Here is a 144,179-nt window from a genome sequence, read left to right as displayed (position 1 = left end):
AACGTTTATCCTTATTTTTAATAAGATTTATTTATAAGATTATCAAAAATCTTATACATTTTTGCCAGCATTTCTCAGGAGAATAGCATTAATTTTACATCATGGATAGCGATAACGACAGTGTTCACAGCGAAAGCGAGTTTTACTACCCTGAGGAAGAAGAAATAAAAGAAAACATTTCAGGAGAAAGCTAAAAACCTCTAACTGTTGCTAACGCCGAGCAAAAACATGGCTGAATCCTGAACGACTCCTGTTTGTATAAATAGGGGACTGCATATGCGGCAAAATGTAGGGTTTTTTTTCCTGCCATGGAAGTGCACTTGTATACCGAGGAGGAAGCCATTTGCATTACAGCTGTGAATGAGGATTCAAAATGGCGGCTCGGCTCAGTTTTCCCTTTCGGGCGCTCTCGTTTTCTGTTAGAATTTGGTCAAGAAAAAAAAATATATGGGTTGTTTTACAATCAGGGTACAAAGTTTGTGTCACAGGGGTCCAAAATTCAAATTGATTCAAACTGGTTCTTGTACCAGTTTTTAAGTGGAGGACGAGTTAAAGAACAGATTTCAGGTAATTTTTTGACGTGTGTATGGTAGTTTTGTGTAATCTGCTATAAGATAAAGAAGATTAAGTGTAGCTTTAAGCAGGGCTGGGAGAAACAAATGAAGTGATTCTCGGAGAGGACTTTTTTTTTGACAATTCAGAATCCACTACTTCCATAGTGCTTTTAAATCTAAGGCTGTAAGCTTTGTGTTAGTTGTCTCTAATATTTATGTCCCAATATCTTGACCACATTTTAGGGTGAAAATAATCATTTTAGATATGTTATTTTATATTGAAAAATTAGCTGTCTCGGAGAGGACTTTTTTTTTTTGACACAATTACATACTCATTTGATCAAAATAGTCTGAAAACTTACTGGCATTCAACATTAAAACTTAACTATGTTTCCAGTGATATGGAACCAGATATTTGTTTTATGGTATAAAGAATGATTTAAGTGCATCCCTTTTGGAGCTACCTGTGGTCAAAAAAGCACTTTTTCTAAATGACACGAGTAATTTTGCTAAATATGACATATTGCCATACATTCACCAAAAATAACGTTATCACCAAATATTTTTTTTGCATGGTAAATAGAGCTATCACAGGGCTACAATAAACAACCAAGTTTATTTAGTCAAGCCTTTTGATATTGAAGATAAGTGTTAAATGTGATTTTTAGCTTGCGTACCCGGATTGTAAAACAACCCATAAATTATTTACCAGCTTAAGGTCAGTCCGTATCGTGAAATACCGTGACCTCGGCCTTGAATACTGACCTCAGCCCAGAGGGCCTCGCTCAGTACTTTCAAGACCTCGGTCACGGTATTTCACCATACGGACCTCCCAGCTGGTAAATTTTTTTATATATATATATATATATATATATATATATATATATATATATATATTAGGGCTGTAACAATATGCAAATCGAAATCGCGATACGCAGAGCCACGATCCGTGTCGAGATACAAGAAGGCAGAATCGCGGTACACCCTTTCAAACTTCTCCTCAGCCCAAAAACAGAGGTGTTAGTGCTTCCAAACTTCAATTTATGAATACTTTACTTTTCATTTAAATTACATTTTAAACTTACTTAAATTACTTTTATTTTTTATATCTATTAGTAAGTTGTTTTTTCACCGACCTGCGACAGTCTTCTGCGAGTCACGCGACGAGCTTTCAGTCATGTGACAAAAAGACTACATCACTGGCCAGTGGCAAATCGCAAACCCAGTCCTTCAAACACGGCCGGTGTACGAGAGCCATATAAGTGGCCATCTGACAGAAATCCTGACGCACATGTCAGAATGGAAGATCAGCTCAGACCTCCCGGTGCCAGTGACCACTGACAACGCGAGGAATATCGCAAATGCTGTTGAGGCGGCCGGATTTTCTCCGCATACCAGATGCTTTTCCCACACAGTAAATCTAGCTGCACAGAAAGGAATGGCCGTGAACCAGGTCTCCAGACTCCTTTGCAGAGTCAGGAAAATTGTCACGTTTTTTTTTTTTTTTTTCCACAAAAGCACTTCAGCCGCTGCTGTGTTAAGTGACAGACAAAAAAAATGCTGCAGTTGCCATCGCACAAGCTGGTGCAGGATGTTATCTGATCTGTTATACAGAACAGATGTTATTTTGATATCTTAACTATTGGTTTAGCACTAGTGCAAGTATGCTACCTCAGAATAGAAAGGAGATATTTCATTTACTTTAACTCAATGGGGTCACATTTGTGACAGAAAAGAGAAATGTTATGTATTTGGTTAGTATTTGTTTACTTTTGCAGCACTAGTGCAATTCTGCTTCCCCAGAATGAAAGGGAGAGATTTCATTTATTCAATGGAGTAGCATTTTGTTATACAGAATGAAAGTTTGTTGAATGTCTTTCAACAGTATTATTTTGAGAAATAAAACAATCTTTGGATATACATTTGTTAATTTTTGCATACATATTACTCATTCTCTGCAGTGGTCTGAATTATTTGTTATTAAATAGTTAATGTAAGTAAGTAAATGTTAATAAGTCAAATTTACTACTTTAAAAAAGCATATTTAAAAAAAAAAATCGTGGGTCAAAAATCGTGATTCGAATCGTGAGTTGGGTGTATCGTTACAGCCCATATATATATATATATATATATATATATATATATATATATATATATATATATATATATTAGTGCTGTCAAAAATGTTGCGTTATTATCACGTTAACTTGACTCAATTTTAACGGCGATAATTTTTTTTATCGCGAGATTAACGCTCTGTGACATGATGTAGGTTTTTCATAAGCTTTTGAAACTGCCAGGAACTTGGAACAGAGACTTTGCTTAGAAAAACGATAGCAGCTAGACTGTAATGCCACGCCACGCACAGCCAGAGTCCTCTGCCCTCCCCCCAAAGAACCAGCGCGGGCAGGGCGCGCTAGCCCCGCGCCTCGGGACGAAGAGCCACGGTGCTCGGCTTAGATTTCGTTTTCCCATCGGCGGCTCCAGCCCGACTTTGCAGTGGCTGTGACAAGACGTGTTATGCTCTGCAATAAAAAAAAAAAAAAACATTGGTACAAAGCAAGCCCATTCACTTTTTTATGCTGATAAGAGAATTACAATGGTTTTTCATGTGACAAAAATATGCGATTAAGTTGCGATTAATCGCGAGTTAACTATGACAGTCGCGACATTAATCGTGATTAAATATTTTAATCGCTTGACAGCACATATATATATCTCATCTCAAACAGAGAATAGTGTAGGTTAGCTTACTGTACGTCAAGATCACTGAAGTCTCTGCACTGGGCGGGTTATCGTGTTTCGGTTCATGAATATTTGATTTCTTGACTTTGTACAATTTTGGATCATTTATGATTCCTCACCTAGGTTTTTTTTTTTTAAATAATACTCTCTGTAAAGTCCTTTTCATACTGTGTATGTTTGTAGTCATGTCCCTTTAATAATAGTGTTTATGATTAAATCGTGCGTGTGTGTATGCTCAGGTGTCGGTTCAGTCAAATGCTGCACCCTATCTTCGAAGAAGCTTCTAATGTGGTGAGAGAAGAATATCCAGATCGTTCGCAGGTGGTGTTCGCCCGTGTGGATTGTGACCAACATAGTGAGTGCACACACACACACACACACACACACACACACACACACCAGTTTAGCCTTTCAGATAAAAATAAATTAAACAGAATTATTGATGACTCATAAAGTGTTTGATGGTTTAATGACAAAACTGCATCTTCTGTGAAGTAAAGGCGGCTCAAAGATTCCCCGCTGCGTGAGCGTGTGTGTCGCTGCACGTTTGTCTGTGTGTGGCAGACAGAGCTAGATTCCACCCGATGAGCTTTGGAGTATTTAACCCTCAGTATGGGGTTTGCTTTCATCTTCACTTTTTTTTTTTGTCTTCCTCCTCCTTCTCATCTTCCACTCGCTTGCTGTTCAACTACACTTTATTTAATTTTATTCAGGGTCCCCGTCCCCCCCCCAAACTAGGAACCATAATATTATGAGTGTATGGTTCAGGCTATGATGCTACAATAAATCCAAGAAACTCGGCCTGATTTGCTTAAACGGAAACACATTTAGGTGACTTCCTCTGACGGTTTGCTTTCTATATAAAAGACATGTTTGTATTTATTTGCATTGAAAACCTGTAGTTCGTAGTCTAAAGCGCCATGTCACAAACGGTGTCGTGATGGAGATCTGTAAAATTGTATGCTCATGACTTTGCAAACTGGCTCAACAAGAAATACTGAAATGGTCAGACTTTCACCCAGTCATAGTCCAGCTTAGAAAGGGAAAATGAGAGAGGCTGTGGCTTCGCTTCGCTTCGGCAGTTTTGAAGGAAACGTGCTACAGTATATTTGGTTGATGGAGGAGCCCTAATTGAAAAACAAACTTGCATAGGATGCAGCACATGGGCAGTGAAAAGCCTGAGCTTTGTCGGTAAACTATAATTAGTTATCATGTGGCCTGTATAAAAGTTAGATTTCAGATCAGCAAATTAAAAGGAGGTTCAAATACAGGATTGCCAGCTTTGTAGGTCATGCCTGCTGATTTCTTGATTATTTTCAGGGATAGATGGGGGATAGTATGATCATACAATACCTAGTTTAATTGAGTTACACTGGCTGCCCATCGACTATTTATTTATTAATTAACAGCCAGGTTACCTGCCCGAACTGATAATCGCGTCATCAATTTTTCTTTGGTTAATCAGATACAAGGTACGCCACCACACTTGCCGGAGCAGTGGGGGTTAGGTGCCTTGCTCAAGGGCACTTCAGCCAGTCCTGCTGGTCCAGGGAATTGAACCAGTGACCTTTTGATCCCAAAGTTGCTTCTCTAACCAATAGGCCATGGCTTCCTAAAATGAACGTCGTATTAGTATACCGTATAAGGGACTGAATGGACTGGCACAGAGTGATATATGTAACATGTTAAAGGAACAGTCCACCGTACGTCCATAATGAAATATGCTCTTATCTGAATTGAGACGAGCTGCTCCGTACCTCTCCGAGCTTTGCGCGACCTCCCAGTCAGTCAGACGCAGTCAGACGCGCTGTCACTCCTGTTAGCAATGTAGCTAGGCTCAGCATGGCCAATGGTATTTTTTGGGGCTGTAGTTAGATGCGACCAAACTCTTCCGCGTTTTTCCTGTTTACATAGGTTTATATGACCAGTGATATGAAACAAGTTCAGTTACACAAATTGAAACGTGGCGATTTTCTATGCTATGGAAAGTCCGCACTATAATGAGAGGCGTACTAACCGCTTCGGCAGCGCATTGATATCTGAGCTCCGTATCAATGCGCTGTCGAAGTGCGCAGAAGGTGTTAGTACGCCTGTCATTATAGTGCGGACTTTCCATAGCACAGAAAATCGCTACGTTTCAATTTGTGTAACTGAACTTGTTTCATATCACTGGTGATATAAACCTATGTAAACAGGAAAAACATGGAAGAGTTTGGTCGCATCTAACTACAGCCCCAAAAAATACCGTTGGCCATGCTGAGCCTAGCTACATTGCTAACAGGAGTGACAGCGCGTCTGACTGCATCTGACTGACTGGGAGGTCGCGCAAAGCTCGGAGAGGTACGGAGCAGCTCGTCTCAATTCAGATAAGAGCATATTTCATTATGGAAGTACGGTGGACTGTTCCTTTAAGTTTTTGCCCCAGTTCTTACTCTTTGCATTCCTGCCCCAATAGGTGATTACAAGTTTCTAAGTCTAGGTTGAAAACGTATAGGGATCGCAGGTTTTCACCAGTGGGACCTAAATTGTGGAACTTGAAGAAATCCCTGTCACTATTAGACAAGCAAGCTCTATTTCCTTTAAGATTCAGTTGAAAACTCACTTATTTCAAGAAGCCTACTTCTCTTAGTGATAATAGTGTTTTTAGTAATATATTTTCGCATTATTGATATAGGTGCGATATGAAATTATCTACTGTATATTCAGTACCAGTCAAAATGTTTGGATACACCTTCTAATTCATAAGTGGTTTTTTTTTTGGACTGTTTTCTACATTGTAGAACAATAGTAAAGACATCAAAACTATGAAATACACATCTGGAACATATATGGAATTTATGTGGTAACCAAAAGATGTTTCATATTTTAGATTCTTCAAAGTAGCCAGCGTTTACCTCGATGGCGCTTTGCACACTATCGGCATTATCTTAACTATGGAATCAATTTTGTGCCAAAATGTTCATACAATACTTTTGAAATATCAAACAAAAACGACAAATCAAAATACAAAAAAAAGTCAATTTTTTTAGACTGGCAAACAAATTATTCGTGTAATCGTGCAAAATATCAGTCTGTTACTCTTCAGAAACCTTTTATTTTTGTTCCGCGTCTTTCTCAGTTTTGTTTGACGTAATTTATTTTGGTTGCGATTCCAGCTTTCTCGTTTGCGCTCCCTGACTTTTTGCTTGCAGTTTTGGCACAAACTTCACGTGTGGGTGGGCTGTCCAGGAATGCATTCCCATTGGATAACTTGTGTTTGACTGACAGCTATGCTCAGCGATTTCCCCTGGAGGCTGTTGCAGCCATTTCCTACTCGGATTCTGGCGGACTGTTTGACGAGTGACCAATCCATTGCCGGTAAACAAGGATGGAGTGGACTTCAGTGGCGACTACGATATTGAATTTACACTTTGTTGAATTAATTCAGTATCATAGTCGCCACTGAAGTCCTTGTTTACCGTCAATGGATCAGTCACCCGTCAAACAGTCCGCCAGAATCCGAGTAGGGAATGGCTGAGCGTAGCTGTCAGTCAAACACAAGTTAGCCAATGGGAATGCATTCCTGGACAGCCCACCCACATGTGAAGTTTGTGCCAAAACTGCAAGCAAAAAGTCAGGGAGCGCAAACGAGAAAGCTGGAATCGCAACCAAAATAAATTACGTCAAACAAAACTGAGAAAGACGCGGAACAAAAATAAAAGGTTTCTGAAGAGTAATAGACTGATATTTTGCACAATTACACGAATAATTTGTTTGCCAGTCTAAAAAAATTGACTGTTTTTTTGTATTTTGATTTGTTGTTTGTTTGATATTTCAAAAGTATTGTATGAACATTTTGGCACAAAATTGATTCCATACTTAACCAGCTTCATGAGGTAGTCACCTGGAAGGCTTTTCAATTAACAGGTGCCTCGTCAAAAGTTAATTAGTGCAATGTCTTGCCACCTTAATGTGTCTGAGATCAAACAGTAAATTATAAAAACACAGTAAATAGCCCTATTGCACACCCCAACTGCAGTAATCCATATGTTAAGAACTGCGCAACTAAGTAAAGAGAAACGACATCCATCATTACTCTAAGACAGGAAGTGTCTTTTAATCAGTGTTGCAGTCGAGTCACTGAACCTCGAGTCTGAGTCCAGTCTCGAGTCCGCATTGTTCATTTCTGAGTCATTAAAGAAAATTTCGAGCCGAGCCGAATTGAGTCCACTATTGAGCCGAGTCAAGTCCGAGAACAAGACTCTAACCGCATCATTTGACGGTGGCTGTTGCTGCCTTTATGCGAAACTGTTTACGGTGCACGCGCAAGAGTCTGCTTGACGCGTGTGCTGTCCGGAGCGCGCCCGAGAGGCTATCTGATGCACGCGCCAGGGTGCGTACAGTAGGTGTGACACTCTCTTGCACAAAATTAATGCATATATAAATATCTTATGCCAAATTATTATGGCATGTTACAAAAAATGAAGAAAAAATCCGAGTCCTCGTCTCTAATTTGAGTCCGAATGCAGTTAATGTCATCAGTGCTCAAGTCCAAGTCAAGTCACGAGTCTTTAAAATTAGGGCACGAGTCAGACTCGAGTACTACAAGCCTGCTTTTAATTAATAAAAATAAATTTAAAAAATCCACCAACATTCAATTAGGTGTGTCCAAACTTTTGACTGGTCCTGTGTGTACACTCGCCATCAAATGTATTAGGAACATGAGTGAAGCTGCAGTTATCTAATCAGCTTCAGTCAGTGTTAACATCAGACATCATCCAGTGAGGGGAGGGTCTGTGTGCGGAAACGAGCTGTTGATCAGAGAGGCCAAAGGACGATGTTTGAGCAGACAGGAAGGCTGTAGTAACTCTAACCACTCTTCATATCTGTGCTGAGCAGAAAAGCATCTCGGAAAGCACACCATGCCAAACGTTGAGATAGATGGAGCACAAGAAGACGACCACATTGGGTTCCTCTCCTGCGAGCCAAGGACAGGTTGGCTCTGAGGTTACACTGGGCACACAGACTCGACAGTTAAAGATTGGACCCTGGTCTTTTTCCAGTCCAAGAGATTCTTGTTCCAGAAGTCTTCTGTTCCTGGACTTGGCTTGCAGGAGTAGAACCCGATGTGGTCTTCTGCTGTTTGAACCCATTCTCATCGAGGTTTGACATGCCGTACATTCTGAGATGCAAATGAATCATCACCTTCTGACCAATCCGAATCAAGAATTCAACAGCGCTGTTGTAGAATGAATGAAAAATGTATTGTTGCTTACTATTACTAATGAATTAATTAGTAATACTAATTGCTCATTACTAATTAATACATTTAACAATTATTCAGGGGCGGCACGGTGGTGTAGTGGTTAGCGCTGTCGCCTCACAGCAAGAAGGTCCGGGTTCGAGCCCCGGGGCCAGCGAGGGCCTTTCTGTGTGGAGTTTGCATGTTCTCCCCGTGTCCGCGTGGGTTTCCTCCGGGTGCTCCGGTTTCCTCCACAGTCCAAAGACATGCAGGTTAGGTTAACTGGTGACTCTAAATTGAGCGTAGGTGTGAATGTGAGTGTGAATGGTTGTCTGTGTCTATGTGTCAGCCCTGTGATGACCTGGCGACTTGTCCAGGGTGTACCCCGCCTTTCGCCCGTAGTCAGCTGGGATAGGCTCCAGCTTGCCTGCGACCCTGTAGAAGGATAAAGCGGCTAGAGATAATGAGATGAGATGAGATTGATAAAATAAATCCCAATTCGAATAGTTTTAGACCAAACATCGTAGCATCCTTAGTGCTCTTAGGAACAGCATTTTCTTTCAGAATTTCTAGTTCTTCCTCACTTACAGTGACGAAGCGATTAGCAACCATTTTAACAAGTCGCTCGTGGTGACTGGTTGATAAATTCGGACCATTTCTGAATAATCGCCTCCATATTTATACTAATACTAAGCAATACATTACTAATTAATGATTCACAGAGGCAGATATAAACACTGGCCTGCTTTCTCTTTCTAGCTGATATAGCGCAACGCTACAGGATCAGCAAGTACCCGACCCTGAAACTGTTCAGAAATGGGATGATGATGAAAAGGGAATACCGAGGTCAAAGGTCAGTGACGGCCATCGCCGACTTCATCCGGCAACAGAAAGTGGACCCGATTACGGAAATCCACAACCTAGAAGAGGTCAACAGAGTAGATGTGAGTACACACACTGTGTATTCACAATCAATGAGCTGCATTGTCCAATATGGGACATTTTACAGACAAGACCACGTCTTTTTTTTTTTTTTCCTTTTCCTCTCATTCTCTCTTCTCCCTTCGCTGTTTCAGAGGACTAAGCGAAGCATCATCGGCTACTTTGAGCAGAAGAACTCTGAGAATTACCGCACGTATGAAAGGGTAGCCAATATCTTGAGAGACGACTGCGTCTTCCTGGCAGCATTCGAGTAAGAGAACTGATCAGATTCTTTCTTAATTACTTCAGTAAGACGCAAACTGTGAGGGCGTCTCCTAAACTCGAGTAGTGCTTGAGATTTGTGGACAGTCTCTCTCTCTCTCTCTGTCTGTCTCTCTCTCTCTCTCTCTCCCCCCCCCGAATTTGTGACCAGATATTGAAAGAGTATAACGGGTGTGTTTTCAGGCCTGAACATGTGAAACGTTTAGGCTTGGTTCATTTGATTGTGTGCAAGCTAAATGATGTGAAAGCTCCACCCTTTTATAAATAAAGCCTTTTTATCATTTTTGTACATTTTTTTTTTTTTTTAAATTTCCGCCAATGGTGTTGGAGGAGGTTATGTTTTCTTCTCAGTTTGTTTTTGTCTGTTCTCAATAGGGGTGTTCACACGGCACATATTTGCATCGATGCTGCACCGATGTATTTTGTTGCGATATATCTTACACCGGTGTAAATTTTGTGGAGCGTTCACACGTCACAACCCTGCTTACTAGAGAGAAGCGTGTTAGCACCGGTGCAGCCCCACTTGCGTTCACGCGGCAGTTTTTGCGACCGTGCTATACGATAGTAATAATGCGGAAATGGAATATGCGCATGCATGAAAATGTACTTCCTTTTCCCGGTTGTCATGGCATCACCAAGCGCCGGGAAAACAACGTGGATGAAGACACCAGTGTTGCCAGATACTGCTGACGTTTTCCAGCCCAAAATATGTTCAAATCCGCCAAAATGCACTTAAAACCACCCAATCTGGCAACACTGGAAGACACACAGTTCTGTTGTTGATATTCGCCATTTTGGAAGCGCAAAATACCAGGATGCAAATTATGCAATGCCCGTATGTAATCAACTCTCCTCACGCGTAGCGAGTCTACCCCGTAGCGTTCAGACGTCCCATTTTATATCGGTGCTGCCCCGCAAACTAGCATTTACTCCGGAGTAAATTTCTTAAACCACCTCCCGAGCAGGGTTAGATTTGCATCGGTTTAAGCAGCTTTCAGGGGCTACACCGGTATAACTTTGTACCGTGTGAACACTCTACCGGGGCAGCCCCGGTGCTACACCGGAGTAAAAGTTGCCGTGTGAACACCCCTAACGTAACTCAAAAAGTATTGATTAGATTTTGATGCAAATCCGGATATGTATGTGGATCTAGGATTTTTTTTTTTTTTTCCCTGTCCCCAGTGTAGCTCAAAAAGTAGTGAACGGATTTTGATGAAATTTGGTGTACAGCTTTAGTATTATCCTAGAATCAAGTGATTTTGATTTTTGATGTTATGTGGCTTGGTGCAGGTATAAACTCTACCGCGTGCCCTTCTAGTTTTGAATAATAATTTTTTTTTTTTTTTTTTATTTGAAATTTTCTAGGTAAGAATTCTTAAGTATCATTACACTTATTCCCTGTGTGTTTGTATTTTTCTTTCTTGTTCAGTGAGGTGTCTAAGCCCGAGAGGTTCAGTGGTGATAACGTTATCTATAAGCCAATAGGAGAGACCGTTCCTGACATGGTGTATCTCGGCTCACTCTCAAACTTTGACCTGACGTACGCATGGGTGCAGGACAAGTGTGTGCCACTGGTCCGGGAGATCACGTTTGAGAATGGCGAGGTAAAATCTTTTTTTTTTTTTTTTAAATAAATATACACTTCCCAACCAGTTTATTAGAAACACCTGGACCACTGCTCATTCATGCAGCTGTCCAGTCAGCCAATGTGGCAGCAGCTCAATACATAAAATCATCCAGGTACAACTCAAGTGCTCAGTGGCGTGCACAGATAGACACGAGGTGGTGCTCAAGCACCTGCCCCTCTGCCCTCTGTCCAAAAAAGTGCCCTTTTGAATTTTTTTTTTTTTTACAGTTTACTGAGGCTAATGTCGACATGATCTTTTAGAAAAGCCGCGGCATTAAAAGCGTGTGTGAAAATAATGTCCCGATGTGTGCCCCCTCCGCGCACACACACCGGACCTCTATCTCTCTTACTCTGTCATGTGAACAAGCGTGCAGTGCATTCAATGTGAGGTTGCAGCAGCATAGCGTCCTGGAAGCCACGGCCTTGTCGTAGCGCAGACAACACATCGGGCAGTCAGTCAGCTCTTCCCCTGCCCCACCAGCCAGGTAACACATGAATCGAGTGAAAATGTATTGTTTGCCCTCTAAGCCCAAGCTGTAATTATTTTGTCGTGAAGTAGCCCGTCGCATACAGAAACAACTGCACATAAGCATTATATTTTTTGCTAGACCATTTTCAGATTTAGGAAAACAAAAATTTCTTTTTCTATTTTGTTCAACTAGAGATTCCTGGCAAAGTCAAAAAGCCTTGATGTAATAAATTAACATTAAGTGGTTGTTTTACACCTTTAAAAACTAAAACGGGTCAGTGGCGACCCGAACACAAGGAGAGGGTTAAATCTCAGACTTTTATAATAAGGTGTTCCACATGCGCAAAAAAGTGCCCTTTTCCCCCCCAGAGCACTTGTTCCCCAAAATGCCTGTGCACGCCACTGCAAGCGCTTCAGGCTCATCATCGTGGTCTTTTTCCGATCCTCACCTGTCCAGTTTTGGTGCGTCTGTATTCGCTATAACCTCAGGTTCCTGTTTTGGGCTGACAGGAGTGGAGCCTAATGCGATGTTCTCCTGTTGTGTGCAACGAGGCCACAGCCAGTCACCGAGATCGCGTTCTTTCTTGTGTTTTTGATGTCTGATGTGACCGTTAGCTTAAGCCCTTGACTTGTATCTGTACAGTTGTATGCATTACGCTGCTGCCACATGATCGGCTGACTGGAATGAAGATGTGAACAGATGTAAGTGTACAGTGATTCGCTTATTAGGCGATGAAAAGATCGTTGCTACGTAACTAAATATGTAGTTCCTTCTGTCTGTGCATAGGAGCTGACGGAAGAAGGCATTCCATTCCTGATCCTGTTCCATCAGAAGGAGGATACAGAAAGTCTCGAAAAGTTCCAGCAGGAGGTGGCACGCCAGCTTATCACTGAAAAGGGTGAGTACACAAGACGGGCATTAAAGGAACAGTCCACCGTACTTCCATAATGAAATATGCTCTTATCTGAATTGAGACGAGCTGCTCCGTACCTCTCCGAGCTTTGCGCGACCTCCCAGTCAGTCAGACGCAGTCAGACGCGCTGTCACTCCTGTTAGCAATGTAGCTAGGCTCAGTATGGCCAATGGTATTTTTTGGGGCTGTAGTTAGATGCGACCAAACTCTTCCGCGTTTTTCCTGTTTACATAGGTTTATATGACCAGTGATATGAAACAAGTTCAGTTACACAAATTGAAACGTAGCGATTTTCTATGCTATGGAAAGTCCGCACTATTGCCGCTTTTCCACTACAAACGCGGCTGAGTCGGGCTGAGCCGTGCCGTGCTGAGTTGGGCTGAGTCGAGCTGAGTGGGGCTGTTGGAGTTGCATTTCGACTACAACCGCGCTGAACCGTGCTGGCTGGAAGTGGGTGGACACATTGGGTGGAGTTAGCGAAAGTGGGTGGACGTCAGGTGATGTCGTTAAGCAGCGCAAACAGTGACATCAGTGATCTTTTAAGCGGTAGTCTCACAACCCGGATAGTAAACAATAAACATGGAGGACATGGAGTCGTTAGTGTTGCTGGTCTTGGTGCTGTGGCTTGTTGTCACCGACAACGGCAACAGATACTGGCAAGAGCATATAGATGAGGCGAGGCGCATAAGGCTTCAGAAATTCTCGTAATTCATAATTATTCTCCTTCCGGGTTTGCGGTGTTTACAGATCCCAGCGTGCTCGCGGGGCGTGTGTGGGCATGTGAGGACACTCCTCCTCACCAATCAGTGCACAGGGGAGTGTCTGCTCACGCCCCCAGCCTCACTCGGCACGGCTTGGCTTGCTTCAGCCCCACTCCAAAACCGTGCGAGTTTTAGGGGCTAAGCAGGGCTGAAACGAGCTGAGTCGTGCTGGTTTTTGGTAGTCGAAACGCGAGCCGTGTCGGGCTGAAGTGAGCTGAAGCGAGCTGAAAAAGGGTAGTGGAAAAGGGCCATATAATGACAGGTGTACTAACACCTTCTGCGCGCTTCGGCAGCGCATTGATATCTGAGCTCCGTATCAATGCGCTGCCGAAGCGCGCAGAAGGTGTTAGTACGCCTGTCATTATAGTGCGGATTTTCCATAGCATAGAAAATCGCCACGTTTCAATTTGTGTAACTGAACTTGTTTCATATCACTGGTCATATAAACCTATGTAAACAGGAAAAACGCGGAAGAGTTTGGTTGCATCTAACTACAGCCCCAAAAAATACCATTGGCCATGCTGAGCCTAGCTACATTGCTAACAGGAGTGACAGCGCGTCTGACCTGCGTCTGACTGACTGGGAGGTCGCGCAAAGCTCGGAGAGGTACGGAGCAGCTCGTCTCAATTCAGATAAGAGCATATTTCATTATGGAAGTACGGTGGACTGTTCCTTTAAAAAGAGAAGGGGACCCAAACAGCTGAGGTCACGGGTTCAGAAAGACACACTAGGAGTGTGCATGCATATATATATATATATATATATATATATATATATATATATATATATATATATATATAATATATATTCTTTTTTTTTTTTTTAAATAGAGTATAACAAAGTTTATTCGTTACCGCTGATGGTTAATTTAATATTAAAATTATTTACAGAGAATCCTTTCAAGGGTGCCAATAATTCTGGAGCTAAATATATATATATATTCTAATGTGAATTGGGATCGATAACACACATTGACAATAATGCTCTAAGCAGCTTGCTTATGTCCTAATCTCTCTCTCTCTCTCTCTCTCTCTCTCTCAGGCTCGATAAATTTCTTGCATGCTGATTGCGATAAGTTTCGGCACCCTCTGCTACACATCCAGAAGACTCCTGCAGACTGCCCCGTCATTGCTATAGACAGTTTTCGCCACATGTATGTCTTCCCAGAATTCAGCGACCTCTCGTAAGTACCTGTCTCACTGTCTTCCTCACAGTGTCTTGTTAATTAGGAGTGTGTAAGTACGTGGAATATACTGTAGAGATTAATTGTAGCTCCACCTCCTTGCAGGTTATCGCCAGCTCCAGATACCTTCCAATTAAATACTAATTAAGTCTTCACCCTTAAACCATCTCTCTCTCACGCACGCACGCACGCTCTAGGCCTTTCAGCTAGTTCTTTAATTAATTTAAGCAGTACGTGAGTTAATATTTGTCGTATAGGCAACATATCTGTACGTGTGTATAAAATATACACACGCATATATACAGAGTGAGTGAGAGAGAGAGAGAGAGTTTGTCTTACCAGGTTTGGACTCGAAATTCAGCGCATTTCCAGACAGCATCATAATTCAGCACACACTGTGTTTCATTAACAATCGCTGTGTACCATTATTCAATCTCAGCGTTATCAGCTCACCTCTCTGCAGACTTTGATGTTGCTGATCGGCCAGGAGCTTGAGTTACCATGGCGTCTGTGGCAAGACAATGTCGTTATCTCGTTACAGACGCGTGGTTTTGGAGACGGCCCGGCTTTCCTGAGCTCTTAGCCAATCGCTTATCAAATCAACAAGGGCCTCTCCTCAAGTTTATTTTCATCTGTTCGCTACCGTTCAGACAAAAACCTTTTTTTTTTTTTCCTCCTCCCTCTTGTGTCTGTGTGTTCTCAGGGTTCCAGGAAAACTGAGGCAGTTTGTGTTAGACCTCCACTCAGGAAAGCTGCATCGAGAGTTCCACCATGGGCCTGACCCCACAGATAGCACTCCAGGACAGGTCAGAAAACTCGGCCAGGCTCCGGAAGTCTGAGTCCACTACCTCTATCTATCTGTTTTGTTTTTATTCACCCCAACCAGTGACCAAGCAGCCAGAAGTCATTCATTTTTAACGGTGATTTTCCACAAATGAGAAATGAACTGATTGATTTGGCGACTACCAACAGGACAGAGTGATGTTTCATTTCCACATTCGTTCCTCCTCACAGCTTTTTTATATACATACACACACACAGGTAGTCGTCGACTTACGACTGCGTTTGGTTACGACTGACCAGTCGTAAACCGATCTGGTCGTAAGTCAGCCTATGTTAAATGAACGTAAGTATATTGTGATGTGTAATGACATTGTAATCATCTTAAAGTCTTATTTTATCAACATTTTCTTATTTCATTACCTTGGCTCATTATTTGGTTTGAGTCAAACACTGCATACTACACTGCGTACAGTACAATTCGTTTAATATGTGCAAAACAAAAAATACGAAATACAGGTGTGAAAAATAGAAAACGTTTTAGTTTGAAACATAGCAAAATACAAATGTAAAACATAGCAAAATACAAAACTTGGTGACCGCTGGCATCACTGGTGCTTGGCTGTGGGTCGTCTACGTCATCAGCTGTTGCAGCGCTCGGGCTGGCGGGAGGATTTGCTCGTTTCATAAACCAGGAGCTGGGGTGGAAACTGTTGTACGCGTCGAGAGGCTGGATGCTGGGCGGGGCCAGGAGCTGGGGAGGAAACTGTCGTACGCTCAGCTAGGAAACACTTGCCGGTCGTAAAGTCGATTGGTCATAAGTTGCATAGGTCGTAAGTCGACCTCTGTGTGTGTGTGTGGGTGGCATGGTGGTGTAGTGGTTAGCGCTGTTGCCTCACAGCAAGAAGGTCCGGGTTCGAGCCCTGTAGCCGGCGAGGGCCTTTCTGTGTGGAGTTTGCATGTTCTCCCCGTGTCCGCGTGGGTTTCCTCCAGGTGCTCCGGTTTCCCCCACAGTCCAAAGACATGCAGGTTAGGTTAACTGGTGACTCTAAATTGACCGTAGGTGTGAATGTGAGTGTGAATGGTTGTCTGTGTCTATGTGTCAGCCCTGTGATGACCTGGCGACTTGTCCAGGGTGTACCCCGCCTTTCGCCCGTACTCAGCTGGGATAGGCTCCAGCTTGCCTGCGACCCTGTAGAACAGGATAAAGCGGCTACAGATAATGAGATGAGATATAATGATTATGTGCAGGTTAAATTGAGCCAGTATCAGCTGTTGGGCAACAACATTTAACACTGTTTGTGTTACTATTTGAATGAAGTATTTTCTCCCTTCTTATCTACAAAACTTGTCAGTCTGAGAGTGCAAAAGGCTAACTATGCACTTTTCAGGTCTTTATGCTGCTTATTACTGCTCCTTCCGACCTTGAATGACTGCTGGTTGCCATGGATTGGTGCCATGTATAAAACCAAGCATTTGTCCAAAAATGTCATTTATGCAGTGTGTCTGTCTGTTAGTGTCGGTCTAAATTCTTGAATTTTCATTGGGGTCGTTTCATAAAGATTGACAAGTAAAGGCCTGATCCCACAATACCGATGACTATAAATAAATCGGTCCCCTGCAGTTTATATGGTTGGTGGTCACACCAGACTGATAACGATACCTATAGCCCAGGCCTGGGTTTATCCGTATCAGCGAGATTTGCTTCTGGAGCGATTTTTCCAGGCCTGGACCTGATCCGATAAAACATCTGACCAATCAGGTAATTGTTTTCATGTGACGCTGTCTGAGCGTGTGCTATTTTCCCCGGGCATCTTTGTACATCCTTACTGCATCATGAAGTCACGGAAAATAAAAAATATAATACAAAGCACGGATCTTTTATTCATGGATATGTGATTTTCCATGAAATATCAACAGTAAATTAATAAACATATAAATGCAGGTAAGATATTTTAATTATGAACTTCTGCAGTCTAAACATTTAATTTTTTTTTTAATTCATGATGCATCATCCGTATGAAATCGGTACTCAATCTGTAATATACTGAAACGTCCGTGACCAATCCGTAAATTATTAAAATCCGTAACCACTCCGTATTTTGTATCCTTTTTTTAATGCCACCGTAAGGTGCAGGAGGTATTATGTTTTCGGGTTGTCCGTTTGTACGTCCGTCCCGAAACCTTGTGAACGCGATATCTCCAAGGCTAATGAAAGGAATTTCACCAAACGTTCACCATTTGTGCGCTTTGGGACAAACATGAACTGATTAGATTTTGAGATCAAAAGGTCTAAGGTCAAGGTCGCTGTGAGGTCAGATGTCTGTCCGAAAACCTTGTGAACACAAGGTCTCCAAGGCTGATGCAAGTAATTTCACCAGGTCACGATTACTGTGAGGTCAAATGTCCAACCCCAGATAACAACTTAATAACCTGGCGGAGGCATCCCCATCGACGCCGTTGGCATCTAGTTTAATTATATTTCCGTAGTCCGTGACCGACCTGTATTTTATCAACCACCGGAGTGTGTACATGGGTTGTTCTGAAGTCCAAGCTGTACAGTATGACCTGGAATAATGTGCTACTACTTGGAAAAAACTTCCATGACTATTCCTAAGTCGCGTGCGTTTATTTACCCGAGTGGCAGCACCAAGCGATGTTATAGTCGGGATTATAGTTGTGGTGTGACCGCTCCAGACTGGAACTAAATTTAGGCAGAGGTTTAGTCATAGTTGGAGTTATAGGTATAGTTAGTTATCAGTGTTGTGGGACCGGACCCTAATACTTTTTAAAAAATGGCTATAATGTCAGTGTAAAACCTACTTTAGACAGCGCGGAGTACACTTAAAGGAGAACGCTAGCAGCCCCTCTGCATGCTCACTCTGATTGAAACGGGAGAAAGGAAAGCTAGCATTAGGATTCGATCTAATGATCTCCCAATAAGCCATCCAACTTTTTTTTTTAAATAAGTTTGTGTAGCCAGTATATTCTGAAGCTTTGAAGGACGCATTAAATGATAACAAAATTACATTTGTTTTTGATAGATCAAGTAATGGAATCCGACCTTACTGCATTTCATCATATTTATTAATAGGCATGGCGACCTCTTGGGAAGAAGCGTGTGTGTGCGTGTGTATATGTTTGTTTTGTGAGTGCATTAGATAGCAGCCGTGTTTGAACCGTCATCAAAGGATCAGTCGCTATCTAATACTGCCGGCGCTTTAGATGACATTTTGGCCAGTTATATTTCGATGATCAAAGTCGGCTACGTGACGAGTCCAGACGTCAAACTCCAGCTTAGCTCTGGACAAATTTAAGCGAATCAGTACAGGTTTCATCTAATTAACACTATTAACTCGTGCTGACATCTGCACGGAGAAAAGAGTCTCGGTGTCGTTAACGTGCCAACCCTGAAAGACCTGTATATCTACATCCAGGTTTACAATCATTCCTAAGTGATGCAGGAATGGACAAATCAGCAGCCTGGGCACCCAGGGCATGTGGAGTTCATGCCCTGGGCTGTTATTTATTTGTAATTGGCAGGCAGACAAATGTAATCAACAACCATATAAATAAAAACTCTACTCTGTTATTCCCCTAAAGGTGCAATAGGGGTTTTTCACCTGACGTCACAGGGTCACGTGACGCCCCGGTGTCCGCCATTTTGAAGGTCAAGCTAGCTAATGTCAACAACATAGTAGCTGGTATGTTACTGTAGCAATGTTTACGTTCGGTCATTTGGATGACTGTTAAAACCTTTCAGTCTCAAGTTTTTCCTTTACTGTATTTACTAGTTCACTGAGCTAGCGCGCTCGCTCCCAGCCTGCCCGAGCTAGTTGTGCTAGCTCCGTAAACTAGTAAATACAGTAAAGGAAAAACTTGAGACTGAAAGGTTTTAACAGTCATCCAAATGACTGAACGTAAACATTGCTACAGTAACATACTAGCTACTATGTTGTTGACATTAGCTAGTGCTAACAGCTAGCTGCTAGTACACTGCTACAACACAGACTCCGACCCTAATAATACAGTTCTTGGTCATTGCCTGGTAACAGCAAATTTATAACGGGCCATGTCTCAACAGACTAAGAAGTTATTTCAATGACATTTAATAACATTTTGTTTATCCTGAGGACCGAAAGTAAATGAAAATGTGAACAAACCTTAGCTGTAATAAGATGGCGACCACCGGCTCCAGGGACGACCCGCTGATGTAGGCATGTTACCCAGCCTGACACAAAATATTTGTAGGCATCCAAACTCTTATACGCTTTCAGATCAATACCTGTGTATGGCGATGGGTTTTTAACGACATAGGTATACAGATCATGTGGGCCGAAGTCAGGTAAAGACGAGGGCTTCGTGTGCTTCCGTACATCAGTGAACAATCCTGGTGGAAGCAGGTAAACGTCGTTCTCTAAGCCTGCTAACCTCAATTTTTGCAAATACCTCTCCCTCTGCTCGCCCTGTAAATGCCTACGTCGCTGGATAGTGAAGGTGTTTTCTGCATCTCGCTCCTTTTTCTTTTATGTTTTTCGTTTGTCGCCTTCCTCGCATTCAAACCGATTCGAGCCGTGACGTCCAAAATGGCAGCATCACATGACTTGGTCACGTGGGTGAAAAACCTCTATAGTCAGTATTTTTCATTGCTTACTAGAACAACTAAATTGTATAGAAATGAGAAAAAAAAATAATTTAAGCCATTTTCTCAGAACACGTGTGTTATGTACAGTGGTATGCAAAGGTTTGGGCACCCCTGGTCAAAATTCCTGTTACTGTGAACAGTTAAGCAAGTTGAAGATGAAATGATCTCCAAAAGGCATAAAGTTAAAGACGATTCATTCCCTTTGTATTTTAAGCAAAAACAATTTATTTTCATCTTTTTATATTTTCAAAATGACAAAAAAAGGAAAAGGGCCTGAAGCAAAAGTTTGGGCACCCTGCATGGTTAGTACCCAGTAACACCCCCTTCGGCAAGTATCACAGCTTGTAAACACTTTTTGTAGCCAGCTAATAATCTTTCAGTTCTTACCTGGGGGATTTTTCACATATTCGTCCTTGCAAAAGGCTTCCAGTTCTACAAGTTTCTTGGGCTGTCTTGCATGCACTGCTCTTCTGAGATTTATCCACATATTTTCAATGATGTTTAGGTCAGGGGACTGTGAGGGCCAGGGCAAAACCTTCAGCTTGTGCCTCTCGAGGTATTCCATTGTAGATTTTGAGGTGTGTTTTGGATTATCGTCTTATTGTAGGATCCGTCCTCTTTTGAACTTCAACTTTTTTACAGATGGTGTGATGTTTGCTTCCAGAGTTTGCTGGTATTTATTCGAATCCGTGCTTCCCTCGACCAATGAAATGTGCCACTGGCTGCAACACAACCCCAAAGCATGATCAATCCACACCCATGCTTCAGAGTTGGAGAGGTGTTCTTTTCCTGGAGTTTGGCACCCTTTTTTCTCCAAACATCCCTTTGCACATTGTGGCCAAAAAGTTCTATTTTGATTTCATCAGTCCACAGGGCTTGTTTCCAAAATGCATCAGGTTTATTTAGATGTTCATTTGCAAACTTCAGACGCTGAATTTTGTGGCTAGGATGCAGGAAAGGTTTTCTTCTGATGACTCTCCCATGAAGGTCATATTTGTTCAGGTGTCGCTGTATAGTCGAACAGTGCACCACCACTCCAGGGTCTGCTAAATCTTTCTGAAGGTCTTTTGCAGTCAAACAGGGGTTTTTATTTGCCTTTCTAGCAATCCAACGAGCAGTTCTTTCAGAAAGTTTTCTTCATCTTCCAGACCTCACCTTGATCTCCACTGTTTCTGTTAACTGCTATTTCTTGATAACATTACAATCTGAGGAAACAGCTACCTGAAAACACTTTGCTACGTTCTTGTAGCCTTCTTCTGCTTTGTGAGCATCAATTATTTTATTATTCAGAATGCGAGGGAGTTGCTTAGAGGAGCCCATGGCTGTTGATTTTAGGGACAAGTTTGAGGAGACAGAGAATTTATACAGCTTTGAAATCTGCATCATCTGACCTTTCCTAACAAAGAATTTGATAAAGCCACAGCTCAATAAGCTAATTAAGGTCTGGAACCTTGGTAAAAGTTCCCTGAGAACTCAAATGTATTGGGGTGCCCAAACTTTCGCATGGTGTTCCTTTTCTTTTTTTTTTCCCCCTCTCCAATTGTACAAAACAAAAATAATACACAAATCTTGCAGAAAACGCTGAAAAGAAATGTGTCGTCTTTACCTTTATGCCTTTTGGTGATCAGTTCATCTTCTGCTCACTTAACTATTCACAGTAACAGACATTTTCAGTAAGGGTGCCCAAAGTTTTGCATGCCGCTGTACTTGGAGGTAGAGGTCTGCGCAGGACAGAATTTTCAGTCCCGCTCCCGCATTGTGCAGTCCCGCTCCCGCAAAGAATTATGATTTTCAGTCCCGCTCCTGCCCGTGCCTGCCATGTTTTGTCCCGCTCCCGCCCGCAAATCCCGCATGATGCAGACGTTCGCGTTATTTCTCATGAAAGTTCTTGTCACTGGCTTGGGGAATTAAACATGCTGAGCTTAGCTGAGCTCTCCACTGACCAATCCTTCACCTAGCGCACGTAGCGAGGGTGCGTGTTGCCAGCCGGCATGCGCAGCTGAGGCTTTACAGAGATACCCATTCGGAAATGTACGCGAGATTAGACCACATCCGCAAATTTAGGCATCTTAAAATGTTTTTATTAATGCCAAATAAAATGTCCAGCACAAATTATATATGATAGACATAAATTAATAATTTATAAATTTTATTTTAAACACGTTTTTAGTTAGTGGGACTGCAGCTTATCACCTCCCGCCCACAATGAGCTTTCAAAATTTGTCCCACGCCGCACTGCTTTGCGTCGGGTCCCGCGGGACTCCCGCGGGAGTGCAGGGCTCTACTTGGAGGGGTTTGGAAAGCTTCCTTTCTGGTGCAGAATATTTGTTGGTACTTGGATTGGCCTCTTGTCATTTTATAGACACGCCCCTAATGCCCCTTCACATCCTTTTAAATCATTATGAGGACTATTGCCGCTTTTCCACTACCAACGCGGCTGAGTTGAGCTGAGCCGTGCCGTGCTGAGTTGGGCTGAGTCGAGCTGAGTGGGGCTGTTGGAGTTGCATTTCGACTACAACCGCGCTGAACCGTGCTGGCTGGAAGTGGGTGGACACATTGGGTGGAGTTAGCGAAAGTGGGTGGACGTCACGTGATGTCGTTAGGCGGCGCAAACAGTGACATCAGTGACCTTTTAAGCGGTAGTCTCACAACCCGGATAGTAAACAATAAACATGGAGGACATGGAGTCGTTAGTGTTGCTGGTCTTGGTGCTGTGGCTTGTTGTCACCGACAACGCCAACAGATACTGGCAAGAGCGTATAGATGAGGCGAGGCGCATAAGGCTTCAGAAATTCTTGTAATTCATAATTCTTCTTCTTCCGGGTTTACGGTGTTTACAGATCCCAGCGTGCTTGCGGGGTGTGTGTGGGCATGTGAGGACACTCCTCCTCACCAATCAGTGCACAGGGGAGTGTCTGCTCACGCCCCTAGCCCAACTCGGCTCGGTTTGGCTCGCTTCAGCCCCACTCCAAAACCGTGCGAGTTTTGGGTGCTGAGTAGGGCTGAAGCGAGCCGAGTCGTGCTGCTCTGAGGTAGTCGAAACACGAGCCGTGTCGGGCTGAAGTGAGCTGAAAAAGGGTAGTGGAAAAGGGCCATAAGTTGCATGTTTATAGCTTTCAAGCAGTTGATTGTCGGAAAGTGATGTCATGACAGTCCTTGCTAATAGTAGTTCAAGTTAGCATGCTATCTCAGACTGTGGCTGCTGCTAAGAAACTCTTCTAAAAGCTACCACTAGGAGGTTGCAAAACTCACGAGACGGCTCCAAATACAGTCGTGGCAATGGAGAAACGTAAACGAGACACGCCAATGGACAGGAAAAGTATTCAAGCTCATGTTAAACGTTTGTGCACGAGTTATTTTCCAGATCACACAGATTGATGTAAGCAGACCATCTTTAATCACTGGGTCAAGAATTAGAGGATCTTGGTTGTGTAATCTGACGTGGAGAAGACATCATCACAGTCTGTTAGAGCATTCAATGAAGACTTTAGTGGGATACAGTGTGATAAGTCATAATCTTGGAAGGCTGCTGAAATTGTGACGTGTAAAACAAGATTTTAAAAGATTAGAAAGCTTGAAGTGCTGAGAAACGCTACACTCTGGTCATAAAAGCAAACCGTGAACCAAAGAAGGCCTTTTTTTTGGTGGGTTCTGAATGTTGTCTTTAAGTAACTGAAGTGTGCGTTTGCATTTCTCCACAGGAGGAGAACAAAGAGTTGGCCAGCAATCCTCCAGAGAGCTCATTCCAGAAGCTAGCACCCAGCGAGTCCCGTTACACCCTCCTCCGGGAACGGGATGAACTGTGACCTCGTCTCACATCATCACCTAGCACAGAACACCTGGCAGGCAGCCACCTGCATCACCTCTATTTTCATAACCTTTTTTTTTTTTTTGGCAAAAAAAAAAAGAAAGAAACAAACCCACAACAAAGAATATCTGAAGTTTTTTGGAGGAGTGGGGAGAAGAGAGAAAGATTGATTTACTTTTATTTTATTATTTTTTTGGAGCTTGTAAATATGTATGTCCTCTGTAGGTGAGTTGTCTAAATTAAATAAGTGTTTTTGTTTTTTTGTTTTTTTCTCAAGCCCTAGTTTGTTTGTTTTTTTAAAGAAAAGCAGATAAGCATTGATGGTCCTCCCAGCAGCATCTACACACTCAAGGACTGGGGAATCATGGGAAGTGAGTCTGTGGTGTCCCCCATTTCGGTCTATAGTGGTGTGTGAATTTGTGTGTAAGCGCAAGAGACAGTGTGTGTGATGGAGGGAGAGAGAGAGCGCGCGAGAGAGTACATTGGTACATTTATTACTGTGTATTCTGGAAGTGGGAGTTCCAGACTCGTCAAAAGTCCGTATCAGACCATTCCATGAGGAGGAGTGGTAAGGGGTGGGGTGTAAGGTTTGGGGCTTGAAGGGGGTGTGTAAATCATCTCGGAGTGGGAAATGGAAATAAAGAAACAAAAAAAAAAAAACCACAAAGTAAATTAAAGGGAAAACATTTTACAGGATTCTAGTGTCTTTGTGTGCTTTATATCAGATGCAAGCAGGTTTTGTGCATCCTTTTTTTTTTTTTTTTTTTTAAATAAATATTGACAAATTCATGTCGACTTCAGATAACAGCACAGGATGGCATGTTTGCAAGATTTCCTTTTGCACCCTAATTAATCTTGAAGATCAAGGAGTATATTTAACTGTGACAGGAAGTTGACATGGAAACAGTGACTCACACTTCAGCAGCACTTGTGTGTACATTGAGGAACGTTCTGAAGACTTATTTTGGTAAAAGTCACACTTCACATTCGAAGCCCACTTTGAGGAAAGTGGAAGTGGCGAGAGGTGGGCGCTGACGTTGTGTGACATCATCCCGCCCACGGCAGAAACCCGTGCCGTCACAGCAATCGATACGATGATATCATTAGACGCACGCACACGCACCAGACGCCCGGATGGTCTTCTTTTCCATTCCGTGTGATCGTGGAAAGTGTGGGGTGCCTGGGACGCAGACACGAGTCGGGTCAGTGTTTTCACTGGGACTTTCCCCCTCTCTTGGCAGTCAAACACACTCGCACATCCATCTACACACAGCATCTGACACAGTTGCCCATCTATCCACACACGCTCACACTCAGGGGAAGTCCTGTGTGTGTTGCGCGGAAGGCGTGGGGGGAAACATGTAGCTCAAATCAGGTTTGTCTCTCTGTGGGGCTTTCCCAAATATCCCAAAACACATAACCCCAAGTTGGGGTTATTCAATGTCTAATATGTCAAAAACTATTAAAATAAAAAGGATCTCATGCTGACATGGAGGCTTGTGTCCGTGCGTACTTCTTGCCAGACCTCAACTATAAACTATTATTTAATAATGTTTTATTATTGCAACTAACTCCAGCCAGCACTGAGCTGTAAACAATTCCGTTTTATTCTCGGCTAAGTACGAGGGTCGATAAAAAGCCAAAAAGGTCATTGTTCAGCTTTTCCCTGGTTCCTACAGGACTTTGATCCAATAACATTGAAATTTTGTTTGTGCTTGAGGAGACCCCACTGTGAATTGATTTCTGTATTAGATTGAGCTTCTTGGTGGCCTTCGTCATCAAAGCCCTAAAACAGCTCCCTGTCAAACTTCTAGTTTTGTCAGGAACATAATGTGAAAGTTTGACTAAATTGCACTTTTGAAAAAGTTCACAAACAGAACTGGGACTGATTGGAGGAGGATCAGAGTCAAGGTCTCATTAACATCCAAAATCAATCGGCAAAGATGCATTCAGTACAGAATAAAACAACCAGGCTTACTGTTAATTAAAAAAAAAAAAAATGCCAAAGACGTTGTGCATTCTGATACTAAGTGGAGTTAGAGTTTCTAATACCAGCATATCTTCAAGTGTTTGTTTTTTTTATATACCACACCATACCAACAATTTCCAAATTTTGAATTTATTAATGAATGAAAAGTTGTACTTTTATCCATGAGACGAATCAATCAATCACTTACATTATCGCAAATGGAAAATGTCATTCCTTCACCACACACTCAGAAAATAAAGTATATTATTGTAGCTTTGGGGAGGGGGGTACGCTCAAGGTGCTTATTTTTGTACCCTTTATATACTGCTTGGAAAGGTGTCAGTCTATCAGATTTTCTGTAAATCTGACATGAAATGCATGCGCAGCCCAAAATGGTCCATTTTCCAGGCAGAAAGTCTTCAAAACATCCATGATGTACATGTTTCAGCGAGGTCTAAAGTGTATTTTTGGACCAGAATGACAGTACTTTTACTAAGGGTTTGCAAAACAGCTATAGCTAATTTAATTTGATGTCTCACTGATGGGTTGGCACGGTGCCAACAATTATGTCAGAATATTAATCGCCGATGAAATGTTTCCAACAAAGCTAGACCTGCTGTTGATCCAAGAGAATGTGTTTTTATTCTTTCTGACCTCTGAACATGCAGGGTTGAAAGAAGACCTGGAGACCAGGACTCAGTCAGGACATGTACAGTGAATGGACGCTGTCGAGCGTTGACTCATTCCCGGTTCTGGACATTTGCACGGTAGTCATTTAAAACGAGTCCCTCTCTCAAGTCCTGTAGAACCAGCCTCAGTCCAACACAGTCGTGGATGCTGTTAAAAGTGGTAAACGTATCCTGTCGGGGCGCTATTGAGGTGATTTATTCGTTGATGGTTACTGGATCAGCCAGCGAAAAAGGTGCAAAAAAATCACACGCTTTTCAACGCCGTTTCTACACATTCCGTAAACAGAGCATCTGGTACAAAAATCCCGTTGCATGACATGTACGTACATTTTTGGTCCTAAAAAGGTACACATTAAGGTGGTCCCAAAATTTTTTTTTTTAGGATTTTGTTACAACCACCTTACCTTTTTTTTTTTTTTTTTACATTGCCTAAAAGAAGTTATTGTGTGAAATTTGGTTAAGCTTGAACAATGTTTAGAGGTGCCACAAAGCCAATAAAGTTTTCACTCAAGACACAATATAAAATAATGTGGGTTATTAACTGTTTCATATTAATACAAACAATACAGTAATATAACTTCCTGTGTTCAAAGTAACAATAGCTATTACTTGTCTGTGATTTTCTAAACCCTTCGGTATTACGGTATCTTGTGGAGATAAAAGAACACACTATGCCCATGTTTACATTAGACCGCATCAGCGGATCATCAGATTAACGTTTTTAAAACAATTAGTGTGCACACAGCAACACCAATACACAGATACGCTCGGCTCCGTAGGCATCCTGCGCTCCAAATCACTCCGCCCTGAACAGCGAGTGCCCTCTGGAGGGTGCGCACTCCGGCCCTGCGCAGCTCACAGAGCGAAGTGCACGAGCCACGATTCGGGACTGAGCCGCTGTGTGTGTGATCCCAGCGCATATCACTTGCAAGTGGAAGGATGGCAAGCCTAAAGACAATCATAACTACACAATGGGCAGTATTTGCATCAGTATTTGCAGTATTTTCATACTTTTATACTCTTTAATGAAAGGCGATACAAGGTGGAAGTCCGCGACGTTTTTCAGCAGTCGCGTCACATGACCAACGCCAGCGAATCAGGAAGGTGGATGTCACAGTGACGTTGTCCAATGACGACGCCAGCTAGAGCTCAGCACAGCGTATCCGCGTATTCTCAATGTTTACACAGCACCGGCGCTGACACGATCTGGATTGAATACGTGGACGCTGGCGGATTCCCGTTTCCCGGCGTTTCCAGGCGGTTTAATGTAAACGGACAGTGCATCCGCGAAGAAAACGAGACAGATACGGTCTAATGTAAACTTGGCCTAAGGACTTCCCTAGCAGAAGGAAGCTTTCTCCCAGACAGTTCCTTGGAAGTGGGACCAATTAACCAAACATAATTGTCCTGACTAGCTGACTACGGGCGAAAGGCGGGGTACACCCTGGACAAGTCGCCAGGTCATCACAGGGCTGACACATAGACACAGACAACCATTCACACTCACATTCACACCTACGCTCAATTTAGAGTCACCAGTTAACCTAACCTGCATGTCTTTGGACTGTGGGGGAAACCGGAGCACCCGGAGGAAACCCACGCAGACACGGGGAGAACATGCAAACTCCACACAGAAAGGCCCTCGCCGGCCACGGGGCTCGAACCCGGACCTTCTTGCTGTGAGGCGATAGCGCTAACCACTACACCACCGTGCCGCCCATCAGCTGGGATGGGCTCCGGCTTGCCTGCGACCCTGTAGAAGGATAAAGCGGCTAGAGATAATGAATTGTCCTTTCTGGTTTTGTGCTTTGCACCACTGGTACTACTTGTATTACTGTTGCCAGCCATCTGAAAAACATAGAAAGAAAAACATTCACAACTTCATCAGCATATTACGATCAGTGCTCATTGTTTAAGAACCCCTTAAGACTTAGTGCATGAAAGTTAACCTTCTATCAGTCTATAAACTCTTCCTGCCTCTTCTTTTTCATAGAAGTGGCATATTCCCTCTAGAACTGTGACTTTTTGGGGGTTTGAGATCTTCTCTGCAACAGCCTACGCACCAACTAATGTTGATGGCTTAACCCGATTTGCAACCTTGTGTGGCACCTCTAAATATTAACCAATTTTTCTGAAATTTTGCTTGTTGCCTTCTTTTAGCCCATGTAAAAAAAATGGTAGGGTGGTCGGAATGTTTTGGTAAAAAAAAAAAATTTCCATACATTTCGGGACCACCCTAGTACACATAGTTACCTTGAGGTCCATTAATGAGCCTTAGGGGGTACGTTAATGTAGACTGTACCTTGGGGGACAGAAACGGACTCCTACTGTACCCTTATTTCTGACCGTGCAGTCTCTCTCAACACCACAGCTTGTCATGTCACAGAGAAATCCTGAAAACTTCCCTGTGGTGGAAAACCTCCTGTTACAAAGCGCCGACACTGAAGCCTCATCCCGTAAACCTTTTATATACCGTTAATACCACTAACATATGACAGGAATTTCCGTCAGAAGTAATACAACGCTGAAATCGGAATTTCAAAAGATGTTTTGAAGCCGTAAATCGACATAAAACACCAATTAGTCCTTAATACATGGGATTTACTGTACATACGCATCTACTTCTGAATAAACACAGCAAGAATTCAAAAATCCGAATCTTAGCATGAACATTACTGAACATTCATTTTCCAGAACTTTCTACACAGGTTGTTAAAGGTTTAAGCTTAAACAGGTTAGATGTTTTCAGCAGGAATGACTGGCTTTATTATTCATCTCATCTCATTATCTCTAGCCGCTTTATCCTTCTACAGGGTCACAGGCAAGCTGGAGCCTATCCCAGCTGACTACGGGCGAAAGGCGGGGTACACCCTGGACAAGTCGCCAGGTCATCACAGGGCTGACACATAGACACAGACAACCATTCACACTCACATTCACACCTACGGTCAATTTAGAGTCACCAGTTAACCTAACCTGCATGTCTTTGGACTGTGGGGGAAACCGGAGCACCCAGAGGAAACCCACGCGGACACGGGGAGAACATGCAAACTCCATACAGAAAGGCCCTCGCCGGCCCCGGGGCTCGAACCCGGACCTTCTTGCTGTGAGGCGACAGCGCTAACCACTACACCACCGTGCCGCCCGGCTTTATTATTATTATTATTTTTAATTTAAATAAATTGTCATGTCACAGAGAAATCCTGAAGACTGTCCTGTGGTGGAAAACCTCCTGTTATAAAGTGCTGACACTGACATTGAGTTACATGTCAATCGTGAGATTGAGATCCTGACCTCTTCTGCTCCTCGGACCTGCCTGATCCGTCCTGGTGCCCTGTGTCTGGTTGGAGTCTCATCGCATCGCTCCTGTAGAGGACGGCCCCATATGGACAGTTGAAAGTCACACTTGGAGGACGCTCTGGACTCTTACAGTAATGCTTTTATGGCTGAGGACTACAGTTGACTTGCTAACTTTAGGACTGCAGTTGTCATGAACAGTTTTGCACTCGAGTTTCCATCAGTGAAGAGTTTATAACATCAACGAAACTGACTTCATGTTAAAACCGTTAATGTTATAGTCATGCTGTCTGTTGTTGCCCAAATGAGGATGGGTTCCCTTTTGAGTCTGGTTCCTCTCGAGGTTTCTTCCTCATATCGTCTAAGGGAGTTTTTCCTTGACACTGTCACCACAGGCTTACTCATTGGGGATAGATTAGGGATAAAATTAGCTCATGTTTTAAGTCGTTCACATTCTGTAAAGCTGCTTCGCGACAATGTTTATTGTTAAAAGCGCTATAGGGGGAAAAAAAAAATTGTCTAACGTTAAATCCGGATTCTGTACACTTGTGTAACCAGAAATGCTAGCTAGTTTCCAACCTACATGATTTGATGACTCTAAAGATGTTATCCTGCTGTTGCTTGTTATTTAGCACACTGTGTAAATGTCTGGATGTTGATGTCTTTCTTGCAAAACCTGCGTAAATGCTTTTCACACCTTAAAACCGCAAGTTCAGACAGGTTTTGTCGTCCAGTGAAATAGTTAACGCTGTCTAAATGATTATTAGGCCAGTCACTGACACAAAACTGATGATTAACAATGAAACTGTTGTTTCTGCTGAATTTCTGCTGCATTTATCCATAACTGAAGTGTAATAACTGTAGTGCACATTCATAGCTCACTTTATTTAGAAATTCATATGTAACTTCGAGTGGCATTCATTGCTTTTTGGACTGTGAAAAGAAAGTAAGAAAGTCAGTCGTATCCAAAACCGTATTACAGTCAAAACTATATGAACTACACTACCGTTCAAAAGTTTGGGGTCACCCAGACAATTTTGTGTTTTCCATGAAAAGTCACCCTTTTATTTACCACCATAAGTTGTAAAATGAATAGAAAATCTAGTCAAGACATTTTTCTGGCCATTTTGAGCATTTAATCGACCCCACAAATGTGATGCTCCAGAAACTCAATCTGCTCAAAGGAAGGTCAGTTTTATAGCTTCTCTAAAGCGCTAAACTGTTTTCAGCTGTGCTAACATGATTGTACAAGGGTTTTCTAATCATCCATTAGCCTTCTGAGGCAATGAGCAAACACATTGTACCATTAGAACACTGGAATGATAGTTGCTGGAAATGGGCCTCTATACACCTATGGAGATATTGCACCAAAAACCAGACATTTGCAGCTAGAATAGTCATTTACCACATTAGCAATGTATAGAGTGCATTTCTGATTAGTTTAAAGTGATCTTCATTGAAAAGAACAGTGCTTTTCTTTCAAAAATAAGGACATTTCAAAGTGACCCCAAACATTTGAACGGTAGTGTAATCTGTGGTTGGTAGAAGAGAGCAACTGGACTTGCTTGAAAAGTCTTGAAGACGTTTCGCCTCTCGTCCGAAAGGCTTCCTCAGTTCTGTCTGTCTAATAGGGAGTATCAAGTATTTATCCTCTCATGGATCATCATAGAATCCGAATCAGAATGCTGATGGCTGCATTGTAGGTGGCTGATAGATGTCATAGACACCCACCTCTGTTCAGTGATGGTCGTTCCAGGTTGACAAAAATGAACGATCCTCTCTGGCTAAGATGTCTGCCAGTTTTCTGGAAGTCCTCTCATACTCCCGCACTAGTCGAAGGGAACTCATCCCAAAGTGCGTAGAAACATATCTGTGAAGATACTCAGTCGTCCAGGTACGTAGTAATCTGTGGTTGGTAGAAGAGAGCAACTGGACTTGCTTGAAAAGTCTTGAAGACGTTTCGGCGAAACGTCTTCAAGACTTTTCAAGCAAGTCCAGTTGCTCTCTTCTACCAACCACAGATTACTATGTACCTGGACGACTGAGTATCTTCACAGAACGGTAGTGTAGTTGTTCAAGTTTTTAGTAAAAATAACGCAAATAGTTCAGAGTTAAAATATGATGTTATAGGGATTTAATCTGATCAATAACCTAAGATTAAATAACGTGCAGGATTTTGGAATCTAATGATTCAATTACAATACTCAAATTATTTCAAAACTGTTACGCAATAATTGTGATTATTAACTATTAGTATCTCATAAATTTGTGATTGTACTGAATGAGTCCTTGCTCAGAGCCACACACTTCAGTGTACAATTGGTGTTGCTCTCAAGCTCATCATTCATAACCCCAACACTGATGACACCCTAGTGATCTCTGATGTCTGCAAAGTGGCACAGCTCGATCGATAAAAGACCCCGATTGTTTCGTTGTTGTTTTTTTAAAACATGGCTTAAAGCATCCCCATATGGCACACGCACTGTAAACCAACAACCGCCTGACCAACAGTCACATCAATACTACAAATTTTTATATTATACATGATATACTGCTACACACTTTGTTGCACTGGTGCAAAAACAGTCTGTTTAAGGCTTTAGAGTTTAGAGCGGAGCAGCAATACCAGCGTCGTGTAGATTAAAACGTGTGTCGGTACAGGACTCCGGTCTCCCTACCAGGAGCAGGTGTGTTATTGCACGTGCTCGTGTTCATGCTTAGCTTCGAGCCGTTGAAGCTGCAGCTCCACTCTCTCTCTCTTCTTGCGTTGGATGAGGTTTCCTCCAGCGAAGCCGAGCAAGCCTCCTCCCAGCGCGGCTGCCACGCCGGCCACTTTAAATCCCGCCAGCAATCCAAGTGGACCGGCCAAGACGGTGCCAACCACTGCACCTGCTACGGGCAACACTGCCAGGCTTGAACGCGCTGCCTAGACACAAAGATGGGGTGCCATTAGTTTGACATGTATAGTCGTGTATACAATAGTCAGCATCAACTACCAACTATTGTTAACGCAAAATCTTTAATGTTTAATAATTCATTACGTTTCATTGAAGAAATCCTTGTGTATTGTTGCATTTAAACTCTATACGAAATACAAACGCTTGACTATTCCTAAGAGGGCGGGAAATGTAGTCTCGTGACTGAAACTGACTCAATCTTATGTCTCGTGTTAAAAAAGAATGACAAAATCTTTTTATTCTTCATTTATCCTGAGCTATAGCTTGGAGGTAGGAATACACTCTGGATGGGATACCAGTCCTTCGTACGCTTATTCATACCGAGGTGCATCAAACCACGGACTTGTTTGTGGGAGGAAACCCATAGACACACAGACAGAACGCGTGAAACTGCACCGACAGTAACCTGACTTGTGAAATCTTATTTTGTAAAATATATTCGAAGAAATATCGTATTCGTAGTCACAGTAACAGCTAGAGGGAGCACTGAGATTTCTGGAGCCCCTACTGTACCAAAAGCAAAGATTTACTTAACTGCTTACAGAATAAATGCTGAATGAAGGCATATAATATACTAATGCATCTCAAAAAATTAGAATATTGTGAAAAAGTTCAATATTTTCCATCAGTTATTTAAGAAAGTGAAAATGTTATATATTATAGACTCATTACACATAAACTAAAATGTTTCAAGCATTTTTCTATTTTAATTTTAATCAGTATGACATACAGTACAAAAAAAAAAAAATCTCAAAATATTAGAATATTTCATTTCGAGTTTGAGTAAAACAGTATGAACACAGTGCATCTCTCGGTCTAGTTCAGTACACACAACCACAATCATGGGGAAGACTGCTGACTTGACTGTTGTCCAGAAGATGATCACTGATGCCCTCCACAAGGAGGGTAAACCACAAAAGGTCATTGCTGAAAAGGGTGGATGGAAAAGGTGCACAAGCAACAGGGATGGCCGCAGTCTTGAGAGGATTGTCAAGAAAAGTTGATTCAAGAACTTAGGAGAGCTTCACAAGGAGTGGACTGAGGCTGGTGTCAGTGTATCAAGACCCATCACAAACAGACATCTTCAAGAAAGGGGATACAACTTTCACATTCCTAATATCAAGCTACTCCTGAGCCAGAGGCAACATCAGAAGTGTCTTATCTGGGCTAAGCAGAGAAAGAAATGGACTGTTGCTCAGTGGTCCAAAGTCCTCTTTTCAGATGAAAGTACATTTTGCATTTAATTTGGAAATCAAGATTCTAGAGTCTGGAGGAAGAGTGGAGAGGCACAGAATCCAAGGTGTTTGAAGCCCAGTGTGAAGTTTCCACAGTCTGTGATGATTTGGGGTGCCATGTCATCTGCTGGTGTTGGTCCACTGTATTTTATCAAGACCAAAGTCAACACAGCCATCTACCAGGAGATTTTAGAGCACTTCATGCTTCCATCTGCTGACGAGCTTTTTGGTGATGCTGATTTCCTTTTCCAGCAGGACTTAGCACCTACCCACAGTGCCAAAACTACTACCAAATGGTTTGCTGACCATGATATTACTGTGTTTGATTGGCCAGCCAACTTGCCTGACCTGAACCCCATAGAGAATCTATGGGGTATTGTCAAGAGGAAGATGAGAAACACCCGACCCAAAAATACAGATACGCTGAAGGCCACTATCAAAGCAACCTGGGCTTCAATAACACCTCAGCAGTGCCACAGACTGATCACCTCCATGCCACACCGCATTGATACAGTAATTCATGGTAAAGGAGCCCCAACCAAGTGTCAAGTGTATAAATGAATATACTTTTCAGAAGTTGGACATTTCTGTATTGTAAATGTTTTTTGATCGATCTTAGGGAATATTCTAATAATTTGAGATACTGGATTTCTGATTTTCATGAGCTATAAGCCATAATCATCAAAATTAAAACAAAAAAGGCTTTAAACATTTCACTTTACATGTAATGAATATAGAATATATGAAAGTTTACCTTTTTGAATTAAATTAAGAAAAAAAAGGAACTTTTTCATGGTATTCTAATTTTTTGAGATGCACTAGTATATAATGTGTGTGCATCAGTGAGAGTGTCAAATCTATATCTGAAGGTTTCATGGTTTTGTGTGTGTGTGGGGGGTGTACTATATAATCCAAGGTTGAAATGGATGACTGCAGATCAAACCTAAGCTGCTATGTTAACTGATATCATGTGAAAGGAGAAACTGATCAGCCAAAACACTAATTAGAAGGACGACATAACATACACACACACACACACACACACACAGGTGCGCGCACACACACTTAGCTAATTTCTCCCAGCAAATGGCACCTTTATTCTCCTCTCATCTTTTTCATCTCACCATCTTCAGAAGTGCTTAATTAGCAACACCACCAGTAGAGAGAGAGAGAGAGAGAGAGAGAGAGAGAGAGAGAGAGGGGGGAAAAAGCAGAACTACGTCTGAATGACATGATAAACCATGATGTAACTCTGACACCCCTTTTCCACTGATGACTACTGTGCTGCTTCACAGAATACGAGGGTTTCCTAACACGTGACGCAAAAACAACCCATGGAGAAGTTTTAACAAGCTGTTTTAAACCTTCTGCTTTAAGAACACACTTTACTCTCCATGGTTAGATCCTTTAGTATCGACACTAAGCACACTAATGTGTTTTGATTGGATCGCTGGCTTTGAGTTAGCAAATATCGCTCTATGAAATGTAGTATTAAAAAATAAATGTACTATTAAATATGCTGCCGGTTCTTGCTGTTGTTCTTCATTACAGCAAGACGGTAAGAGCACGACATAATGTACATACCTGGAAAGACTTCGCTAGCTCAACACCGGAAGGGTGCTTTTATACAGATAACATCGGAGGGCAGAAGAACGAGCACCACGTCTTGCATCAGTGGAAAAGAGCTCTGGAAGTCCTGAGGCAGCACTTTAAGAAGTGAGCTATAGTGTGTGTGTGCGCGTGTGTGTGTGTGTGTGTATGCGCTTCCTCCTGTTCCTTTCAGCTGAGCCAGAAGTGAAGCCACTTTCAACACACAGCTGAAACACGGTACTTAATGGAACCACATCAACTCTGTACACTGAGACATATTTCAGTTCTAACTGGATCAATAACACACACACAATATATATACACCTTAGTTCTAACCCTTCGTCTGCTCAGTGTGTGTGTGTGTGTGTGTGTGTGTGTGTATCGAACCCCCAGCTGGAGTGCAAAAGCAGTCTTTAGACACTCTTTTCCACCCTTTAGACCTCTGTTCACTCGCACAGTCACACACTCATCGACTCTCTGCGAGAGGCCGACACAACACACATCGATTCCCTCGGCTGCACGCCTTTTACCGACCCCGCGAACCCTCTCTGCCTCTCTCTCTCCCCCGTTCTCCGCTCCTCCCGCCCTCTTCCGCCCTCCTTATGCTCTTAATTGCCACTTCCTTGCACGCCGGTGTGGATCGATGGAGTTGCTAGGCCTCGGCTGAAGCAGGGGGCTGGAGTGAGATCGATCCCCCAGCGGGAGCTGCCTCTCTCTCCTCACCTTCCCCAGGCTGCGTGTCCCCTCCTCCACGTTCGCCGCCGCCACACTAACGTTGGCCTCGATGCTGTCGATCTTCTCCTGCTGAGCCTGAGACGAGACGGTAGAGGAGAAAGTTAAGGACTTTGGATAGACACGCAGGTACACGCAAGCAAATCTCATGCATGGTTCTCATACACACACAAGCACTTATCTAACACAAACATTGAACCAGATCATCAGCTGAAGTTTATAGATGAGCGATACGCAAAAAAAAAAAAATTATATATATCTCATAACGTCATGATGTACAATATGCATGACTACTTCTACGATAAATGACATCCCCGAATTCAAAAAATCTCATCTCATCTCATTATCTCTAGCCGCTTTATCCTGTTCTACAGGGTCACAGGCAAGCTGGAGCCTATCCCAGCTGACTATGGGCGAAAGGCGGGGTACACCCTGGACAAGTCGCCAGGTCATCACAGGGCTGACACATAGACACAGACAACCATTCACTCTCACATTCACACCTACGGTCAATTTAGAGTCACCAGTTAACCTAACCTGCATGTCTTTGGACTGTGGGGGAAACCGGAGCACCCGGAGGAAACCCACGCGGACACGGGGAGAACATGCAAACTCCACACAGAAAGTCCCTCGCCGGCCACGGGGCTCGAACCCAGACCTTCTTGCTGTGAGGCGACAGCGCTAACCACTACACCACCGTGCCGCCACAATTCAAAAAATATCTTTTTTAAAAATATTTAACTCCTCTTGGAAAGCTGATTCTCATAAGAATAAAACGTGTAACTTTACTGGATATTATACCACAGCGCTGGATTCTGATTGTTCAGACAGCGTTTCATTTCCTGTAACTTAATTCTGACTGCAAGGCACATCCATCCATCCATCCATCCATCCATCCATCTTTACGACTTATCCGTCAGGGTCACAGTGGAAGCTGGAGCCAATCCCAGCTGACTTCGGGTAAGAGGCAGAGTGCACCCTGGGCGGGCTGCTAATCTATTGCAGGGTTAAAGCACAGATTCACACTCACGTTCACACCTATGGGCAATTTAGGCTACATCCACACGACAACGGCAACGAGATTTTTTTTTTTTTTAAATATCGCGTCCACATGGGCAACGGATCAGTAAAATATCAGGTTCATATGGCAACGCAACGCTTGCTGAAAACGATGCAATACACATGGCACACCTCTACGTGCGCTGTAAGACGGTCCCATCGGAGACACCAGAACAATAGAAGAAGAAGTAGGACGCATGCGCATGTAACGGGTTTATTTTTTTCCACTTGCCATTGTGTGTAGTGGTGGGGAAATTCTGCGCTGGCCCTTGAAGAGCGCAGGTAGTTATGGGAACGAGACGCTGGCCTCTTTCAGTTCGTTTTGGAAATGTAAGCGCTAATGCCACTGGACGTTTGCAGCCCGTCCTCAGCAGTATATTTGTGTCTCATTTCTTCAGAATAAAAAGACTGGTGAACAACACAACACAACGTCTGTTACACGCATAAACCCCTTCTACCCGGCGTGAAGCACTCACAGGAACAAACACACAACAACAAGAAGAAGATGGCTGCGACTACGCGAGGAAATCGTGCCTTCTGTGTGTACAAATTAGTTTTATTAGTGTGCATAGTTTTATATAACTTAATTTTCTTATTGTGTGTGAACATTTTGAAAAGCATTTTTATATAATTTATATAACTTTTTATATTGTGTGTGAACATTTTGAAAAGCAGTCTTATCCAATAAAAAAAAGAAGAAATTCAAGAAATGGTTCAGTTACTTGTTTATTTAAAAGAAAAGCTGTATGGACCCATCCCACGTGACGTCACGACAAATGCGGCTGGCATTTTGGACATGAACTACCAGTAGTCTACCACAGCCAACAACGAGGAATGACGGCGAAGCATCGAAAGGAATATAGCCATCAAAGAAAGTTTTTACTTTCAGCAAGACTTCCATCATGCCATTATATTGTTGTGCACCTGGATGTAGTAACCATCAACACACAAGGCAAGATTTATCATTTTATCGGATCCCGACAGATGCTGACCGACGGAGAAGATGGATGGTCTCTAAAATATTGGCAAAATGATGTTTATTGACATAGCAATCGTGTGTAACGGGAAGCATTTGCATATCCGAAGTGTTGTGTTTACATCAAAGATAAAATAAACCGATATGACAACAACTGCTGCTGCCAGGTTGGGGACACAAACTAGTAGAAAGGAAGTGTGCCAACAGTGCCAACACACTTCCTTTGTGGTCGATTCTGCTTTAAGGTAAGATGCATTTAATTATTCGTCTGCTGTGGGTTTGGAATCGGTAGCCTGACCGATTCGTTCATGTTTGTGGTGCCATTTGTTTGTTGACGCGTGTTGAAATGGAAGATTGGTTGTTGACATGATTTCCAGTGATGCTTTGGTGCTGCTGTGGATCAGATGTGTTGAGTAGCCTGACTGTTTTTTTTTCTTGCGTGTGGTATCATTGTTGACGCGAGGTTGTTTTTTGAACATGCCAATGCGGACACGATTTCCCCTGATGAGTTATGACTTCAGACGCGATGCGTGTGTGGAGGTGTGGAGTCCGCGTGATATGTGCGTAAGATAGGCTTCTCATGTGTTTGGAGATCCGCGCTCTGAGACAAGCGCAAGCACCCCCCCCCAAGGGAAAAAAAGGGACCCTCCGAAAATATCGGCATAGTTCGAACACTGGGTTGGAGAAAGTAATGGCAAATAGCGAGTGCACAAACCATAGAAGGTAAACTGTACACAGCGCCAGGGCAGTGTGATGGTATGTCTACTTTTAGATTGTGTTAGCTTATCAATGAACACACTCGTCACTCGACGAGCTTCACGTCTTTACGACGGATACTTAAATGCGTGTTAGGTATTATTGTTGCAGTCTAAGCAGTCATTGTAGCAGCTAGATGAGCGAGAACCGAAAGGGTCTGTGCCATAAACCGTTATTTCTTCAGGTCCAAAATGGTGGTCGCGCTTACGAAGGTCACGTGAGTGGAAAGGGTCTATACAAAAGTGAATGCAATGCAGTGGTTCATACAAAACAGTCTGTTGAAGGGTCTTCTGACCCTTTTCCCCTCGGCCTCCATTATAGTCAGGTAACTGTTGCTTTGTGTGGAAGGCTGCACTTTCTGTTCATCAAAGCAGGTGTAAATTGTCTGTCTGGCAGGTCAGTCAGGTTAATGTGTAAACAATTTCAATTTCTGTTGTTACGAATGATGCGCGCGAGAGTGCTGCTTGTTCTAGTCATGTGGTTGTGACGTCATCGTAAACAAATCCGTTCTACTCATCCAGACGACTTCGCAACGGCGCCGTTGCCAGATTTTTTCACTCTGGAACCCGTTCTCAAAAGATTTCGTTTTGGGGCACCCAAAACGCCGTGCCGTGTGGACGCCAGGCCGAAACGATAAACAATTTTATCAGATTCACCTGAATCCGTTGCTGTGTGGACAGGGCCTTAGAGTAACCACTTGATTTCACATTGTCTTTGGAATGCCGGAGGAAACCCACACAGGCACTGGGAGAACATGTAAACTCCGCACAGAAAGACCCCGGTTCGAACCCAGAACCTTCTTGCTGTGAGGCGACAGTGCGAATATAAAATCGCACGTTTATATATTAATGCACGGATTCTAATACGTTACTGTTTCTATAGCAACAACTAATTCACAGCGACCTGGCTGGCACATAAATAACGGTAACAGTAACTTCACGAACATCGGGCCACGTTATTAAGCAATTTATTAATTATCCCACGTAGATCGTTGTTTAATAGCTTGGGAATTACACATTCATACACTACCGTTCAAAAGTTTGGGGTCACTTTGAAATGTCCTTATTTTTGAAAGAAAAGCACTGTTCTTTTCAATGAAGATCACTTTAAACTAATCAGAAATCCACTCTATACATTGCTAATGTGGTAAATGACTATTCTAGCTGCAAATGTCTGGTTTTTGGTGCAATATCTCCATAGGTGTATAGAGGCCCATTTCCAGCAACTCTCACTCCAGTGTTCTAATGGTACAATGTGTTTGCTCATTGCCTCAGAAGGCTAATGGATAATTAGAAAACCCTTGTACAATCATGTTAGCACAGCTGAAAACAGTTGAGCTCTTTAGAGAAGCTATAAAACTGACCTTCCTTTGAGCAGATTGAGGTGGGGTTTACATTAGACCGTATCAGCAGATCATCAGATTAACGTTTTTAAAATGATTAGTGTGCACATAGCAACGCCAAAACACGATTTGCGTGCACACAGCAACACCAATACACGGATACGCTCGGCTTCGCAGGCATCCTGCGCTCCAAATCACTCCGCCCTGAACAGCGAGTGCCCTCTGGAGGGTGCGCACTCCGGCCCTGCGCAGCTCACAGAGCACGCGAGTGGAGCGCACGAGCAGTGATTTGGGACTGAGCCGCTGTGTGTGTGATCTCAGTGCATGTCGGGCATGCGCGTCACTTACCACTTGCAAGTGGAAGGATGGCAAGCCTAAAGACAATCATAACTACACAATGGGCAGTATTTGCATCAGTAATATTTGCAGTATTTTCATACTTTTATACTCTTTAATGAAGGGTGATACAAGGCGGAAGTCCGCGCCGTTTTTCAGCAGTCACGTCACATGACCAACGGCAGCGAATCAGGAAGGTGGATGTCACAGTGACGTTATCCAATGATGACGCCAGCTAGAGCTCAGCACAGCGTATCCGCGTATTCTCAATGTTTACACAGCACCGGACCAGACACGATCTGGATTGAATACGTGGACCCTGGCGGATTCCCGTTTCCCGGCGTTTCCAGGCGTTTTAATGTAAACGGACAGTGCATCCGCGAAGAAAACGAGACAGATACGGTCTAATGTAAACTTGGTCTCAGTTTCTGGAGCATCACATTTGTGGGGTCGATTAAATGCTCAAAATGGCCAGAAAAATGTCTTGACTAGATTTTCTATTCATTTTACAACTTATGGTGGTAAAGAAAAGTGTGACTTTTCATGGAAAACACAAAATTGTCTGGGTGACCCCAAACTTTTGAACGGTAGTGTAGGAACAGTATATTTTAGCATACGATCATGTGGCACCAGTATGAGTAACAATCAGTTATCCCAATACCAGCACCATATGGTCTTATCACCCAGCGCTACCCAAGACGAATATAAAATCAGTATTTTATACAAATGAGAATTAACCACAGGGGCTTTTTCCACTGACACGTCTGTTAAACCTCATTCTGCACTAAAGCCAGGTCTGACCCATAACACACTTAACAAAGCCACACTGATATCACTCTCCGATCTCCCCCTCCTGCCCCATCACACACAGCTTGGCCCCGCTCTCACACCCACACCCCGCAGACGCACCACCAGCAGTGTGTGTGTGTGAGTGAGTGAGTGAGTGAGTGAGTGAGTGAGTGAGTGAGTGAGTGTGCTGGGGCACTGGAGGGGTTTGGATGGGCCAGGGGGCTGGGAGTCAGTCAGAAACCTTATGAAATATTCAAAGAGTGGCAGCTGTCTCTCTGTCTCAGTCAGCGTGGGCTCAGAGTAATCGTTGCACGCAGAAACCACACGCGCGCGCACAGTGTGCATTGTTAAATCTGCATTAATTCGCCATCCTGTAATCCTTTATTTTATACCTTTATTTGTGCTTTATGTGCGTTTCAGAAATAACCGATGTGTGCTTGGTTGATGGAGACGGAACTTTTTCCAGGCAATTTCCAGAACAGGTCCGGTTCTATTAGCGCCCACCCGAATGTGTGTGTATATTTGATTATTCTATCCACATTCACTGGATATGAGCAATCGCGTGCTCTGATCGATTGGCTACTCTACTACTAGGATATCAGCTCATATACCGTGAGTAGAGAAAAACAAAATGGCGGCGCGTGTTGCTGAACCAACCGAGGACGAAATAAAAACTCTACTCGAAAACAAAACCACAAAAAAAAAAGCAAGAAAATATGGAATAAAAATATTTGATGGTAAAAACATATCTTTTTTTTATTTTTCAAGAATTATTATTATAGCATTTTTCACAAATTGCTACTGTCATTTCGCCGGTTTGTTTACATTCTGTGCAGAAATGATTTTGTCAGACGTTTTGTGGAAAGTTCGTATTTCTCGAATTTGCAAAAAATAAAAAAATGCTCCGTTTCTCAAAATCCAGTCAATGTGGATAGAATAAAACAGTTATTCCACTCAATCTCGCCGTACGTGACGTAGCCGACTCGGCGCTACGTGCCTTCTCGACTATCAGCTCATGTACGACTCGATTTCGTGGAATAACTTAAATTATATACACTCTAGTATTTCTCCTGATCTTTGCCCCTCATAATCTGCATACAAGTCTTTTAAGGTCATTTCCACACAAGGATCTGTTACTGTGTGTGTGTTGTACTGAGAGTTGCTGTCAGTCAGGACAAAGCCCTTTACCCATGGGGCTGTGGCACTGAGGGAGAGATATTTACCGACGCAAAGCTCATGTTTGCGGTCGGACACACACCCGGAAGCGTAAAGGAAACCTACAAACAAACACATCATCAGAAATCCACACCCACACGTGTACACATACACACCTACCTGTTCGGTCATGAAAACGCAAACGTCGTTCTGTAAGACGCGCCTCGCAGCACAGGATCAATTGCAGGAAAATTCATATCCGGACAGAAAAATCTCTCAATCTGAACGTTTAAGATGCCGCTTTTGTAACTGTTGAAGAAAATGGCTTTAAACTAGCTGCGTCTCATGTATAGACCCTTTTCACTCACGTGACCTTCGTAAGCGCGACCGCCATTTTGGACATGAAGAAATAACGGTTTATGGCACAGACCCTTTCGGTTCTCGCTCATCTAGCTGCTACAATGACTGCTTAGACTGCAACAATAATACCTAACACACGTTTAAGTATCCGTCGTAAAGACGTGAAACTAGTCGAGTGACGAGTGTGTTCATTGATAAGCTAACACAATCTAAAAGTAGACATACCATCACACTGCCCTGGCGCTGTGTACAGTTTACCTTCTTTGGTTTGTGCACTCACTATTTGCCATTACTTTCTCCAACCCAGTGTTCGAACTATGCCGATATTTTCGGGGGTTCCCTTTTTTTCCCTTGGGGGTGCTTGCGCTTGCACTTGTCTCAGAACGCGGATCTCCAAACACATGAGAAGCCTATCTTACACACATATCACGCGGACTCCACACCTCCACCGCGTCTGAAGTCATAACTCATCAGGGGAAATCGTGTCTGCATTGGCATGTTCAAAAAACAACCTCACGTCAACAATGATACCACACGCAAGAAAAAAAAACCCCAGTCAGGCTACTCAACAAATCTGATCCACAGCAGCACCAAAACATCACTGGAAATCATGTCAACAACCAATCTTCCATTTCAACACGCGTCAACAAACAAATGGCACCACAAACATGAACGAATCGGTCAGGCTACCGATTCCAAACCCACAGCAGACGAATAATTAAATGCATCTTACCTTAAAGCAGAATCGACCACAAAGGAAGTGTGTTGGCACTGTTGGCACACTTCCTTTCTACTAGTTTGTGTCCCCAACCTGGCAGCAGCAGTCGTTGTCATATCGGTTTATTTCATCTTTGATGTAAACACAACACTTCGGATATGCAAATGCTTCCCGTTACACACGATTGCTATGTCAATAAACATCATTTTGCCAATATTTTAGAGACCATCCATCTTCTCCGTCGGTCAGCATCTGTCGGGATCCGATAAAATGATAAATCTTGCCTTGTGTGTTGATGGTTACTACATCCAGGTGCACAACAATATAATGGCATGATGGAAGTCTTGCTGAAAGTAAAAACTTTCTTTGATGGCTATATTCCTTTCGATGCTTCGCCGTCGTTCCTCCTTGTTGGCTGTGGTAGACTACTGGTAGTTCATGTCCAAAATGGCGGCCGCGTTTGTTGTGACGTCACGTGAAAAGGGTCCATAGCGCACTTTATTATAGAATTATTATATTACACCCTACGTAGCGAGCATATACAGTGAATTGGAATTGGACAATTCGGAACCAAAACTTTTAATAATAATCAATAAGAATAAAAACGCATGATACGGCCTCCTGGTTAGTTTACCTTCTTTACGAAGGATACATATTTTTCGTGGCTGATGTGATACGGACCTCACAGGGTAGGATCATCTACATGTACAACATGGTCACTCGGTGTCACAAATGCAGTCAAATATTCACCGTTTTAAGGAATTAGGATTAGATTAAACATTGTAAGTGCCTAATGAGGACACACAGACAGTCCTTATTAAACTAATTACACGGATCTCTATGAAATCTTCCTTTCTTCCTCTCCCTGTCTCTTAGGACTGTGCACTAATCAGCACCGTCTGCTCTCAACCAGGAGAGACACTCGGGAGAGCACTGAGCTACACACACACACACACACACACACACCCCTCCAGGGTGCACTTTCAGCTCTGTGTGTCTGAGCTCCTGTGTGTGTGTGTATATGTGTTTTATAGCCTTTATGAACAATAGGCCTCATTCTGTGAAACTCCGTCATTTACACAAGAAATGTTTGATTCTTATCATCATGTCGATCTAACATTTTTTTCACCAGGAGAAACTCATAAAACATATCCAGCCCATTTATGAAAATCCAGTTATTTCGGGAAAAACATTTCTATCTTATGAGAGCTGTTAAGATGCGAGATCATATAATTGGCGATGATTTACTGCGATTTTATCCACGGATTACACCGAAAGGTCAAATCACTTATTTACTTCAGTGACACACATGGACTTAATGAAAGGGGTTTTTTGTTGTTAATTTCATGCTAATGTATAGAAATAACATGACTCAATCGAGTCAGGCAAATAAGACGAGCCGTTCGGTTAGAACAAAAGAAATGGCACCCTCTGAAAGCTTGTTCGCTGTTTCGTAGTCGTTTCCTTTTCAGCTCTCTTTGCGGTTTACCTTTTATGGAGTTCTGTGGGCGTCGCCGAATGCAAATCGGCTCCTCCCTGAATGCTGTTGGTAATTTATGGCTGAGCGGCGTTTTACTACATGATACATCGATGTGTGCACGCAAGCATGACGAAAATCAGAGTGACCAGAAATTTTAGCGCCAATGTTTAGTTCCGTTTGGCCTACTCGCTAACTAAATACATACATACGTTTTATTATAATAATAAAAAATACAAATTTTATTATAATAAAATAATAGTTATTCTGACTTCACACAGAAAACACAGCAGCCTGAAGGCCGGACAATATAGAGCTTCAGCTTGAACAGAGTATGTAAGGTGTGTTTGTGTACACACACACACACACACACACACACACACACTTGTGTGATAATGGTGAGTAGATTGTCCAGATTCTCATTAATCCTTACTGGTTAGCACATGGCTGACGGACTGTCACTGATGTCTGTGTCTCTGCTCAATCTCTCTCACACACACACACACATACACACACACACACACTCACAGACTCCGAGTGCCCACTTTGATGGGATCAATACCTCCTTGTTGGCTCTCAGAAGACAAGAGGCTGTCTATCTGACAGCTCCTGCTAACCCTTAACGTTTCTGTCACTATACTTTATCAAATCCTTCACACACACACACACACACACACACACACACCCTCACTCGATAAAACACACACTTGAAAAATACTACCACGCAGTTTAGAGGCGCTGATACTCACATGCACGAGTGAGCAGAACTCCTTCACTAACCCATTGAGCTCCAACAGATCCTGAAGAAACACACACACTTAGTATACTGAGACATGATGTTATTACTTTTTTCTGCAGTCTGTCTGTCTGTGTGTGTGTGTGTGTGTGTGTGTGTGTGTGTGTGTGTGTGTGTGTGTGTGTATCCTGCACCTCTTCTAACAAGTCCCAGGATTCTGCAGCATTCTGCTCAACTGGAATGGCAGGTAAATAAACTTGGACTCCAGTGACAGGTGACTCGGCCCCGCCCACATCCTCCTCACCTGAAAAATACATCACAATCTATAGTAGCGTCAAAAAACGCTGATGACATCTCTACGCACGTCACACGCTTACTATATGCCGAGTCGGAGCCTGTGAGAGCGTCTGTGCTGTCGGTCTGTTGTGGGTGTGGCCCCGGGTAACTGACAGAGTCCGAATGAAGCCGCAGGAAGTCTTGAGTGGCGGCTGAGGCGCGCTCTCTGATCGGCTGGACGAGTTTCTCTAGCGCAGGTGCTTCGGCGCTGCGGACACGTTGGCACAACTTCTCCATCTCGCGCAGGTTCGAGCGCAACTGCTGCAGAGGGAGAAGAGAAGAGAAGAGAAGAGAACGTTAACATGTTTTGTTTGATAGACAGAATTTTATGTATTAAATATAATTGAAAGAAAAATGGAAAATAATGCTGTAGTGGATTTTGATGCTTAAATTGCCCTGAATAATTTAACACATGCCTGGTAGCGAAGTGTAATCTTTACAAAAGCTGCTTAAAATAAATTTCTGGCAAACAACTATACACACACACACACACACACTGATCAGCCATACCATTATGACCACTGACAGGTGAAGTGAAGAACATTGATTATCTCATTACAGTGGCACCTATCAAGGGGTGGGATATATTAGGCAGTAAGAGAACAGTCAATTCTTAAAAGTTGATGTGTTGGAAGCAGGAAAAATGGGTAAGCGTAAGCATCCGAGTCACTTTGATAAGGGCCAGCATTAACTTTTTCAGCAGTTTGTGCTGCAGTAGCTCTTCTGTGGGACTGGACCATATGGGCTAGCCTTCGATGCCCAGGACCCTGTCACCGGTTCTCCTTCCTTGGACCACTTTTGTTCGGTACGAACCACTACATCCTGGGAACACCCCACAAGATGTGCCATTTTGGAGAGGCTCAGACCCAGTCATCTAGCCATCACAATTTGGCCCTTGTCAAAGTCACTCAGATCCTTACACTTGCCCATTTTTCCTGCTTACAATATGTCAACTTCAAGAACTGACCTTTCTCTTGCTGCCTCATATATCCCACCTCTTAACAGGCAAAAGTGCAATGATTTTATAAAAATCTCATCTCATTATCTCTAGCCACTTTATCCTGTTCTACAGGGTCGCAGGCAAGCTGGAGCCTATCCCGGCTGACTACGGGCGAAAGGCGGGGTACACCCTGGACAAGTCGCCAGGTCATCACAGGGCTGACACATAGACACAGACAACCATTCACACCTACGGTCAATTTAGAGTCACCAGTTAACCCAACCTGCATGTCTTTGGGGGAAACCGGAGCACCTGGAGGAAACCCACGTGGACACGGGGAGAACATGCAAACTCCGGACAGAAAGGCCCTCGCCGGCCACGGGGCTCGAACCCGGACCTTCTTGCTGTGAGGCAACGGCGCTAACCACTACACCACCGTGCCGCCCCATTTTATAAAAATATTTTTTACAATTAAAATGTATTCTAAGACCTGTATCTGGGACAATAAACCAATTTTGGGGTCAAATTACGTCACTCCATTTTCGGTCAAATTAACCTAATGGCCCAGCACGGAGTTACAGAAATGAACCAAATTGGGCTACGTTTAACCCTGCACTTTGTTTTTTGGTTTTTTTTTTTAAAGTGTCGCAAAATTATGATAACAGAGTCCTGTCTCTGTAAGTGTAAATTCATTTGTATTTATACATTTCAAACATGGTTAAATTGGGCAAGACCAAGCCAAGCTTCTGTTTGCTCTTGGTGGGTTTACTTTCAACATACCAGTGTTCATTTACCCTGCGGTATACAAACATAAAACCTGCTGGTGTCTAAAAAGTGTTTTGGTGTGTTTTCCAGCGTGTTATCTCATCTCATCTCATTATCTGTAGCCGCTTTATCCTGTTCTACAGGGTCGCAGGCAAGCTGGAGCCTATCCCAGCTGACTACGGGAGAAAGGCGGGGTACACCCTGGACAAGTCGCCAGGTCATCACAGGGCTGACACATAGACACAGACAACCATTCACACTCACATTCACACCTACGCTCAATTTAGAGTCACCAGTTAACCTAACCTGCATGTCTTTGGACTGTGGGGGAAACCGGAGCACCCGGAGGAAACCCACGCGGACACGGGGAGAACATGCAAACTCCGCACAGAAAGGCCCTAGCCGGCCACGGGGCTCGAACCTGGACCTTCTTGCTGTGAGGCGACAGCGCTAACCACTACACCACCGTGCCGCCTTTCCAGCGCGTTATGCATTTCAATTTCGCTTATATCAGGCAAAGGTACTGTTTGTATTTTATCTATGGATTTTGTATATAAATTTAACCATTAGCTTTCCTTGTAGTATTTTTTAATGTTGAAACATTTTATTTCATTATTTTTAAGCCATTTTTGGTCGACAGCATTTCTTTACATGTGCCTAAGACTTTTGCGCAGTACTGTGTACATCTAGAGTTGGATAGAGATTATACTGAAAAATGCTGGCGTATCACACACACGCACCCCTCAACGACATCATGGAGATCACAAATCAATCCAACAGCCTGAGGCCAAGAAGTCAAGGGTCAACAGCAGTCCAATAAACAGTTCCGCTCTAGTGCTCTCATTAAAGCCACATGTGCACAAACACTCTCACGTACAGCGCTGATCAATTAAAGACATGCTGTACGATACATCTCATCTCATTATCTCTAGCCGCTTTATCCTGTTCTACAGGGTCGCAGGCAAGCTGGAGCCTATCCCAGCTGACTACGGGCGAAAGGCGGGGTACACCCTGGACAAGTCGCCAGGTCATCACAGGGCTGACACATAGACACAGACAACCATTCACACTCACATTCACACCTACGGTCAATTTAGTCACCAGTTAACCTAACCTGCATGTCTTTGGACTGTGGGGGAAACCGGAGCACCCGGAGGAAACCCACGCGGACACGGGGAGAACATGCAAACTCCACACAGAAAGGCCCTCGCCGGCCACGGGGCTCGAACCCGGACCTTCTTGCTGTGAGGCGACAGCGCTAACCACTACACCACCGTGCCACCCTGTATGATACATACACATGAAATTAAAATGGCATCGGGGCAAGAATCTCAGGTAGGGGTCAAAAGGTAAGCGTCTAATACTCCCACACACACACTCACTTGGCTTTTCATTTCTCTTTTCTTTTTCTGTGTGCATGTGATGAGAATTTCATCTCGCTCGCTCTCTCGCCACATAAACAGTATCCTCACTATATCTGTGTCATCAGCCATCTACACCACATCCACCTACAGCTGTAGACACAGGAAAGCTCTCTGGGGTCTCTAGAGGAAACAGCCCAGGTGCTAAGGTCACAACTAATACCAAACACACACCCACACTCGCACTCATACACACGCAAACGCCCCTTACATTCCTGTTCCCTGAGCACCTGGAACAGACTCTAAGAGACTCTAACACCAGGTCACATGCCTGTCTAGACCATTTCTAAGAGAAAGCGCATCAGAGTCACATCTCGCACACCAAGGAACACACCAGGGAGTTGCACGCATTACCTGGCAACACACACTGGCTGAGAAGCGAGAACAGTTTTTCTTTTCTTTTATAGCAGCAACCCGGCAGACTGCACAATATAAATTAGGAATGATCAAGTTTCTATCTGTATGCTCGCGCTTTAAAAAGTTTACGTGGTGTTTTTACAGAGCGTTTAGAATAAATAAACAGGGGAAGGAATAAAACATGATGGGCTGAGCCGTTATAATAAAATAATCAGCAACCCGATGCTGTAATGCAGCCACACACGACAATGATTATTTTCTTTAAGATATTTTTTGGGATTTTTTCACCTTTATTGGATAGGACAGTGTAGAGACAGGAAATGAGTGGGAGAGACGGGGAGGGATCGGGAAATGACCTCGGGTCGGAATCGAACCCGGGTCCCCGGATTTATGGTATGGCGCCTTATCCACCTGAGCCACGACGCCCACGACAATGATTATTTTCTTTTTTTTAAGATATTTTTTGGGATTTTTTCACCTTTATTGGATAGGACAGTGTAGAGACAGGAAATGAGTGGGAGAGAGAGACGGGGAGGGATCGGGAAATGACCTCGGATCGGATTTATGGTATGGCGCCTTATCCACCTGAGCCACGACGCCCCCGACAATGATTATTTTCTATCTACAACCGCACATCCCACAATGTTTTATTCCTCTCATCCACTTTTTTTTTTCCTCTTTCATTTTTAGTCAGGATTATTTTTACGGGACAGCTGTGAAGCAAGTTAGCGTCTGTTAGGTCAGATATAAACAGACGTTTCCTCAGCAGCCAATCTTTTTTTGGTTCATAATACAAAAATTGAAGTTTGTCATGCAGAGACTAGTTTGGAACCATTTTCTAGGAGGGGGTGCTGGAAACTGGTGGGTGTTGCAGGGGGTATGGGGCATAGACTACTTCACCTGTCGCACATTATAGACTTCTTTGAGGGCCTGTTGGTTACAGAAGCAGCCTTGGGCCCAAAGGGTCGCCAGTTCGATTCCTGGGACCGACAGGAAAAATGCGAGGGGATGAAAAGCACTTTCCCCTCCTTCTGTATCATGCTCCCCGGGTGCTGTAGCATAGCTGCTTACTGCTCTGGGTATGTACTGTATGTGCGTGTTCACTTCTTCAGATGGGTTAAATGTAGAGGAGGAATTTCACTGTGCTTGTGTAACATGTGACAAACAAAGGCTTCTTCTTCTTTACTCCTTGCACCTTTATCACTTCTTTCATGGTGCCCTTCCCTGGACAACGCTATCCAAAACAGCAGCGCTGATTAGACCGAGCTATTAAATGAACCTGATCCCAGGTTTTAAGAAGCATACAGCTACGACGAAAACTAGATCATTAGTTAGGCTAATATGAAGTCTCGCGCATAATAGCCGCTCGGTGAAACCTGTCTCCAAACAACGAAGTATTTCCTTCATAACTACGCTGATTGTTGTTAGTTGCTTAGCTAACTTTTCACATACTATGTAGGTTTCCCAAAAATAAAGACATGAAAAAGCAGTGGGAGACAGCTGTGTGACGGGAAGGGTTTTCTGCTACTCCGTCATCCATGCTCTGCAGTGAACACTTCAGAACGGAGGATTTTGACAGAACAGGTCAGAGAGTCAGGATCAGAGAGGGAGCTGTTCCTTCAGTCTTCAGTTTCCCAGCTCATCTCCACCGGGTAGGTGTATAGTTATAAGCAGTGAGAATTAGATAATACAGTGCCACACTATGATGAACGTTTTTGAACGTATGATGAATGTTTTTAACCTTTCTGAATGTGAAGGAATCAGTGATGTATTTTGTTTTGGTATGACGTTAGAACCTGGCCGAACTCAGTTTGGCGGTCATTCAGCTCACTTTATTCAACGAGAGCAGGTCTGTGCGGTGACTCAATAAATAAAACAGTACATTTTTATTTTCATTCACTATTTCCAGTTTTTCCACTATTTCCATCATTTATCATATTCAGTCTTGTAGGTTGGTTATTGTGGCCTCAGGTTTTGGTAGCTTGCTACGGTATGCTGACTGATTAGCTTACCTGAGCTATCTATCGCGTATCTGTCACTAGTTTGCAGTGTACAGGGTATTTCGCACACTATTTATAACCATCACATTAAAAGTTATATGTGTTGTTTTGATGCCTGTTTGTTTCCCAAATATATACGTGTGTGTCTTAATGGGTGAATAAAAGGCATCGAGTTAAATATTATTGTAGAAAGGGGCTTTATGAAGTTCAGTCCATTTACTTGCATTGGTTTACGGGGAAGATTTGCCACATCCAATATGGCCAACACTCTGATGTATCCCAGCAACGGGCCACCAGCAAAATGCGGCGTCTATGTTTATATGTCTATGCCCCTGACCCTATTCTCATTTCCTGACTACCCCCACACCCTAGCCCAAAAGAACATGCCCCCATGAGCCAAACTCCCACCTACAGGATGTGAGAGGCAGCAAATATAGCAGCCAGTAAAACATCCAAACTAAAGTCTAAAGACTAAAATGTTTCTAATCCTACAACTCCCAGCTTCCCTCGATACCCCGCAAACTGCAAACAAAGATGCAGAGCATTTAAAAAGTGTGTGTGTAGTGTGTTTATAAAAAGGTACATCATGTGTATCAAATTTTTAGTGTTAAAAAAAACAACAACAAAAAAAAAACACTGGTTTTAATGCTGACACGTTTGGTTTCTCAACCCCCCCCCCTTTTTTTTAAACTTCTCTAGAGAGTAATGAACTGAATGAACACAAAGCACTCTGCATTTACCTTTAACAGAACTGAGGGAGCCCACACGGGCTGACGCGGGGGAGAAGGTGGTACAAGTCATTCCAGGTTCACATGTCGATTGGTTCATCTCCATTTCCAATTTATTGGAACAAGCACTGGATTCTTGAGCTATAACTCCTACTACTGTTACCTTTTTCCTGATTTCTGCCTCCAGGCTGTAGTCAGGGATCCCCCGTTCTCCAATGCCCCTTTTCCACCAAAGCAGTTCCAGGGCTAGTTCGGGGCCAGTGCTTAGTTTGGAACCGGGTTTTCTGTTTCCACTGACAAAGAACTGGCTCTGGGGCCAGAAAAACCGGTTCCAGGCTAGCGCCAACTCTCTGCTGGGCCAGAGGAAAGAACCGCTTACGTCAGCGGGGGGCGGAGTTGTTAAGACCGACAACAATAACAAGACCGCGAAAGATCGCCATTTTTAAGCGACGAGAAGCAGCAGCTGTACAAACGCGAAGTCATCCATTATTATTGTTGTTGTTGCTGCTGCTACTTCTTCCGTGTTGTTTTTGCTTCGATATTCGTGCCAAGGTTTAGGCAAACATAGCGACTTAACTGACGTATACAGCAACGTAACTGACGTATACAGCGACGTAATGACGTGGCTTCCCTTAGCACCGCGAGCTATGGAAAAGCAAACTGGTTCTCAGCTGGCTCGCAAGTTGAACGAGTTGTGAACCAGCACCAGCACCGGCCCCGAACCAGCCCTGGAACTGATTTGGTGGAAAAGGAGTACGAGAGCTCTAAAGCTGAAATGCCTTAAGCTTCCTTCCACTTTGAGGTAATTTCCATATTTTCAGGTCTTTTCCCCTTCACCATGAGGAGTCAGAAGAGTGCACTTCTTCTTGCATATGAGAAGACAGCTATATTAGATGTAAGAAAGGTGCTGCAGCCAGTTCACCGTGGACTGCTTAGGGATCGTGAGGTCGACATGTGTGGGCGGGCCAAGGGTGGGGCATTCGCTGAGGATGTGCTCTACGGTCTGTTCAGGTGATCTACAGGGGCAGGCTGCAGATGGGTGCAGACCCCATCGGTGCATGTTGGCATTGAAGCGGCCTACCCCAGTTCGTATCCGGTTCAAGGTGACCCACTCGTTCCTTGGGAGGTCGTCACCTGGGGCCTGGGGGTGGTACTGTATTCGGGATGACACGGAGTTGGGCAGGGTGTGCAGTCTGTTGTTAAGTGCCTCTCCATGCTTGTAGGGTGTTGAAAGGTGTGTCAAGGAGGGTGGCTGCATAACGGGAAAATGGGTGGCGTGAGCGTAGGCGCTGTCGACCCATGTGTCGCGATCCTTCTGCTGTATTGTGTAGCAGATGTGTCTTATCCTTTTGGACTTTATTGACCAGCTTGTTTGTGTGTTGTTCCCTACAGAGAGCTGGAGGTGCTATGCCTGAAAGGACTGGCAGAAACTCAATTGGTGTAGGCCAGATGCATCCAGTGATGATTCTCATGGTATCATTTAGGGCTGTGTCCAGCTTTTTCGTGTAAACACTTCTACTCCATGCTGGTGCTGCGTACTCTGCAGCACTGTAGACAGGGCGAGGGCACTAGTTCTTAAAGGTCTCCTTGCATCGTTTTTTCATTAATTGTGCGGTGGTCTCTAGTATGAATGAATGCCCTGTGATCCGGTTTTGGTGAAAAAAATGCTGTGGTTCTCCTGTTTCAGGCTGTTCTAGTTTACTGGAGGAGTGGGTGGCGGGAGAACGACAGGATTTCAGCTCTTACTCATTAATATTCATGACATGTAAACGTGTTACCTCTGATTGGCTAACAGCACTGTGACGCTACCTCCAGTGGGTCAGAACAAGCAGATGTGCGTGTCTTACTACGGCGAGAGAGAAGGAACAAACCGCGAAGGGAAAAATACGAAAAATTCAACAAATGTTTGGGTTTTTACTGAACAAATAAAATGAACGACTGACTTAAAAAAAGAATGTGGGTGTCTTTGTAAAAACTGTTTTGATTGGCTATTATGGCCTTGACGTCAATGTTTTGACCAATAACAATGTAGATAACACGAATTTTACATCACATTCAACGAGATTTAAACGAGACTAAAGATGCCGACTTACAAATAATGTGTAAACACCGTTGGAGTTAATAAAGTTTGAACAGCATGAAGGAACATACCCCAACCCCCCGAAATTAATTAAAAAAATTCTCAACGGACTTGGCATAATATAAAAAGGTCGTTTTTTACTCAGAAAAAGCGGAAAACTCTCATCCCTGCCTAGCTTGTGACCATGTCATGCATGCTAACGTGGAGAATATGAACATGCTATTTTGTAACAAAAACCTTCGAACAAAAAGTTCATGTTTTACTTACAGCTTGTGGTCGATCGTCTTGACGGTACAGATCCAGGGATTAAATGCAACCTCGAAGCAAAACCACTACTGAAGGCACCGAAGTTTGAAAAGTCACTGTGGTTGAAATGATCAGAACACAGTACTAACGCTGCATTATACTTCGCTGGTGGTGTTCCAAAGATAAATTCCAACCATTTCTTCTTCACCTCTTCTATCTTGGGCAAGAAATGCAACGTTGATGTCTTACTGCCACGAATAACACAGGCACGAACTTGTTCAGACATGTTTTCAACTTGCTGTTAGGTCCTCTTCGTTAGCTACTGACGAGATGGGCTCTGCTCAGTGTTGCCAGATACTGCTGACGCTTTCCAGCCCAAAATATGTTCAAATCTGCCAAAATGCACTTAAAACCGCCCAATCTGGCAACACTGCTGCTATCTCTCCTCGCGCTTAAATCCGAACTTCCTTCCCATGGGCGGTCGCAAGCCAAGGTGGGTGAGGCCATGAATAATTTACGAAGGGACGTAAGATTGTATGGCTTTTTCAGATCGGCTCGTTTTTCCAACTATTTTCTTTCATAAGCTAATACAGGGAATGGGTGTAGAATTACATTTTCACATGCAGCATGCATATGCAACTCGGAGTGAACTATGGTATTTCAAAAAGAGCCAGTATTAAACGTTTTTGGTGGAAGGGCACCTTTAAGGTAGAGGTTCTTGCACCCCATGAGGAACCCGACAGGTGACATAGGAGGTTGTTTCTTGAGGGAACCTTTGCGCGCAGCAGCTCCAAGTGTTGTCTGTAAGTGAGCTGCCGGTCGAGTTTCACCCCAGGTAGGTTGGACTACTGAATGGGCGGCAAGAGTGCACTATTGAATGGGCGGCATTTATTCCAATTGGTTTTATTTCCACAAATAAAACCAAAAGAAAACATATGCAGGCACTTAATATTTAGAACTTTACTCTCCAACACTAGTGTACTCCAATGTGTTGTGGTACTCCTTTGTAAAATGCATAACGATTGACAGACTCGGTAATATAATATAATCTGCTATATCTAAATGTTATATCATGTAGGGAGGATAATACCGTTATAGCAAACAAGCCTAATTGCAAGTAAAATGATGCAGGTCAACTTTGAATAGGACAATGAACACTGGGGAGTTTTCATGGATGCAAACGGCACGCCTTTTGGCAGATGCCGCCTTTTTCACGGCTGTCTGGGGGACTTGTGTGAATCATGCAGATCCGATGAGTTTTTTTTTTTTTTTTTGGGGGGGGGGGGGGGGGGGGGGGTTGGAGTGTCTGATTATAATTTCATCAAAGTAAATTCTGTATTAAAATTACTAAATAAGCAAATGCCGTTACAGTCCATGAAACATAGGAAGTATAAGTATGAGAAGAAAACAGTAAATCAGAAAGCTGCGCACGTAAAGCCAATTGGCTGCGCGCCATTATCTGCTGCTGGCTGCACTTCACTGCACGCGCAAGGATTTCCATCAATCCAACGTAAGTTACGTAAGTTACGTAATTGGCTTTACGTGCGCAGCTTTCTGATTTACTGTTTTCTTCTCATACTTATACTTCCTATGTTTCATGGACTGTAACGGCATTTGCTTATTTAGTAACTTTAATACAGAATTTACTTTGATGAAATTATAATCAGACACTCCAATGCCCCCCCCCCCCAAAAAAAGAACTCCTTGGATCTGCACGATTCACACAAGTCCCCCAGACAGCCATGAAAAAGGCGGCATCCGCCAAAATGCGCGCCGTTTGCATCCATGAGTTTTAAAGCTAAGACAAAAAAAAGTGTTGCAGACATCGAGTTGACAAAGTTATGTGCGAATGTCTCACCATCAGAAGTTAGAGGAAATTTAAAAATAGGAGATCTAGATATTTAAAACTTAAACATATAACAGGGGTGATGGTGTGCCGTTTTGCAGACATTACTGATTTGTATCTTAAAACCAATATACAGCTGTCAAAAATGACTACACATCATTTTTATCCTTTATAAACAAGATGCGAGAAGAAATGTCTCATTTCCACAAACTGTAATTTAAGTCTTTTCTGAATTTAATAGCTGGAAGTTATGAGACATTCATGGTCAACTGTGCAGTCAAACAAGGACTCTATAGAACTGTAGGCATCATGTGCTAAAGACTGATATAGCTGCAATTGTAAACAAATGGTTATTTGTTGATTATACCAGCTAGAGGAAACATTTCTAGATTAAATAATACAGGGCCCAGGAGTCACGAATCCATCAGAGTGCTAACTGTTGAACAATGTTCTCCTTGTTCTCCGGAGACTGGCAGTGCCATATTAGTGGCCTATGATTCCAGCAATGAGTAATGAACTGTTAGGGCAATGATATCCTGTCTACTTGCATTCCACACTACTTCACTGAAAGAATAGATTTGTTAAATGAGATGAAATTACTTCCATTGGGCCACTATAGGTAGAAATGACCATTCTACAACTCTTGGGCAAGAAGCTCGAGTCATTGAGAACGCTAGCCACCGTGTTACCCCAGTGTGGTCGATGTTCCCACGATCACCAATCCAGTTCGGGGACGTTGCTATGTCTGGGACAAATTCCAGCTCAGGATGCTAGGATTGTTAACTGCAGATGCAACAGTAGTCTTTGGGCCAGCTGGAATTAAGGATTAGCCAGCAATTAAAACTAGAACGTCAAGGCCGTAGCCGCTCATCTGGCCTGCTATCAAAACAACCATGACTACCAAAACGTCAAACATAACTGAAACGTGACAATGTGAGATCGGACCAACCTCCCTGACAAATTATGTACAACAGGAAAAATCAACAAAAGACTAAATTTTGTTCCCCAAGGGAAGAGCTACCCAAAACATCGATCAGAACTGAATTCGCATGATAAATGAGAGAAGAGAATTCTAGTCAGAAGAAAACGTGTTAGCAAAAAAATTGACAATACAATGACCAGGTTTTCTGCAGAAAGTCTAGCTCTTTCAAGTAAAACAATCAGAACTGAAATCCATTGAGAACTGAGGGAGGAGACATGATTTAACTGAAATAAACAAAGTTGTAAACACATTGTTTACAACAAGAAAATCAACAAACAAACAACCAATTTTTGTTCCCCGAGGGAAGATCTACCCAAAACATCGATCAGAACTGAAATCGGAGGAGAAATGAGAGAGAAGATACAATTCTAGTGAAAAGTTCGAAAGCTTGTTAAGGTAACCCAATTACCAGTTTGTTAGGAAACATTTGACAATACAATGACCAAGTTTTGTAGAGAAGGACTAGTTCTTTCAAACAAACCAATCAGAACTGAAATCCATTGAAAACTGAGAGAGGAGATGTGATTTAACTGAAAATAAACAAAGTTGTAAGCAAATTGCTTATAACAGGAAAGTCAACAAAACAAACGACCAAGTTTTGTTCCTCGTGGGAAGATCTACCCAAAACATCGATTACAACTGGAACTGGATGAGAAATGAGATAAAATTCTAGTGAGAGGCATGGAAAATTCATTAATTTGGCCTAATTACTAACTCGTCAGCAAAAAATTTGACAAAACAATGACCAAGTTTTGTGTAGAATGAGGAGTTCTTTCAAACAAAACAATCGGAACAGAAATCCATGGAGAACTGACGGAGGACATATGATTTAACTGAACTGTGGACGATGGACGGACGAGGGACGCCACGCCATGGCAATAGCTCATCGGCCTTATGGCCAGATGAGTTAATTAAGCTCCAAGTACCACAGACAGAGAAGTGGCCTTGTTTCAGCAAGAGGGGCATAACGTCTAACTCACTGGAGACACAAGACTGTTCTCGTGAAAGTGGTCTATCTGAAAGCGATGCCCAATTGAAGAGACAGCGAGTCACCGCGGATGCTTCCCTCACCGGTTGGGGTCAGTGTGTTGCCACAGAGGCACAGGAGCTTGTGGATCCCAAGCGTTAGTGTAGAACATGGAACTGAGGGCCGTTGCATGGTGTCTGCTCCCAAAAGTGGTGCCCCAGAGCTAATAAAAGTTTGGCAGAGCACTGGTTGACCTCTTCACCAATGCCAAATACAGTCACTGTCAACTGTGGTTCTCTCTTGCGTAGTTGGACAGTCCACTAGGTCAGGATGCACAACTGGCCTCACAGTCTACTAGAAGCATTTTTGACTCTACTCTTGATTCTGCCCATGTTGCAGAGAATTCAGAGATCGACCCACAGGGTCCCTCAAGTGGCCCAAAGCCTTGATTTCTGCTGCTTCTCTCACTGGTGGACAAAACGATTTGCAGCAATCGTTGGAGGGAAAAATACGGTACCCTCAGAGTGAAGAGCAGGTTGAGGACTGCCACCCAGGAGTCCAAGAGACACTGCTGAAGGCAAAAGCCCCTAGTATCCAGGCCTTGTATTTCATGAATGATGTGCACGTTATCATATGGATCCAGTGCACTATCCAGTTCCTACAGAGATTGCTAGCCTGCTGAAGGTGTGTGTGACAGCCACTGTAACACATCAAAGCACCACAAATGGTGTCTTGCTGAGGGTTCATAAACTTCGTCCACCGTGCACTCCCAATAGCCTGGCTTGGGATCTCACCTTTGTACTGTGGTCCCTTAAGACCTCTTATTAGCCCACGCAGGAAGGCAACCTGTCATGGGTTTCTTTAACGGCTGCCTTTTTGCTAGCAATCAATTCAGCACAGAGAGTGGGAGAACCGTATTCCTGGGCAATAACCTTACCTTGCATATCTGGATGCCCATATATCCCTCCCCTGGTGCTTCCCTGTCTAGATTGGCCCACTAGATGGTGGACTTCATCCCGCTGGTTTAGAAGAGGGCTGGTCTAAAGCTCTGCACTGATGCTACCTGGGCATCACCTTCTTCAAATTCTCCAAATTTAACGTCCCTCCCAATGGTATCAATGTGGTGGTCATCTCCAAACACCTTTCCAGTCAGTCCTAAGTGCGTAAGGGGTTCCTCATTACATCGCACCATGCGATTCTCACAGCCTCTAGCACATAGAAGGGGTGAAAGAGAACACTAGCTGTGCGTGTAACTGGTTCTCTGAACACTGGATAACCACACCAGGATTATCTATCATTTGAAATTAGAGCTGATGTGACAGGACTGCATCAATATGGTTCCAGGGAACAACAGCCACATGGGACAGGGGGCAGCCGTGATTAGGAGGTTAGAGAAGCAGCCTTGAGCCCAAAGGGTCACCGGTTCAATTCCCAGGACCAGCAGGAAAAAAAACACAAGGGGAATTGAGTGAATGAGCAGTACTTTCCCATCCCTCTTTCCCTTTGCCCTTGAGCAAGGCACCTAACCCCCTGCTCTGGGTTTGTGTGTGAAGCGTGTGCACTGCTTCAGATGGGTTAAATGCAGCGGACGAATTTCACTGTGCTTTCGTACATGTGACTAAATAAAGGTTTCTTCTTCTGAGCAGGGTATTAAATCAAATCCTAGGTTATATGCACATAATAGAAAAAAAAAAAAAAAACATTAGGCACATCCCTAACATAACATGCTGTAGGTCAAACTGTGTAACAGTTGTGCAATGTGTATGATATGTTTGTATAGTTCCAGAGGAAGAGCATACTGTATGTTGTGTGTGTAGCATACCTGTACAGTGCGACTAGCATTGATGTGCTCCTGGTGCAGTTTGTCCCACTGGCTGTTTCTGTGGAACTGCAGAGTAAATCCACAGTACAACTGGATCAGTAAATCGTCATTATGTTGTACGTCACAGCATTACCTACAGGATCTTACATTTACATCCATTTATTTCGCAGACACGTTCATCCAAATGAAGCAGAATACAATTCCAAGTGTGGAGCTGAACAGTTGAGAGTTAAGGATCCTGTGTTCTACGAGCAACAAGGCACTCACGGAACCCACAGTTCATCTTTTGTGGGTGTGTAGCACTGCCATGTTGCCATTTAAGCTGTTTATTTTGTTAAGGAAAAAAAATCCACCCTAAAGACCTGCATACTAAACAGTAACATGTGATCACTAATGACTTCCAAGATTGATTTTGTTTTGAAATTCAGTGTAGACTTTTCTGATTTAAACTCAAACATGTTGGTTTATTTTCACTTTGGATAATGGTTTCCTACATTACGCACAGTGCCATTTGAGTGCCTGCTGACAGTGGTGCCAGTGGGAATGAACTCTTTATCTCTACCTAAAGAGAGCACTGCAGCAGAGCTTTAGTTCTTTAGGCTTTCCAGTTCCATCTCCTCCTCATCTGTACACTCTGTTCAAGCAGATCTGCTCAAAAGCTTCAACTTTATTATTATAGATCACTAATTAGCCAAGCCGATTCCTCCCAATGTCTCCATCATAACTGGGTGCAACTGCTTCCTCTACAGGACTTTCACTGACATCACGGATTTTTGTTTATCACGCAGCAGCCGCCATATTGCCAGGCAAACAAATAACCAGGGCCACGACAGGTAATGAAGAAAATCGAGACAACTACAGTCAGTATAATCTCTATGAAACTATAAAAAATGTATTTTATGCCAGCAGATCGTGTTACATCCAAAAGCTGAAACATGCAGGCATCAGATCCATATAATTTACCCACAAATGTATTTAGTTATTCTGCCCACTGTGCGCTCTCGCTCTCTCTGCAATTGCAGAGGAGGAATGTGACAAAAATAAAGGCTGCTGCTTCTTAATTTACCCACAAATGTAAATATTCCACTTGAAGTGTTCAGCAAACCAGCTACCAGATTGACATCCTGAACTATTTAGTATTTGGGACTTCTAAATACACCGGAGATGATAAAGGCTTACAAAAGTACAGATGCCTACCGATATTTCGAGGCAGGTTTCGTGCCAGAATATTATGGGAAATTCCTGATAAAGAAAAATACCTTATTATGACAAAGGTAAGCTCAAACATGGACTTCTAATAGTAATAACAGTAATAAACAAGCCAGGGCCTAGATCTAGCATATTTTATGGTGTTTAGCCTTGTCTACATTATCAGTACATAAATATGCTGCTAGTCGAACCAAGCATTAGGTCTAATAAAATATATCACGTCCAAAGCCCACATCCAGATATACATTTTAACGCTGCACAGAGCTTTCACACTAACCTGATATAAAATGTTCTCCACACACACAGGAATAGTTTGTTGGCATCTAGTCTTCCCGTTTAACTGAGGAATCGGTTCGCCATTTTTCTCTCTTTTTGGGTTCACCAGGAAGTGGTGAAAATTTAAACCAGGCTTATCTCTACGTCTGTTATTACATCCAAAAGCACTACAGGTCTCTGGCATTGTTCTTTGAAATGTAACTCCTACAAGTTTATCTGTAGATGTTTATTGAATTGGGCTTACAATCACTCACGTACACTTGTGCCGGTCGCTGGCAAACACAAAGCTCACAAAGCAACATGGCCACGTAAACAAATCCGCAGTTGCGATGATGTCACGTGAAAGTCCTTTATAGCCGCAACGCATTCTATAAATCTGAGTCCAACGTGTGCTGTCTCCACTACTTCTATACTGGATTTCTCATTAATACAACACTGAACATCACTGGAAAATGGAGCACGATGAAAGAAGCTCATGCTCGGTGTTAAATGCAAAACCCTGACTGTCAAACCTTATTTTGGTGGTTGTTGATTTTTTTTTCTCCTCCTATTAAACACCACTGTACCTGCACTAGCAACTCTTGGCTGTGACATCAATATGGGATACAGATACTAACTTCTCATGGAAATCACTGAATCAAGGAAGCATATTACAAATCTTTCAACACAATATAAATACATGTGCTGTATTTTGAGGTGACGTTCCCTTTAAGTTTGGTTTAAAATAGTATTTTGATATCATGATGAGACAAAAAAAAGCCACATTATATGTTTTTATTCTATATTTGGGCCCCACATACCACTGAATTGTAACTAAACACTGCTAATACCTTTTAAAAACTCATAATAAGGGCAGCACGGTGGTGTAGTGGTTAGCGCTGTCGCCTCACAGCAAGAAGGTCCAGGTTCGAGCCCCGTGGCCGGCGAGGGCCTTTCTGTGCGGAGTTTGCATGTTCTCCCCGTGTCCGCGTGGGTTTCCTCCGGGTGCTCCGGTTTCCCCCACAGTCCAAAGACATGCAGGTTAGGTTAATTGGTGACTCTAAATTGACCATAGGTGTGAATGTGAGTGTGAATGGTTGTCTGTGTCTATGTGTCAGCCCTGTGATGACCTGGCGACTTGTCCAGGGTGTACCCCGCCTTTCGCCCGTAGTCAGCTGGGATAGGCTCCAGCTTGCCTGCGACCCTGTAGAACAGGATAAAGCGGATAATGAGATGAACTCATAATAAGATGAGAATCTGGGAACATCAGATAAACCCAGAACAGATGAGCCTTTAGTTTTTTGCAAAATTTTAACACAACTTTAAGGAACTGAATTAAGTTCGTCCTGCTGTCTCCGTTTTGGATCACGCCGCAATCTTCTTCATCAAAATCAGCTTTGGTGATTGGTGCTTGAACAGTGTGGCAGCGGGGGCGTGGTCTAGCATCGGTCTGTGACAGGAGGGCGGAGTCGGGGAAGTTAAGTGGCAGAATCACTACACCTGTTGTTAATTGATGCGTTTGTGTGTCTTCCCAGTGACCGCGCCCTTCTTAAGGAGAGAGAGTGAGAGCAGAGGGACTCTCTCCACAACCAGACGGCTGATGTGTGTGCGTGTGTCTGAGTGTGTGTTTGCAACTGAAAAGTGCAAATAAAAGAGAGTTTTGTTAAAACAGTTCTGTCCTGCCATCCTTCTGTGCTCCACCCACCTACATGGACTGCTACAGTGGTGCCGAAATCCGGGACTTGAGCACAGAAGACAACAGCCCCATGGAGTCCTCCACCTTTGCCACCTGGTCGATGAGTCCCTCGGCGTCGCAGCTGTTGGCCCTCAACCACTGCCAGCAGGCGTCCCGGAGTTGCTGGCCAAACGCAAACGGCCGGCCGACTTCCTCCAAGCGCAGAGCGCGGAAACACTGATGTTGTTGCTCCGGGGTGCGTCCCACCCGCTGGAGGACGGCCCGGCGAAGGTCTGCGTAGGCCAGCCGGCGGTCGGCGGGGAGCTGTAGCGCGGCCAGCTGCGCCTCTCCCGTTAGCAGGGGGAGGAGGCGCGCCGCGCGCTGTTCCACCGGCCACCCCGAGGTCTCTGCTACCTGCTCAAAGAGCGTGAAGAATGCCTCGGGGTCGTCCTGCGGGCCCATCTTCGTGAGGGTGAGGGGGAAGGGCCCGCGGCGGTGGAGATGGTGGACCCCGCCGACGCGAGGAGGTGCCGGAACGCCCGACGATCTTCCTGTTGCGCCAGCACCAGGGCCTCGAACCATTGTTCTTGCTCCTTTCAGAGGGCAAGCAGCGCCTAGTGCTGGCTCTGTTGGGCCGTGGCGAGGGCGTGGATCAGGTCGGCGAGCTGGCGGAGAATCATCTGGCGGCTGTCCCGACGGCAGGACAGCAGACGACCTCTTCTCTTCTCTCTCTCCCCTCCTCCTGTGTCTTCTCCTCGCCCCATTCCCCCACCGCGGAGATGGGGGCCGGCGCCACCTCAGCCGGCTCGCCGCACCCGCAGTGCCCTTCCATGTCTCCCTTCTGTGTCTGTCTCTCCCCCCCCTCAGGTGAGTGAGCCCCAGAGCACTAGTGCAGAGAGGAAGCCCGGGCCGGTTTGCTGGCGCTGCGGGGAACCGGGCCACCTCCAACAGCAGTGCTCGATAATGGAGGTGGGCGCGGAGGTTCGGATCCACAACGCGCCAGGAGCCGCCCTCGATCGGGCCGGAGCGTATCGCATACCGGTGAGTATCCAAGGGGATACATATCAGGCGTTGGTGGATTCTGGCTGTAATCAGACCTCAATCCACCAAAACCTGGTGCAAGACGAGGCATTGGGGGGAGCACAATAGGTGAAGGTGTTGTGTGTGCACGGGGATGTTCACAACTACCCTTTAGTGTCGGTCCACATTATTTTCAGAGGGGAAAAATTTATAGTGAAGGCGGCGGTTAATCCTCGCCTTACCTACTCTTTAATTTTGGGGACTGATTGACCGGGATTTCGGGGTTTAATGACACACTTGGTCAAGAGTGGGTCCTGCCATTTGACAGGGGGAGGTCCCGGGGTCGCTTTGACGGGAGCAGCTGTCACAGAGCCGTCTACGTTATCTCCGCACCAGAGTGAGGAGCCGCCGGCTCCTCCTCTCTCTATTGGGGAATCCCTCGTGGATTTTCCATTAGAGCAATCGCGAGACGAGACTCTGCGGCATGCTTTTGACCAAGTGAGAGTAATCGATGGTCAAACGCTCCAGCCGAATGCCACCCCGTCCTTCCCCTACTTCGCGATTATGAAGGATAGATTATACCGAGTGACGCAGGACACTCAAACTAAAGAGCGAGTCACGCAGCTTTTAATTCCGAAGAGCCGCCGGGAATTGATATTCCCGGCGGCTCACTTTAATCCCATGGCTGGACACTTAGGGCAGGATAAAACACTAGCCCGAATAATGGCCCGATTCTATTGGCCGGGGATTCGCGGCGATGTCCGTAGGTGGTGTACGGCATGCCGCGAATGCCAGTTAGTAAATCCAGCGGCCATTCCAAAAGCGCCTTTGCGCCCTCTACCGTTAATCGAGACCCCGTTCGAAAGAATTGGGATGGATCTCGTTGGGCCATTAGATCGGTCAACACGAGGGTACCGCTTTATATTAGTTCTGGTGGACTATGCAACGCGATACCCGGAAGCAGTGCCTCTTCGCAATCTCTCAGCACGCAGTATTGCAGAGGCGCTCTTCCGCGTCATCTCCTGAGTTGGAATCCCGAAAGAGATTCTGACTGATCAAGGCACCTCGTTTATGTCACGAACACTGAATGAACTGTATGGGTTATTAGGTATTAAGCCAATCCGCACCAGCATGTATCACCCACAAACGGACGGCTTAGTGGAACGGTTTAATCACACCCTTAAAAACATAATTAAGAAATTTGTAAGTGAGGACGTGCGTAACTGGGATAAATGGCTCGAACCCTTGCTCTTTGCAGTGCGAGAGGTCCCCCAAGCCTCCACGGGGTTCTCCCCGTTTGAATTATTATATGGGCGTAAGCCGCGCGGCATTTTAGACGTGCTGCGAGAAAATTGGGAGGAGGGACCTTCACCAAGCAAAAATGAAATTCAATACGTTATTGACCTGCGCGCAAAACTCCACACACTCGCACAACTAACCCAGGAGAATTTGCGGCAGGCCCAAGAACGGCAAACCTGCCTGTACGACAAGGGTACGCACCTTAGAGAGTTTGCACCGGGAGAGAAAGTACTCGTACTGTTGCCCACATCGAGCTCTAAATTAGTCGCCAAGTGGCAAGGACCCTTTGAGGTCACACGGCGAGTCGGGGACGTCAACTATGAGGTGAAGCGAACGGACAGGGGTGGGGCGCTACAGATTTACCACCTCAACCTACTCAAACTCTGGAACAAGGAGGTCCCCGTGGCGTTGGTGCCGGTGGTTCCGGAGAAGGCGGAGCTGGGGCCGGAGGTTCAGAAAGGAACATTAGCATCACGTCCCTCTCCGGTCCCCTGTGGAGACCACCTCTCCCCGACCCAACTCACGGAGGTTGCCCAGTTGCAGACCGAGTTTTCGGACGTGTTCTCACCCCTGCCCGGCCGCACTAACCTCATAGAGCACCACATTGAGACGCCCCCAGGGGTGGTAGTGCGTAGCCGCCCTTACAGATTACCTGAACACAAGAAAAAGGTGGTTCGGGAAGAACTCGAGGCCATGCTCAAAATGGGCATCGTCGAGGAGTCCCACAGTGACTGCAGCAGCCCGGTGGTCTTGGTACCCAAGGCCGACGGGTCGGTCCGGTTCTGTGTGGACTATAGAAAAGTCAACGCGGTGTCTAAATTCGATGCGCACCCAATGCCTCGTATTGATGAGTTGCTTGATCGGCTAGGCACGGCTTGTTTTTACTCGACACTGGATTTAACAAAGGGTTATTGGCAGATCCCCTTGACTCCATTATACCATGAAAAAACGGCCTTTTCCACACCGTTCGGCTTACACCAATTCGTCACACTTCCTTTTGGGCTGTTTGGGGTGCCTGCTACGTTTCAGCGGCTGATGGACAGGGTCCTCCGCCCCCACGCCACCTATGCGGCCGTGTACTTAGATGATATCATTATTTATAGTAATGACTGGCCGCGGCACCTACAACACCTGAGGGCCATCCTTAGGTCGCTGAGGCGGGCGGGTCTCACGGCCAACCCGAAGAAGTGTGCGATTGGGCGGGTGGAAGTACGGTATCTGGGCTTCCACTTGGGCAACGGGCAGGTGCGTCCCCAAATTAACAAGACTGCAGCGATTGCGGCCTGCCCGAGGCCCAAGACCAAAAAGGGGGTGAGACAGTTCCTGGGGCTGGCTGGCTATTATCGTAGGTTTATACCTAATTATTCGGACGTCACCAGCCCGCTGACTGATCTGACTAAAAAGGGGGCACCAGATCCGGTCCAGTGGACGGAGCAATGCCAGCGGGCTTTTTCTAAGGTTAAGGCTGCACTGTGTGGGGGGCCACTTTTACACTCCCCTGACTTTTCTCTCCCCTTTATGTTGCAGACGGATGCGTCGGAGAGAGGGCTGGGGGCCGTTTTGTCCCAGCAGGTGGAGAGGGAGGATCGCCCCGTCTTGTACATTAGTCGCAAGCTGTCGGTGCGTGAGGGGCACTACAGTACCATCGAGAAGGAGTGCCTGGTGATCAAGTGGGCGGTCCTCGCCCTCCGGTACTACCTGCTGGGACGCCCTTTCACCCTCTGTTCGGACCACGCGCCCCTCCAGTGGCTCCACCACATGAAGGATGCCAATGAGCAGATCACCCGTTGGTATCTGGCACTCCAACCCTTTAACTTCAAGGTGATCCACAGGCTGGGGGCGCAAATGGTCGTGGCGGACTTCATCTCCCGTCGGGGGGGGGGGGGTCGCCTGTGGGCCGAACGGCTGCCCGGCCTGAGTCGGGCGGTGGGGGTATGTGGCAGCGGGGGCGTGGTCTAGCATCGGTCTGTGACAGGAGGGCGGAGTCGGGGAAGTTAAGTGGCAGAATCACTACACCTGTTGTTAATTGATGTGTTTGTGTGTCTTCCCAGTGACCGCGCCCTTCTTAAGGAGAGAGAGTGAGAGCAGAGGGACTCTCTCCACAACCAGACGGCTGATGTGTGTGCGTGTGTCTGAGTGTGTGTTTGCAACTGAAAAGTGCAAATAAAAGAGAGTTTTGTTAAAACAGTTCTGTCCTGCCATCCTTCTGTGCTCCACCCACCTACATGGACTGCTACAAACAGTTAAGAAGTAGTTCATCAAGTTCATTGTTCGCATGTATACCGGATATGTCTAATCAGGGATGAGAGTGGGTGGTCACCAAAAAAAGCAGAAAACAAGATGGCGCCCGAAGCCGGGGGTCTGGGAGGGATACCCCCCCAGAAAAATTTTGAAAAATAAGGTCTTACAAACCACTTTTCCTGCAATCTGAGCTGTAGTAGATTAAAAAATCTGTTGTCTTTTTTATATATTTACATGAAAATATGTTTCAAATCAATAGGAGTATTGTTTGAATTCAAAATAAAATCACATTCTACATTCAAGGGTATGGATATAATTTATGATCAACAAAAATGACAAACTAAATTCACATTAAATGCAAGTTTTATTAATTATCAAAATGTTCATATATGTGACCCCTCACCGAATCCAGGGACACATGTCGGCCGAAACGAATCCGAGATAATCGCAAAAGAAGCATTTTTTTTCAAATTTGTGATTTGTTTTTTTCCATCATGTGCAAGTTGAGATCTTGAAGAATGCAATCAGTATTTCAGATAATAGATTGTTTTGTTGGAAAAGCATACATTTTTTGTTGCAAATTGTCTCGTTTTTGTCAGGACTGTAGCCTGCTGGGGGGTGTGGGTAAATTACCATATGGGCCATTCACATGATGATTTAAGTCATTTGTTTTTTTTTTCCGCGAATCAGCTGTATGATCCGAGCTGAGCGCATGGCTACTTAACTGCATACAGGCATGTGGTTTCACTATGGAATGAGTTACTAAACAGCGCGCAGAGGAGCCCCGCGAAGCAAACAGACACACGGTATTTACATCGGAGATAACCATTTCTAGCAAAAAAAACCGCAACCTCGTTTTCCAGATTGAATGGAATACTTGAATGATCGGATGATACACAGACCGTTCTAGGATTACATTCCATCGGAGGCATTGGTGTGTGCAAGGCGCCGTTTCTCTTTCTGATGGGGTAAGTTTATTAATCTAAGGCTGTGTGGCTATTTTTGCATGTAACGGAGAGTGTTGTGGTTTGGTTAAGCCTAGGTCACAACCGCACGTACGATTTTTTGGCCGTGCGATTTTTGACGTTTCCCCAAATCGCTGAGGGTTTTTTTTTTGCTCACGGAGAAAGACGCGCGTTGGCCGTAAGTTTGTCTTGCAACCTGAAAAAAACGTAAGCGCCCGTAGAGTTTGTTTGACATGACAAAGAACCTCTGCGGCCGGTCTGCGGCTCGAAAATCAGCACATCACACGCGCGCTCTCGTGCTTTTCACACACGCGCTCTCGTGCGTTTCATGCACGCTCTCTGTGCGTTTCTTGCGTTTTTTGCGTGTAGACCGGCTGTCGGAGCACGTACTGTACGGCCGGTTGTGACCGAGGCTTTACATGAAACTAGTGTTGTGTTAGTTGTGTCTTCATCGTGCTATCTTTCTTTCTTACGGTGTGAGTAATTTTTCAACCACAAAACGTTAAAGTATACTTTAGGACTTATTTTTGTACTTCATAATTGTGTTGGGCATACTTTGCATGGAAGGAAAATTGACGTGGTGATCTTTGTTTACATGAAAGTAGTACCGTGCTAGCTAGTAGGGGGTAGGGCTTTCCTTAATGTCATGCAAATGAGCACCATTATGTGCCCGCCCTACACCCAGAGTAGCTGAGATGGAAAACTTTGAGGGCGATTTTCTCCCTTTTCTGTTTTAAGAAGTATACACTTTCAAAAGGCCACACATTCTTCAAATATTGTCAGATCTCCACATGGAAGGCATCATTGGAAAGCTTAGAAACTGTACTTTCTGAATCTGTCAATAACTCAAAATGCCCCCGGGCAGACATGTGTCCCTGGATTCTGTGATCTGCCACATATTAAATAAAATTTCTTAGGGAGAAAAGGTCAGTCACCCTATGTCCTCATTAGTTGCATATGATTTCAAAAAGTCTTTTGAAATATTTAAGTTTTCAAAACTGTCAGCATTAATTCAGATTTACTGACCATCATATACATGTTCAATGTATTAAATCAAACGAATGCTAAGTTTATGGGATAATGTCTATGTACACTTTATACAATTATTTATAGTTCACAGTCACTTCTCATTTTCATTTAATCATTTCGATGACTTCTTCAGCCTTTTGGCCAAAGACAAAAGCTTGTCAGTCCTCTCTCTGTTTTTTATACCAGCATCGATTTCACGTACCTTCGCTTCGTCTCGCTTGTCAATTGTATTCGGCATTTTGAGTAAAAAAGCCGATACGAAAGAGAAACGTATTTTTGAAGCGCAGCGACGATGAACATATGCAAGTTTCGATAAAATAAAACGATGCGGGTACTTTTGTAAGAACTGTTATGATTGGCTTTTGTTCTCTCCCACACTCTTGTAACAACTGTTATGATTGGCTATCATGCTCTCGCCAGCGACGTTTTGGCCAATTACATTGTAGATAACACGTATTCTACCGCGAGACTTAGCGAGACTAAAGATGGCGAAAATGTAAACATGTAACATCGTCGTATGCTTGAGTATCACGAAGGAACATACCCCAACCCCCCTCAATGAAAAAAAACATCTCAACGGATGTGGCATAATATCGATTTTCGCTCAGAAAAAGCGGAAATCCGCCGAAAAGCGGAAAACTCTCATCCCTGTCTAATAAATTGCCTTTACACTTTGAGCAAGGAGAGAGGCTAAGACAGGGGCGTCACTAGGCCTTTTTTACTGGGGCACGTGCCCCAGTAAAAATCAGCTGTGCCCCAGTAAGAAAATGTTGAAAGATTTTTGGAACAAACTAGTTTCTTTGGCAGATCATTTATCTACTGTAAGTTGTAGGACAGAGTGTGTTTCAAACTTCTATCGCCTCTTCTTTCTAACTAATTTTCTGATTGGTCTTGGAGATTCTCACTGTAAACATAGCGTGCGTGCGGCATGCCACGAGTCCATTTAGCCTACTGGAGAGATGAGTCTACTCTTTGGATGAGTCAGAGAACGGGCTCTGGATGAGTTAAGGTAGCGTGAAGTTTTTGCAACAAAACTAAGCAAACCATATTCTAACAAACCCATTAAACTACATCGAATTAAACGATATTAAATTACTTTTCCAGATGGATATCAGACAATTCTTCTCATGAAGCAGAGACAGGGAAACAGTGACAGATGAGGAGGAGGGTCAGAGAGGTAAGATTAAGGTTGTAGGCTATGTGCTAGTCAGTCATAACTAACCAGCTAAGTTCATGAATCGTGAGAGTTGAGGTTGCATAATAGAAAACTTGAATCAAATACATAACAAAATTAGTTAGGTTATTCAGCTGTTTAGCTGCTCCATGAAATGTTTGGCAGGTTTACTGCATATGAAAGACAATAGAGTATATTTAAATAAACACCTTAATGCATTCTTGAACAGACTCTCCCTTTTTAACTTTACCAGTAGATGTATAGAGAGCGTGCACGTGACGTCACGAGGTCACGTGATATTTGTTTATCTGCCATCTTGGATGGCATGGCCGCGCATAGAACTTAGACGAACCCGTTCTAATTATCAAGTGTGTGGGAGTAGATCTTTCGAGAATGGTTATATCTTGTTCAGCATTTGGTTGTACCAATAGACAGGGCCAAAAGGAGGGCCTGTCATTTTATAGATTCCCCGCAGACGAGGAGAGACGCGCAAAATGGGTGTCCGCTGTGCGAAGAGAAAACTGGTACCCCAGTTCTACCAGCCGAATTTGTAGTGAACACTTCATATCAGGTAGGTGTAATCTTCTAATACATTTATATCTGATACTGAATAATAATTCTGCACAGATAAAGATAGTGGTGATTTGTGATATTTTTTTTCCAGACAAAAACGTACATATTTACAACCCTGTCATTATCTGGAACTGAGTTTAGATTTCGAACATTCTTACGATAAAACGTCCTGTATAGTCTCTTTATGATAAACGTCTTAATGCCACTTACCCGTGAGGTTATCAAGTAGACATTCTTCTTCGGAACCTTCCAGAGGTATAGTTGGGATACCCATCCCGCAATAAAATATTTATAAGCTTCCAGGCTCTTGTAAGCTTTGAGGGCTTTGCCAGTGTAACACGATTAACGAGAAAACTGTAAATGTCGTGGTAGGCCAGATCGGGCAAATCGCCGGCACCGCAGCTCCGAATTTCCCTGAACAAGGATTGCGGCAAGTTGTACGGATCTGCAATCCCCAACCTGGAACACTTTTCCACGTAACGCTGCCTCACGTCACCTTCAAGATGCTGAACAAACTTAGACAAGTTATCGCGCGATGTAGATGGGGTATTTTCCGAATTTTCTTGGGGATTACTCCCTGGATCCATTACGCTCGCGCAAGGTAAACAATCCTGAAGCCGTCCAATATGGCGGAGTAAACACGAACGGGTCACGTGACTGCACATCCTCTATACCAGGAATGTTAAGGTGCATTGTGTGTGTGGGGGAAGGGGGGCATTGTGTGTGTGTGTGTCGGGGGGGCAGTGCCCCAGTAAAGCTTAATTCCTAGTGACGCCCTAGCCTGGGAAATCCCATGCTGCTTTGCACAATCGTTCCGATCTGAAAAGACAGCATGGAAACTATGGTCTAAAGGCTCGCCTGAGTTAGGGAGCCAATCAGAGAGTGGGGAGGGGTGGAAAGACGGTGACGCGTACTACTCGACAAACGGAAGCTTGTAGTTTATTTGGGACTGTTTACGGATCACATTTAACATGGCGGCGAGCGATACGAACCAAACTTTCGATCAAGCTTTGTCTTGCACAAACGGCAGTAATCGTTCGGTGCCATTGTTTTCCTATTTTTGTTTTGCCTTCTCTTTCTCTTTCCTTCTCTTCTTCGCCTCTTCGTCGCTCTAACTACGTCACTGGGTACAACTGCCATGATTGGCCATGGGCTACGTATACGCCAAATGATAGACATTCGTAACGTCCAATAAACGGCCGTTGACAAACCACACCTCCCCTATGAGAAATTCAATAGGCGGATTCCAGACCATTTCACTTGTGATATGGTCTGGTGTTAACCAGACTAGTGACGCCCCTGGGCTAAGAACAATTAGTCTGGCTAACGCGACTTCAAAGCTCTGCGAGCATTTGGTCTGGCAAAGATATTAAGCCCAACCGGTTCCCAAAGCGCGTGGTTGACCCGCCTCCCTGAAATGCCTCAGTTTGCTACTGGTCGAAGCCAGAAAAGGCTGTGACGAAGCTTAAACCAATCACATCACTCTTTCCTCTGACGTATGTGACGCGACGGAAACTGCTTGAGTAACAGGAAGAAGATAAATACCTCCAGGGCTGCTCTTTGCTCCGTTTTCAATGAGAACTTCCCGTTGAATGCTTTCAATACAGCATCTACCGCTGTGTCAAAGGCTTGCCGCTGCTCCATGTTCGTAATGTTTCTAGTGAATGAAGCGCTTCCGGCATAGATTCCGTAAACAATCTATGGCTTCCGGTCGCAGTTCTACTACGTCACTGCCTTGAACACGCCTCTACCCAGGGCCGTTGGAGATGCTCAAAGTTGAGTGGCTCCCGATTTTTCGGGAGCTTGGAAGAGCTGGAGATAGCTTACCTTGCCAGACTAAGTTCGCAACAGGCCCCCGTGTTGCGTCACACTTAGGATGGGCGGGCCCAGGCTAAAGAACAATGTTCATGTGCCCAAACCTTACACATCTCAGAGTGTGTGTGTGTGTGTACCTTCTCTATGTTATGCTGGTGCTTCTGAAGGCGCTCCAGATCAGTGGGAATCACCACTTTGATGAACTTCTGGATGGGCGCTTCCAGTCGCCGCAGCGTCAGCTTGCCCTCCTCATCCGCCATACTTCAACCTCTCCGAAAGGTCACGGGTTCAACCATACGCTCATCCTATATGTGCCATAGGACTCTTGAGGACTGACACTCTGCAAGAGAGAAATGAAAGCTCAACAGCTTGACAATGAAATGATCAGGGTTGAGCAAAAGAATAAGAATGATATGGAGCAAAATGTTAGACACTGCATTCTTGAGTCTGTAATGCAATACTGGCTGGTCATGTTTCCAGAAAACTATAAACTTATATTTCTGTCATTTGTCCTTTAATTGAACAATGCATGCTTTCGTTTATTTGCTTTCAGTTTCTCTTCCAAATGCATTTTTGTGGCCTAGCTATTTTTGTTGTGTTTAAACTAACTTTTACTTTGAGATAAATTACTCAATAATGCATGCATAACGCTATTAAATATCTCAAAGAATATAAAAAACACACTTTTATAGCATCTAGGGGGGAAAATAGCTCAGCTATTATTTAAAAAGAGTTGACCAGAGACGGTTTCTTTCACAAAGGCTGAGTCCTAAATACCGACACACCTGACGTAGTACACTAGATAGGGCGGACGATTCATTATGTTATATCCTGTACAAAGCGCACTTATATAGGGAACATGGAGCCGTTTAGGATGCACACACTAAGTCACGCTAGCTAGTTCTAAAGCTCAGAGCTTCATATCATAATTAATAGCCAAAAACATTCATTCGCTCGTTGACAGCTCCTCAACATAAAACTGAAATACTTTTCCTCACCTAAAAACCCTTTTCGGTGCATAAACCTTTAAAGCTGATTATGTTTTTGCTCCTCGTCAAAAACTTTGTTTGTATACGTTTTTCCTTGTTCCTTGTGCATCACTAAAATCTGTCCGACGTAGAAACAAATCTCAAAGTGGAACTAAAGAAAGCGAGGCCTGTTGTGTTGGGTTATTTTGTTGTTGTTTTTAGACCTATATATGTATTGTGTAAATATTTTATATTTTAATTCTTTGCTAAGTTCTTCTATGTTAACTGTTCAATCACTTTAGAATTTATTAAAATGTTTAATAATGTACATAAATATTTAAAAAAATGTGTAATAATTAGGGATGGATCAATACTGATATTGGTATCAGGGATGGATCCGATACTATGATCGATTACTTGTACTCCTACTCACAAAAATGCTCCAATCTCGCTCCAACATCCAATACTGATACTATGTGATGTAATAATACTAAGTCGTTGATGTAAGCACAAAGGTATTCGCAAGTTTGGAGTAGGGAAGCGAAAGTACACAGCTGTCAGTTCAGTTGTGCGAGCACTGAGCACTGTGATATGCAAGCTTCTATGCCTGCAAGCTTCCTGCACGCTTCCTTGCAAGTCAAGCTGCAATTCACAGCACCTTCAGAATCAGAATCAAGTTTATCCAAGTACGTTCTCACGTACAAGGAATTTGCTTTGGTGATTGGTGCTTGAACAGTTAAGATAGAAGAATTTAGCAAAAACGAAAGCATCTATATACACAGAATAAAAAATAAGAAGAATATAAAATATACACATTTGAAAAGTGGACATATTTAAGGGGTACGTGCATGAGTTGTTGAAGTCCAAGCTGTACAGTATGTCCCGGGATATGCAAAAATAGGTCACATGATGAAGATGGAGAAGCGACATGATATGAATGAGTAAGAGGAGGAGAATATGTGCAGTGGGTTAAATAAATAGCCAAGTTGTGCAGTGTGTGCCGGAATGACCTTGCGCTCATTTTAAATACCACGCTCAGACTGGCCTCTCTTGTACTGTCAAATATACACCGTCAAATAAACACCATTAAAACTTAAACATAAAACTCAGCATGATGAGTTCGTTGCTAGCAGCTCACAGTAGCAACCAACCAATAAACTGTTCAGTCACATCTATGATTGCTTAATACTAAGTAGGTTACACCATCCATCCATCCATCCATCCATCCATCCATTATCTATACCGCTTATCCATCAGGGTCTCTGGATCCAATCCCAGCTGACTTCAGACAAGAGGCAGGGTATGGACCCTTTTCACGTGACGTCACGACAAACGTGGCCGCCATTTTGGACATGTACTACCAGTAGTTTACCACAGCCAGCATTGAGGAACGGCAGCAAAGAAAGTGTTTATTTTCAGCAAGACTTCCATCATGCCACTATATGATGGAACACAACCAGGGCAGGTTGCCTGTCTATCGCAGGGCTAACACAGAAAAGAACCATTCACATACATACCTATAGGCAATTCAGAGTAGCCGGTTGACCTAATCTGCATGTCTTTGGACTGTAAGAGGAACCCAGAGTGTCAGGAGGAAACCCACACATGCATGAGGAGAACATGCAAACTCCACCCAGAAAGGCCCTGGTTGACAGCAAGGTTTGAACCCAGAACCTTCTTGCTGTGAGTTGACAGTGTTAACTACTGCATCACCATGTCACCAAGTAGGTCACTCATTCAGTGTTAATTTTGTCAATGAAAATTTTGACCATAAGTGTTCGTTGGCGATCTCTTATTTCATGACTAAATTGTAACGATAACATAAATGAAAAAAAGATTGACAAAGAAAATACAGTGAAATCACCGTATTGCTCTGTTCCTTTTGTGTTGGCGAGTAAAGACAAGACAAAATAGCTGGCAGACAATCTAGTTAGGCTTTCATTTTTATATGATATATAAAAAAGTACATGTACAGTAGTGCTTGAAAGTTTGTGAACTCTTTAGAATTTTCTATATTTCTGCATAAATATGACCAAAAACATCATCAGATTTTCACACAAGTCCTAAAAGTAGATAAAGAGAATCCAGTTAAGCAAATGAGACAAAAATATTATACTTGGTAATTTATTTATTGAGGAAAATGATCCAATATTACATATCTGTCAGTGGCAAAAGTATGCGAACCTCTAGGATTAGCAGTTAATTTGAAGGTGAAATTAGAGTCAGGTGTTTTCAATCAATGGGATGACAATCAGGTGTGAGTGGGCACCCTGTTTTATTTAAAGAACAGGGATCTATCAAAGGCTGATCTTCACAACACGTTTGTGGAAGTGTATCATGGCACGAACAAAGGAGGACCTCAGAAAAAGCGTTGTTGATGCTCATCAGGCTGGAAACGGTTACAAAACCATCTCTAAAGAGTTTGGACTCCACCAATCCACAGTCAGACAGATTGTGTACAAATGGAGGAAATTCAAAACCATTGTTACCCTCCCCAGGAGTGGTCGACCAACAAAGATCGCTCCAAGAGCAAGGCCTGTAATAGTCGGCGAGGTCACAAAGGACCCCAGGGTAACTTCTAAGCAACTGAAGGCCTCTCTCACATTAGCTAATGTTAATGTTCATGAGTCCACCATCAGGAGAACACTGAACAACAATGGTGTGCATGGCAGGGTTGCAAGGAGAAAGCCACTGCTCTCCAAAAAGAACATTGCTACTCGTCTGCAGTTTGCTAAAGATCATGTGGACAAGCCAGAAGGCTATTGGAAAAATGCTTTGTGGATGGATGAGACCAAAATACTGTGAGTTGGCCTAGTGGTTAGCGTGTCCGCCTCTCGATCATGAGTTCTATTCATGGTCGGGTTATACTGAAGACCATCATAAAAATGGTGCTGTCTTGGCAAGGCATGTTTCAATACAGATGCGAGTGGGGAGTCAAACTCTCATGGTTACCAGAGAACCAACCCCCCACTGTAACCCTCTCTATGTGAGAGGCTGAGGGCTATGGAGATCGGTGCTGCCGCATGGAAAGGGACTTTTTTTTAGACCAAAATAGAACTTTTTGGTTTAAATGAGAAGCGTTATGTTTGGAGAAAGGAAAACACTGCATTCCAGCATAAGAACCTTATCCCATCTCTGAAACATGGTGGTGGTAGTATCATGGTTTGGGCCTGTTTTGCTGCATCTGGGCCTGGACGGCTTGCCATCACTGATGGAACAATAAATTCTGAATTATACCAGCGAATTCTAAAGGAAAATGTCAGAACATCTGTCCATGAACTGAATCCCAAGAGAAGGTGGGTCATGCAGCAAGACAACGACCCTAAGCACACAAGTCGTTGTACCAAAGAATGGTTAAAGAAGAATAAAGTTAATGTTTTGGAATGGCCAAGTTAAAGTCCTGACCTTAATCCAATCGAAATGTTATGGAAGGACCTGAAGCGAGCAGTTCATGTGAGGAAACCCACCAACATCCCAGAATTGAAACTGTTCTGTATGGAGGAATGGGCTAAAATTCCTCCAAGCTGGTGTGCAGGACTGATCAACAGTTACCGGAAACGTTTAGTTGCAGTTATTGCTGCACAAGGGGGTCACACCAGATACTGAAAGCAAAGTTTCACATACTTTTGCTACTCAATGATATGCAATATTGGATCATTTTCCTCAATAAATAAATGACCAAGTATAATATTTTTGTCTCATTTGTTTAACTGGGTTCTCTTTATCTACTTTTAGGACTTGTGTGAAAATCTGATGATGTTTTGAGTCATATTTATGCAGAAATATAGAAAATTCTAAAGGGTTCACAAACTTTCAAGCACCACTGTAGTGACTCTCTGTCTATTTCCCTTGGCTACTTATGGTTACACCAAATAACCTTTCAAGCAATTTCACTGTTACAGATGAATTTCCAATGTGGGAATAAAATCATCTTTGGTTTGGTGGAATGTGATCAGGATAGCTGTCTTAAGTCAGTCTTTTTCTTATCTTGACGTTCCAATAAAATCAACCATGTTTAATATTTAATCTTTAGTCTTGTCTCATGCAAATAGTGACGTTGTAAGATCTCCAGTCTCTGCAAACTCATAGCTAATCGCTTGAAAAGTCGTTTGGCGTAAGGCCGACGTAACTGTGTGACTAATGACACATTGGCTTTTGATGTAAGAGGGAGTCAGACTTTAATCTTTCAAAAGTCTTTTAGAGTTTTTTAAGTCTTCGAGTGCATGGTCAGCATTGCTTGTACAAAGCGTGATGTGAAAAACTTTTCAGAGAACAAAATGTTCAAGCAAAAACACCTTTACAAATCAAATATCAACAGCTACAAAGTACATTTGGTTCAGTATAATTTCAGCCAGAAAACTGTTACTTCTAATCTGACTGTCTTATTTCCATTAATACAATACCCACATCCACGAACACTAACTGGAATGCACCATTACAATATCAGACAGGGGGATATTTTATACAAGCAAAACCTAAACTCTTAAATGCAACAGCAATAGGAGTAAGTATCAGGGCCAAACATTTATATAATGTTTAACAAATTACCAAATTAAAGGAAAAACCAAACCGATACTGAACACCATCACTCTCTCTAAAAAAAAAAAATCACTCGTACAGTACGATAAATCAGTAACGTTCTTACTAAACACATAGTTCAGTGTCTGCTCAAGGGAATTTTTACAGCAAGGAGAAATATCATTCAGCAAAATCTATAACAGTGTCATGAAACTGTAATGGTGAGAAAATGATTATGAAATTGTGTGGAAAATTATGACTAAAGCATTGACTAAAAATAAATTGAGTTCCACTGGCTAAATCTTGACCAAAACAAAACAAATGAAAAAAGACTAAAATGTGACTAAAACCAAATACAATTTTCAGTAAGTGACTAAAACTAAATTTAAAATTTGTACTGTGAATTTATTTTATGTTATTTTATTTTATTTTATTTATTTATTGATGTCCCAGCTTGTTAGGAAGCTGAGGTCAGAGCACAGGGTCCCTGGAGCTTACTTACTTACTTACGCCTTCTACCCCTCTTGGGGCATAGGCCACTGACAAAGGATCGCCAAGCATCTCAGTCTTGGGCTATCCGCTCCAGTTGGCTCTAGGTGTATCCCATTCTTTTGGTGTCAGCTTCAAGGTCTCGGTGCCACGTGCTTCTGGGCCGTCCTCTGTTCCTCTTGCCTTGGGGATTCCAGGTGAGCGCTTGTTTGGTGATGTTGGAGGCTGGCTTGCGGAGTGTGTAGCTGATCCACCTCCAGCACCATCTCAGGATCTCCTCTTCTGCAGAAAGCTGGTTAGTTCTCTGCCAGAGGTCCCTGGAGCAGAAAGAGTTAAAGGTAGACTGCCTTTCAGATTTTTCAAGTGTAGGTCATAAAAATAATTTTCCCTGACACCCATTATTTTTGTTTAGCGGACCAAAAGCTACTGAAATGGAATAACAGACTTCCAGTTTTATTAGCTTTATTAAAATAGAACAATTAATGAATTTAGGGCCACATGGCCCTAAATTCTCCACTATTTTTTCCTGCTTCACCGTGACCCAATTCAAGACACTACATCACACATCACGTGCTGGGCTTTCTTTGTTCGTTCAAGACACTGTGGGATACAAATTTGAAATAGGAGAGGAAAATGGAGGACGTGAGTGTGCAAATGAAACGTGAAAGACCCACTACAGTAATGGAAAGCGAGAAGAAAAGACGTTATGTTGCGAAGGAAAGGAAACACAGGACCAAACTAATAAATATCAGCAGTCAACGAGCACCTCGGTGTGATCAGCTGTTCGTTTAGCGACAGAATGTTGTAACTGTCAGCACACAGTCAAGGTAAACTTGCGCATGCGGACACGGACTTCCTCGGTCTGCTTGACTGTGCAAAGCGAGCGATTTCATGCACATTATTTGCTCGAGAATCCCCTCAAATTAAATAACTTCCCAGCCACAGAATGGCCTGATATTTTGTGAGATATTACAGAAATAAAAATATATCACAATGACCAAATTTCAGCAGGAACTAAATTTCACCGATTTTATGAAATCAAAAGGCCGTCTCGCTTTAAGGACCTTGCTCAAGGGCCCAACAGAGGCAGTTTCCCTGTGCCTGAGTTGGAACCCACGACCATGAGTATTGATGCATACCAAAAAACATGGATTTGTACTCGATCCCTAGTAATAATGCTATAGCTTTTAAGAAAATGCACACTTACTATCCTTGTGAGGCCTTTTCACTGACATCATTTTTAATGAAGTTATTTAATACTATGCTTACATCTTCACTTAATCTCAGTAACCCACTAGAAACATGTTGACTCTTAGTTTTTCTTAATAAAACCACCAGTTTTTGTTTTGTGAGATATGTGTACCTGAAATGATCAGATATTCTGATTGTTGTGAGGACATCTGATTCCCATGAAGATAGAAAAACATACACACACACACACACACACCTGCTCCACTCTCTGGGCCCTAGTGATCAGTGTTTCCGGCTTAAGAGAACACCAGCAGATTAACCACATGTGTGAAGTGAGCTTCAACCAAAGCCCGCTGTGTGCTTTCTATCGCCCTCACTCTCGGGCTCATGCACATTTTATTTCTGGTGCTCCCTAGGACTTCTTGAAAAGCTCTGGCACTATGGGTTTAGTTACTTGCACGCACACACACACACACACACGCTCACGCACACAAAAACACACATGAAAGAAGAGGGTCACACACAACTGCCAGTTTCAAAGAGACAACAAAAGCATCACCCACACAGCTAAGTTTCATAAACCTACACTGTACATAACTCGCAGTTTACAAACGGAGTGATCAGAAGTCTTTATGAGATTTCAGTTTATATTAAAACACTGTTGCATTTGTCGCACGTCAAGCCATAGAAACAGACCGCGCATACACTATACATACAGAAAAAAGTTTGGATACACCTTTTTAATCGATGTTTTTTCTTTATTTTTATGAATTAAAAGTCACTTCATGTCTTAAAGTAATGATGGATGTCGTTTCTCTTTACTTAGCTGAGTGGTTCGTGACATAATATGAATTACTACAGTTGTCGAATAGGGCTATTTACTGTATTTTTAAAAAATGATTCCACTAATTAACTTTTTTAACCCTTTTTTGTTTACCGCATAATTCCCTACATGTTCCATATGTTATTTCATAGTTTTGATGTCTTCAGTATTGTTCTAAACTGTAGAAAATAATCCAAATACAGAAAACCCTATGAATGAGTAGAGGGGTACAAACTTTTGACTGGTACTATACAGCGATTGATACTATTTGTATCTATATGATTCATCAGTCTAGTTTGTGGTGTACTCATCTTCCAAATCTAGACCTGACTGTGACCTTTAATATATTTCATTATTTAGTCATCTAATAATAATTTCGCTCCGACTCCAGACTCAGGTAATCAGATCATCATAAACTGTTAAATCAGGTCCTCGAGCTTTAATGTAGGCCATATAAACATGAAGAGAACAAAACATCCCGTCCAGAAAACAACAAAACAGAGAAAGAGCGAGAAACCGCGATAGAGCAAAAGAAGCAGTGGGAGGATGGAAAAACTGAAAGTGCCTGCGGCAGGAACGAAAAAAGTACTCTCAAGGCTGAAGACAAGCTGAAGATGTCAATCTCGACGAGTGCCACAAAAGTTATGGTTCCGTCTCTCACTTGTCCACCCCCATTTTCACCACCAATCTGCCCACTCACTCTCTTTTCTGACCCAGTGGGGGAGTCCCAGCATGCGATTGAGGAAGGGGGTGGAATGATAAACTTTTAATGAGGGATTACCATTACATTCCTGTTATCTTTATCGATGTTCTCACCTGCTCAACTGAAACTATTTAAGGATGAGATAAAATCTGAGAAATAACCTCACATCGCAGCAACATCACCACACAATCTGTATACATTACAACATTTATGACTCAGTTCAGAGATACTGTTGTAATGGTATTATCGTTTCTGCTTTAGCAACATTGTGTGGTTGGTAAGATGACTTAATGAAGTAGAAATCTTTTGCTGTGAACTTAGCTAGAATGGTGAATAAACAATATTTTGGCTATTGCTGTTTCAACTATATCAAGTACCTCTATCAAAGCCATAAAAATGCAAAAAAAAAAAAAAGGGTCTTGTTGAGCTAAAAATGTGAGCAATCTGTATGGATGGCACGGTGGTGTAGTGGTTAGCACTGTCGTCTCACAGCAAGAAGGTTCTGGGTTTGAGCCCAGCCTCCGATGAGGGCCTTTCTGTGTGGAGTTTGCATGTTCTCTTTGTGTCTGCATGGGTTTGCTCCGGTTTCCCCCAAAGACATGTGGTTCCGTTAACATGGGGCAGCCTTGGGCTGAAGTGCCCTTGAACAAGACATCTAACTCCCAACTGCTCCCTGGGTGTTGTAGTATAGCTGCCCACTGCTCTGGGTATGTCAGTGTGCCCATTGCTCACTTGTGTGTGTTCACTGCTTCAGATGGGTTAAATGCAAAGGACGAATTTCACTGTGCTTGAGTGTACATGTGGCACCCAAATTACCTGGGTTTTTTATTTTTCAGTCTTCAACTGTCCTGTGTCCATTATACCCTCAGATTCTTGTCAGATTCTTGGGCGTACTCATCCTGAGTACCGGCGTGCCGCAAGGCTGTGTGCTGAGCCCCCTCCTCTATGCACTTATCACCCATGACTGTCAACCCACCCACAAATCGAACATTATTGTTAAGTTTGCAGATGATACGACGGTCATTGGGCTTATATCTAATAATGATGAAGCTGCATACTGAGAGGAAGCTCAGAACCTGGCAGCATGGTGCGACACCAACAACCTGGTCTCGAACATCAAGAAGACCAAAGAAATCATTTAGGACTTCAAGGCCTCCAAAAAGACAGTACACAGCCCAGTAACCATCAGAGCAGAGACTGTGGAGAGGGTCTCCAGCTTCAAGTTTCTGGGAATGACCATCATAGAGGACCTCTCCTGGACTGATAACACCTCAGTGGTAGTAGGCAAAGCACAACAACGACTCTACTTTCTGAGGAGATTAAGGAGAGTCAACCTCCCCCAGAAGCTGCTGGTCAATTTCTATAGGTGACAAACTGTATGATCGCCTGGTAGAGCAGCCGCACCAAAACTGCCAGAAAAGCCCTACAGCGTGTTGTGAAAACACCACAGGACATCGTTGGCACTGAGTTGCCATCTCTGGATCTGCTATATGACGGCCCTATGAGGACAGTTGAGGGTTATACCTGTTAAAACTGTTAATATTATAGTCATGCTGTCTGTTGTTGCCCAAATGAGGATGGGTTCCCTTTTGAGTCTGGTTCCTCTCGAGGTTTCTTCCTCATGTCGTCTGAGGGAGTTTTTCCTTGCCACTGTCGCCACAGGCTTACTCATTGGGGATAGATTAGGGATAAAATTAGCTCATGTTTTAAGTCGTTCAAATTCTGTAAAGCTGCTTTGCAACAATGTTTATTGTTAAAAGCGCTATACAAATAAACTTGATTTGATTTTGATTTGATTTGCTATACTCAAGAAGGGGCAAAAATATTATAAAGGATATCACTCACCCCGCACATCACTTATTTAAGCTCCTCCCATCAGGCAGGTGCTTCAGATCTATACGCACATGTACCAACAGAGTTAAAAACAGTTTCCTTTCAACTGCAATAAACTTATTGAACTCTGATATCTCTACAGTCTGAGATAGGACATGTGCAATACATTGTTTTTCTATTCAATCCACAATCTGTACATATTGCTTGATTTCCATCTCATTTCTGTTAAGTGTATTCATATTCATTTTGTATATCCATCCATCCATCCATCCATCCATCCATCCATCCATCCATCCAGCCGCTTATCCTGTTCTACAGGGTCGCAGGAGCCTATCCCAGCTGACGATAGGTGAGAGGCGGGGTACACCCTGGACAAGTTGCCAGGTCATCACAGGGCTGACACAGAGACAAACAACCATTCACACTCACATTCACACCTACGGTCAATTTAGAGCCACCAATTAGCCTAAGGGTAGTATCTCACTGGGCTGCGACAGCCTGCGACTAGTTGGAGACACAACAATTGGGATAAAATATGCAAATTAGCGACAAATTTCACTTGGAATCACACTGAATTCATATTCGCATATTTTATCGCAGTTGTTGTGTCTCCAACTAGTCTCAGGCTGTCGCAGCCCAGTGAGATACACTCGCACTTCCTGTCTCACGGAAACTGACTTGAGAAGGGTTTGTGACGGCTTTGCGACACCAGCGACGCATTTGCGGTTATTTTGAGAGAAATTTTGTCGCACGAATTTTTTGAGCATGTTCAAAATTTCAGCGACGAAGGAGCGACACTTTGCGAGGAAATTGAGAAGCCCCGCGAATGTTTCAAGACACTTTTGAAACTCTCTCACGAATGACGTTCGCAATTTGTCGCAGCCCAGTGAGATACTGGCTTAGCCTGCATGTCTTTGGGGGAAACCAGATCACCCGGAGGAAACCCACGTAGACACAGGGAGAACATGCAACCTCCACACAGAAAGGCCCTCGCCAGCTGCTGGGCTCGAACCCAGAACCTTCTTTCTGTGAGGCAACAGTGCTAACCACTACACCACCGTGCCGCCCCTCGTTTTGTATATCTCATTCATCTCATCTCATTATCGCTAGCCGCTTTATCCTTCTACAGGGTCGCAGGCAAGCTGGAGCCTATCCCAGCTGACTACGGGCGAAAGGCGGGGTACACCCTGGACAAGTCGCCAGGTCATCACAGGGCTGACACATAGACACAGACAACCATTCACACTCACATTCACACCTACGGTCAATTTAGAGTCACCAGTTAACCTAACCTGCATGTCTTTGGACTGTGGGGGAAACCGGAGCACCCGGAGGAAACCCACGCGGACACGGGGAGAACATGCAAACTCCGCACAGAAAGGCCCTCGCCAGCTGCTGGGCTCGAACCCTCTTTCTGTGAGGCAACAGTGCTAACCACTACACCACCGTGCCGCCCCTCGTTTTGTATATATTATATTTATTTATTTATCATCTTTCTTAGCTCTCAGGCATTTGCTAAGTAATTTTTTTTGTCTTAATATTTTGCACCTTAACGTTTTGCACCTTTAGGACCAGCACAAAAGAAATTTCGTTGAGCCTTAACAATGACAATAAAGTGCTTGAATTTGAACTTCTTGTTGGCTGACAGCAGTGAAACCTGATGTGGCTTTCTGCTGTTGTAGCCCATCCAGCTCAAGGTTCGACGTGTTGTGTATGCTGAGATGCTTTTCTTCTCACTATGGTTGGAAAGAGTGAGTTACTATAGCCTTCCTGGCCATTCTCCTCAGATCTCTCTCACCAACAAGGTGCTTCAGCTTGCAGACCCTCCACACACAGGATGTTTTTTGGGTTTCACACAATACTGTGTAAACTCCAGAGACTGCTGTGTGGAAAAATCCCATGAGATCAGCAGATTCTGAAATACTCAAACCAGTCCATCTTGCACCAACAACCATGACACGATTAAAGTCACAGAAACCACATTCTTCCCCGATACTGATGTTTGATGTGAGCATTAACTGAAGCTCTTGACCTGTATCTGCATGATTTGTTTGTATTGTGCTGCTGCTACTTGATGGAATGATTAGATAACTGCATGAATGTAGTGCAGGTGTACAGGTGTTAGGATTACAGTGGAGGGTGAGTGCATGTATTATATGAGCATTTCGTAATGGTTTTGGGATGATGATGGTGTGTGTGTGTGTGTGTGTGTGTGTGTGTGTGTACATGTTTGGAGCATTTAGTGGGGAGGCTCATTCTTGTGTTAAAGCTCTGCTGTCACTCGTCACAGCATGAGTCCAGCCCTGCTGATCCCCCTCAACAAACTCACTAACAGCTGATCAATATTACATGAGCCGCTCAGTGCACGCACACACACTGTGTGTGTGTGTGTGTGTGTGTGTGTGCGCTCATTAGCCCCTCCTCTCTTGCTCTAATAGAAGGCTGTAATGAAGACTCCAGGGGGATCTGCTACCTGTCACTCCGCATCGATCTGCCTGTTCCCTGACTGACAGCTTTACCAAGCCGCCCTCCACCTGCCTCTGTCTGTATGACTCCTGAAGGCTTCAAATCATAATATATTGGGAGATTATAATATATAGTTGCGTGTTAAAGAAACAAAGAAATTACAGCGCAGGAATAGTTAGGATCCAAAATAAATACTCCTTATTTTTGATCCTTTAATTCAACATTTCCTGTGTCCAAAATCGCTCACTTGTTCACTCCTACCGACTCCCTATATAGGGAATTACTATATAGAGGACTATATAGTGAGCTCATTCATCTCATCTCATTATCTGTAGCTGCTTTATCCTGTTCTACAGGGTCGCAGGCAAGCTGGAGCCTATCCCAGCTGACTACGGGCGAAAGGGGGGGTACACCCTGGACAAGTCACCAGGTCATCACAGGGCTGACACATAGACACAGACAACCATTCACACTCACGTTCAATTTAGAGTCACCAGTTAACCTAACCTGCATGTCTTTGGACTGTGGGGGAAACCGGAGCACCCGGAGGAAACCCACGCGGACAACATGCAAACTCCGCACAGAAAGGCTCTCGCCAGCCACGGGGCTCAAACCCAGACCTTCTTGCTGTGAGGTGACAGTGCTAACCACTACACCACCATGCCACCAGTGAGCTCATTGATGAACTAAAATACATAAATAAAAAACACTTTCGGACACTAGTCCGTCGCGCTGGTATTTACGTCATTACTGTCGCACAATTAAAACGTGCCAGATCAGTCGGCTGGTGGGTTTTCAAAATAATAAATACGTGCATGTGTTTTTGTGATAAATCCATATTATACTGAGCGTATTTCCCACATTAATCAATACCTGCATCTTTCAGGGTTTTTTTAAATCAAGGCTGAATACTTTGTCCTTTTATTAAATCAAATTTGAGACTTTTAATTTGATTTCTTTCAGCGCGACCACAATGCATGATGGGATATATTGCTTTGGTTAGTGACCATCGTTGTACACTACTTTTCGTGATGTATTATGGGATACTTTGAGTGCACTATATAGGGTGTAAATAATCCTCACTAAAGTTTCGGACAGCGCTACAAAATGGCGTCCCCACTACATAGTGCCCTATATAGTGAGTAGGGAGCGATTTTGGACACAGGGATTGTGTCCAGTAATAATTTTCAGCTGTTTCTGAGAGGACTATACCTTTGGTATGGTGGTGTGATTTCTTATTATATAACCCTCAGCCCATGACTGATGTAAGCACTAAAATCTATCAAAAAACTTTAGTTGTGCTGCCTGTTTTATCTTTGAATCAATGTTATTGTTAGTTCCCATTGCCCTGCTCAGCAGCAGCTAAACACAGAGTCACGATACTCCAGACACAGAAACCCAACATTGTCTTGACTAATCTTATAACAGACTTGTGGCAACACGTCTGTTGACCGAGACCACTTTTTGAAGGTCTCGGTCTAGTCTCGGAATCAACCGGATTTTTACTCGGTCTTCTCTCGGTCTCAGACATATAGGACTCTGGATTTTATTTCAAGACTGTTTGTTTACACTGATTGAAAATGTCCAATAAGTTGATTGTCAGTGTACTTTGAGAAAAGGTTAAAACCATTGCTGGTGCTGTTGCACTTGGTTCCAGTTTAAATCAATTGTATTTAAAACCCTGTAATTCTGTCCAATGAAAAACTCCAGAGCCATTTATAGTTTGGACGTTTGTCCAAGAGAAACACCATATTTGACTTTTTTTCCTTTGTATTTACTTTTTCATCAATGGTTTTTGTATTACTTTACTACTTTCCTGAACTTATTAATGACAATTGCCTTGATATATTCCATTAAACATTTCTGTTTATATTTTGTATAGTAATAGAATATTTTCCGCTTATACTGTATGTAACTAATCACGATTGCTATAAACCAGTGTTTTGTTTTTTTAAAATTTCCTTACACTTAGCTTTAAATACACCATCACTACGGATATCAATATTACGGAATTCCATTAGGTCGATCAGGAATTCATCATTAAACTGCACCCTAATACCACCATGATGAACCACCAGAGGCCTGTAGGACCATGATCGGAACTAGTGTTGTAGTACTTGAGACCAGTCTCAGACCACTTTTCGAAGGTCTCGGTCTAGTCTCGGAATCAACCGGATTTTTACTCGGTCTTATCTCGGTCTCAGACATATAGGACTCTGGATTTTATTTCAAGACTAGTCAAGACCACAACTGTGAGGATTTCACTAAATTGCCTGTGCATTGTCTGATTTATTTCTTCACATTGTTATTGTGATTGGATGTAAAATTTCCTGCTTCAAATGCAACCCATAACATGACTCATTGCTAATTTGAAATTTTCTTCCTGTTAACGGCTGTCACCTCTCCCCTACCACCCTTCATACACACTGGTCTGGTCCTGGTCTTGACTCAATCTCGCCCTGCTTTGGTCTTGGTCTTGGTTTTGACTTGATCTCAACCTCTCAAAGTCTTGGTCTTGTCTTGGTCTCGATACACTTTGGTCTTGGTCATGACTTGGTTTTGGTTTACGTGGTCTTGACTACAACACTAATAAGAACCTATATGTAAAACACAAAATGTTATTAATAACCATTACAAATTATTGCACGACCACCAGGAATCAACAGAACATTGCAAATATTCAGTAATTCCAGCAATTCAATTCAATACAATTTGTACAAATAACAATAGGCATTGCAAAATTTTTAAAAAGCTGCTGTTTAAGGAATCCTCATATAGATCTAGATCCTTAACGAGGAAGTCAGTGTAGGAGAAAAACAACGTGACGAAGAAACCTTGTGAGAAACCAGACCCAAAAGAGAACCCATCCGCTTCTCGGTGACACTGGATAACAGGATTTTAATCATTATTCAGTCACTGTTGTACTTGAATTTTTTAAACACACAGGAGCTACTGGCCAGCTCAGACTTATATGATATCTGATGACTTCCTCACTCTCATAATTACATGTATTTCACACTACTTTTACTATAGTTCCATAGGAATTCCTAGTATTTATATGAGGTTAGATGGATAACTGAATAAAATGCTGTGGGTTTAAGAAGGTTAACCGGAATATTGAAATATTGTACCTGATTACAGGTTTTATTTTTTGTAACATCCACAGATAGGCAAAAAAAAAATCCATGAAAATCTATTTTGATATATACTACATCCATCCATTATTCGTAACTGTTTACCCGGTGCAGGGTCACAGGCAAGCTGGAGCCTATCGCAGCTGACTACGGGCGAGAGGCGGGGTACACCCTGGACAAGTCGCCAGATCATCACAGGGTTGACACACAGAGACAAACAACAATTCACACTCACATTCACACCTACGGTCAATTTAGAGCCACCAATTAGCCTAACCTGCATGTCTTTGGACTGTGGGGGAAACCGGAGAACCCGGAGGAAACCCACACAGACACGGGGAGAACATGCAAACTCCACACAGAAAGGCCCCTGGGCTCAAATCCAGAACCTTCTTGCTGTGAGGTGACAGCGCTAACCACTACACCACCGTGCCGCCCATCCATACTACAAATACTCAATCATGTCATGGTCAAAGTCATTGAGGTCACATTTTGCCCCCTTTCTGATATTGGCTGTGAACATTAACCATACATGTCAACCTATACGGAATGTCCGTATTTTATACGGATTTGATTCAATAAACGTAGTATACGGGCATACAAATAAAGTTATACGGATTCTTTAAAAAAACTTCAATATTTATTTAGAGCTATAATCAATTCCCACGATGATAAAAGAGTGCATAACATTTACAAATGTACTGTACACCACAGAAAGCACTGACAGCCAGTAAAGAGTCTTATGAAATCGTGCTTTATCTTGTGGTAGCAAGACTTCGTTCCACTTTTGATCATGTGCACACTGCATTGCGAGAATCCCGCCAACCGGGAAGTAACATTTTATTTGAAATGCATATTTCCACCTGAGCGACTTTCACTAGCGACTGAAAAGATTCTGAATGGGCACTCCGGCAAGATCAACACAGACACTTGCTGTGACATGCAGCCTCGTGAGGTATTGGTGCAGAGCGCTAAAAAAGCTGTCATGGAGTACAATTCAGAACATTAGAGTGACACTTTGTGTTTTTGTCAAACATTGGAGCTTTGTATTCATTCTGAAGGTTTATTGTTATTAATATTGAATAAAAAGTAACTTGGACATATTGTTAATTATCATTCAAATTTTAGGTAAATTATTTTAATTTGCATCTTATAAGGATTTTATAAGGGAAATACGGATTTTGGAGGTTGGTTATACAGGTTTGATTGACCAAAGGTTGATATATGCATTAACTGAAGGTCTTGACCTGTACAGTATCTGCATGAGTTTATGCACTATTACACGATTGGTGGTTTGGATAATTACTGTACGTGAATAAGCAGGGGATACAGGTGTTTCTGTTGAAGTGAATGTATCTTGAAATGTAGAAGAATCTTTAACATGGAAGACATGAGAAGTGACACTTCAGTTGATAAAGCATACTGATGGATCTAAGCTAATGCTAATGCTAGGTATCCTTCACTGTATTCATTTAAAAAGTGTCAATTAATTTTTTTTTCTAAAGTATTACTTTACCGCTGCTGTTATATTTGTCGAATGTTTTGACAAGAGTTTCCTATAGTTTTTTTTTTTCCATTTAAGTTGTTTTGCCTGCTAACTAGCATCCAACTTGCTAGCTTGGACAATAACAGTCAGTTAATATTTTAAAGACATATCCATGCATATGTTTAATAAGAGTATAGTAATAGTTATAGCTGGATAGAGACGATCCACTCATCACATTGCTTTCCTCCTGAAAATGCTAGCACTGTTAGCACTTTTTTGTTCACAGTTTTCTTAGCACTGTTCCTAGAAGGTGCTGGCTTTGCAAAGTATTGGATGCAAGCAGAGAACTGCTAGCCATGGAGCATTTTAGCATTGAAAATATCTTGACTATCTTTATATTTAGTTTACTGTAATCTCATAATAGGAATGACTCAATAGATTTGACAATATTTGAGGCATTTTTCACTCGATAAGATGACATTTTTCTGCTAGTGTAGTACCTTTTCCTGGTTTATAGTAGCTATATAATCTTTTACTTGTATGAAGTTAGACTTCTGCTCTGGTTGTCCATGTGTTATATTTATAATGTTGATTAACACTTAAAAATAACTAGTGTATACAAGACAATAAAGTTGACTTGAATTCAGTGTTAGTACAGTCCACTTGCACCCTTGCATCCTGTGTAATTAGAATTACACAGCCGTTTATACTTCAAGATAAAGAAAAAAAGAAAAAAGACCATGACATTTTACTGAGTGGGTGTGTGCATGCATGCATTTACCTACTGTGTGTGTACGTTTGCGTGTGCATGGGTGGTGCATTTGCTGTTGACATGTCAAGACTGAGAAAGAAAGAGACGCAAAGAGACAGAGAATGAGCAGCTGTGTGTGTGCGTGGTGTGTGTGTGTGTGTGTGTGTGCTTGAAATGTGTGTGTTCATGTGTGTTTCTGTGTGTCTACGTCGCCTCTGAAATGTCACCATGCGGATCGATGGGTTTAACGAGGCCTTTAGGCCTGATCTGCCCACTCTCGTTCATGGAATCCCCCTAAAATCATGGTCCTGCCTCAATACTTAATGCTCTCTTACCCTATCAGCATAATGGAGTCTCGAGGGACATCAAGCAGCAGCGATACACACGTTTACACACAAAGATTATGGGATAAGGGTTAGGGTATGTCGCTAAGGAGGCAGGTTTAATGATCTTTATCAGATTCCTTTGCTACCTTGTGTTATAGCTGTAATGATATACTTGAATAAATGTACAGTATATTGTGATGATATTGCAGATAGTTGTATCATTGATTGCTGGCTGAGTCTATGGACCTTACAAGCTGCCCAAATTAATTGAATATGTATTTTAGTATGTATTTAAATAAAATTATTATTTTTCCTGTGGTGTGTTTAGAAAATGTCTATGTTTGCCAATGTTCTTTCTTTCTTTCTTTCTTTCTTTCTTTCTTTCTTTCTTTCTTTCTTTCTTTCTTTCTTTCTTTCTTTCTTTCTTTTAAATTTGCTTTGAATGAGATTAACCTTTAAAAATATATGATGTGAAAATACAGGTTATGTTTTTGAGATTTTAAAAAATCCAGAACCTAGAACTTAGGGAATTTTTCCACGAGACTTTTAATTGTGGCTCGCTCATTAGGGAGCTAAGTAGATCTGCACCCAGATTTGTGTAAATGCGCTTTATGACAATATTTATTAAATATTATACAAAAATATTACTTTGAATTGAATTTATAATTAATGTTATAGATAGATAGATAGATAGATAGATAGATTAGTGAAGATGAATTAATGAATGAAATTATGCACTGCCTGGCCAAAAAAAAGGTCACGATTAGGATTTAAATAAGCAAATAATTTAGAGCCTTTTATTGATAAGTACTGCAGTGATGAATGTTTCGGCTGGCAACAATTCTTTTAACCCTAACTGATGCAGTGAGTAGCTTCTCATTTCTTTAACAATCGTGTCCTGTGCTCATGGAATAGATGTTACTGTGTTTCAGGAGGGCCAAATTATTGGCCTCCATCAAACAAAGAAAACAACTAAGGAGATTGCTGAAATTAGTGGAACTGGGTTTGTCCAACACATTATTAAAACCTGAAGGATAGTGGTGAACCGTCAACTTCACAGAAGAAATGTGGTCGGAAAAAATGTTTAACTGACCGTGACTGGAGATCACTTAAACGCTTGGTGAATGTCAAAAAACCGACATTAGAACGTATGACTATATTTAATAAAGTAAGATCATTTCCATATGCGACGAGGACTCACAGGATTGGGACTAAACAGCTGTGTGGCCATAAGGAAACCACTTGTTAGTGAGACTAATTGGAAGAAAAGGCTTCAATTTTCTAGGGATCATAAAGATTGGACTCTGGAGCAATGGAAAAAGGTCATGTGGTCTGATGAGTCCAGATTTACCCTATTCCAGAGCGATGGGCGTGTCAGGGTAAGATGGGACGCACATGAAGCGATGCTCCCATCATACCATCATACATAGTGGCCACTGTACAAGCATCTGGAGGCAGTGTTATGATCTGGGGTTGCTTCAGTTGGTCATGTCGAGGCTCAGCAATGTTATGTCGCAATAAAATGAAGTCAGCTGACGACCTGAATGTACTGAATGACCAGGTTATCACATCAATGGATTTTTTTCTTCCCTGATGGCACGGGCATAAAATCAGAGCTCAAATTGTGAGAGTGGTTCAGGAAGCATGAGGAATCATTTCCACACATGAATTAACCACATCTTAACCGCACTGAAAGTCTTTGGGACGTGCTGGAGAAAACTTTATAGAGTGATTCGACTTTCTCATCATCAAGACAAGATCTTGGTGAAAAATGAATGGAAATCTGGATGGAAATAAATGTTATGACGTTCCATAATGTTGTCAAAACAATGTTATAGTGAATGTGCACCGTAATCAAAGCTAAAGGTGGTCCAGTGAAATATTAGTCTGCAACTTTTTCTCTTTTTTTTTTAATAGACCCATATACTGTATATCTCATATCTGCAGAATATATACACTACCGTTCAAAAGTTTGGGGTCACTTTGAAATGTCCTTATTTTTGAAAGAAAATCACTGTTCTTTTCAACGAAGATCACTTTAAACTAATCAGAAACACACTCTATACATTGCTAATGTGGTAAATGACTATTCTAGCTGCAAATGTCTGGTTTTTGGTGCAATATCTCCATAGGTGTATAGAGGCCCATTTCCAGCAACTCTCACTCCAGTGTTCTAATGGTACAATGTGTTTGCTCATTGCCTCAGAAGGCTAATGGATGATTAGAAAACCCTTGTACAATCATGTTAGCACAGCTGAAAACAGTTTAGCTCTTTAGAGAAGCTATAAAACTGACCTTCCTTTGAGCAGATTGAGTTTCTGGAGCATCACATTTGTGGGGTCGTTTAAATGCTCAAAATGGCCAGAAAAATGTCTTGACTAGATTTTCTATTCATTTTACAACTTATGGTGGTAAATAAAAGTGTGACTTTTCATGGAAAACACAAAATTGTCTGGGTGACCCCAAACTTTTGAACGGTAGTGTAAAAAAGTTTCTGATGTTAAAATAATTCAGTGATTATTCTTCTACTTAGCTGATTATTAAAAATATCATCTGCTCAGATGGAAATGTCCTATTTCTACTGGCCTCAATCAGCTTACATTAGAAGTTTCCTTAACCAAATAATTGAATATTTGCACAGCTGTGATGTTATGCAGTATTTAATCTTGACCTATTTGAAAACATGTCACGTTTTAAGAATTGTAACTTCTCACACTGTAAATTACTATGTAAAGTAATACTCAGATTCTTCCACCCCTCGTCAAGTGTTCTTTCGAAAGCGATCGATCTCGCAGCGTTCTTGCACCAACAAAACTTCACACGCTTTCAGACAAAATAATCAGTTTTTTCTTTATGATTTCAAAGTGCTGAACAGAGCCTCCAGTGAACCAAAGAGAAAAAAAGTCATCCAAACAAATCAAAAAGAGACATTTTTTTTGTAATCGTGTTTTTTTTCTTTGAAAAAAAAAATCCAAAAAACAAAATAAAAATAAAAACAAATGCACAACTCGTACCACAAGATTTGAAAAATCTATTGGATAAAAACACTTCAAAATATTAGTTTTGTATTGTGTGTATATATATAATATTTATATATTTATATAATTCTCCATTTGTCGCAAATGGTTGCCTTTGGGCGATGTTAGAGGAAAAGCCCAGTCTGTGAATGTGTCCAAGCCCTTTGAGGAGCTGGCCGTCTTTCGCAAACAAAATAAATACAGGCAGGAAAGGCGAGAAAAGAGAAAACCATGCATATAATCTGTTTTTTTTTTTGTACAAATAAAAGACAGCTTTTTTTGCAACAAAGTCCTCCATATTAATAGATGGTGTTAACAATAGAAACTTATAAAAAATGAGCATGAGCACGGAATGTTTCGTCCCTCCCACCCTCGTTCCCACTCTATCATTCCCGCTGTCCATGCCCCATCCCTCTCTCCTTTCTTCCTTTTTTAAGTGCTTGTAGCCCAAATGCTTCCTTGCACTCTTTTTAGTTCTACACTCCTAACCCTAAAATTCCCTGGCTTGCAAAAACCAGAAAAAAAAGAAATAAAACTCTACAGTAATTTCAAGTCTGTAGAACTTGCTCAAGAGTTGCAAGAGTTAGTTAGCAGACTGGTGAGTGAGAAATCTGCCTGGTTTGATATCATTACTTCACAGGGTGAGTCGTAGTATTAAAATAATTTAGAGTTGAAATAGAAATGGAACACACACACTCTCCTGCGTTTTCTTTTCTACTCTTCTGTTTAATCGTTTTGTTTTGTTTTTTTCCTCAAAAAAAGCACTTAGTAAATTGCACTTGTATGCAGTTTTGGGAGTGTGATTCGGTCGGTGGTTAGAATTTAATGCACTTTGTCTGGATGTCTGTTGATTTGTTTTGCCTCAAGCTTTCCACAGAGACACATATACACTCTCACACACATGTCCTTTGTGTCTCATGTGTAACTGTGTGTAAGTGTATGTAGAGCATACTGACTGCTTTTTAACTGAATAGAAAACTTCCAACCTTCCATCTCTTGATTTATTTCTCGCTCTTTTACACACACACACACACACACACACACACACACACACACACACACACACACACACACACATGCACACACACACACACGTTCAGACACAGAGCTGAGGTGGAAAGAGTGTACATCTAGAGCATCTTGAAAGAAAATCAAGTTCAGTGAGTCTCTCTTCTGGCTCTGTCCTCTGTGATGTGTCCCCAGCTTGTGGGCGTGCCCAGGTGAGCTTTGTGGGGGCGTGTCTGTATTAGTAGGGCAGTGTGTCCAGGAACCTGTCAATGAGTGGAGGAGGTGGGACCAGGTCCTCCAGCTTTAAGTAGAAGATCCTCTGTAGGCCTTGAGTGCGCTGTGACCTAAGCTCCGCCTTCAGTCCCAGAACGGCTGCCACTGGGGGCGGGGCTTTGCCTGCTGCGGCTACACTTGTGGCCCCGCCGGAGCTCAGGTGGTCTCGAAGGCAGCAGACAAGCTTGGACTGCAGCTCCTCCACTTTCTTGGGCTCCCTGAGGCCGGGACATTGTTCTGAGGAGAAAGAGACAGATAAAGAATGAGTGTGTGTGGTCAAAGGTTATTTTCTACTGAATGCAATTGATCTATCTATCTATCTATTGATCTATATATCTATCTATATTTCTGTTTGTCTGTCTGAGTTACTTAAATTTCTAAAAAGCTGAAAATTTCTGAAAGCTGAACCGCACAATAACAATCTATGCGGCATTAAACAGTTGGCTTGTTTCAATTTCTCCATCAACAGAAGTCAATATAAAAATAACAAGCTCAGCTGTGAGCTACTGCTCACTTACGTATCCCCCCGCTCTCACTTATATCAGAATGCAAGCAATCGAAGGAACAGGACACTTATTATGAACGTTAACTTCAACAAATAATGAACCCTGAAATAAGTAAGTAAAGAGCAGTGTCTCTCCCCAGGGATTTCAAATAGCATCCTGGTACACTGTCATTTTGAAATAGCATTTTGCTTCTTGAAATACTGTCAAAATCCACCCTATATATTTCGTAAATACATTCGGTCGGTAAACAGGAAGTTGATGTGCAACAGACCTGAAAATGGTATACATGGTATAGAACCCCAAGCTGAAGCTCAATACCGAATATCAAGCAGTAGTGATTTGTAGTTGCTGAGAAAAATGTTATGAAAACTTTGTAAATCCATGCTATATGTTTCATAAATACATTCAGTTGGTAAACAGGAAGTCAATGTGGGACAGACCTGAAAATGGTATACATGGTATAGAACCCCAAGCTGAAGCTCGGCACCAAATATCAAGCAGTTGTGATTTGTAGTTGCTGAGAAAAAAATTTTATGAAAATTATGTAAATCCACACTATATGTTTCGTAAATACATTCAGTTGGTAAACAGGAAGTTGATGTGCGGCAGACCTGAAAACGGTATACACGGTATAGAACCCCAAGCTGAAGTTTGGTACCAAGTACCAAGTGGCTATGATTTGTGGTTGCTGAGTAAAAGGGTGTTTCGGATGGACGGAGATGCGGACGGACGGATGGACAGAAGTAAAAAACCAGTATACCCCCCCCTCCTTTGGAGCGAGGGTATAATAAAACCATGTACATTATTATATTTAGGGACGGGTTATGAGTCACGAGTCACGAATCCTAGCCCTGCCAAAGAAACACTCTTCGGCAACATACCGGTATTTTAACCCTTAAATGTTTATATTCTCTTGCAGCTGTAAGTTACTTTGAATAAAAGTATCTCCTAAACAAAAAGGTAAACGTATTACTGAGTAATAAGGTTTGGTGTTACAACTCAACGTTTTTTATAACTTTGTGCCTTCTTATGTCACTAGCCGTGTTCTGCCTAAAAAAAAACCCAACCAAGTAATGGAAACACGAATTTAGAAAAAAAACTCTCAAATATCATAAAAATATTTTTATACTCAAATAAGGTGGTTTTGCAGATTCTTCGATAAAGCAATTTTTGCGCAAAATTGAAAAAGAAAATTTTTTTGCATTTAAGTCACATGACATGACATGCTCTGTAAGAGCTTTCACAGGAGGAGAAAACCCAGCTTTGATCGTGTAACATCGCTCAGTGGAGAAACAAACTATTCACAATTGTGTTTTGTGAAACTTTTTAATATAGTGTATATTGTGCAAAACTGTAATTTAAAAAAACAGCTGCTGGCTTGTACATCTAAAACAAAACATGACTGTGAATTTATGTTTACGCTAATCTTAAACACGTGTTGTACACTTTTCTGGCCTCAATCTTCGGAATCTTAAAGGTTATGATGTGAATTACTTTGCTCTTGTAGCTTATGTGTGTGAGACAATAATCCTTTTCGAGCAAGCATTATTATTAGGATTAAACAAAATTCATAGAATCCTGTCTTCTTGTTGATAGGCTAAAAATGATTTTGTTTGAGGCATTTACGCAGTAAGTAAACGAGATAATCTTGCGTGTTTACTGACTTGTTGTGGGAAAAGGGATGCACTTGGTCGTCTGCCACGTCAGTCAAATGAACTCTTCCTGTAAAAGTTGGCCAAATTTACTGATTAAATGTAACACAATCTTTAGCAAATGCTAGCCTGTCTACATTCCCGACTGCACGCCATACAAACCTGCCATCGCCATCACAAGGTGTCTTCCATGTTTCGTTTGATAAATATTATCAAAATTAATTTAATTGAAGGTAATGTTTATATTGTATTTGAAATTAATGTTTACCTCTGCAAACCGTGCTGGAGGAAGGAGGTTATGTTCTTGCTACCATTTGTTTATTTGCTTGTTCCCAACGTAACTTAAAAAGTAGTGAACGGATTTTTGATTAAATTTGGAGGAAAGGTGGGCCATGGGCAAAGGAACAATTGATCAGATTTTGATGTAAATCCGAATATGTATGTGGATCAATCCATCCTCTACTGCTTATCCGGATCCGGGTCGCGGGGGTAGCAGCCTAAGCAGAGCAGCCCAGACTTCCCTCTCCCCGGCCACCTCCACCAGCTCTTCCGGGGGAATACCGAGGTGTTCCCAGGCCAACCGAGGGATGTAGTCTCTCCAGCGTGTCCTGGGTCTGCCCCGGGGTCTCCTCCCGGTGGGGCATGCCCATAAAACCTCCCTTGGGAGGCGTCCAGGGGGCATCCTAACAAGGTGCCTGAACCACCTCAACTGACTCCTTTCGATGTGGAGGAGCAACGGTTCTACTCCGAGTCTCTCCCGAATGACCAAGCTTCTCACCCTGTCTCTAAGAGAGAGCTCAGCCACCCTGCAGAGAAAACTCATTTCTACCGCTTGTATCCGCGATCTCATTCTTTCGGTCACTACCCACAGCTCGTGACCATAGGTGAGAGTGGGAACATAGATGGACCAGTAAATTGAGAGCCTTGCCTTTTGGCTCAGCTCTCTCTTTACCACAACAGACCGGTTTAGCGTCCGCATCACTGCTGACGCTGCCCCGATCCGTCTGTCCAACTCTCGCTCCCCCCTACCCTCACTCGTGAACAAAACCCCGAGATACTTAAACTGTATGTATGTGGATCCAGGATTTTTAAAAAACTTCTTACAATGTAACTCAAAAAGTAGTGAATGGATTTTGATGAAATTTGGTGTACGGCTTTAGTATTATCCAAGGATCAAGTGATTTGATTTTGAGGTTGATAATACGTAGCTTGGCGGAGGTACGCACTCTAGCGAGTTCCCTTCGAGCTACAATTTTGACTGTTGTTGACCCCGGTTCAATAAGATTATATTTTCAGCCTCAAAAAGGTGTCAATAAAGACATGTTAATACTATGTACATACACGCACATGGGAAATAAGAGCGCACACATTTCTCTGAAAGCATTACCATAAACGCAGGACAATTAGTAATATAATGTGGTGCTGCTCAACAGCCAGATTTGATTAGGGCTCAATACTAACGTAGTTACCAAACACAGCACCACCAGCAGCTTCCTAATGTGAGATTGATGCATGACCTACCATCCGCCTCCTCCCCCACCCCCAAAATATACACCTCATACACATATCTTCGCTACTTCTGCTAATTTGTGTGATTTAAAAAAAAGAGGAAAGATGCAAAAGGGAAAACTTGAGAATGTCCTTTTGGAGAAAATGTGTGGTGTGTGTGTGGTCTGGGTTACAAAAGGAACAAATGTCACACTTGCTCCTACAGTAGCTGCTGTCTCACTGAGTTAGTGTGAAGCTTCTGCTTTATCACTTTAGTGCTGGTGTGTCAATAACAAGCCTCGAGCCTGCCTACTTCACACACTTCTCACTCCACGCTGGATTTTTTATCAATTCAAATGAATTGCGGATTACAAACGGTTTATATTCACCCTCAACGCTTCGTTACAAAAATCCCCATATCCGTACATGGATGTTACACGGGGTTTGAATGCAATGCACATGCGAGGAGTGGCATTTTAGTGTCAGTGTTGCCATAGCAACAAGGAACACAAGGAGTCATGTCACGTTAGGTTGCTGAACTGAGCTTTTCATATTAGCTGCGTGTTTAATCACCTTCGAAATATTACTTAGATGTCTTTCTCAGACCTTTTCCAACCTATTTATGAACGTTTAGAAATGGAAAATCTAAAAGTACCAGGTAAAATTTTGGACACACCTTCACAACGCTTTTATTACTTAAAATACACTTCATGTCTTAAAGTAATGATGGATGTCGTTTCTCTTTACTTAGTCATTCGGTTCTTGACATAATATGGATTACTACAGTTGTATAAAAATATGGATATTTACTGCATGTTTATTATTTACTATTTACTGTTTGATCTCAAACGCGTTAAGAAGGCAAGAAATTGCACTCATTAACTTTTGACGAGGGATGGCACGGTGGTGTAGTGGTTAGCGCTGTCGCCTCACAGCAAGAAGGTCCGGGTTCGAGCCCCGTGGCCGGCGAGGGCCTTTCTGTGTGGAGTTTGCATGTTCTCCCCGTGTCCGCGTGGGTTTCCTCCGGGTGCTCCGGTTTCCCCCACAGTCCAAAGACATGCAGGTTAGGTTAACTGGTGACTCTAAATTGACCGTAGGTGTGAATGTGAGTGTGAATGGTTGTCTGTGTCTATGTGTCAGCCCTGTGATGACCTGGCGACTTGTCCAGGGTGTACCCCGCCTTTCGCCCGTAGTCAGCTGGGATAGGCTCCAGCTCGCCTGCGACCCTGTAGAACAGGATAAAGTGGCTAGAGATGATGAGATGAGATGAGATGAGATGAGAACTTTTGACGAGGCACCTGTTAATTGAAAAGCATTCCAGGTGACTACCTCATGAAGCTGGTTAAGATAATGCCAATAGTGTGCTAAGCGTCATTAAAGTAAATGATGGCTCCTTTGAAGAATCTAAAAAATGACAATTTTTTTTAATTTACCACATAATTCCATATATGTTCCAGATATTATTTCATAGTTTTGATTACTTCAGAATTGTTCTATGCTGTAGAAAACAGTCAAAATACAGAAAAAATCATTGAATTAGAAGGTGTGTCCAAACTTTTGACTGGTTTTATATTCTATCAACATTCACTGGATATGAGCATTCACACACACTGATTGGCTCCTTGACTACTAGGATATCAGCTCATATACCGTGAGTAGAGAAAAACAAAATGGCGGCGCGTGTTGCTGAACCAGCTGAGGACGAAATAAAAACTCTACTCGAAAACAAAGGCACAAAAAATACAAAAAAAGCAAGAAAATATGGAATGAAAGTATTTGATGTTAAGAACGTATCTTTTTTGTTCTTCAAGAATTATTATTATTGTAGCATTTTTCACAAATTGCTACTGTCATTTCGCTGGTTTGTTAAGCGGAAATGACTTTGTCGGACGTTTTGTATGAAGTTTTTATTGATCGAATTTGCAAAAAATAAAAATAATAATGTTCTGTTTCTCAAAATCCAGTGAATGCGGATAGAATAAAACAGTTATTACAATCAAACTCGGCGCTACACACCTCGTCGGCTATCAGCTCATGTACGGCTCGATTTTGTGGAATAACTACTAAATATACTATATATAACTTCCTCAACAGGTGAATGTTTTTCTCCCACTGTGTATCAGGAACCAAACAAATTGAGTAAAGTGTATGCAAATATTCTAATTGCTGCAGTAATCTGATTCAAAGTTGTACCCAGTTATTATTTTAGTCAGGTAGAAATGTCATTTGAATTGCCCTTAATTGGTTTACTCAATTTGGACATAGATTATCTTAAAGTTGTTTTATTCTAATTGAGCCATCAGGTAGTTTGTTAAGGGTTTATTAGACTGGACGTAAACACTGATACTGTGTGTGTGAGTATGTGTGAGTGTGTGTTGCTTTTATTTATTCTCGTGCTGTGGGTGTTCGGCAGCTGCATTGTCCCTCGTTCTACTTTCACTCCCTCTTTCTCTCGCTCTCTAGGGGCTGATCGATGGCACTCTTTCACCGCAGACACTTTTAGAGGGTCGATAGTTTGACTAGAGTGGAGGGTGAGAGAGATAGAGGGGGGAATAGAGGAGAGTAGGGCTCCACTGAGTACTGCTCGATTCCTCCCACTACAGAGCTAAGTGTTGCTCCATGGAGGCCAACACACACACACACACACACACACACACACACACACACACACACACACACACACACACACACACAGTCTGCTGAAGGCTGACGGTTCTGGTGAACGGACACATGGAAAGACAGGTTTGTCCTGTGACTTCCTCAACTTTCCATAATTTTATTCAAACAGATAATCAGCTATTATTCTATCCACATTCACTGGATATGAGCAATCGTGCGCTCTGATTGGCTACTCTACTCCTAAGATATCAGCTCATATACCATGAGTAGAGAAAAACAAAATGACGGCGCGTGTTGCTGAACCAACCGAGGACGAAATAAAAACTCTACTCGAAAGCAAAACCACAAAAAAAAAGCAACAAAATATGGAATAAAAGTATTTGATGGTAAGAATGTATCTTTTTTACTTTTCAGGAATTATTATTATTGTAGCATTTTTCACAAATTGCTACTGTCATTTCGCCGGTTTGTTAAGCGGAAATGATTTTGTCGGACGTTTTGTATGAAGTTTTTATTGATCGAATTTGCAAAAAATAAAAATAATAACGTTCTGCTTCTCAAAATCCAGTGAATATGGATAGAATAAAACAGTTATTCCAATCAATCTCGTCGTACATGGCTTATACCGTAGCTGACTCGGCGCTACACACCTCGTCAGCTATCAGCTCATGTACGACTCGATTTTGTGGAATAACTGTTAATTACTGTTGCTGTCATTAACATTAAAAATGATTCTACTGTAATTATATCCTTTTGTGTGTAACAGTGTGAAAACATCTCATCTCATCTCATCTCATTATCTCTAGCCGCTTTATCCTTCTACAGGGTCGCAGGCAAGCTGGAGCCTATCCCAGCTGACTACGGGCGAAAGGCGGGGTACACCCTGGACAAGTCGCCAGGTCATCACAGGGCTGACACATAGACACAGACAACCATTCACACTCACATTCACACCTACGGTCAATTTAGAGTCACCAGTTAACCTAACCTGCATGTCTTTGGACTGTGGGGGAAACCGGAGCACCCGGAGGAAACCCACGCGGACACGGGGAGAACATGCAAACTCCACACAGAAAGGCCCTCGCCGGCCCCGGGGCTCGAACCCAGGACCTTCTTGCTGTGAGGCGACAGCGCTAACCACTACACCACCGTGCCGCCCTAGTGTGAAAACACACAATCCAAAATTATATTTAAACATTTGCGTCTTACTTTGGTGGACAGCAACAGTCACGCTATGCTAAAAAAACAAAAATAGATAGATAGATAGATAGATAGATAGATAGATAGATAGATAGATAGATAGATAGATAGATAGATAGATAGATAAAGTCAAGCTATGAGCCAGTTAATTAGTCAGTTAACCAGCTTACAAATGTACCAGCCTAATTATTGTATAACAATCAATCACCCAAGATATTTAACCTGTTCTAACTTATAACCATATGAAGTGTGCATTTATACATAAACTCCTCCTCATGAGGTAATCAGACCTCATGCACATGAAATTAGACTACAGATAAAACATATCCTTTTTAAACGAGAGCACAGCTTCCCCTTTCGAATGAGGCCCTGGGTTGCTCTACTGTGTAGCGTCTGTCTTAGTCATGCATGTACATAATACCCGAAACACCTGCTGGTTTTCAGAACACACGAATACACACACACACACACACACACACCTGTTTATGTGAACTTTGCCACTCGATAATCAATAATCCCCAGCTGTCCTTATAGAAAACCCACAAACCCCTTTTTCATTCTCTTTCTCTATGTGTCTCCTGCTTGCTCTCTTTTGCTGTGATTAAAAGGGGATTAGTCCGCCCATGTAGGTAAACCCAGTCTCGGTCATCACCTGTCCCACACCTGAGATAATCAGCATCGACACAAAGAGGTGTGAATGTGAGAGCGGGAAAGCGAGGGATGTTGAGAGGAAGGGGGAAAGGAAAACAGAGGTCGGTTCTTCTCGCAGTGTGTGTTATGCTTGCGGTTACCTGTGAGCAGCACCAGGGCCGACAGGCAAGAGAACGCGGGCAGGTCCAGGCTGAGACTCTGAAGATGAGAGCTGAAATCTCTGATTGAGTCGAGCCATTCTCCGAAACCTCGCAGACACTGCAGCCTGTGAAGCACCAGGCCTGTACAGAATACGAACTTCTCCTCTGCCAACAATGACCTGCAGGAGAGAGAATGAGAGAAACAGAGAGAGAGAGAGAGAGAGAGAGAGAGAGAGAGAGAGAGAAGGAATTGGAGTTAGCACAATCATGAAGTGTTATTGATTCAGCCTTGCAGGTATTACAGCCTGCCCAGCGAACAAACTTTTCTATACAGAAATGAAGAGACAGAGAGACAGAGAGAGGCTGATAGACAAAAACAAGCAGATAAAAAAAGAAAAATGAAGAAGTATAACCAACAAGATCAACTGTGAGCTACTGCTCACTTGCGTATCCCCCCGCTCTCACTTATATCAGAATGCAAGCAATCGAAGGAACAGGACACTTATTATGAACGTTAACTTCAACAAATAATGAACCCTGAAACAAGTAAGTAAAGAGCAGTGTCTCTCCCCAGGGATTTCAAATAGCATCCTGGTACACTGCCATTTGGAAATAGCATTTTGCTTCTTGAAATAGCGTCAAAATCCACCCTATATGTTTCGTAAATACATTCAGCTGGTAAACAGGAAGTCGATGTGGGACAGACCTGAAAACAGTATACATGGTATAGAACCCCAAGCTGAAGCTCGGTACCAAATATCAAGCAGTTGTGATTTGTAGTTGCTGAGAAAAATGTTACGAAAAGTTTGTAAATCCACGCTATATGTTTCGTAAATACATTCAATCGGTAAACAGGAAGTCGATGTGCGACAGACCTGAAAACGGTATACAAGGTATAAAACCCCAAGCTGAAGCTCAGTACCAAATATCAAGCAGTTGTGATTTGTAGTTGCTGAGAAAAATGTTATGAAAAGTTTGTAAATCCACGCTATATGTTTCGTAAATTCATTCAGTCGGTAAACAGCAAGTTGATGTGTGACAGACCTGAAAACGGTATACACGGTACAGAACCCCAAGCTGAAGTTTGGTACCAAGTACCAAGTGGCTATGATTTGTGGTTGCTGAGAAAATTTGTGTTTCGGACAGACGGAAATACGGACGGATGGACAGAGGTAAACCAGTATTGCCCCCACTCATGATAACCAGTTGTGTTCGAAAGAAGGATGAGGAAAGTAAATAGAGACAAAACAAGTCAATACTGAGAAAATAGAGCTAATAAAATCTGAACTTTCAGCCAATATTACCAGAATATCCATAAATAATTACAACTCAAAATGAAGTCCAAATGTGGAATGGTCAGGAATGCACACTATTCCGTTTTCCGATGTGTAACCATATTTAAAAATAGTGGCTAATATTCATCACGGCGATTTTGCACTTGTAAATCACTTCCTGCTCCTGTCAAAGGGTCCATGTGGAAACCCTTAAAGACCTTTACTTCTTAAAAACAGTTTATACTCAAGCCTCAGTCGATATTCTCACCTGCATACTATAGATTTGTACCTAAGAACTTAATCATAAAGACCGACTCTGACACACAACCTACATCCTGTATATAAGCTGTTCTCTTACAATACCTGCTGTTCACGTTGATTGTAGTTGTGGATATTATGAAGCTTTTTGTTGCGTGAAATGTATTAAACGTCTATGGAAGGAGCCTCCAGTGTCAGTTTTTTGCAATGGTAAGCAAGTTTCTGCTATTGGAGGGTCTTAAGGCCCGGTCCCACATTACCAATACGATAACTATAACTGCAGGTATAAATAAATCGGTCCCCTGCAGTTTATATGGTTGGTGGTCACACCAGACTGATAATGATACCTATAGCCCAGGCCTGGGTTTATCCGTATCGGTGAGATTTGCTTCTGGAGCGATTTTTTCAGGCCTGGACCTGATCCGATAAAACATCTGACCAATCAGGTAACCAATCCTTGTTGCATCATGAAGTCATGGAATATGGATTCACGGAAAATAAAAAATATAATACAAAGCATGGATCTTTTATTCACAGATATGTGATTTTCCATGAAATATCAATAGTAAATTAATAAACATATAAATGCAGGTAAGATATTTTAATTATGAACTTTGGCAGTCCAAACATTTCATTGCTTTAGTCTTCTTAATTTTTTATCCGTGATGCATCATCTGTATGAAATCGGTAACCAATCCATAATATACTGAAACGTCCGTGACCGATCCATAAACTATTAGCATCCGTATTAAAATCCATAACCACTCCGTATTTTGCATACTTTTTTATTATATTTCCGTAGTCCGTGACCTATGCGTATTTTATCAACCACCGGAGTGTGTACATGGGTTGTTTTGAAGTCCAAGCTTTACAGTATGACCCGGAATAACGTGCTACTACTTGGAAAAAACTTCCATGACTATTCCTAAGTTGCATGCGTTTATTTCCCTGAGCGTCAGGACCAAGCGATATTATAGTCGGGATTATAGTTGTGGTGTGACTGCTCCAGACTGGAACTAAATTCAGGCAGAAGGATAGTCAGAGTTGTAGTTATAGTTATAGTTATTGGTGTTGTGGGATTGGGCCCTTAAGGTTCTCTGGAACAGGACAAGCTGATATATCATGACCTATAGTGGAGCACTATTTCGAGTGTTTAGGGTGGTAGTATGTGGTTTGGGATGTAGGCAAACAAACTACAACAAGCTACAATTGTCATGCCACTGTGAATCTATTTAAATGCTGTGTGTGTGTGTGTGTGTGTGTGTGTGTGTGTGTGTGTGTGTGTGTGTGTGTGTGTGTTGTCATGAGCGTAGAGTTTGCTTGTTTTAGTTGCTTCCGTTTCTCGTCCTGCAATGATTTAAAGCCAATTACGCAAAACTTTTTCTGATGTTCTGTTGGCACTGATGACGCGGAAAGAGAGAGGGAGAGAGAGGTTAGAGACATATCACAAACTGTTGTTATTTATTCCACCTTCAAGGTGACGTTTGATGACTGAACTTCAGTCGATGCCACTTTCATCTTTTAATTAATCAACACTTTTCCTCTCTCAAAGGAAAAAAAACGATATCGTTTTCCGTTATTCTGCGTCTGCCTGACAAGCGTCTGCACCACACCCGCTCTGTCTCATCTCTTCTCAGAAGCCCTGACCGGAGCGGGTTTAAGTCTTTAATGCACAAGAACAGTTACCATGGGCACAAATGAAAGCCAGCGTAGGGAAGAGCACATCAAAGATCGGCACGGGACTTAATTACGTTCGAGCTCTCGCAATTAAAGCTTTTAAAACATTCCTGAGATTTCTTTCTCCTCCTCCAACCCCCATCATCTCTCTCCCTCGCTCTTTCGGATGTGGGATAGGAGTCATGGAGTGAGTTTGTTATGTTTTTGCTCGGTGTGGTTTCGTCTAAAATGACGAACCAGATTTAAACTGAATGACCCGTACGATCTAGCTCGTATTCCTCTCCTCTCCTGTCCTCCTCTTCTCTCACCGCTTTACTTCACTACCTCTTCACAAGCAACCCTGCAATTTAGGGAGCGAAAAACCTCCTCTCGTTTTCCTGTGGAGTGCTGGCTTCTGCTTGTGAACTGTTCTTCATTAGCACACAATTATGGAATGTAAATGCGCTTCGACGCAGCAGGAGAGAAAAAGAAGAAGAAGCAGACAACAGAAGAAGTTGCAAAAAAGAAGACAGCAAGAAAGCACGAACATTTTTCAACTTAATCTATCTGTATCTGTCTTTGCAGTGTATGGACAATTACCACAAACAGCTTTTTTTTTTATCCTGGGAAAGAACAAATAAATGGGGCCAATAAACATTTTCATTGCGACAAGCTCAGTTTTTTTGGAAATGAAACCCCGACCCTGTTTACACCATGGTACCTTCGAGTTCTCAAATCGGATTAGTCTTCACTAATTTTCTATAACAGGGGCTTTTCTATTAATGTTTGTCTCCAAACGAGACAAATATTAATATGCTCGTTCGAAAATGTTATCGTATCTACAGTCACAACTCATTCACAGGGGTTTCTTCGCTACAAAAAAGAAAACTTGTTTTAATTGGTATAGATAGTGAAGATTCCTTTAAGGAGGCGTTTACTTAATATTTATGGAAGGAGTCTCCAGTTCCAGTGCTTTGTAACAGTAACATGCGAAAGTCTTCAGGGCAGCAAATAACACAACATGGCAAGCTTCATTTTTTTAAATTCATGTCAAGAGAGAGGGAAAAAAGAGAGGCTGGTGAAAGAAAGACTGGGCGTTTATAGCTGCTATAACGTGGAACGGATGTCTAGCAACAATAAATGCAAATATAAATGGTTAAAAAAAGCACAAAATCCATTTTGTTTCCCTTCATGCAGTAAACTATCATTTGTTTTTATAGGGGGAAGAATTTGTAGTGCTTTAACAGTATAGTCATGTGGGGAGAGTTTTCAGATAAACAAACAAGCACATGGTTACTAACAGAGCTGCAAATAAAGAGAAATTGCTAACACAGTATTAGCTTGTGGTATGTGCTTCTTTCTCTCTTTTCCTCCTCCAGATTTACATTTTATTCCAAAAGACGATGTTTGCTAGAGAAAAAGTCAAAGTGCTACAGTTTCCACCTGACTGGTCAAGTGTTTTTTACTTTTATCGGTAGAGTACAACGATTGTAGTTTGTGTTATTATATAGTTGCATATTGTAACACTTTATTGATGGAATTCAACAACAGGCTGCGATTATAAACTAGACTGGTGTAATCTGGTTTTAAAGAGTGTTGCAGTGGGTGTGGCCTAATCCAGAAGGGTTTTTTAAAAACGATTTCTTTCTTTCTTCCTTTCTTTCCTATCACTTGAGAGGTAGAAAAGCCAGCACTGGCCGTATGATACAGTGTTGTAGTCGAGTCACTAAATCTCGAGTCTGAGTCCAGTCTCAAGTCGCCAGTGTTCAAATCCGAGTCAAGTCCAACTCATTAAAGAAAATTTCGAGTCGAGTCCACTATTGGCCCGAGTCGAGTCCGACACAAATGACACAGCTGTCACACATGCACACTCTCTAAAACACTTTGATAGCTTGAAATTCGAGCTTCACGATTGAAGTTCGAGGTTGTCCCCGTCGTCTCCTCGATAGTTCTTCTACATATGAAACACATAGCAGTGCATTTTTTCCCACTGCACGAGAAGTCTGTATGAGCAAAGCGGACAATCCTAGGGGCGTTCACTGCAGGCGTTTTAGCGCCACGTTTAACATTAGTTTGTTCCTGAACATGACGTATGAACAGGTGAATGTGGATTCTCTTGCATGAAATTGGTATAAAACTTAATATAGATATAAATACCTTATGCCAAATTATTATGGCATGTTACAAAAAAATAAAGAAAAATTCCGAGTCTCCAATTTACGAGTCCGAGTCATCAGTCAAAAGTCCTTCCCACGCCATGTGGCAGCGCTGATCTCCGTTTCCGTAGCCCTCGGCCTCTCGCCTATTACATACGTAGCTGGGGTTACAATGGGGGGCTAGTTCTCTGGTAACCGCAAGAGTTTGACTCCCCACTCGCATCTATATTGCAGCATGCCTTACCAGATGGCAGTAGGTACCATTTTTATGATGGTCTTTGGTATGACCCGACCGTGAGTAGAACTCGCGATCTCCTGATCAAGAGGCGGACACGCTAACCACTAGGCCAACTCTCGGTGCTCGACTCCCAGTCAAGTCACGAGTCGGCCTCGAGTACTACAACCCGGATACGATGTGTGAATTCTGACTCGGACAGTTCCTCAACTTCAGCGCTTGACAGCACTCGAGTTCACATGGTTATTATATCTGTTGGTACCTGCCCGTGAATTGTATTGGTTCTATTTCCCAAAATATAAATAAACTAGCAGCGTAATGCAAACCACTATGATCCTGACCAGGCAGCTACTAAGGATGACGGAACGATCACAATGTACAACATGTACAATATAAATTCATTGCACAGCATGACACATTAATAAACATGATTTTTGTCCTGCAAGCTTCATATCAGACTGCTTTCTTGCGCGCACATTAAAGTCCAAATCTCTCACTCGTGTGACTTTTTAGATGTATCGCATCTAAGGCTACGTTCACACTGCAGGCTGAAGTGACTCAAATCCGATCTTTTCGCCCATATGTGACCTGTATCCGATCTTTTATTGACAATATGAACGACACAGATCCGATTTTTTCAAATCCGACCCAGGCCGTTTGGATATGTGGTCCTAATTCCGATTCCTATCCGCTCTTTTCATATGCGACTTCAGTCTGAACCGCCAGGTCGCATTCATCCGACTTGCACGTCATCAACAAGCCACAAACGTCACTATTCTGCGCTGAAGTAGGCGGCGGGTCTCTCAAAAAAAGTTACAACAACATGGCGCATAATCACGGGCGCAGATAGAGGGTGGGACTCGTCCCACCCAGATTTAAATTCACCTCGCTCGGTCCCCCCCACTTATAGGGAGGAAAAAACGTCTATGCTGTCTTCCTTTGCATAAGGCAAACCTCACGGAAAAATCAAAAGACTAATTACCATTTGGTTTATTGAGGTGCACAGCAGTGTATACATAGTTGCAACAACTCACATAAAACAAAGACTGATATTTGGTTGGTTGAGCTGCGCAGACTGCACAGGTTGCGAGCTCGAGCTTGGTTGCTATGGTAACCCACAAGTTTGACAGGCATATCGGGGTTGGGGTTTGCTGGCAGCTTTGTCCCCCCCAGTTCAAAAAACGTATCTGCGCCCCTGCGCATGACATCAATGCGAGGGACGCTTCGGGCTGTGAAGGTTCTGAATCTTCTCAATGGAAGGACGCAGAGGTTAGGGAGCTGATTTCCATTTGGGGGGATGCAGCTATTCAAGCTAGATTGGATGGGTCATACCGCAACCGGGCGGTTTTACTTCCGTAAACACTGGCCATGCTCACTGCGTATGACGTCATCGTATCCTGCAATGCGCATGCGGAACACTTTTAGGTCGCTTTTCGTTCATACTGAGGATCACATACAAGTCGCATATATTTGTTAATGTGAACGACCTCACAAAAAAATCGGATTTCACAAAAAAATCGGAATTGAGCATTAAGCCTTGCAGTGTGAACGTAGCGTAAATGTGCATGTCGCGTCTAGTCTCGACCAGATACCATGTGAACCTTTCTGGCAAGCTTTCCAAAAACAAACAACAGTGCACCTCCTTTTCAAACCCATATTTGTGTCTGTATTAAACACTTTATCTGTTCAGTTGGAGTACTTTTAATGTATTCATGTCTGGTTACATCCCTACTCGACACACTATACTGTATATCTCTTCGAGCAGTGATGGACACAAACACTGCATAGCTCTACTGACAGGAGGTTCTTGAAGCAACGTTCTTTAGGTTTACGTCATGCGCAACAGTTACAAGTGTGTATGAAACCCTGTGAATGACTGTGTGTTAAAAATACAATGTGTGTAAAAGTGTTTGACGTGAATACAAAGGTGCATGTTTCTTTCCATGTACAGTTCGTACGTGCTGTGTGAGGTTGGTTATGCGGGCGCATGTGTGACGTAGGCCTGGCTGAGTCAGAAGCCTCCTACTGAGGCTGTGACGGCACCACCCACTGACCTCCCTCCCTGCACCTGCTCACTCACACACACAGAGTGAGAGACATAGAGAATGAAGCAGAGAGAGAGAGAGAGATGAGGTTTGGCTGCATTTCTAGCTAAATGCGGAGCAAAAAAAAAAAAAATCCACTTCCTGTTTAAGAAATCAGAATGCCACTGAGTCATGGTGAGCAAACAAATTAAAAAAAATCGCACTTAGTTTTTATCAAGTTTAGTGTTGAAAAACCTACATCAGTAAACAAAATAAAGTTACAAGAAGTACTGGAACGCATGACAGCACCGTGATGTACATGTGAGTGTGTCGTGGGAGGGTTGCTACGTATACATGTGAGAGTTAAGGAGGGTTGCTATCCCATAAATTTAAACAAAGTACATGCCGAAGGTGGTGAACCCAGTGACCGTAGCAACCTCCAAACCAATGAAAAACCAACAGCATGGAGATTTGATTTGGTTTCAAATGTAAACTAGTTGGAAAAATTCCCAGTACGATCCAATGTCACAGTTTTCACTATATTACAAAAATAACAAAAACGTAAAATTATAACACTGCTGGAACGAGGTGCCACACCAAGTAACAATATATGTTATATATGTTATATACAGTACTGAACAAAAGTCTTAGGCACCCTATTTTTTTTTTTAAACAAACTTTGTTATAGATTTCTATTTTACGACTTCTCCATTATCGAGTCGGTACAAAAACATTTTAGAGTCCAAACGTTCGTTTTCCAGCACAAAATGTTACAGAAAAAATCTAAGAGAGAACTTTTCAGATTAAAAAAAGAAAACATAATAAAGGCTGCTGGGTTTTGGTGCAAAATTAAGAAGTGAGTGTGACCGTCAAAGTGTCCAGAAGAACTGTGGCTGGTTCTGTAAGATGCTCAGTAAAACCTACAGCTCATTTCCGCATAAACCTGCACTCACTGTACCTGAGACTACGATTTTTTTTTTAAGCAAAGGGTCGTCTCATATCAAATACCGATTTGTTTCATTTATTATGGCTTACTGCTGTTTATAGTATTTTTTTAAATGTTGAAACATTTTATTTCATTACATGTGCCTAAGACTTTTACACAGTACTATATGTTCTATAGATATTATGATATAGCAATCTGAGACATGATTATCATTGTACACCCATAATTTGAACAATGGAAGCCACATTTCTTCAAGTCAGAAGGATACAGCAGTCCTAACTAATCCTGTCACACTCCCTGACTCTCTCTAGGCCATGACTAACATACTTTTATTCTATCCACATTCACTGGATATGAGCAATCGTGCACCCTGATTGGCTACTCTACTACTAGGCTATCAGCTCATATATTGTGAGTAGAGAAAAACAAAATGGCGGAGCGTGTTGCTGAACCAACCGAGGACGAATTCAAAACTCTACTCGAAAACAAAACCACAAAAAATACAAAAAAGCAATAAAATCAATATATGGAGTAAAAGTATTTGATGGAAAGGACGTATCTTTTTTTAATTTTTCAAGAATTATTATTATTATAGCATTTTTCACAAAAAGCTCCTGTCATACCGCTGGTTTGTAATAATTCTAAGCGGAAATTATTTTGTCGGACGTTTTGTATGAAGTCTTTATTTATCGAATTTGCAAAAAATAAAAATAAAAATGCTCTGTTTCTCAAAATCCAGTGAATGTGGAGAGAATAAAACAGTTATTCCACCTAATCTTGTCATACATGGCTTATAACCGCTATCAGCTCATGTACGACTTGATTTCGTGGAATAACTGTTAATTATAATTAGGGCTGTCAAAGTTAACGCGATAATAACGCATTAACGCGATCTCAATTTATCGCGATTAAAAAAAATAGTGCCGTTAACGCAAATTCTAATTTGGCCCTGCGAGTCACCCGTAGTTCATGTTGAGGCTTGTCGCACGCTGCTTCAATCAGACCCTCCAGTACTTCGCGATGTTGCGATTTGCAACTTCAATGCAAATTCAACCAATCCCCACGAATTCAGGGCGGTGTTGCAATTATATCCAATCACCGCAACTTTCCCGCAAATTTGACCAATCGTTGGCGTCGTCTTGAGGTGACGTCGACAAACTACCTTCCGCCTTACTTCCGTGTATACGTTCAAGAGAAGCGGCATGTGCGCAGTGTTGCCAGATTGGGCGGTTTCAAGTGCATTTTGGCGGGTTTTGAACATATTTTGGGCTGGAAAACGTCAGCAGTATCTGGCAACACTGCATGTGCGAGTCAGTGTTTATATAGGCTTAAATTCTGTTACTGAAAGTGTGTTGTGTTTACAGTGAAGGACTGTGTGCACTTTACATTATTTTTTTACTTAATACAAGAAATTAATGGATGCCAACATTTTTGCCAAAATGGTATTTTATTTTCCATTGTTTAGGCAGCTTCAGCATCATACTGTGAGATTCTGTTCAAATTGTTTTTTTTTTCTTCTATGAAGCCTGAGCCATTTATTTTATTAGTTTATAATTATTGTTTAATTTAGTCTTCAGGAGAGACTGCCTGCACACAGTACTAGTATTAATAGTTTTTTTTTCTTACATGAAAGCTGAGGCATTTATATTATATTTTAAGGTAACTTCATGTTGTGCTGTGAGGTTCTCTGCACTTTAACTTTTGAACCAACAGGTGCATTTGGATAAGTAAAGCCTATTTTTCTGCATTTTTGTAGTCCTGGTAATCTTTTATATTGGTAAAGTTGTTTATAGGACCATTTCTCAGTGTCTTTGTTTTTTTAATCAATAGTTTTTCAGTAATAACTTAATATTTAACATATCACTCAATTTTAATCACAAAAAGAGAAAATCGCAACAATTTCTCGCAACTTTCACTTCCTCCCGCAATGTAATCACAACAAAAACCTAAAAAACACCGCAACTTTCATCGCAATTTTTTGGAACCCCCCCCGCAACATCAGACATTTTAGCCCGCAACAATCACAAAAAAGGCCCGCGAAATCCTGGGGGGACTGATCAGTAAGAGTAAGTGTGAGTGATGGAGAAAGGTCTGTTAAACAGGAAGTTTCATTTCAAAAGTAGAGTGTGATTGAGTTGGTTTTGGTATGCACTTTACAGTCCTAAAATACTTTTGTAAAGTGAGATTTCAGTATGCTGTAGCACTGTGATATGACACTAAATGTCTTTATTGAAGTCCAACTGCAATTTATTTTTGTTTGCACAGTACGGTGAAGTCCTATAGGCTGTGACTGAATACAATTCCAGCACAATTGAAGTTTTATTTCATTTTTATTTTCTTTTGTCACACGTGTCTGAACTGAGACACAGTAGTATGTGACTACGTTTTATATTTGAGACTACAGCTCCCTAATCCATCACACAATCCAATTTTGTGTTTTGTATGTTCAATACTGCCTAGTATGTGAGTGAATAAACTCCCTTACCATTTTCTCTTGTCCCAGTAGTTTTTAACAAGTACTTTTAGCATAAAATGTGTTCACCATTTTAATTGTAACATTTCGCTTTAAAAGCCTTACTCATTTACATAGATTTTAAAAAATTCGATTAATCGCGATTAACTATATGAAATTCTGAGATTAATCGCGATTCAATTTTTTAATCGTTTGACAGCCCTAATTATAATATAATAAGTTGACCATAGATCAGGGGTGGGCAATTATTTTTTCCATGGGGCCACATGAAAAACAGAAAATTTTGTGGAGGGCCGGACCAAAAGGCATAAATTCTGCATAATATTAATTGTATTTCTTTATATAAAGCAGTAAATAACATTGTTTTTACAAGCTGCTAAGACTGGTAAGAGTCTGGAAAAAACGAGGTTGCCTTACAAAAAATGTCATTTATTCAATCGAATTTCCCAAAACAATGGTTAACAAAATGTGAACGTTTGTACCATTTTTTTCAGTCACATTCACCCCAAAACACAATAAAGACATCACAATATTGTCTTTCTACTCCAAATATCAAGCAAGATACATCATATTATAATAATGATGCCCACATTTGTAGTCTAATCACCTCATTTGGTGTTTTTCATTTGGTAATGCCGACTCAAATTGTAGTCTTTGAACACTGCGATCTGCTCTCCGCAAACTAAACACACGGCTTCATCTCTGACTTCAGTAAATAAATACTTAGCAGTCCATGTTTTGTTGAAAGCCCTGCATTCGGCATCTACCTTTCTTCTTTTTGCGGACATTTTGGGGACTAAAGTCTTCTTGTGACCTGCTCGCAACAACTTCGATTCGGTGTAGGTATCAGATCGGCTTGGGCTCCGGCGCCTGCTGGTGACGTCACACTATGTGATTGGCTGGACCGTTTGAAGGATGACGTACAAGTTTGTGGTTGGTCTGGACAAATTATGGAAGTAGTTATCGTGGGATTAGGTTTTGTGGGATTTCATGTCATGCGCATGTCGTGCGCATTGCGTTTTTTGTTGAACACAACTTCAAAATAAAAGCAATGCACATTCAGTCCATGCATGAGGTAAAATTAGAAAATAAGTTTATTTTGTAATTTCTAATTAACCTTACGCGGGCCGGTCAGAATGAACCAAAGGGCCGGATGCGGCCCACGGGCCGTAAAATGCCCAGGTCTGTCATAGATGATGGTTGTATTTAGGTCGAATACCACGTATTAGTAAAATATGTGCCTGACGCTTACCTGTTGGCCAGGCGGAGTACGAAGAGCTCAAGGAAGGCTGAGTCTATGAGCAGACTCTGGTCATCATGGTGGAGCTCGGTGAATCCTGGGAGCCGCTCGGCCCAGCGACGTGTCACCTCCATGGAGCCGGTGAGGACGCGATAGAACAGTTGAATCTGCTGGGCTTCGGCTAAAGTTCCTGTCTCTACCGCACTGAACTAGAACGAGCGACAAAGAGTTAAGTGTGTGTTAAGTACAGTGAGACTATTTTAGCATCTTATGTCTCATTTATAATGTTTAAATGTCAAGTTCATGTTTCATATTTCTCTAACACTTCCCAAATTTGCAAGTTTTGACAGTACAGAAGTATCATTATTTGTCATGCCGCAGAAACTGAACTGAATTAAATTAAAGGTGTGGGCGAGACAGAGAAATGTGGACCCAGAGGGAAATAGACTGAGGGAAACAGAGAGAAATAGAGAAGGTTTAGTTAACGTAATGAAACAGAAAAGAACAAGAAAGAAATGGAGAAGAGGTCAGGGAGAGGGAGCGGTACAACAGGAAGAGACAACAGAGAGAGACAAGAAAGAAACTTTTAAAAATATGATTTAAATATTTCTATTTCAACGTGAAGAAGGACAGCATGGGTCCATACACCCGGGCACGTGTAGCTACCTGGCTGTAGTCGAGCTCTCGGGGGATGGACTGGGAGTAGGCGCGGACGAGAGCGTTGAGCAGGCTGACAGGGGGTGAAGGGGGAGACGGTTCAGGCTGTAGAGGACTCTTGGGCTTCGATGGCAAACGACCTCGCCGCCCCTTCAGGTTATCTGTGCGCACCACTGTAAAGTGCACACACATACACACCTGACGTCACACTGAGCCTATCACATCCTCACATGACCATTACTATTACCCAAATTCCTTTACTGGAGCTGTAGGATTAAACATATTCATCTATCTCAGGGTACATGTGAGCAATACTGCTACGACATAACGTGTTCAGACTATTTGTATGTCCAGTATAATGGTATACGAAGACTGAAAGTCAGTAAAAGATCGAAAGAAATTTAGATTTTGAAACAAATTTAAATTGCCTGGGGAAACCTAGAACCTTATTTTTCACTCTGACGAGATACTTTATTGAAATCTGCAATAATGTGAGGCGAAAGGAAAAGTGTTTTACTTAAAAAGCACTGACTGTACCTACACAACATGTACAACACAAAAGATGCCCTCTTTACACATGGCACCTAAATGGAAATCTTTGTATCTACTTTAGATGCATACATGTAGTTTTGCTCAACAGTATTTAAAATGTCTAATAAATGACTAATTAGTATGGGTATATGATCCGATGTCCAATCATACTGGTAAAAGACGAGTGCTACTCTGGATTTTCATTCCTACCACCGTGATTACTACGATTCCTCTTGTTGGCTTTTACTCTCGATCCTTGATGACTACAGATTCTCCTGGTGCCTCTGAAACCTTGTGGGACAAATCCAGACACCCCGTCTACCATCTAGCTAAAAAGTGACCAGTAGATGGCACTTGAGAGACGTGTTATGTTTCTGATGAGGTAAATGGACTGTGTATCCGTGCGCTCATCATAACATTAAACACTCAATTACGCTAATCAGCGGAGTCATAAACATTCTGTACGTGTGCTTTCTTCAGACTCTCGCTAATGCTGGAACAGCACAAGCGGATATATGTTCCCATAATCCCCATTATAAACCCAGTCTCCACGTGTCCTATACATGCCTGCACCCTACATCGGGTCATTACAGCGGAGGATCAGACCTGATTGCCGAGGCGAAGTGTGCGATGGAAATCCTGTCATTGATAAACATCCCCATTATCTTTTAATTCATTCTTGTGTCGGCCGGACGAGCTGAGCACTAACACTTTATTAGTGTGCATATCCTCGACCTGTGGGTGTGTGTATGTAGTGTTTTAAATGATTTACGTGCAGATTATCCTCCTGTCTCTAACCACAGGTCCAGGAGGGGTCATATGCACTGGGCTCATGGCTATAATTGCCATGATAAAGAGTCAACAAGTTGAGTGGATGACTATCGTCAGGATTTATGTATGCAGGGATTAAATTGTATCGCCACAACATCTTTAGTTTATGTGAACGGCAAAGGAAGCTGATCTCTGCTACTAATTTCAAATGCGATGGAAATGTGAATTCTTCCTAATACAATCTTTGTGAAGTCTATTTAACTATTCTTTTTCGGACCGTCCCTAGACAGCTACTGTATGCAAACATTATGCAAATAAAGACCTGTTATTATGTATATCACTTTGTGGTAAATTTGCTTTAAATTGTTTCAATCGTTAAAGCAAATTAAAATAAATCCACCTGTATTCAGTTAACACCTTAAAGCCTTTGCATGCTTTTTGGTTATATGTCGTTATGCACTGATTCAGTAGCTCATGGATATGATTCGGTTATTCAGTATAATTCCATTTATTCTATCCACATTCACTGGATATGAGCAATTGCGTGCTCTGATTGGGTACTCTCCTACTAGGATATCAGCTCATATACCATGAGTAGAGAAGAACAAAATGGCGGAGCGTGTTGCTGAACCAACCGAGAACGAAATAAAAACTCTACTTGAAAACAAAACGCCAAAACATACAAAAAAAGCGCAACAAAATATGGAATGAAAGTATTTGATGGTAAGAACCTATCTTTTCTTTATTTTTCCAGAAATATTATTAAAGCATTTTTCACAAATCGCTACTGTTATTTCGCTGGTTTGTTTACATTCTAAGCGGAAACAATTTTGTCGGACGATTTGTATAAAGTTTTTATTCATCAAATTTGTGAAAAATAAAAATAAAAATGCTCTGTTTCTCAAAATCCAGTGAATGTGGATAGAATAAAACAGTTATTCCACTCAATCTCGTCATACTAGCCATCATATAGCTATCAGTTCATGTACGACTTGATTTCGTGGAGTAGGTCAAGGTCAAGGTCTTTTTACTTGTCATTTCAATCATATCCAGTTGGTCATACACAGTTAAAACGAAACAATGTTTGTCCAGGACCATGGTGCGACATTGAACAGTAACTGTTAATGAGAGTGATTCACTGATGCTGATTGAAACTTGGGAGTTTGATACATTAAATTAAGTCACTAGGACACATACATACGGAAAACGTGTTTAGATCAAATTTATTTGATGACAGCATTTAAATCTCAAGAACTGAATCACATTATTACCTCTACCAACTTTGTTTGAGGAGGTTATGTTTTTGCCTACATTTATGTGTTTGTTTATTTATTTATTTATTTATTTGTTTGTTTGTTTGCCTGTTCCCAGTGTAACTCAAAAAGTAGTGAACGGGTTTTGATGAAAAGCTGAGCCATAGGCCAAGGAAGAATCGAGTAGATTTTGATGCAAATCTGGATATGTACTGTATATAAACATACATTCCATTCCATTCCATTCCATTCCATTCCATTCCATTCCATTCCATTCCAGGCATTTAGTAGATGCTCTTATCCAGACTGACATACAACATACCCAATGCAGCCTGGGGAGCAGTAGGGGGTTAGGTGCCTTGCTTAAGAGCACTTCAGCTCTTCCTGCTGGTCCAGGGAATCGAACCAGCGACCTTTTGGTCCCAAAGCTGCGTCTAGTAAACATCTGGACATTCTAATATGTGGCTTGGTGGAGGGATGCATTCTACCGAGTGCCCTTCAGTTCAATTAAATTTGTCCCTCCCACCACCCTAATTTCAGTTTAACCTTGCATGTGTGTGTGTGTGTGTGTGTGTGTGTGTGTGTGTGTGTGTTGGGGGTATATACACTACCGTTCAAAAGTTTGGGGTCACCCAGACAATTTTGTGTTTTCCATGAAAAGTCACACTTTTATTTACCACCATAAGTTGTAAAATGAATAGAAAATCTAGTCAAGACATTTTTCTGGCCATTTTGAGCATTTAATCGACCCCACAAATGTGATGCTCCAGAAACTCAATCTGCTCAAAGGAAGGTCAGTTTTATAGCTTCTCTAAAGAGCTCAACTGTTTTCAGCTGTGCTAACATGATTGTACAAGGGTTTTCTAATCATCCATTAGCCTTCTGAGGCAATGAGCAAACACATTGTACCATTAGAACACTGGAGTGAGAGTTGCTGGAAATGGGCCTCTATACACCTATGGAGATATTGCACCAAAAACCAGACATTTGCAGCTAGAATAGTCATTTACCACATTAGTAATGTATAGAGCGTATTTCTGATTAGTTTAAAGTGATCTTCATTGAAAAGAACAGTGCTTTTCTTTCAAAAATAAGGACATTTCAAAGTGACCCCAAACTTTTGAACGGTAGTGTATCTTGAACCAAATACCCAAACACCAAGGATAGGAATATCTGTCCATTGGTTGGTCCCTTTTACAAACACTGTAGCTTTTATTAAAAAAAAAAAAAAGAGCCAAACAGTTTCCTTTTGGTTCCTGATGTTACAGTTAGCATTAGATTGGGATGTAGGCATGGCGTTAATTAGCTATATTAATGATGAAGTCACTAGAAGGTTCTCACAAGGATAATAATACACACGTGTATTTGTATTATTCACTATAATAATGGATATATTACAGGTTTGTTAGGACATTTTTAGGAAGTGAGGACATTTTGGCTGGTCCTCACGTCTTCAAATGCCTGTTTGAGGGTTAAGACTTAGTTTTCGGGTTCAGGTTGGCATTAGGTTTAGGTTAGGGTTAGGGTAAGGGTGAGGGTTCGAGATTTAGTTGTGATGGTGAAGGTTAGGGTAAGGGGCTAGGGAATGCATTATGTCAGTGAGTGTCCCACAAAGGTAGAAGTGTGTGTGTGTGTGTGTGTGTGTGTGTGTGTGTGTGTGTGTGTGTGTGTGTGTGTGTGTGTGTGCATTTGAGAGCTCTTACCTTCCTTCACCATGCCCACACTGAGACATTTCTGGAAGCGGCAGTACTGACAGCGGTTTCGTCTCCTTTTGTCCACTGGGCAGTTTTTACTGGCCAAACAAACATACTTTGCATTCTTCTGCACTGTTCTCTGTGAGAGAGCACACACACACACACACACACACACACACACACACACACACACACACAGAGGTGGAAGACAATCAGCAGCAATAAACACATTATTTAATTTCACCCCCACACCCCTCCCCTCCCCTCCCTTCCCTCCCTCCCCCTGTCAGGCATGAAATAGTTAGTTTAGCTTCCGGGTCAGATTTTAATTACAGCGTAATAAAAAAGCTCGAGCTCCAGCGGGATAATTTGATCAAATTAATTTCCCGCCATGCCGAGCCCGCGGGACAGACGCGTGATTAGCGCGAGCAGCTGACAATGAGGTGCGATCAGGCCGCTCGCGCGCGCGGAAATACTCCTTTGGGAAGTCGCGGGTCAGCTGGTGGCTGCGCCAGGTAGCGGCTCTGTGTGTGTGTGTGTGTGTAAGAGAGAGAAAGGGGGGCCCGCTGGGCTGGTTTTCTCCTCCGCCGAGATTATTACCGACCTTATTAAAATAATATTAGAGCTGTCTGCTCGCGCAGAGAGAGAGAGAGAGAGAGAATGTGCCCAAGCAAAACAGAAAGAGAGATGTGCATGCGCAAAGAGAGAGCGGGAGATGTGCACGCGCAAATAGAGAACGCGCGCGAGAGAGATATTGAGATGTGCAAGCACAAAAGAGAGAGAGGCGTGCACGCGCAGAGAGGCAAAGAGAGAGAGATGTGCACGCACAGAGAGAGAAAGAAGTGCACGCGGAGAGAGTGTGAGAGAGAGAAGTGCACGCGCAGAGAGAGAGAGAGAGAGAGAGAGAGAGAGAAGTGCACCCACAGAGAGAGTGAGAGAAAGAAGTGCACGCGCAGAGAGAGAGAGAAAGAAGTGCATGCGCAAAGAGTGAGAGAGAGAGTGAGAGAAAGAAGTGCACGCGCAGAGAGAGTGAGAGAGAAAGTGCACGCGGAGAGAGTGAGAGAGAAGTGCACGCGCAGAGAGAGAGTGAGAGAGAAAGAAGTGCACGCGCAGAGAGAGTGAGAGAGGAAGAAGTGCACGCGCAGAGAGTGAGAGAGAGTGAGAGAGAAAGAAGTGCACGCGCAGAGAGTGAAAGAAGCGCACGCGCGGAGAGAGTGAGAGAGAAAGAAGTGCACGCGCAGTGAGTGAGAGAGTGAGAGAGAAAAAAGTGAACGCGTAGAGAGAGAGAGAAAGAAGTGCACGCGCAGAGAGTGAGTGAGAGAGTGAGAGAGAAAAAAGTGAACGCGCAGAGAGAGAGAGAAAGAAGTGCACGCGTAGAGAGAGTGAGAGAGAAAGAAGTGCACTCGCAGAGAGTGAGAAAGTAAGAAGTGCACGCGCAGAGAGTGAGAGAGAAAGAAGCGCACGCGCAGAGAGTGAGAGAGAGTGAGAGAGAAAGAAGTGCACTCGCAGAGAGTGAGAAAGTAAGAAGTGCACGTGCAGAGAGAGTGAGAGAGAAAGAAGCGCACGCGCAGAGAGTGAGAGAGAGTGAGAGAGAAAAAAGTGCACGCGCAGAGAGACTGAGAGAGAAAGAAGTGCACGCACAGAGTGAGAGAGAAAGAAGTGCACGCGCAGAGTGAGAAAGAAGTGCACGCGCAGAGTGAGAGAGAAAGAAGTGCACGCGCAGAGAGTGAGAGAGAAAGACGTGCACGCGCAGAGAGTGAGACAATAAGAAGTGCACGCGCAGAGAGAGTGAGAAAGAAAGAAGCGCACGCGCAGAGTGAGAGTGAGAGAGAAAAAAGTGCACGCGCAGAGAGAGAGAGAGAGAGAGAGAGTGAGAGAGAAAGAAGTGCACGCGCAGAGTGAGAGTGAGAGAGAGAGGTGCGCGCGCGCGACAGCCGAAACAGTTCGAATGCAAAAAGGACGCGCGCGCTAAAAGGTGGACGCGCGCGCTAAAAGGTGGCCGCGTGCGACCGGTGAGTTCCGCCGCCGTGAGGAGCGCACGCGCACACACTTTTAAAACAGAGATTTCACGAGCGACATCTGGGCCTCATTTAATCGCGTCGTAATATTGGGGTGAAAAACAAACAAACAAACAAACAAACAAACAAAACACAGCCGTTTCATTACAGATTTCTCCAGGCTACCAGAGCAAGGCTCACAGACCGAATGGAAAAAAAGAAAAGAAAAAGAAAACAGCGCTAATTTAACGAAACCGCACGCTGTCTGTCAGGGAGTCGAGGGTTTCATTAGCGCTCTTTAATCAGACTTTCATTTTTAACCTATTCTCTCTCTCTCGCGCGCGCGCGCCTTTCTGTTCCCAATGCAGCTGTGCAGTATTTCAGGAATTCTGTCCAAAAGAAGAGTGAAACATGTCCATGATAAATCTCTAGGAATCTCATCATGCAGTAATGTAGTGCAACAGGCTGGTGACCAGATAATGTACACACTCAGGAAAAAAAAAACATCACTCTATCTTTCCTTGTCCTTGTCTTTTGCACTTTTCACCTGATGTGGCTGTAATGCACTGTACCTGAGGTGCATCAAAGCTTTAAAGGTACACTCAACCACCCCAGGGACAAGAGAAGGTACAGTTCAGTACTCTTAGTACCCTTTTTTCCAGTGTGTACTAGCTTACCAGATAGCACTTTAGACAGAGGGAAAGAGCTGCACCACAAACTGCACAGCAGTGGTTCGAGACTGAATGGAGCAGGTTGGGACCAGATGGTTCCTGAGAAGAACCATTTAGTCCACACATTTGCTTCATTAAAAGAAATTAAAAAAAACAAAAACAAGAGTCTGGTATAGGTGCAACCTAGCATGCTACACACACACACACACACACACACACACACACAGCAATTTGTTAAACTGTGAAAAACTGTTGAATAGCAACAACTTCATAATTGCAAATTATTCATAACAGTGTTGCAAGTAATGAGCTCGGCTGTATTGTTCTGAAAAACACGCCTCTGTGTTTTATTTTATTCCTGTACCGATTGTTGTGGCTTTCAGGTTTTTGTAGGTTAGCCTTTTTGCACTTGTGGTCCACCAAGCGCCACCACCTAAAAGCATCAACAGAGTAAATAGTGCATAAGATTTTTCACGATGTTGTGCAATTTGGGCGTCCTATCAACCCAACGACAGACTGTTTGTTTGTTTTGTTTTTCTGGCGTGCCCCTGGATCCTGACATCTCTAGAGCACTAGGTTTCCTCAACCCCTTCCAGAGAAACACCATTGAAACCTCACACTGCTCTACTGAATAACCTTGTATGGGTGCATACAATGTACTTTGAAACCAGAACCTTCTTTAACAGGTGGAAAACCCTGACACGCCCCCCCCCCCACACACACACACATACACATACACATAAAGCTGAAAGGATTCATACACTACATTATCTTTCCCATTATCCTTAAATTAATAAGACACGATGCGGAACAGTAGTGAACCAAGACTTTCAGGTGTCTGGAGCCTGGAGTGCAAACCCACACACTCATATATACACACATAATGAATTGCAGTTTATCTCCAATAACACAATATTATCTTAATCACGTGTTCTATTGTTGCATGTAGCTACAAGATAATAATTAATGAATTAACAGAATAATTATTCATAGTAAAAAAATAATAATAATTGTCGCATCACATTATGGACTGCTGTATCAGCTGTAGTATATGGCTGATGCTGTCTTATCCAGGCCTACATTTTACCTTATCTTATATAGGCTAGTCTGTAAAATTGTGCTGTGTATTTTAAAAGCAACGTCTCCCCTGAAATCCCAAATCTGCATTCAGTTCGCTGTGGTCCAGTGTGCAGCAGCAGGGTCTGGTGGTGGTGGTGGTGGTGGTGGTGGTGGGGTGGGGGGGTGGTGGTATGGACAAGCAGATGTGGATTCATGACATGCTAATGGCCTCGTCGCACATCCGAAATCCTTAGGGACCCTCCATCGCGCCATCCTATCTTCCTCCTCCCCTCATCAGACATTATTTCACCCTCCTTTACTCTTTCGCTCTGCTCTGAGCAAGTAATTAGAAGTGTGTGTTTGTTCAAGAGCAAGAGGTGGAACTAGGTCATTATTAATTGGTTAAGTGTGTGTGTGTGTGTGTGTGTGTGTAGATGTGTTGCCGGCCAGCGCTACGATACATGACTACGTTTTTCCGCTCCCTATAATGTCCTTATGTCTTGTGCATCCAGTCCATGTGGCTTTAATCTTGCCCTCTCACCTTGAACTCTGTTCATTACACATAAAATCACACGCTCACACACTCGTGCACGCGTGTAATTGAGTTATGCAGAGTTGCAGGCCAGCCGTGCACAACCGAGTCGAGTTCTTCCACTGCTGAGGCTTACGGAGGTGTTTTGTTTTTTTTTCTGAATAAACTCCTCATCCCTGCTGCTGCCTTTCGATTATATACAAATATTCTGAATAATACTCGCACAGTATGACTCACTCAGACAATTAAAAAAAAAAGTGACTGTGAAAAAGTTGTCTGAGTGAAACAGAGAGTAGTTGTCCTAATATTCGGTGCCATTAGTTAATGCAAAATGGCATGTATTCATATGGAAATAAGAGCATTTCATAGAATAAACTGCGCATATTAACAGGCAAAAATGGTCAGAAAGCAACAATGGCGAGACAATTAATGCTGGAATAATATGATGGCAAATATTTATGGACAATCCATTAGGCATAATGTTTTGCATTTATTTAAAATACGCATGAATATCCAAAATGGGTGGGTATATGTACTGTCAGATTTCACAGCTGAAAACATGTCACTTTGTTTCTGTATTTTTGTTTTAATAAATAGGAAATAATGGACAGCATTGAAAAGTCCCTCGCTAATGTTTGCATTATGTGCTAAAGCACTGGGGAATAATTGAATAGTTGCTTTGTGTGTGTGTGTGTGTGTGTGTGTGTGTGTGTGTGTGTGTGTGTGTGTGTGTGTGTGTGTGTGTGTGTGTGTTGGCCATGAAGGCCCGAGGCTCATGAACCTCTGCTTTTATTAATTAGTAAATAAAAATAAATTGTGAAACTAATTGAACGAGGATAGATTATTTCAGCCCCAGACCCTAGGCTATATTCAATTATCTCCAGCCCACAATTCTCCCCAGTCATCCTTCACTTCTCTCTCTCTCTCTCTCTCTCTCTCTCTCTCTCTTTCTCTCTCTTGTTTACGCTGTCTTTTTGTTTAAAACCATTGATCATTATTTTCTGCCTTCATACTCTCTTCCTACATGGGAACTACAGATGAACTTTTATGTGTTTTGTGCCTTTGCCTACCACTGACACATCGTCTGCTAGTGTGTGTGTGTGTGTGTGTGTGTGTGTGTGTGTTATTGGACACAGCTCCAGGCTGCTGTATTTTAAGTACGCGCCGCTGTCACACCTTTCACTGGTCGCCGGGGGAGACGACCCTCACAGGCGCCGTGGCAACCGCCGGTCAGACGATTTGTGAGAGCACTCAGACACACACACACACACACACACACACACACACACATATACAAACACAGCACACACACTTTTCACATTTCATTCCCAAAGCGCTGGATGTTTTTTCAAACCCCAACTCAACTCAGCTTGTGTACTTCCTGAAAAGGCTTGTCTTTTTTTAAAGTATTGTTTGATGTGTAATGTTTTTTTGTTGTTACCTCAAGAACATATATATTCACACTTACACTCACACACCCTTCTCTCATCGACACATCCTTCTCATAATACAATAGGCCACAACCTTGGTTAAAGGAGCCTGCCGAGTGTGTAACAATAGTGGGTTAACCCTGAGCCTCACACTCGAGGAGAGAGGGGCGTCGGGTGTATGTGCCACTTTCAAACCGAGAGCTCCATTCACCCCCCAAGAGCTACATGAATGGGCGTTAATGAATACACAATTAACAACCAGCCACCGCCGTAGCGCAAACACACTGCCACACACATGCACGGCATTCGACAATGCACAACCTGACAAGCAGCAGCAAACAGCTGCACAAAAACACAATACATTACTCCTTACTGATTTATTTATTATTCAAATTAACTAATTACGATCTAAAAAAATGAACAAAAGCCTTGAGCTTTTGAAATTATTTTTCTCCAGCAATATATACGATATTTTGACATACAGTATTATTTAATTTACTTCATTATACAATTACTAATTTAGTGTTTAGTGAATCTAAGGTGTATTATATAATATATAGTTATTATGGTTACTGTCATCAAAACCATTAAACACATAACTATTCTGTATTATGTTAAAACTATACTAAGCAACGTGCGTCTGATGCTGTAGGAGGTGAAACCAGAAGATATTCCTCCTCCAGCCTCAGAAGCGCTCTGCTTGCACAGTTAATGAAGAATTTTTGTCCGAAACATCCTGTCTCTCCGGAAACTTTGTGTACCATACTTCATTTTTACTACCTCCATGCTTATAACTGATGAACACTATAGTTACTTCCTGGATATATAGTATTTTTGAGCCAATCAAGTCTGTATCTCTGTATCTAAGGTAAGGCAGTGTCCCTAAGGTAGCATATCGTGACCCCTTAAAATCCAACTTTTTTTCAGCTTGCATGAGAGTCGTATTGAAAATAATATGGCAAGATCTCAAATATAGGCTCATGGTGGTTTCGCTAAGCAGAGAGTGTGATTAGTTGACTTCAGGACACTTTAAGAAGAGAGTTTGCTGGACAGTTAAGGGTTTGTCGCTTCCTAAAGGGTTTCTTGTTGCAACTCTAAATGAGTCCTTAACATTCAAGATTGTATATATAGAATTGGGGTTGGGGTTGGGGGCCAGAGTCGAACATCTTGAGGGGCTGTTATCAAAAACGTCCGAATACCAAGCCTTAAAAGTTCAAGATTTAACCTTTATCGATAGGATAGATCACCATGTATGTCCTGAACCAACACAGCCTCTCAGGATGCTCGAATCCCCCCAAGCCCCACCTCCAACTGTATATATTCTAGCTACAGCCGAGTGTGTTTTAATCCAATCCAGCCCCTACATGGCTTGCACATGTCTTGATTGTGCATGTCTGAGGTGCTGTGTTATTCTCAGTCCTTACCTTGAAGAATCCCTTGCAGCCTTCGCATGTGCGAACACCATAGTGCTGGCAGGCGGCGTTGTCTCCACACACGGCGCACGTGCCCTCCCCAGAGGTGGCGCGTCCAGGTGGCGATGGCAAGCTCTCTGCCAGGAGCGACTGTGGGCAAGGCCCCATGCCCAGCGAACGGAAGCCCAGGCCTCCTTGTTTGCTCACGCTCAGTGGGTACACGTGCGAGTGTGCATGTGAGTGCGGCTCCAGGCCGGGCGGTGGGTGCGAGGAAGAAGATGAAGGCGAGCGCTCGGGCCGGATCGGCAAGCCCATGGGCGCCTCATAGCTGCTGGAAGTGGGCACGGACTGTGCTGTCTGATCGTAGAAATGGGTGAAGCGTGAGCATGTTTGGGGCACCAGAGGTAGACCGTGAGGCTCCTCCCACAGGAAAGAGGTGCCAGCAGGGCCTGGGTGGAGTGGTGTGGGCGGAGTCGAAGGTGGAGACTGCTTAAAATACATGGAACCGGTGGCCATGGCTTCATCAACCGATGCATAACTCTCCTCTTCCTTCTTAATAGTGGATCGTTGTGGTGCAGACATCTGATACAAGCACGAGGGCTTGGGCTCGAAGCCGCCCTCGACGAACACATTAAAACTGGGCAGTGACGTGGTGGCTGCTGCTGCTGAGATCTCCCCTCCACCCAGATCGCATTTAGCGTAGTCCGGGGCCATTAGCTCGCTACCGTGGTATTCGCCGGGATAGACGAAGGACTGGGCAGAGTAACTGGACCCTGGGGGGGCGGGGCCATACTGGGCCTGAACACAGGGCATGTCTGTAGAGAGAAACAGACAAAGGACCAATGGGATGGTTTTTAACATGAAGACATAATTTTACCTAAATGAATAATATTTATGTAAAATATGAACAAGAAGACATTTAGTGTTATCCTCATGGCTTCATTCTGTTAGTAAAGTATTAGGACAGAAAGACATTCCCTTAGGACCATGAGTTAGTGTGACAGGTAAGGACATTAGTGCAGTCAGTAATTAGTCAGGGACACATTTTTGTTCGTTTTGACTTCCTTACTCTAGAAGATTGGACATGAAATGAAACAAGTGAATATAAAGATAACATACAGAATGCCAGTTTTAATAGCTTTGCTTCCAATTATAGTTCTACCTTTTAATTTGTTTCATGCCTTGTCACTTATTTTCGAAGGAAATTGGCTCAGCTGTCAGATAATCTTGCACAAAATAGCTACAAAAAAGTCTACAGTTGTTTGCACAGACGGTATTACTACATCACTCTCTTTCAAAATGAAGCCCAAATACGTGTAAATACTCGAAAACCGGATCATCATGAGTCTGAACACTCAAAATAAACGTGACACACCCCCACCTCAAAAACCTGGATTGTATTAACTCTGATCCAGTTGCTGACAGATGACTTCTGAAATGGATAGAAGCATCTTAGCTCATGAGATAATGAAAATAGAACATTACTCACTGGTCAAATCCCTCACCAGACCTGACTAACTGACCTTGCCTAACCACTGAATTGCATTTCATTTTGCTTAACGTTACCAAGAACTTTACCAAGGAGGACTGTCAGCATCCGGGTTGTGTTTATTGCCCGTACTTCTTGCACAAACTCATATTATAGTCTACTGCCCCTGAAATGAGGAAGGCTGTGTATAAAAAGAGTGAAAAAAAATTCCCCCAGAACTAAAACAATCTAATAAAACCATCTGATTGCCTATGAACTGTATTCTTGGGTGACCCACCACCATAGACATTTGCACATGCACAAGCGCACCACACACCACCTCAAGCCCTGGTTACTACTATTGTATACTTAGTCATGTAATTTTCATAGTCATGTCCTTATAGTATAGTGTAGTATAGTATAGTATAATAATCAAATATACCATGCACTGCAAGGCTCTGGTTGAAATGATAGATTCTCTCAGGTGACTGGCATAGTATTATTTTGTGATAGGCACAGCCCTGAACATTACTGGTAATAATTACTGGATTACTGGTACCTCTCAGTGCTTGGTATATTAGATTTATATCCCTCATCAAAAAAATTCCGAACTAAAAGTGTTAAGATTGAATCTTGGCGTAAACTCACTGGAGGCAGCCATGTTTGTTGTTTACATCGGCGCGACCTTCGACCTGCACATGTGCAATGTACCGTGCTATCGCCTGCCTCGCTAGGATACAGAGATCTACACATAGCCATATAGCTTGAAGTTGTGACGTCAGTTCTTGGTCTTCTTCTGGCAGCGGATCTGTTCCGCATATTTGATTTGGCATAGGTTTTACACTGGATGCCCTTCCTGAATCTATCCGTGCACTAAGTATGCACTGGCTTGTACAAGGGATTCGAACTGTAGGGGAAACCGGAAGAAACCCATACACAGACACAGGGAGAACATGCAATACAGGAAGGCCCCCGTCAGCCATGGGGTTCAAACCCAGAACCTTCTTGCTGTGAGGCAACAGTAGTGCCACCTTATCGACATTTCATGGTATATCCAGGATATATCATGACTAACTCTCACCATATCCATTTGTTTTAACTTTTGACGTCATGTCAAAGTCAAAGAGTCCCATATACGTTTTCGTACGTATGCTGGGGAGTGCCTGTTAGAGAGCACACTCTGTCTAGGCCGTCGGCATTGTGAGGTAGGGTGGCCAGTTCCTTTCCTCGCCGCCTTTTAACTTCCCCAGTGTTTCACTGCTGGGTGGACAGGAGGCGAGCCCCAGATCACCATCCAAGGCGAGGCTCGAACCGGGGACCGTTCGCTTGGCGGTCAAGCGCTCTAACCACTTGGCCACCTCGCCTTGACGTCATGATACGTTGCTTAATCAGTGGTGGAACTATTTTATGTCACGTAAGCCATCCTTGGCCAATCCCTGCACGGGAAATTTTTTTGATGAGGGATATAATTTAGTGTAGTATGAATTTCTTTCATTGTGTTTATTCACATCTGGTGTTACATTTTAACTAACACGTTATAATATCAATTAAACTAGCTTGAATAGTGCACACCCTATGGCAGTATGCAGTAGGCTGGAGGAGTGTGGAAGAATGTGGTTTGAGTGGGATGAAACGGAATTCTGCCCTGCGGCGCGCGCTGTCAAAACGACATCAATCATGTCACGTGTGTGCGTGTGCGCGCTGATGCAGGCTGGACACCGTGCTGACGTTGCACGCCCTTCCCCACGCGCGCGTTTAGTCAAATTAGTTGACGTAACGACTACACCTGCGCGCGCTCGGGAGGGCGTGGCCGCGCTCGTAAGTATCGCCGGATGGTTGCTGTAGTCTCGCGCGACTTGGACGTTGTGTGTGGATGTGATGATGTGTTTTTAATTTACAGGACATGTGTGTGTTAAGTGTATTCTCACATATGGCCAAGGTTATCCTGTGTGTGTGTGTGTGTGTGTGTGTGTGTGTGTGTGTGTGTGTGTGTGTGTGTGTGTGTGTGTGTGTGTGTGTGATTTAGAGGCATCAGATTTCAGATGGACCGCGAAGTTAAGAAAGAAAGAAAGAAAGAAAGAAAGAAAGAAAGAAAGAAAGAAAGAAAGAAAGAAGAGGAATACAACTTCAAGAACATTCTGACACTGCCAGTGGGAAAGGTTTAAAGTTTAACATAATTTGAAGAACAAACAAACAAACAAAGCTGAATTCCAGAGAACTGAAGCATAAATACAAGTTGAAATATTGGTAACAACAACAAGATTTGAAATTTCTAAATAAAGAAAGAATTCAGCTGGGATAAAGGTCCAAAGATAAAAAAAAAAAATTAAAAATTAAAATGAAAAGTGGACAAGTACAACTCTTTTAAGTGCAGTAGTTCAAGCTGAATTAGAAATATGAGTAGTAATAATAATAATAATAATAATAATAATAATAATAATAATAATAATAATTTCATCCAGATATGAAACGTGGCCGTGCGCGACCCTTTATCGTCATGGAGACAGACCGAGGAACAACCAAAGGGGTCAAAGTGTGACGTGGAGCCTCTTCATGAGAATGAACCAACCGACATCACAGAAAATAAACAGTGTGTGTGTGTGTGTGTGTGTGTGTGTGATTTCAAAGCTAAACCAAACAATTGTTTTACTACTTCCTCTGCATCAGATTTTCATTTATGCACATGTTTTTTTTAAATTACTGGTATTAAATTTAATTTATTATATTTAAATTGACTGTATTACGCACGAGTTCCTTGTTCAGGGCATGCGTAAAATGGAAAAATAAAAGTTTATTTGATGTTTAATTGAACCACTTTCTGCCAACTCTGAAAGCAGCCTCTACTGTCAGCCTTTTCTTCTTTATTTCTCTCTCCTAAACGATTAAAATGTAAACTCGATCCCAGCACAGGTAGTGTGTTTAAACCCACACAAACACGAAACCAGAAACGCATGTTCAGACCAAAAGCACGCGCACACACCCAACCAGGCCGGTGTGTGTGTGTGTGTGTGTGTGTGTGTGTGTGTGAGAGAGAGTGTGAGTGAGCTGAAGCCCCAGACAGTGTTACACACAGCACATGGCGAACTGAGAGTGGCTTAAAGACAGGAGGGTGTCTAACCTCGAGGAGAGCATTTTAGATGGACAAAACGGAGCTGTTCCAAAGACTGTGACCTCCTGCTCATTGTCACAAGGCCATCGATCTAACACACACATACACACACATACACACTAATATAATATTTTTTTAAATAGCACAGTACTATCAAACAACAATTAAAATATTTTTAATATGGCATTTAATCCAGCAATGTTTTTTTTTCCACATTCATTCCGTCGACACATATGCACTCTTACAACACTGCCACACTTGTGGTTAGATATATGTAGCATCCGGCGTATAGACTATCTCTGTGGATTTTAGTTTCGTTTTTATTTTCAAAATAATATTTTTTTTTCTTCTTTTCTGAACAATAGAAGAGATTGCTCCATGCGCATCACCGGAGTGTTAAGGCTCATGCGCTTTTACGCACAACCATCAAATTATTCTGGACCATTTTCTCTTTTACGCACAGCAACAAGATCCAGGTCAAAACATCCACAAGACCCTGAACTCACCAAGTTCAGGAACTAGCAACGAAATTGGACTAAAGCAGTGTTGTGGCTTTGTTTTGCCATGAACTAGCCAAAGAGACTGGAGTAAGCAGGCGAGACACCCGACTCTCCATGAACGGAGCCTGAAAAGTCAGTCACCAGATAATATCCATATATAGGCTGTTCGACTCTTTTCAAATCAAACGAAAAATCTCATTCATTTTAAAAGTGGATGTTTAGTGTGCAAGAAACCTAGAACTCAAATCTTTGCAAATTGTACAATATGCTTTTTTAGTGTTTAGTTGCCACTTTTGCATGGAGTCCTGCTCTTTATTTGTGTGGCTTGTGCAACAAGACTATATAGACAAAGTGCATATCTATCTATCTATCTATCTATCTATCTATCTATCTATCTATCTATCTATCTATCTATCTATCTATCTATCTAGGAACAATGTGCAAAAGGAAAGGAGGCCTACGTTTGAAAAACAGCTGACAGGAAATTAGGCTTGCGCTACCTGGTTGACCTTTTGCTCGCTGAATCGTGCTGGGTTTGGAGGGCAGAGGTGGCGCGCGGCGGGGGTTCGGTGCTGGAGCAGCTCGCGCGTCGGGGCACGTATCCGGGAGCCGGGACTCAGAGCTCGGCTGCAGGCTCTCTTCCGAACCGGGGTCTGCTGCAAGAAAGAGGAGAGAAGGAGAAAGTTCAGCGCATCAGTCACCACACAGTCATCACGCACACACAATCGGTTTTGATCCTGTGCCCAGATGTGGGCTATAAATGCACAAATCGAGCCATGTTCTAGTCTCTCCTGAGATAGTCAGAAGTCATAAATCAGACAGTGCATACAGCTTCAGGCCGGAGATTATTCATCCACTAACCTGCTCCACTCCGATTTCAAAAACGTGCTATGTATGACTGCGCAAAAGCCACAAACGTCGTGCACGAGTGCAGCACGCCGGCCTGGTTAAACTGTTCTTACATTATGAGTAAATGCGCACATGTGAAAAAGAGGAACGGAAAAGGATGATAGTAATATATTGAGAATAATGAATATGCAAAAAAAAAAATTACACCCGAATACGCGCCCGCGTTTCACAGTCAGTACGGCTGAGATTTGATCAGAATGTAACCTGTATACAACGATTAAACAACTCATATATGCTGACTATATAAATGGTTATGCCATTTCCCCCCCCCCAAAAGGACATGCAAGAACTAAAACTGTAAACCAAAACTTTAGGGCTTGTGTATTACTCTTCATGCACTTTTTTTTTTAATGAAAATGAGAAAGAAATCAGAACAGAAATATTTGATTAACTTTTCCCCCCCTCACAGTTTATCAGGACTGAAAACAAGTTTCTGAGTCCAAGCATTGTAAACAATTATGCAAAGCAAAAAAAAAAAAAAAAAAACCAAGAAGATAAATGTCAGTACAGGTTGATTTAAGAACCCCCCCCAAACAAACCCATACAAACATTATTATTATTATTATTATTATTATTATTATTATTATTATAGTGAATATTATTATTCTATACTGATTTTTCTCAGTAAATAACTCGTTGCATGCTCCTCTTATATCTATCCTCTAACTTGCATCAATAAACGGATTCCATTAATTTATTTATTCATATTATTTTTCTATGCTACCTGTAAATCGTTACCAGACAAGTTCTTCATCTGGACACATTGCACTGACAGTCTAAAAGGGTGCAATGTGAAAGAGACTAGCGCCCCCTCCCTGACACACACCATCCACAACTCTGCTCCCAACATCTTCACAACTTCACACTGCTTTCATTTCGGACTGAGTATTTATTTATTGCAATATTATTTTTTTTTCAGACAATATTTTATCCCTGATCTTGTTCTTGTTCTGTCTCTACACCACACAAGGAATCCATATCTACACCAATAATAATAATAATTGCACATCTTGGTTTTGATGAATCACATTTCTACTTTCTACTGTAAGTTTTAGTTATGATCAGATCCCCAGAGCTAGTGAAGGGTGTGAGTAATTTAGTAATCTGACCCTCTCATAAACAGTTTGCCCAATTAAGATCAGATCTGTCTTAAATGTTAAAAGTCTGATATTGAAACTGTGAACTACACTCCTGGGGGGAAGAGAGAGAGAGAGAGAGAGAGAGAGAGAGAGAGAGAGAGAGAGAGAGAGAGAGAGGTGTCTTTAGATAGTTAGAGTTAGTCATGGGTCCTAACTGTAACCCCTACTGTTAGGGGAAACACTCATACATAGAACCTTTAAAGGTTCTCTGTATACATGACAAGCTGAAGTGTTTCCTTATTGCTGAGTTGATGCTGAGTATCTGTTCTACTATTTAATCTGTAGTTTTCTCCTAAAGGATTCATGCTTTCTGTAAACATGATTTAATTGGATTCCCCCCAAAGAGTAAATTTTGCAGCTTCAGGTCCAAGTACAAAAGGTGTACACTTCATGGAACCACCTCAAGAAGAAGAAAAGGTAGCTTTTTTGTTCTGAACATGTTGATTATTGAAAAAAAAAATGAGCATGCCTTTTTATTTTTTTAAATAGTGTAATCCTTGCATGTGTGGTTCTCTGGTTTTCAGAACACACGCACATAGGATGCTTAGATATGGTACTAGGAGGTTGCAACCGTGTGTGTGTGTGTGTGTGTGTGTGTGTGTGTGTGTGTGTGTGTGTGTGAAGCCCCCGGTAACCTAGAGAACTGCATGAGAGCCCTTAAGCACGCGCTCGCCTCCTCGCTCAATAAGCGCGCTGGAGAGAGGCTTCCAGCAAACAGACGAGTAAAAGGACAGCGAGCTGACAAAGGAATGAAAAAAAAAAAATAACACAAGTACAGTAAATTAGCTGAGGGAATGGGACTCGACAATGAAAGAAGAGACATACTGGAAGGAGGAAAAAAAAAGGACAAGACAAGACACTGCACATCTCTCCAAGCAACTCTGGCCTTCATTAACAGGGTATAAATGGTATTAATGGTATAAAGCATTACTGAATAACTTTATACTTGATGAGCCCTGGATGTCACTGAGCATGTGGAGAAATAAAGGAATACACATCTGGATCCTCTTGCTGCAAAGAAAGGGTTTTAGAAACAGGACTGCAAATAGCTTCTAAAACATCATTTAGTCCTGTGTGTGTGTGTGTGTGTGTGTGTGTGTGTGTGTTCTCATAAACAGGGGGCGTGATTATCGGTTGTCAAATGCACCAGTTTTCTGTGAGCCAAAACTACAGATTGATGAAATATGCATGAAAGTTGGCACGACATTTTCCACCGTTTTCTATTATTCTATTCATTATAGTATCATGTGTGCAATATGACACTATAGCCACAAAAATAAATAAAAAATCATCCACGCACCACACCATGAAGTGCTGAATGGCAAAAGTCAGTCAGTCAGTCAGTCAGTGAATACTGAATACTGTAATGGATGCACTGTTTTTTTGTTTTTTGTTTTTTAAAACAACCCTAACATGTATGATAAACATTTATTGACATGTCTTGCTACTAAGTGGCTATTTATTGTGAGTGCGCGCGCGCTGAGGGTGGGTTTTGGATCAGACAGAGGAAACGTGATTAAAAACATAAAATAAAAGAAGGGATCAGGAGATATAAGCAAACTAAAGGTGGAAAGAGATGTGTGAGTAGGGTCAGAGCGCAAAGCAAGTAAGAAGAAGAAGAAGAAGCATGCGTGTGAAAGAGTGCTGGAGTGTGGAGCCGGAGTGCACGCGCCTCTTTCCCGGTGTGACAGCGCGAGTTTTCCGCGGAGTCGGAGCAAGAAGTACGCGGCATCCCATTTCCATGACAACCGCCGACAATACGACGACCTTTCGCAAATGAAATCAAGGACTCAGAGCTATCCATCCATCCATCCATCCATCTGGACAGGACATGCCGTTTGAGATTTTCCTCTCAACAGGTTACCGCAACTTTTCTTTTTTTCTTTTTAAAACTTATTAGCAGCATCAAGAACGATCTGAAATTAGTCTACCTTAGACTACAAACCGACCAGTTTCCTGGGTTGTGAGAAATAATAATAATAATAATAATAATAATAATAATAATAATAATAATAATAATAATAATAATAATAAAGAAGAAGAAGAATTAAACCATCTCTACTTACTTGTTTGCTGTGACGGTTCCGTCTTTAGATATGTTTTAGGGCCCCTAATAATTTCCTGTGCATATCCGATAGAATTTTGCAAAATTAAAAATAAAAAGTCAGATGAATGAAGTAGATCGCAAAAGATGCTCAGGGTTCATTAAAAAAAATATATATGTGTTTTTTTTTTAATTTATTCTTTTTATATTTTATAAGGATGGGATTTAAAAAAAAAAAAAAAAAGTACTCCGTGATCCTCTGAGCTCCACTCACTGGTACCGGCTCGGCATGAAGTGGCGACGGGGAAAGAAAGTAGACGCGCCGGGATGAAGTTGCAATGTGCCTTTGTTTATGTGTTGCGCGCTGAGTGAGAGAGAAAGTCTAATAGCACATTTATGTGTGTCTATCTTCTACATAGGCAGCCTGGTATGCGCTACGTCAATGTGACGCCATGGATGAGGTGACGTCGAGCTTGCACACTGTAGCGCAACCCCCGGTCAGCTCAACTCGCTGGGTACAGTATACACATAATGCTCCATGCCAGAGAGAGAGAGAGACAGACAGAGAGAGAGAGAGAGACACAGAGAAGTATGTTGATCTTCTGACTCTGCGAATGTTTTAGTCTGAAACAGTTCGGGAGGGAGGGAGGGTGTGTTTTAATTTAACTGCAGCACGTGTCTCTGTTATAAGCAGCAAAGTTTCTCACTGTACTTGAAGCTTAACAGCTGTTCTTACATATTCATTTTCACATAGCCACTTATCCTGTTCTACAGGAGCCTATCCTAGCTAACTATGAGCGAGTTAACAAGTCGTCAGGTTATCGCAGGGCTGACACACGGAGACAAACAACCATTCACACTCACGGTCAATTAACCCAACCGCATGTCTTTGGACTGTCGAGGAAACCCACACAGAAATGCACCCAGGACCTTCTTGCTGTGAGGCGACTGTGCTAACCATTACACCACTGTGCTGCTCCACGTTTGAAATTATTTATTATGGTGGTGTAGTGGTTAACACTTTCTATGTAGAGTTTGCATGTCCTCTATGTGGGTTTCCCCCACAGTCCAAAGACATGCCGGTTAGGCTAATTGGTGGCTCTAAATTGACCGTAGGTTGTTTAACTCTGTGTGTTAGCCATGAGATGACCTGGCGACTTGACCCTGCCTTTCGCCCATAGTCAGCTGGGATAGGCTCCAGCTTGCCTGCGACCCTGTATGACAGGATAAGCGGCGACAGATAATGGATGGATGGATATTATTTATTATGACATCACTGGTATCGGCGGCACGGTGGTGTAGTGGTTAACGCTGTCGCCTCACAGCAAGAAGGTCCGGGTTCGAGCCCCGTGGGTTTCCTCCGGGTGCTCCGGTTTCCCCCACAGTCCAAAGACATGCAGGTTAGGTTAACTGGTGACTCTAAATTGACCGTAGGTGTGAATGTGAGTGTGAATGGTTGTCTGTGTCTATGTGTCAGCCCTGTGATGACCTGGCAACTTGTCCAGGGTGTACCCCGCCTTTCACCCGTAGCTTGCCTGCGACCCTGTAGAACAGGATAAAGCGGCTAGAGATAATGAGATGAGATCATTGGTATCCAGCAAAATAGCATGCATTATTGAAATAGTCCACAGACAAACCTTTTTTTTTTTTTTAAATCACTTTTATTTCAAGGACAAAAAGTCAATTATAAGCAAATCATATATATTTTAAACTGGGTTGTATTTTTGTCTCAATACTTCTTTTCACCTTCTGTTTGAAGACATTTAATCAGCCAGCAATTGAGTTGTGAAAATAGAGCAGCGGCGTGCTCACTAAGCGAAACAGTAAAATCTGGCCAACGTTAACCGACTGACACTAAACCAGCGCTAGCCAATCATAGGACGCGTAATTTCTTGGCCGCGGTCTAATTCTGGCCAATGACCATGTTCTGGAGGCGGGGACAGGGCTGACGCACTGAGGCGCGTGATTGACGCAAGCGCTGTTTCTAAATATAGCAGCGGGCGGCCCGGCGGTGTGAGATAGCTGATACTTCATTCATTGTACCGGGGCGGGTCCGTTTATTTTAGAAATTTGATTGTGTTCCAGTTCAGCCAATCCAAATATAGTCGTAGACAGGTATTTTTAGCGGAAGCGTGTCCCCGTTTCTTCTTGCCAAGGAACAACCTCATGACACCGCCGTATTGTAACGGGAGATTGTAATGTAATGTAGCTAACTCACGGGTTACTTCTTCAGCTCCATGAGCGCGTTATGGGTTTTAGAGATTAATTTGTGTTCTTTCGTTCCGTGTAAACTTTACTTCCTGTCTCGAGAAATAAGCTTTCTGAAGCGACAACCGTCAGTGGTGGTGTGAAAAATAAAACGCCATTATTGACGAAAATGAAAACACAACCGGGGGGAATTAATTAAAAAAAAAAAAAAGCACTGGTTCACTGACAGGCAGGTTTTCGAGCCGCCTTTTTCTGTGACTAAAGCCTTCTAGAAATAAATATAAATATAAAGAGGGACGCGAAGGACGAAAGTGTAGACGCTGAAAAAGTAAATACATTTCTTGTGTTCCATTTCGCACGCGCTGTTAACAGGAAATTAAACAACTGAAACCATTCGACGCTTAAAACCTCCTCAGGTCCGTCGAAATTGGAAACGAGACACCTACGCTGCGTTTACGAGGAATTTCCTTCACAATAAAATGTACAAACGGTAGATTTAAGTCCTCCGGTCAAGGGTTAGCGTTTGTATCTTGGAGCTGGGGGAAACTTCAGAACGCTGGCTCTATCGCGCATGCGCGGACGCAAGCTCAGTCTCTCTAGCTGCTGAGAGTGCGTGAGTGAAGGGAAGGGGATTCCCTTTTCCATGACCTGTGTCACCCTGAACTCACCATCCTGGCCACACAATAAGGTCATTTGGGTCGAAGGTGTGACGTGAGACACTTTTGTCACTACGCCGATTTAACTTACAGGAATATGAAATGAGTAAAGGTGAAGATCTGACTCCTCTGTAGCAACTGAGTGCACATGCATGTTTATGTATCACCCTGGATGGGATGCCACGTCTGTACATTGGTTCACATCTGGGGGCGGTTTAATGTAGAACGAAACCACAGAACTCTGAAGAACGATTGACCCTGGAACTGTCAGGTGGCAACTCGACCTGCTGTCAAATCAAATCAAGTTTATTTGTATAGCGCTTTTAACAATAAACATTGTCGCAAAGCAGCTTTACAGAATGTGAACGACTTAAAACATGAGCTAATTTTATCCCTAATCTATCCCCAATGAGCAAGCCTGTGGCGACGGTGGCAAGGAAAAACTCCCTCAGACGACATGAGGAAGAAACCTCGAGAGGAACCAGACTCAAAAGGGAACCCATCCTCATTTGGGCAACAACAGACAACATGACTATAACATTAACAGTTTTAACAGGTATAACCCTCAACTGGGGCGGCACGGTGGTGTAGTGGTTAGCGCTGTCGCCTCACAGCAAGAAGGTCCTGGGTTCGAGCCCTGGGGCCGGCGAGGGCCTTTCTGTGCGGAGTTTGCATGTTGTCCGCGTGGGTTTCCTCCGGGTGCTCCGGTTTCCCCCACAGTCCAAAGACATGCAGGTTAGGTTAACTGGTGGCTCTAAATTGACCGTAGGTGTGAGTGTGAATGGTTGTCTGTGTCTATGTGTCAGCCCTGTGATGACCTGGCGACTTGTCCAGGGTGTACCCCGCCTTTCGCCTGTAGTCAGCTGGGATAGGCTCCAGCTTGCCTGCGACCCTGTAGAAGGATAAAGCGGCTTGAGATAATGAGATGAGATGAGATGAGATGAACCCTCAACTGTCCTCATGGGGCCGTCCTTCACAGATAAAACTCCGACCAGACACAGGGCACCAGGATGGATCAAGCAGGTCCCAGGGGCAGAAGAGGCCAGCATCTCAATCCCAGGATCAACATGTAACTCAGAGGGACAGATTGGGGGGGGGGAAGAGAGAGAGAAAGAAAACACAGGTTGTTAGGTATGCCCTAAAAATGACAAGTATTAAATCTGTGTGGTAGGCTTGCTGTGTGCTGTGACACCATGACACCCACGGAATACTGTAAAACATTTTGAGTAACGCATCAAGCGTTTATACGTTATTTTTGTTCATTAGTCGAAATTTCCAGGGCGGAACGGTGGTGTAGCGGTAAGCGCTGTCGCCTCACAGCAAGAAGGTCCGGGTTTGAGCCCCGTGGCTGATGAAGGCCTTTCTGTGTGGAGTTTGCATGTTCTCCCCATGTCTGCGTGGGTTTCCTCCGGGTGCTCCGGTTTCCCCCACAGTCCAAAGACATGCAGGTTAGGTTAACTGGTGACTCTAAATTGACCGTAGGTGTGAATGGTTGTCTGTGTCTATGTGTCAGCCCTGTGATGACCTGGCGACTTGTCCAGGGTGTACCCTGCCTCTTGCCTGTAGTCAGCTGGGATAGGCTGCAGCTTGCCTGCGACCCTGTAGAACAGGATAAAGTGGCTAGAGATAATGAGATGAGATGAGATGAAATGAGTAAAGGTGAAGATCTGACTCCCCTGTAGCAACTGAGTGCACATGCATGTTTATGTATCACCCTGGATGGGATGCCACGTCTGTACATTGGTTCACATCTGGGGGCAGTTTAATGTAGAACGAAACCACAGAACTCTGAAGAACATGCAAAACTCAGAAAACAGTAGCTCAGGATTGACCCTGGAACTGTCAGGTGGCAACTCGACCTGCTGTGACACTATGACACCCACGGAATATTGTAAAATATTTTGAGTAACGCATCAAGGATTTATACGTCATTTTTGTTCATTGGTCCAAATTTCCGGGGCGGAAAGGTGGTGTAGTGGTTAGCACTGTCGCCTCACAGCAAGAAGGTCCTGGGTTCGAGCCCAGTGGCCGGCGAGGGCCTTTCTGTGTGGAGTTTGCATGTTCTCCCCTTGTCTGTGTGGGTTTCCTCTGGGTGCTCCGGTTTCCCCCACAGTCCAAAGACATGCAGGCTAGGCTAATTGGTGGCTCTAAATTGACTATAGGTGTGAATATGAGTGTGAATGGTTGTTTGTCTCTGTGTCAGCCCTGCGATGATCTGGTGACTTGTCCAGGGTGTACCCTGCCTCTCGCCCATAGTCAGCTGGGATAGGCTGCAGCTTGCCTGCGACCCTGTAGAACAGGGTAAGAGGCTACAGATGATGGATGGATGGGTCCAAATTTCCACATTTCTATAGTCCTACAAAGCTACAATATGGCTGAAAATGCTGCACAGAGCCCAAAATACAGGATGTTCACTTAGGGAAGCCATGGCCAAATGGTTAGAGAAACAACACCAAAAGGCCACTGGTTCGATTCCCTGAACCAGCAGAACTGGCTCTAGTGCCCTTGAGCAAGGCACCTAACCCCCAACTGCTCTGGCAAGCGTGGTGGTGTACCTTGTGTCTGATTAGCCAAAGAAAAACCGATGATGCGATTATCAGTTCGCAGGAACCCAGCCATAACCTAACATAGTTTCACTTCTTGCAACTGGCTCAAGAGATTCATCAAAAGTTTCCACTTTAAATGCTGCATATATGAAGGCACGACTAGATTAGACACCTTGACACCTCATGACCTTCAATAGCAGCTTGATATTAGAGTGGTGCGTCTAGAGTCATGTCAAGGTGACTACTCCACTTCAGTCACTA

At 42.8% G+C, this 144,179-nt stretch overlaps 3 protein-coding genes across 5 annotated transcripts in view; 1 reads left to right on the top strand and 2 right to left on the bottom strand.

The window, feature by feature from the left end:
* The window catches only part of erp44 (endoplasmic reticulum protein 44), a 61,325-nt gene extending 35,921 nt beyond the window's left edge, over nucleotides 1–25,404 (top strand). The window contains exons 4-11 of the mRNA XM_060900175.1: nucleotides 3,539–3,654; nucleotides 9,280–9,464; nucleotides 9,597–9,712; nucleotides 11,153–11,327; nucleotides 12,607–12,718; nucleotides 14,536–14,677; nucleotides 15,381–15,483; nucleotides 23,804–25,404. Coding sequence (XP_060756158.1) covers nucleotides 3,539–3,654; nucleotides 9,280–9,464; nucleotides 9,597–9,712; nucleotides 11,153–11,327; nucleotides 12,607–12,718; nucleotides 14,536–14,677; nucleotides 15,381–15,483; nucleotides 23,804–23,908 — 1,054 coding nt within the window. The 3' untranslated portion in view covers nucleotides 23,909–25,404. The remainder of the gene's footprint in view (nucleotides 1–3,538; nucleotides 3,655–9,279; nucleotides 9,465–9,596; nucleotides 9,713–11,152; nucleotides 11,328–12,606; nucleotides 12,719–14,535; nucleotides 14,678–15,380; nucleotides 15,484–23,803) is intronic.
* A 6,488-nt stretch (nucleotides 25,405–31,892) lies between these two features.
* On the bottom strand, nucleotides 31,893–74,926 carry stx17 (syntaxin 17). Of its 2 annotated transcripts, none has more exons than XM_060900926.1 (8): nucleotides 74,827–74,926; nucleotides 73,966–74,168; nucleotides 60,574–60,639; nucleotides 46,461–46,680; nucleotides 46,278–46,387; nucleotides 46,097–46,147; nucleotides 36,371–36,457; nucleotides 31,893–32,791 (listed from the first exon to the last, which is right to left on the bottom strand). In XM_060900926.1, exons 2-8 carry the CDS (start codon nucleotides 74,086–74,088, stop codon nucleotides 32,558–32,560), a joined length of 891 nt encoding a protein of 296 aa, XP_060756909.1. In that variant the 5' UTR covers nucleotides 74,089–74,168; nucleotides 74,827–74,926; the 3' UTR covers nucleotides 31,893–32,557. The 2 variants fall into 2 exon arrangements, with proteins under 2 accessions (XP_060756909.1, XP_060756910.1); XM_060900927.1 differs by lacking the exon at nucleotides 74,827–74,926 and adding an exon at nucleotides 74,513–74,583.
* A 21,005-nt stretch (nucleotides 74,927–95,931) lies between these two features.
* Nucleotides 95,932–138,664, bottom strand: nr4a3 (nuclear receptor subfamily 4, group A, member 3). 2 transcript variants are annotated; one of them, XM_060900173.1, is made up of 8 exons: nucleotides 138,531–138,664; nucleotides 134,917–135,072; nucleotides 129,352–130,154; nucleotides 122,248–122,377; nucleotides 117,999–118,162; nucleotides 117,345–117,541; nucleotides 105,071–105,249; nucleotides 95,932–97,051 (listed from the first exon to the last, which is right to left on the bottom strand). In XM_060900173.1, the coding sequence occupies exons 3-8, from the start codon at nucleotides 130,150–130,152 to the stop codon at nucleotides 96,780–96,782; spliced, it is 1,743 nt and encodes a 580-aa protein (XP_060756156.1). In that variant the 5' UTR covers nucleotides 130,153–130,154; nucleotides 134,917–135,072; nucleotides 138,531–138,664; the 3' UTR covers nucleotides 95,932–96,779. The 2 variants fall into 2 exon arrangements, with proteins under 2 accessions (XP_060756156.1, XP_060756157.1); XM_060900174.1 differs by lacking the exon at nucleotides 138,531–138,664 and adding an exon at nucleotides 133,926–134,007 and having other exon boundaries at nucleotides 134,917–135,069.
* Nucleotides 138,665–144,179: the final 5,515 nt, after the last annotated feature.

This window comes from Neoarius graeffei, chromosome 19 (genome assembly GCF_027579695.1).
Source record: "Neoarius graeffei isolate fNeoGra1 chromosome 19, fNeoGra1.pri, whole genome shotgun sequence".
NCBI classification, from domain to species: domain Eukaryota; kingdom Metazoa; phylum Chordata; class Actinopteri; order Siluriformes; family Ariidae; genus Neoarius; species Neoarius graeffei.
This window is presented reverse-complemented; position numbering and strand designations above follow the sequence as displayed.

Bases quoted from the DNA above. Each gene is read 5' to 3' on its own strand.
- nr4a3 (XM_060900174.1), bottom strand. From the start codon at position 133,989: ATGAGCAGGAGGTCACAGTCTTTGGAACAGCTCCGTTTTGTCCATCTA. The intron at 117,542-117,998 runs GTAGCTACACGT...CGCTCGTTCTAG, and splicing joins GAGAGCTCGACTACAGCCAG to TTCAGTGCGGTAGAGACAGG. The intron at 105,250-117,344 runs GTAAGCGTCAGG...TCTCTCCTGCAG, and splicing joins GTACTCCGCCTGGCCAACAG to GTCATTGTTGGCAGAGGAGA.
- stx17 (XM_060900926.1), bottom strand. From the start codon at position 74,088: ATGGCGGATGAGGAGGGCAAGCTGACGCTGCGGCGACTGGAAGCGCCC. The intron at 60,640-73,965 runs GTACACACACAC...TTTACTCTGCAG, and splicing joins ACCAGCATAACATAGAGAAG to TTCCACAGAAACAGCCAGTG. The intron at 46,388-46,460 runs GTAAGCGTGTGA...TGTATTTTTCAG, and splicing joins AGGCTCCGACTCGGCATATA to GTGAGGAGGATGTGGGCGGG.